Source organism: Rutidosis leptorrhynchoides, chromosome 4, assembly GCF_046630445.1.
Source record: "Rutidosis leptorrhynchoides isolate AG116_Rl617_1_P2 chromosome 4, CSIRO_AGI_Rlap_v1, whole genome shotgun sequence".
Lineage (NCBI taxonomy): Eukaryota > Viridiplantae > Streptophyta > Magnoliopsida > Asterales > Asteraceae > Rutidosis > Rutidosis leptorrhynchoides.
Window position 1 is genome coordinate 250,379,082 of NC_092336.1, and position 144,179 is coordinate 250,523,260.

A 144,179-nucleotide genomic window follows, 5' to 3' on the forward strand; every position below is an offset into this window, starting at 1 on the left:
TATATATATATCCATATATATGTCATCATATAGTTTTTACAAGTTTTAACGTTCGTGAATCACCGGTCAACTTGGGTGGTCAATTGTCTATATGAAACATATTTCAATTAATCAAGTCTTAATAAGTTTGATTGCTTAACATGTTGGAAACATTTAATCATGTAAATATCAATCTCAATTAATATATATAAACATGGAAAAGTTCGGGTCACTACAATATAGAGGTCAAAACCTCGCAATGAAATCAATTAATATGGAACGTTTTTAATCAATAAGAACGGGACATTTCAGTAGCCTAGCCGGAGCTCTTCAATAACTCACTTTCACGAGACCAGATATTGCTTACGCAGTACAGCAGATATGCTTATTCATGCATGACCCACGAGAGCAGCATTTTTCCGCACTTAAGCGGATTCTCCGGTATATTCAGGGTACACTTGATCTCAGCCTACAGCTCTTTGCATCATCTACCACATCTCTGACAGCCTACTCAGATGCTGACTGGGCTGGTTGCCCAAGTACTCGCCGCTCGCCCTCAGGATATTGTGTATTTTTGGGTAATAACCTTCTGTCGTGGTCCTCAAAACGACAGTTGACGCCATCTCGCTCCAGTGCCGAAGCAGAGTACCGCGGGGTTGCTAATGTTGTTGCCAAGACATGCTGGCTTCGCAATCTACTTTGCGAGCTTCATTGTCCTTTATTTTCTACCACTGTTGTGTATTGTGATAATGTGAGTGCAGTATACATGTCAGGTAACCCGGTTCAGCACCAGCGCACGAAACACATAGAGATTGATATTCATTTCGTGCGGGATCTTGTGACGCAAGGACATGTGCGCGTTCTTCATGTTCCATCACGATATCAGTATGCTGACATCTTCACCAAAGACCTTCCTACTGTTCTTTTTTATGAGTTCAGGACCAGTTTGAGCGTTTGCTCAGCTCCCGCTCCAACTGCGGGGGGATGTTAGCCGATATTATTATTATGTTTATGCTTTGTAAGCCCATCTCTATAAGGGCCCAGTTTCTAGTGTTAGCCCATTAGGTTTGAGTTGTTATCTATTTATATTCAGTATTAGCATTCATGTACGGATCAATTTATCAATAATATTCCACCTTAACAATATGTATGGATGTACCTGTAATGGCATTGGTTGTTTGAATTGGATCTAGGAGGGATTGAGTTTGGGTGGGTTGGTTTAAAGGTTTAGAGAGAAAAGATGCCATGAGATTTATTTCAATGAAATCGACGTTTGGTCGATGATATGTTGTAAATTTATGTATTACTGTAATACTGTGCGTATTTTGTTTGTTTATCTTATAAATAAAATGTGGCTGTTCCATATACGTACAGTATTATTTTGGTTTATCAATTCATCATAATTTTAATTCTTAAGCTAGACTTATTCAGCAATTAAAATTAAATTTCTAAAATCTCTAAGAGTATTATCATCAATTAATAATTGCAATTCACCTATTATTGTAAGTTAGCTATTATTGTAAGAATCAATTAAATCAGTTAAGAATCAGCTTCACAACAAGATTTCCGATAACTCTTTGGCAGATAAGTTGGTAGTTTATATTGAATGAAAAATTGATAAAGTTAAATTCTGGAATCTATTATCGATGTTTTTAAAATGCTAAAAGGTCATCGAGCTGAGTTATAATGATTTTCTATATGATTATGACAATGTTTATTTTGTAATGTACCACCTAAAATTTTTGGATATTCATTGTTTTTGCCCTCACAATCATATAATTTTCAGGTTCCACCAATGTGAAAGACTCATTTAAGCTCACTCAAATCGGGCTTTTAACAAGTCAAGTTTAGCTCGTGAGTAACTCGTCTCGTTTATTCCCCTAATTGAAGTACATGTAAAAAAGGATTGAATAGATATGTATGCCTTGATCTGTTCAAAGAGAAAAAAAAAGGAAAGAAAGAAAAGAAAGAAAAGATACATATGCACTGACTATAACAAATGGTAATTGTTAGAGTACAGCAATCAAGAGGGTCAAATTACCTTATTTGATAATTTGACTTTAGGGATCAGAAAGTTGGATTCATCATTTCCCGTTTTGGAGGCATGTCACAAGATCAACTAGGGTCCAACATAACGGATCAAATAACAGCAAAGTCAGGATTATTTCATCTGTTGTAATTGGGGGTTCCAAAAGTAAATTGGATCCATCCCAAAAATAGAAATAGCTGTTACTTTACTTGTGTATATAAACACTTGACTGATGTTCACTTAAGAATACAATTCAGATGATAATATCAATAAAACAATCAATATTTCAATCGATCATATTCTTTTATACAATCATTTTAACAATCGAAACATGGTATCAGAGCTAAAGGTGTAGATCAAAGGGATCAATACAACCGTTTTTTAGATTTCCTCATGTACCAAGATCAAAATCAAGTTGCCATGTCAATAAGAGTTAAAGCTATAAATAGTTCATATACTTTCATTTTTGTCCCAATGTAGGCTCTATACTCCAAAAAATACCAATGTAGGTTATATACTCTTAAAAGTTGTATCGATGTACACAAATTTTACAAGTTACCTGCTGAACCGGTAAAGTTAATTATTTAACATTTGTTTCGCATTTTATATGGCTACAAATAGGTCATATACTTTCAGTTTTGTTCCGATGTAGGCTATATACTTTTAGTTTTGTTCTGATGTAGGCTATATACTTTTAGTTTTGTTCCGATGTATCACCAACGTCATTCTCCACGTAGGATGCCACGTCATCATTTAGTTGTTTATCCGGTTAATAAGTTTTGTTCATTCATATTAGTACACTTTATGAAAGTATATAGCTTGCATTGGTATTTTTCGGGGTATATAGCCTACATTGGGACAAAAATAAAAGTATATGGCCTATTTATGACTTTAACCCTGTCAATAATTAACGGTAGCTCAACCTTGAAGAAGCAAAATATTAACTTCGAGAATCAAGCTGCCATGTCAGGAAAGGACGGTAGCAAAATATCTTACCTTGATGCTTTATGTCCAACATCTACTTGTATTGAATCAAAAGCAGTCACCACAAACCACCATCGATGTAATGACCCGGAAATTTCCGACCAAATTTAAACCTTAAACTTTATATGTTTCCGACACGATAAGCAAAATCTGTAATGTTGAGTCTGGAAAATTTGAAATATATATTCGGATAAACAGTCACCTTTTGACCATGCCTGACGATTCATGAACAATTAATTGTAAATAGATATGTGTGAATATATATATATATATATATATATATATATATATATATATATATATATATATATATATATATAAATAATAATTGAAAATATAATTTGAAATGTTATATGATGTTGTTATTAAATTTATTATGTAAACTAAAATAAAAATAGGTTATTATAATAATTTTTTTTTTTATATATAAATAGGGTATAACAAATATAAATAATAGACGAATCATTTTGACCACGTGTTTCACATTTTATGACTAAAATAAACACAGGAGCGTAATATAAAATTTGGGATTTTCTGTATATTTTTAACCTTTATCAACTGAGCACGAATTTCAGTCCGTGAATGAAATAGGTAGACGACGACTAATTTAATCACCCGTTTATATTTTAAATTATATTATAATATAATTATCCTATTAATAAAAAAATTAATGATTTATACTGATTGAATCTATAACCGAATTTGGATTAGAATCTAAATTATTGATAGTCACAGGTGTTGGATTTTAATGAAAAGTTGATGAGTGTGTCTCCACTACCTATCTTCTATCTACATCTATATACATATTTTAATTTATATATATTATATATAGCGTGCATAAGAAAGGGGAAAAACATATTTATTCTTCTTCTCTCTTGTATAACCAACTGAAGCTAGCCATCATCATTTTCGATAGCTAAAAACAACCGTAAAAATCCACCACATCATACCGAAACCACCACCCCCATTCAAGTTTGAAGAACCGTCGACCACCATCCTAGTTGTCATCGAACCACTATCATGGTTCCATCATGATCAAACCATCACCACAATTTCCACCACCTAAATCCGAGACCACCATTTTTCTTGGTCCTCATCTTCGTGAAATCTTCATCATCTTAAACCCACACACACTCTCGCAACCAACCATGATCACTAACAGCTCCTAATAACATCTCCGTTGCCACCATATTAAAACTACCGTCACCCTCCTGCTTCGTGTAAACACATCCACCATTCATCACCGTCGCCAACCTCCAAGAGATAACCCCATAACCACCGTACATTACTGTTTTCTGTTTCTTCTTTTTGGTCGAAGCACCACCTACATCCTCCACCTCCACTTTAAACCATCCCCACCGTGACACAAATTTTTGACACCACGACCCAATATCACTCTAGCCTTTTCGTTTAGCTATTTCATCTTCATTATTGTCTCTGTTTCCTGATTACAGCGAAACACCATAAATAAACTACACTCTCTCTTTCATTCTCTCTTCTAATCTTAAACCAAGAACCATCATCTTCTTCGTTACATATTCCTGATATGCTTCTGTTTTTCTGGTTGCTGAGTCACGAACCACAAACCCAAAACCCAATTTAGTCGAAACCCACTTTTGCAACGAAGTTTAACTGTTTCTGTCTCAGATTATTTTATTTTTTTTTCTTTTAGTCGACACATAAATGGTTGTTATACTTTTCCTGTGTAACCGACACCCCTAACCCCACTTGAAAAAGGAGATGATAAAGTTGCATAGATATTTACGGGTTATGGTTGCTGATACATATCCCACTCTTTGTCAACAATGAATCATAAAATATATACATTTGGGCTACCGATTTTATTAAGCTACGGGACTCCTTTATTAGCATTAGGCTACCATTTCAGTTTTTATGTGTGGGCCGAGAATTCCTTCTTGGAATTGGGCTGAACTTTTTGTTTGGGCCGATCTATCTCTTGGGCCGATAACATATAAGAGAATCCGATATTAGATGATGATGGAATGAAGTTGAAGTATTTCGGTGGTAAATATTGATTATGTGATACGTGATGATGAGTGTGGTAAGACGATAAAGATCATATGAACATTCGATATAAATGATTATTTGATCACGATTATGTTTATGATTTGTAACATAGTGACGAAGACGAAATGATATTAAGAATGATGATGATATGTGCTGGCGAGATCAATGGTGATAATAATGGTGGTTAGGGTTAATGATGTTTAGAAGATGAAAAATAATTATCACAGTTTAAGTAATTAAATGAACCAGTTATCATAAGAAAAATATCAAGTAGTTCACTGGTTAGTGGTGTGGGTGATTATCAAGAGGTCTTGAGTTCGAAGTCCTGTTTGAAATGATTATTTTTAAACCTTGAGGTAGTTTCACATTCTTTTTAAACTATTATTGTTACTATTATTATTATTATTATTTTTATTATTATTATCATTATTATTATTATTATTATCACTATTATTAGCATTATTATTATTATTATTACTATCATTTTTTTTTAGAATTATCATTATCTTTATCGCTATTATTATTAGTATTATTAATATATTAAATAAAAGATTTTCTAGATAAAAATATATTTATGACATAACACATAACTATAATAATATTTTTGTAATAAATATTAACTATTCAATTAAAGCATATAAAATAAATATTTAATTAAGTTATTAATATGTAAATTAATAAAATAATAATTAATAATAAAATATATAAATTTGTGCGATTACAATGATATGTGTTAATAAATATCTATATAAATGATATAGGTTCGTGAATCCGAGGCCAAACCCTATAACTGTTCAATGTCGTTCTATGTATTTTTACTACAAAATACAGTATGGTGAGTTTCATTTGCTCCCTTTTTAATTGCTTTGCAATATATATTTTTGGGACTGAGAATACATGCGCTGCTTTTATAAATGTTTTACGAAATAGGCACAAGTACTAAAACTAATTCTAAGTGGGTTAGAATCAAAAATCCCCTAGCTTGGTAACTTTAACTATTGGTTTATGAACTGGTAGGCGCGAATCCTAAAGATAGATCTATCGGGTTTTACACCCCCACCCAGATGTTGTTCTAGTCACTACTAAACTAGAAGAACGGGTGTTTAGTACTTCGAGGTTAACGGAACGCACTTGATTCAGTGCACATATTATTATAACTCAGGGGTACACACTTTTGTTAAGGCTAGTTACCGGGTGCCCACTACTTAGAATGCTTTTCATACACTTGCGAGTGTATTATGTTTATGAATATGAAATCTTGTGGTCTATTAAGAAATTGAAATGATTATTATGATAAACCTATGAACTCACCAACCTTTTGGTTGACACTTTTAAGCATGTTTATTCTCAGGTACAAATTAAGTCTTCCGCTGTGCATTTGCTCATTTTAAGGACATTACTTGGAGTCGATCATCGCAATGGAACCAGATGTTGATGATTTCGTCCAGGGGGATAAGGACGGGTTATTACATGTGGTATCAGAGCTGATTTAAGCTGTTTAACCAGCTTAGTCATAGAGGGGGTTCTCACAGTGTTACCTGTGACGAAGCATTGGCTCTTACCCCTCGCGGTCCGATTATGGTTGGCTTTGTCGAGAGGCATGGCTGTAAAATCAGTGTATGAGGTACGCTCAGTGGTCACCAGGCGGTTAGCTGGGAAGGCACTGAGTGGGATGCGTCCCCACTATTCTCATGTGGTATCAGAGCGTTGGTCTTAGTGAACCAGACCTTGTATTAGTGTGTCTAACTGGTAGTTGTTAGGATACATTAGTGAGTCTGGACTTTGACCGTGTCTACCTGTCAAAAAGTTTTGCTTGTCATTTCTCGTCGGAAACCATCTGCTTATCATCCTTAGGGAATTACCTGCTTATCATTCTTTAGTCTAGACACGTCTTACTGCATTTAGTGCATCGATAGTGTATAGACAAAAATTCATATCTTAGCGCATCTGTAGACTTGCTTGTCATATGCCGTAGGATCCTCTGTAGGCTACGAAATCTTTAGTATTATATATAGATATTCTATGAAGTTAGAATATCATCCTATAGAAGATCCTTCTAATTCACCAAATTTCCCTCTTGGTGATAAACCTGAAAGCACTTACCGGCGAACCTGTTCGAGAAACCGTTTACCCTCTCATTTCTAGAATATCCCGTTACGATTATACATTTCGAATCTTACTCATCCGCTCGTTTCAATCGTCAATCATCCCAACATAATATAAGAAATTAACGAACTACGTGCTCGAGTAATGGTTTTGGAGAATTTGGTGCGGAGATTACAAACACCAGCACCAGCACCAGCAGCATAATCCATATCACCATCATCAACGTCAACGGTATCCTTATCACCCTCAAACCACAACCACGTCGTAAATCTCAACGTCACAAATTACACATCGAATATAATCACCATTCTACGTATCGCTCTATCCACTTTATTTTCGTTCTACATATCGTTCTACATCGATTATCTTCGATTTACGTACCATTCTACCTCATTACCTTCGTTCAATATGGCGACTAAGTAATCTCTAATGCTTTAGAGATTATGTAATCTGGTATTAACAATAAACCTGATGGGTTTAATATCTTATTGACTCATTAAATCTATGATTACATCTGAAGAAAATATATATGCAAGTATATTTTCATAAAGATTGTAATTCAAAATTCTTTCGTACAAACTGTTAATGATGAAAATATTTTAACGGGTGGGTAGTACCCGAGGAATATTTGGATTTCACATTAATAAGTTACATCCTCCAAATCTGATTCAACGATCATTTGCTATCCTACTTACAACCACCGATATACGTATTCGTTCACCCCAGATTAACCATTTCCATTTAAATTTCATATTTAAATTTTTACCTATCCAAATCCAACAAGTGGCATAACGAAGAAAACATTGGACAAAAATAAAAAGTGTTAGAAACAAACGAATTAATTAATTGGAATTGTGATAGGATTTCACGCTAACTGTTCCGGCTAACTGTTCCCAGCTAACTGATTAACATTTAATTTATCGCAATTTACATTTTCGCAATTTTATTTATCGTCATTTAATTTCTGTTATTTATTTTTACGCACTTTAAATAACGGGACACGTATGCAAGGTTTCGACTTATCATATCGACCCATTTATATATATATTTCGGAACAACCGTAGACACTCTATATGTGAAGGTGGGAGTTGGCTATACAGGGTCGGAGTTGATTCCAAAATATATATATACTTTGAGTTGTGATCGACACCGAGACCGGTACACGGGTCACGATACGTATTATTTAATTCGAATATTATATATTAAATTATATATGAATCATTGAACCATCGGACTATTGGACTGCTAACTTTGGTCAATTAAAATGAGTTAAAATGTTGATTATAACATATGAAACTAAACGATTCTTCAAGTTTGCCATTTGATTCTATTTTAAACCTCATTCGTATCTTGACAACTACAATTCGCATCCACAACTTTTCATGATTCTTGAAAACATCTCGATCGAGAAGTTGAACCAGCCGCACTTTGTCTACGAAAGAAAGATTTATGCATACAGTTATGCACCTGAAAAACTTTCGAAACCGAAGTTATAGTTAAATCACATCCGCGTCGAATTCCTTATCATTAGCAAAAACAATCATATGATTTCCTTTTCAAGAAGCCAATTTTGTCACAGCTTCAGCAAGTTAACTTCGACTCCTCAGTAAAGAATACTCTTATTATAATCTCGATATTTATACGCCGTCGTTACCGGAGAACCTTTTATATTCCCCCATATTACCATCAGCGTTTAATTATCTAAAAACACAATTCTCCCGAAACCACCTCGGTTTGAAAACCGATGACCCATATTCGTTAACTTTGAAAATGCTGATGAAGCAGCATGTTGTAGATAGTTTTAATGGTCAAAAGTTGATAATAAAGAAGGAAATGTTAGGAACGCTCGATAGAAAATTCGGTACCAAAAATCGAATTGAGCACACCATGAAGGAAACAAAGAACAAATACAAGAATCAAACCCTATATTCAAAGAATCCAGATGATTCGGTATCTGATGAAATCTTTAGCGAACACCTTGCTTCTGAATCTAAACCCTTACGGGTAAATCTTCATCATCATCCTTCGATATTAGAAATTTCAAGATATTATCGTATTGAAAATATCTTCAGTACCTCTGAAGATATCTTCAAAATACTCTCGTCTGATATTACTTCTCCGCTCAATCTGTACTACATCATAAAAGAAACTGTATTAGTTTCTAAATTCTAAAACCTTCGAGTTAAAATAGGAATGTTTTGAAGTAGTGTTGGGAACTGATGCATGAATTAGTATAATATAATGAAACTTGATCAACTTCAATATATTACAGTAAGTCATGTTAAGTTTCTAATGGAATGTGATGATTCACAGTACCGTCATCATGTGCTATGTTACACAACTCTTTCATTCTACTTAATCTCTAATCATATCACGGAAATATTTCCTTGATATTTCTGTTCTTCCGTAATTCTGACAATTTGCTAATAAATCGTGCGATTATATTTTGTTTCTGATTAGAAGATTTCTTTAAATTCCTTGAATCCTGAAAATCAACCGTGACTACGTCAGAAGTCAAGACGAACCTCTAATCACTTCATTTCACTATTTTGTGATAGCTTCATTTGTACGCCTTGAGTAATCTAATCGTTTTATTTATAATAATAAAATACTATCTATCAACTCACATTCGTCATGAAAACATTTTTATTGTTAGCCATGACGACCTCACTCAAATTTCGGGGACGAAATTTCTTTAACGGGTGGGTACTGTAATGACCCGGAAATTTCCGACCAAATTTAAACCTTAAACTTTATATGTTTCCGACACGATAAGCAAAATCTGTAATGTTGAGTCTGGAAAATTTGAAATATATATTCGGATAAACAGTCACCTTTTGACCATGCCTGACGATTCACGAACAATTAATTGTAAATAGATATGTGTGAATATATATATATATATATATATATATATATATATATATATATATATATATATATATATATATATATATATATATAATTGAAAATATAATTTGAAATGTTATATGATGTTGTTATTAAATTTATTATGTAAACTAAAATAAAAATAGGTTATTATAATAATTTTTTTTTATATATAAATAGGGTATAACAAATATAAATAATAGACGAATCATTTTGACCACGTGTTTCACATTTTATGACTAAAATAAACACAGGAGCGTAATATAAAATTTGGGATTTTCTGTATACTTTTAACCTTTATCAACTGAGCACGAATTTCAGTCCGTGAATGAAATAGGTAGACGACGACTAATTTAATCACCCGTTTATATTTTAAATTATATTATAATATAATTATCATATTAATAAAAAATTAATGATTTATACTGATTGAATCTATAACCGAATTTGGATTAGAATCTAAATTATTGATAGTCACGGGTGTTGGATTTTAATGAAAAGTTGATGAGTGTGTCTCCACTACCTATCTTCTATCTACATCTATATACATATTTTAATTTATATATATTATATATAGCGTGCATAAGAAAGGGGAAAAACATATTTATTCTTCTTCTCTCTTGTATAACCAACTGAAGCTAGCCATCATCATTTTCGATAGCTAAAAACAACCGTAAAAATCCACCACATCATACCAAAACCACCACCCCCATTCAAGTTTGAAGAACCGTCGACCACCATCCTAGTTGTCATCGAACCACTATCATGGTTCCATCATGATCAAACCATCACCACAATTTCCACCACCTAAATCCGAGACCACCATTTTTCTTGGTCCTCATCTTCGTGAAATCTTCATCATCTTAAACCCACACACACTCTCGCAACCAACCATGATCACTAACAGCTCCTAATAACATCTCCGTTGCCACCATATTAAAACTACCGTCACCCTCCTGCTTCGTGTAAACACATCCACCATTCATCACCGTCGCCAACCTCCAAGAGATAACCCCATAACCACCGTACATTACTGTTTTCTATTTCTTCTTTTTGGTCGAAGCACCACCTACATCCTCCACCTCCACTTTAAACCATCCCCACCGTGACACAAATTTTTGACACCACGACCCAATATCACTCTAGCCTTTCCGTTTAGCTATTTCATCTTCATTATTGTCTCTGTTTCCTGATTACAGCGAAACACCATAAATAAACTACACTCTCTCTTTCATTCTCTCTTCTAATCTTAAACCAAGAACCATCATCTTCTTCGTTACATATTCCTGATATGCTTCTGTTTTTCTGGTTGCTGAGTCACGAACCACAAACCCAAAACCCAATTTAGTCGAAACCCACTTTTGCAACGAAGTTTAACTGTTTTTGTCTCAGATTATTTTTTTTTTTCTTTTAGTCGACACATAAATGGTTGTTATACTTTTCGTGTGTAACCGACACCCCTAACCCCACTTGAAAAAGGAGATGATAAAGTTGCATAGATATTTACGGGTTATGGTTGCTGATACATATCCCACTCTTTGTCAACAATGAATCATAAAATATATACATTTGGGCTACCGATTTTATTAAGCTACGGGACTCCTTTATTAGCATTAGGCTACCATTTCAGTTTTTATGTGTGGGCCGAGAATTCCTTCTTGGAATTGGGCTGAACTTTTTGTTTGGGCCGATCTATCTCTTGGGCCGATAACATATAAGAGAATCCGATATTAGATGATGATGGAATGGAGTTGAAGTATTTCGGTGGTAAATATTGATTATGTGATACGTGATGATGAGTGTGGTAAGACGATAAAGATCATATGAACATTCGATATAAATGATTATTTGATCACGATTATGTTTATGATTTGTAACATAGTGACGAAGACGAAATGATATTAAGAATGATGATGATATGTGCTGGCGAGATCAATGGTGATAATAATGGTGGTTAGGGTTAATGATGTTTAGAAGATGAAAAATAATTATCACAGTTTAAGTAATTAAATGAACCAGTTATCATAAGAAAAATATCAAGTAGTTCACTGGTTAGTGGTGTGGGTGATTATCAAGAGGTCTTGAGTTCGAAGTCCTATTTGAAATGATTATTTTTAAACCTTGAGGTAGTTTCACATTCTTTTTAAACTATTATTGTTACTATTATTATTATTATTATTTTTATTATTATTATCATTTTTATTATTATTATTATCACTATTATTAGCATTATTATTATTATTATTACTATCATTTTTTTTTAGAATTATCATTATCTTTATCGCTATTATTATTAGTATTATTAATATATTAAATAAAAGATTTTCTAGATAAAAATATATTTATGACATAACACATAACTATAATAATATTTTTGTAATAAATATTAACTATTCAATTAAAGCATATAAAATAAATATTTAATTAAGTTATTAATATGTAAATTAATAAAATAATAATTAATAATAAAATATATAAATTTGTGCGATTACAATGATATGTGTTAATAAATATCTATATAAATGATATAGGTTCGTGAATCCGAGGCCAAACCCTATAACTGTTCAATGTCGTTCTATGTATTTTTACTACAAAATACAGTATGGTGAGTTTCATTTGCTCCCTTTTTAATTGCTTTGCAATATATATTTTTGGGACTGAGAATACATGCGCTGCTTTTATAAATGTTTTACGAAATAGGCACAAGTACTAAAACTAATTCTAAGTGGGTTAGAATCAAAAATCCCCTAGCTTGGTAACTTTAACTATTGGTTTATGAACTGGTAGGCGCGAATCCTAAAGATAGATCTATCGGGTTTTACACCCCCACCCAGATGTTGTTCTAGTCACTACTAAACTAGAAGAACGGGTGTTTAGTACTTCGAGGTTAACGAAACGCACTTGATTCAGTGCACATATTATTATAACTCAGGGGTACACACTTTTGTTAAGGCTAGTTACCGGGTGCCCACTACTTAGAATGCTTTTCATACACTTGCGAGTGTATTATGTTTATGAATATGAAATCTTGTGGTCTATTAAGAAATTGAAATGATTATTATGATAAACCTATGAACTCACCAACCTTTTGGTTGACACTTTTAAGCATGTTTATTCTCAGGTACAAATTAAGTCTTCCGCTGTGCATTTGCTCATTTTAAGGACATTACTTGGAGTCGATCATCGCAATGGAACCAGATGTTGATGATTTCGTCCAGGGGGATAAGGACGGGTTATTACAATCGACCACCACAACCGCTGAGTTGTGTTCATTGCGGAATGCAAGAACACACGATAATAAACTGTTTGAAGCTTCTTGGGTATCCCAATTGGTGGCACAAACAGAGATTTGGCGAAGTTGTGATGGCAGAGGTAACCGGCAGCAGTCACGAAGTTACCAGAGTCAACCACAGAGTCACCGGCGGCAACCATACGGTCACCTGCAACGGCAACTCAAAGTCATCTCAGAAAACTACAAGAGGTAACCCAAACCTTCAATTACCTCATACATCGAGCAAATGGGTGAAGGTAAAACCTTCGAACCCTAATTTTGCACCAAAACAGCCTGTCAAGGTGATTAGGGTAAACCCTAATCACTGCAAACCTGTAGAAGGTAAGAACCCTAATCGGTTCTATTACTTACAAACAATTGAAGAAGAAGATTTAAAACCCTATCTTCGATCAACGACACCTCAATCGATCGACTTTAAAAGTGAAAACCCTAATCGATCAAAAGCTTCTCAATCATCTCAAATTACTGGAACAATGAAAGGTTTAAAACCTTTCTTTCAATCGACCTTATCAACGATTGATAAAGAAAAAAGAATTAAAGATGATAAGCAAATTGGGGATAACGAGGTGTATGGGAATAAGAAGGGTGAAATACAGAACCCAATGAATATCACGTGTATCTGTAACCTGGGAAACTGGAAACAAAAATCACGGGTATCTTTAAAAGGGAAGTAGGCTGGACTTAAAGATTTAAAGTATTTGAGTGTTGGGCCAAAGTGTGATAAACCCACAAGGGTGGGCTGGATAAATAAATCAGTTAACAATACTAATTCTAATGATGGGCCTGAACTGTAACATCCCACATTTTTCCGTTAAATTATTTTAACGCCCGTCTTTTTATTTTATATAATACTCTTCGTATCTAGATTCGTTTCTTTCATTACTTAGCGTTTCTAATATTCACGTTGTTTAATTTTAACATCTCTCGTTTGCTCTAACGTATTTAAAATATTTCGTTCGGTCAATTCCCGCACCCGACTACAAACTTAAGGGACTAATCGTGACTAGTGGCCAAAGTGGTGACTAGGTCAACTAGTCAACCACTTCACCACCACTCATTCATTCACTAATCTCTTTCTCTCTTCCTCCTACTTCCACTTTTTGCTCTCAACTCCCAAACTCATTCAATCATCATCTAAATTCGAGCTAGGAAGCTCACAACAAATCCGATTATATATTTGGAATCCTCTCTTCACCCTCTACAACTTGATACCAACTTCATCTCATTTGGGTAACTTTCTAAAAAATATAGATTTTATGTTCTTGATTTTCTTGACTTAAAAGTGTGTTAATTAGTGTCTATGGCTCAAGTCTAACATGAATATGTGTTTGGTTTGTTCGATTTTGTTGTTTTGAGTAACTAGCATGAACTCTTGAAATGGGTTAGTTTAATCCGTGATTTTAGTTGATTAAATGTTGTTAGATGTTAAACCTCATGTATTAAATGTGTTACTAGCATCATTAGCTTCGTTTTGGTATGTTGGTTGACTTAGAAAAACTTCATAAACAAAGTAGATGAATTCATGATTCTTGATTAGGGTTTGATGAACTTTTAAATGAACTTTTGATGCACTAAATGCTTTGCAATGTTGTTGGTAAGTGTTTAGTTGCATTGTATGCGTAATTTCCTTCGAAACGGCATATCGTATGTGTAAATTGGATTCCCGAATCATCTTATGCGTTTTACGAACTTGAAACTTTAATTAGGAACTTTTAACGATCATTCGACAAGGTTTTTGTTATTGTAAATGATTAACTTGATTGATGATATGTATTTAGTTGTATTCCTTGTCAAAATACCTTTCCAACGATATAAGATACGTGTCTTAAGTGCTTTCGGTTCATAAATTGCGTTTGATTGAAGTTTGGCTCGACACTTAGGAAATTCTCAGCTTTCAGCAACCCAGGTGTTTTGGACGCCGTCCCATCCCTTGGACGTCTTCAAAACCTTCACTGCTGGATGCCGTCCAGCCATTCTAGACACCATCCAGATGATCTATCAGGGGCTGTCCAAAATTGTCATTTTTCGTTTAATTCTAACTATGCTACGCACCTCCGATTAACATGAAACTTGGCCAACATGCTCACATATGATTATATAACTTATAAAAATTGTCGGATACCCGACCCGACCCCGTTGACTTTGACCAAGTTTGAATTTTAGTCAAACTTAACCAAAAACTTATGCAATCATTCTAATCCTCTTTTATACTTGATTCTTACATGAAACTTGACAACTTGATTCACATGCTATATAATCGAGTCGTAACGAGCCATAGGACTAATTGAACACTTTGACCGACCGTGTTTACTGATATTGATACAACCTATTTGTTTAGGTTAAGACTAGCATTTGTACTTGCACACGTTTACCTTGTGAAGTACCTATTTAACCGTGCACTCAAGGTGAGATCATAGTCCCACTTTTACTCTTTTAAACTTACATTGGGATGAGAAAACATAAACGTTTTATTTTACAAAGTGAACACAAGTACGAAAACAAACATTCTACGTACGAATTAGAACAAAAATTCCTCAATTCGATTATCATTAGTTACACTTGCAGGGTGTAAGCGAGAACTTATGTTGTATGGCCATATGGGTTTGACAAACCCGCATTCGAACGGTTCGCTACCGTTATACGGATAAAATATATTTTCAAGAAATAGTGTAGGTTCTAACATTATGTGTATGGGGTTCGTGGAAAGTTAAGCCTTGATAATTGGGTGCTCGTGATAACAATTTTTAGAATGGTTTACTATTATTTCAACGTTATAAATCTTGTGGTTCATTTGTACTTACTCACTTACTTACTTAAACCTATAATTTCACCAACGTTTCGTTGACAGATTTCTATATTTTTCTCAGGTCCTTGAACATTAGGTGTTACATGCTTCCGCTCACTATTTTTTATACTTGCTTGGATGTCGAGTATACATGCATACATGGAGCATCTTTTGACTTACTTTTAAATCGTGTCGCATACGTTTCATTTGTATGTTAAACGTTGTAATGTAACTAGTCGTTGAACTACTTTTGTAAATTTGAAACATCTTTACATTTGAAATGAATGCGACATAATTTGGCCAAACGTCGTTTTAAAGACTTATGACCACGTAACGGGACCTAAGTAGACGGCACCGTCAATGACGCTTTTGTTGGGCCAAAGTGTGATAAACCCACAAGGGTGGGCTGGATAAATAAATCAGTTAACAACACTAATTCTAATGATGGGCCTGAACAAGAGTTTGGTAATAAAAAGAAGCATGGCCAAAAGTCTAACCTTTTTGAGGTCCAAAATTTTGAAAATAAAAATTCGACAAATAATTTATGTTTTGTCGAAAAAGCCAATATCGTTTCAAATAACGTTAAGAATAACGAATGAATTTTTTATTGTGGTGCTACCCACACCATGGGTTTTGAAAAATCCGATTTTTATGCTCAATCTAAACCTCGGGTTAGTAAAATTCAAACGGCCAATGGCGGTGTTGTACAAGTTGAAGGAGGTGGAAAAATTGAAATTACTCCAACTATGAAATTATCTAATTACTTATATATTCCAACCCTGGCCCATAAGTTGTTGTCCGTTAGCCACGTTACAAAGGAACTAAATTGTTATGTCTTATTACACCCTACCTTTTGTATCCTTCAAGATATTAGGACTAGGGTGATTATTGGGCGTGGTACCGAACGACGTGGGTTGTACTATGTGGACGAAGTAACCCAACAAGGTACCGTGATGCTTGCTCACGGAACACCTACGAGGGAAGCTTAGTTATGGCATAGGAGGTTAGGTCACCCATCTGCCGGATACTTACACTCTTTATTTCCAAGTCTTTTCCCATCCAATGTTACGTTAAATTGTGAAACTTGTATTTTGGTTAAAAGTCACCGAAATACGTTTAAACCTAGTAACACTTGGAAAGAAATTCCTTTTGCTTTAATCCATTCTGATGTGTGGGGTCCTGCACCGGTTGTTGGGGGAAAATTTTTTCAATATTTTGTCTTATTTATTGACGATCATACCCGAATGACTTGGATTTATTTTCTAACCCACAAATCAGAAGTTTTTGAGAAATTTTCTCACTTTTATAAAATGATTCAAACCCAATCTAATAAAAACATACAAATGTTAAGATCCGATAATGGGGTGAGTTTGTAAACTCATCAATGAAATCTTTTTGCGAAAATAATGGGATTATTCATCAAACCTCGTGTGCTCATACCTCCGAGCAAAATGGCGTAGCCGAACGTAAGAATCGACTACTTTTAGAAATGAAATGAGCTTTATTAATTGAATCTAAGGCTCCGAAAAGTTTTTGGCCCGAAGCCCTTGCTTCCGCTACCTATCTTATCAACCGGTTACCTACTAAGGTTTTGGGCATAAAAACCCCTAAAGATACGCTTTCCTAATTCCATACCCTTCCGAATTCATTTAGCATTGAACCTCGAATATTTGGGTGCTCGGTCTTCATCCATATTCCTAAACATGAGCGTACCAAACTAGATCCATGTGCGGAAAAATGTGTCATGGTTGACTATGGAATAAACCAAAAAGGATATTGGTGTAACAGTCCCAAAAGATGTCATGTTTTCACTACAATGAACTATGATTTTGTTGAAACTGAATATTTTTACAAAAATACCCAACTCGCGAGTGAGGGGGAGAACGAGGGTAATGACACTCTTAGTTGGATGACATGGGTACCACCTCAAACACAAGATCCCGAATCAATACCAAACCCTGAACCAGTAGACCCCGAACCAATACCAAACTGAAAGGACCCGTTCATATACATTATAAACGATTCACAATAGTTGATTACATCGCGAGGTATTTGACCTCTATATGATACATTTTACAAACATTGCATTCGTTTTTAAAAGACAAACTTTCTTTACAACAAAAGTTGATGGCATGCACACCATTTCATAATACATCCAACTATAATTGGCTTAATAATAATCTTGATGAACTCAATGACTCGAATGCAACGTCTTTCAAAATATGCCATGAATGACTCCAAGTAATATCCTTAAAATGAGCTAATGCACAGCGGAAGATTTCTTTAATACCTAAGAATAAACATGCTTTAAAGTGTCAACCAAAAGGTTGGTGAGTTCATAGGTTTATCATAACAATCATTTCAATATATTAATAGACCACAAGATTTTCGTTTATAAATATATGTACACTCGCAAGTGTATAAAAGTATTCTATAAGTTGTAGGCACCCGGTAACAAGCCTTAACGTTCATGTTTTACCCTCTGAAGTACACCAGATCAGGTGTGTTTAAAATAACCTCGAAGTACTAAAGCATCCCATAGTCAGGATGGGGTTTGTCAGACCCAATAGATCTATCTTTAGGATTCGCGCCTACCGTACATAGACAAGTAGTTTAATGTTACCAAGCTAAGGGTATATTTCTGGTTTAAACCCACGTAGAATTAGTTTTAGTACTTGTGCCTATTTCGTAAAACATTTATAAAACAGCGCATGTATTCTCAGCCCAAAAATATATTGCAAAAGCAAATAAAAAGGGAGCAAATGAAACTCACAATACTGTATTTCGTAGTAAAAATACATATATCGTCATTTAACAAGTGCAAGGTTGGCCTCGGATTCACGAACGTATCAATATTGAGATTCAATATTGCAGGAAAGTACGTAGACGTAACAGAGATGAAAAACACTAGATTGACCTCACGAGCATACCCATGAACCATACCCATCACCTCCATAGCTATAACCCATAATTTCCTTAGCTTCGACTCATTCAAAAAAACTATTTTGAAATCACTCGGACAGCACTCCGTCGTAATATTTTATGTATACTAATAATATCTTGAAATAATACAGAGCAAAAAAAAAAAAAAAAAAAAAATATATATATATATATATATATATATATATATATATATATATATATATAAATCGATTGAGAGAGTTTAGAGAAATATATTTTCAAGTTTCTATAAAATAATGAAACCTATTGAATTCTATTTATAATAGATTTTTGAATTATTAAAGTGAATTATTAAAGTATGAATTATTAAAGTGAATTATTAAAGTATGAATTATTAAAGTGAATTATTAAAGTATGAATTATTAAAGTGAATTATTAAAGTATGAATTATTAAAGTGAATTATTAAAGTATGAATTATTAAAGTATTAATTATTAAAGTGAATTATTAAAGTTAAATTAAAGTAAAAGTAAAGTAAAGGTAAAGTTAAAGTATAGCAAAAGTATAAAAACTATGTATGTATAATACGCGTATAAATATATATAATATTAATTTAAATCGTTATATATATTTAATGAAATAAAATATAAATATCGTTATATTTATTATACTGGTTAAGTAATGAGTTGTCAAAAGTGATTCTAGATATTTATAAAAGATATATACGTTTTAATAATAAAGTTCTTTTTAAACTGAAAACGTCTTTGTACGTTTGAAAATAGATTAATAGAATATTATGGAAACCAATTCTCCACTAACTTTTGTCTAACTTTCGTAAATGACACTTTTTGTTTTTTTTTATAAATAGCTTTACAAATTATTCTGAATATCGTTAAGAGGAATAGATTTTCTCAAATCATAGTGGACCTCTCAACAGAGACTTGTAATCATAATTGATAATTCAATCATTTAATATATTTTTTTTAATTTCGTCGAAAATCATATTGAAACAAATACGTTCGTGTAAAGTATTATACGTTTAATACTTTATTAATATTCTCAAGTTATAATATATATATATACATATACATATCTATTTATATATAACGGTTCGTGAATTGTCGGAATTTGGTCGAGGTTATAATGAATATATGAACACAGTTTAAAATTCTCGAGATTTAACTTAACAAACTTTGCTTATTGTGTCGGAATAATATAAAGATTAAAGTTTAAATTTGGTCGGAAATTACCGGGTCGTCACAGTACCTACCCGTTAAAGAAATTTTGTCCCCGAAATTTGATTGAGGTCGTCATGACTAACAATGAGAATGTTATTATAACGATTATAGAGTTTTATCATGTTCAAGAAGAATGGATAAAATAATTCGATTACTCGAAGCGTGTGAGTGAAGTTATCGTAAATGAATGAAATAAGATAATAGTGATTCGTCGTATCTTTTGACTTCATCACGATTGATCTCCGAAAAGAAAATCTTTGTAATCTATATTGGATTTGATTATTCGGCGATTAAGGAAATTATGATCCTCTTCGAATTAATGCGATAATCCATTTTGATTTCTCTGTCGGATATTTCACTATAAATCCACCTCATTTGTTTTCTTACAACTCACACCTTCTCAACTCATATTTTAAAGTATTTGTCAATATGCTTCATCCAGTGATGATTCTTGATATACTCCTCACTTTCATATCTGTCGCTCTTCTTTTTCATCTGCCTCCAGAAGAATCTATTTACTTCTACTATACTCTTGGTTTTATAGTGTTTTTAGTTCTACCGTGTCTTTATATTGCTATATGCATTGATATATAGGGTTTGTGATTTCTGGGTTGTTGTTGGGTTTTATATCTTCCCTTATATTTCAAAGTCCTTGCTTCTTCTATAATCATTGTCATCCACAGTTAATGCTCTATTCTATTTGCTATGATTTATACTCCCATTTCTAGTTCGGAGCTTTGTCCTTTCGTTTCTTCTTCTTGCGATTAAGCACCGTTTGTAATGGTCCAGAATTCGCAGATATAAATTTTGGAATGAACATTGTTAATGTTCTAGGAAGGAAATTGTAATGACACGATCTTGACTTGTCAAATTACCAGAATACCTCTGAAAAGGCCAAATCATCAAGAAATATTTTCTTGATATTTAGAGATCAAAGAGAATACAAGAGTCGTGTAACATAGCACATGATGACGTTATGATCTGTGAATCATCATGTTCCATTTAGAAACTCAGCATGAATTACTGTAATATAATCACGTTGATCAAGTGTCATTATATTATACTAACTCATGCTTCAGCTCCCAACACTTCTTCAAGAATATTCCTATTTTAAACTCGAATGTTTCAGAATTTAGAAACTAAAATAGTTTCTTTTATGATTTAATACAGATAGCGCGAAGAGGTAAATGATTTCAGATAAGAATAATTATAAAAATATCTTTAGAAGTATGGATGATATTTATAATGAAAGATACGATGATATTTTAGAATGTCTAATATCAGAGGATGATGAAGGATATTGTTCGCATGGGTTTAGAGTCAGGAGCAAGGTATTCGTTAATGACTTCAGCAAGTACTGAATTATTTGGATTCTTTGAAGGCAGGTTCAGCCTTTGCGATTTGTCCACAGCCTCCTTCATACTTTGCTCAATCCGTTTTCCAGTTCCAAAGCTTCTCTTTTTCTGAGCTTTGCCAATATACTATCCTTTATCATCCAACTTTTTACTATTAAGGTCGTTTACAGTTTTTGCTGCTTCATCAGCATTTTTCAAAATTTCGAGAACTGGTTCGCAGTTTAGGGTGTTTTTCAGAAATTTCTCATTCAAAGAATGTAAGTCTTGGAGGTAGACGTTGTGTGTATATGTAATTGTTGATGTAGACATGCTGCGAGATTTCAAAATACTGATTGCTGATTCTCAATAATTGGTATGGCAATTCTTGTTATAAGGTACGAATGAGTATATGATAGGGTTTCGATAATTATAATGATTTTTTTTTTGGATAGTCAAAGATCAGTGAAGTTGTTGGTAAGTTTATTGCTAATGTGGAGAATATAAACGATTCCCCGGTAACGTTGGCGAAAGGGCAACGTATCTATCGAGGTTATAATAAGACTGTTTTGATTGAGAAGTCGAAGTTGACTTGCTGGAGCTGTGACAAAACTGTCTATTTTGAAACGGAATTGAAAAGTTATTTTAGCTAGTAAATGCCAAAGGGCCTAACACGGATACGTGTCGAACTATGACTTGGGTTTTGAGAGTTTTTCAGGTGTATAACTGTGGGTAACATGTGGTTAGATCATCATCTCGATTGTTCCTTAGTTGAAGTGTCTTCAGGAATTTCGAAGGGTTTGAGCACATATTATAATCGTTAATACATATGATGTTCTAACACAGTTTTGAAGTCAAAGTATAGCTTTGAAAGATATAGGAATCTAAGAGTGATGATACTGGTTATATTTTGAATTGAATTATGCGATTTCAAAATCAGAATATGTAATTGAATTTGAATGAGTATGATTGTTTTGATTTATATGAAAGAATGGATATTGTTGTGAAAGTAGAGAGTATAGTTGATGATTGCTAAATCAGTTTTGAAAAATGTAATATATTAATTGTGAATTTATATATCTCTCGGGTATTACCTACCCGTTAAAAAAAATTTCACAATTAATATTTTGTACAAAAGAAGTTTATAACAGTCTTTATGAAAATATATGTGTATATTTTCTTTAGATGTAATATAGATTTAATGAGTTAATATTAAATTAAACTCATTTGTTTTATGGTTGGAACTAGAATTGAGTAATCCCTAAAACTTTATAAATTGCATAAGTATTTATTCAATAATATTGAAATTATGAATCATTACTTTGTTATTTGTTGGTTTTTGTGAAATTCTTGTGAACTTCGCAAGGTACGAATGATGTTATTTGAAAAGTTTCGAGTACATCGATGATGAAAGTGTAAAATCTAACATATATTCGAATAATACACTTGATTTATTATGAATTGGATTTTTATTGAATTGAGACAGAGATTGTAATTAACGATGGTTAAGTTGAAGGACGTACATCATTGCATATTTGTAATATGAATTAACTGAGTAGTTAAGATTCACACATAATAGCTTAGTACGGGAAGATTTATTATGGTTTAAAAATTTATACATATAAAATATACATATAAATCTTTCGATTGGAAATGAGTTAATACTTCATAACTCGTTGATACAATATATTTGTTGTCGATTCGTAATGATGTCCACAATGATTCTTGAACTGACAGAGTTTGTGATGTTACAGGTGCTGTTGATTCTGACGATACTGACGGCACTGACTGTATTGATGATGCTACGGTCCTGTTGATGCTGTTGGTAAAACAATTCTAGCTTGTAAATCGTACACCATTTATGATCAAAGTTTCTACTCTACCATCTCCGTTCACTCATCCGATTTACGGTCAGAATTAAATAATCTCTAAGATTTTGGAGATTACATAACTGCCGCAGAGATATCTCTTCAATGAAGTTTATGAATTAATACTTCATCGTTTGTTGTTGTTGATATTCCTGGATATTTACAGGGCGTATGACGTTGATGTTTAAGATACAGATTGTGATGTTGCGGTGTGGGGTGTGGATGTTGTTGTTGGTGGTGGTGATGGTACTGTTGGTGTTGCTGATGGTGGTACTGTTTATGCTGCTGGTGCTGCTGCTGGTGTTTGTAACCTTTGCACCATATTCTCCAAAGCCACTAGCCGAGAGCGAAGCTCGTTGACTTCTTTTATTACACCGGGGTGATTGTCGGTTCGGACGAGGGAATAAATAAAATCTAGAATTTGGTGTAGTATGTAATCGTGACGAGATACTCTAGAAATAAGAGAGAAAATGGTGTTTCTGATAGGTTCGCCGGTAAGTGCTTCAGGTTCTTCGCCAAGAGGGCAATGTGGAGGATGGAAGGGATCACCTTCTTCTTGTCTCCAATGATTAAGGAGGCTACGAACCTGAAATGTCCCGTTCTTATTGATTAAAAACGTTCCATATTAATTGATTTCGTTGCGAGGTTTTGACCTCTATATGAGACGTTTTTCAAAGACTGCATTCATTTTAAAACAAACCATAACCTTTATTTCATCAATAAAGGTTTAAAAAGCTTTACGTAGATTATCAAATAATGATAATCTAAAATATCCTGTTTACACACGACCATTACATAATGGTTTACAATACAAATATGTTACAACAAAATAAGTTTCTTGAATGCAGTTTTTACACAATATCATACAAGCATGGACTCCAAATCTCGTCCTTATTTAAGTATGCGACAGCGGAAGCTCTTAATAATCACCTGAGAATAAACATGCTTAAAACGTCAACAAAAATGTTGGTGAGTTATAGGTTTAACCTATATATATCAAATTATAATAATAGACCACAAGATTTCATATTTCAATACACATCCCATACATAGAGATAAAAATCATTCATATGGTGAACACCTGGTAACCGACATTAACAAGATGCATATATAAGAATATCCCCATCATTCCGGGACACCCTTCGGATATGATATAAATTTCGAAGTACTAAAGCATCCGGTACTTTGGATGGGGCTTGTTGGGCCCGATAGATCTATCTTTAGGATTCGCGTCAATTAGGGTGTCTGTTCCCTAATTCTTAGATTACCAGACTTAATAAAAAGGGGCATATTCAATTTCGATAATTCAACCATAGAATGTAGTTTCACGTACTTGTGTCTATTTTGTAAATCATTTATAAAACCTGCATGTATTCTCATCCCAAAAATATTAGATTTTAAAAGTGGGACTATAACTCACTTTCACAGATTTTTACTTCGTCGGGAAGTAAGACTTGGCCACTGGTTGATTCACGAACCTATAACAATATATACATATATATCAAAGTATGTTCAAAATATATTTACAACACTTTTAATATATTTTGATGTTTTAAGTTTATTAAGTCAGCTGTCCTCGTTAGTAACCTACAACTAGTTGTCCATAGTTAGATGTACAGAAATAAATTGATAAATATTATCTTGAATCAATCCACGACCCAGTATATACGTATCTCAGTATTGATCACAACTCAAACTATATATATTTTGGAATCAACCTCAACCCTGTATAGCTAACTCCAACATTCACATATAGAGTGTCTATGGTTGTTCCGAAATATATATAGATGTGTCGACATGATAGGTCGAAACATTGTATACGTGTCTATGGTATCTCAAGATTACATAATATACAATACAAGTTGATTAAGTTATGGTTGGAATAGATTTGTTACCAATTTTCACGTAGCTAAAATGAGAAAAATTATCCAATCTTGTTTTACCCATAACTTCTTCATTTTAAATCCGTTTTGAGTGAATCAAATTGCTATGGTTTCATATTGAACTCTATTTTATGAATCTAAACAAAAAAGTATAGGTTTATAGTCGGAAAAATAAGTTACAAGTCATTTTTGTAAAGGTAGCCATTTCAGTCGAAAGAACGACGTCTAGATGACCATTTTAGAAAACATACTTCCACTTTGAGTTTAACCATAATTTTTGGATATAGTTTCATGTTCATAATAAAAATCATTTTCTCAGAATAACAACTTTTAAATCAAATTTTATCATAGTTTTTAATTAACTAACCCAAAACAGCCCGCGGTGTTACTACGACGGCGTAAATCCGGTTTTACGGTGTTTTTCGTGTTTCCAGGTTTTAAATCATTAAGTTAGCATATAATATAGATATAGAACATGTGTTTAGTTGATTTTAAAAGTCAAGTTAGAAGGATTAACTTTTGTTTGCGAACAAGTTTAGAATTAACTAAACTATGTTCTAGTGATTACAAGTTTAAACCTTCGAATAAGATAGCTTTATATGTATGAATCGAATGATGTTATGAACATCATTACTACCTTAAGTTCCTTGGATAAACCTACTGGAAAAGAGAAAAATGGATCTAGCTTCAATGGATCCTTGGATGGCTCGAAGTTCTTGAAGCAAAATCATGACACGAAAACAAGTTCAAGTAAGATCATCACTTGAAATAAGATTGTTATAGTTATAGAAATTGAACCAAAGTTTGAATATGATTATTACCTTGTATTAGAATGATAACCTACTGTAAGAAACAAAGATTTCTTGAGGTTGGATGATCACCTTACAAGATTGGAAGTGAGCTAGCAAACTTGAAAGTATTCTTGATTTTATGAAACTAGAACTTTTGGAATTTATGAAGAACACTTAGAACTTGAAGATAGAACTTGAGAGAGATCAATTAGATGAATAAAATTGAAGAATGAAAGTGTTTGTAGGTGTTTTTGGTCGTTGGTGTATGGATTAGATATAAAGGATATGTAATTTTGTTTTCATGTAAATAAGTCATGAATGATTACTCATATTTTTGTAATTTTATGAGATATTTCATGCTAGTTGCCAAATGATGGTTTCCACATGTGTTAGGTGACTCACATGGGCTGCTAAGAGCTGATAATTGGAGTGTATATACCAATAGTACATACATCTAAAAGTTGTGTATTGTACGAGTACGAATACGGGTGCATACGAGTAGAATTGTTGATGAAACTGAACGAGGATGTAATTGTAAGCATTTTTGTTAAGTAGAAGTATTTTGATAAGTGTCTTGAAGTCTTTCAAAAGTGTATGAATACATATTAAAACACTACATGTATAAACATTTTAACTGAGTCGTTAAGTCATCGTTAGTCGTTACATGTAAATGTTGTTTTGAAACCTTTAGGTTAACGATCTTGTTAAATGTTGTTAACCCAATGTTTATAATATCAAAAGAGATTTTAAATTATTATATTATCATGATATTATGATGTACGAATATCTCTTAATATGATATATATACATTAAATGTTGTTACAACGATAATCGTTACATATATGTCTCGTTTCAAAATCATTAAGTTAGTAGTCTTGTTTTTACATATGTAGTTCATTGTTAATATACTTAATGATATGTTTACTTATCATAATATCATGTTAACTATATATATAACCATATATATGTCATCATATAGTTTTTACAAGTTTTAACGTTCGTGAATCACCGGTCAACTTGGGTGGTCAATTGTCTATATGAAACCTATTTCAATTAATCAAGTCTTAACAAGTTTGATTGCTTAACATGTTGGAAACATTAATCATGTAAATATCAATCTCAATTAATATATATAAACATGGAAAAGTTCGGGTCAATACAGTACCTACCCGTTAAATAAATTTCGTCCCGAAATTTTAAGCTGTTGAAGGTGTTGACGAATATTCTGGAAATAGATGCGGGTATTTCTTCTTCATCTGATCTTCACGCTCCCAGGTGAACTCGGGTCCTCTACGAGCATTCCATCGAACCTTAACAATTGGTATCTTGTTTTGCTTAAGTCTTTTAACCTCACGATCCATTATTTCGACGGGTTCTTCGATGAATTGAAGTTTTTCGTTGATTTGGATTTCATCTAACGGAATAGTGAGATCTTCTTTAGCAAAACATTTCTTCAAATTCGAGACGTGGAAAGTGTTTTGTACAGCCGCGAGTTGTTGAGGTAACTCAAGTCGGTAAGCTACTGGTCCGACACGATCAATAATCTTGAATGGTCCAATATACCTTGGATTTAATTTCCCTCGTTTACCAAATCGAACAACGCCTTTCCAAGGTGCAACTTTAAGCATGACCATCTCTCTAATTTCAAATTCTATATCTTTTCTTTTAATGTCAGCGTAGCTCTTTTGTCGACTTTGGGCGGTTTTCAACCGTTGTTGAATTTGGATGATCTTCTCGGTAGTTTCTTGTATAATCTCCGGACCCGTAATCTGTCTATCCCCCACTTCACTCCAACAAATCGGAGACCTGCACTTTCTACCATAAAGTGCTTCAAACGGCGCCATCTCAATGCTTGAATGGTAGCTGTTGTTGTAGGAAAATTCTGCTAATGGTAGATGTCGATCCCAACTGTTTCCGAAATCAATAACACATGCTCGTAGCATGTCTTCAAGCGTTTGTATCGTCCTTTCGTTCTGCCCATCAGTTTGTGGATGATAGGCAGTACTCATGTCTAGACGAGTTCCTAATGCTTGCTGTAATGTCTGCCAGAATCTTGAAATAAATCTGCCATCCCTATCAGAGATAATAGAGATTGGTATTCCATGTCTGGAGATGACTTCCTTCAAATACAGTCGTGCTAACTTTTCCATCTTGTCATCTTCTCTTATTGGCAAGAAGTGTGCTGATTTGGTGAGACGATCAACTATTACCCAAATAGTATCAAAACCACTTGCAGTCCTTGGCAATTTAGTGATGAAATCCATGGTAATGTTTTCCCATTTCCATTCTGGGATTTCGGGTTGTTGAAGTAGACCTGATGGTTTCTGATGCTCAGCTTTGACCTTAGAACACGTCAAACATTCTCCTACGTATTTAGCAACATCGGCTTTCATACCCAGCCACTAAAAATGTTTCTTGAGATCCTTGTACATCTTCCCCGTTCCAGGATGTATTGAGTATCTGGTTTTATGAGCTTCTCTAAGTACCATTTCTCTCATATCTCCAAATTTTGGTACCCAAATCCTTTCAGCCCTATACCGGGTTCCGTCTTCCCGAATATTAAGATGTTTCTCCGATCCTTTAGGTATTTCATCCTTTAAATTTCCCTCTTTTAAAACTCCTTGTTGCGCCTCCTTTATTTGAGTAGTAAGGTTATTATGAATCATTATATTCATAGATTTTACTCGAATGGGTTCTCTGTCCTTCCTGCTCAAGGCATCGGCTACCACATTTGCCTTCCCCGGGTGGTAACGAATCTCAAAGTCGTAATCATTCAATAATTCAATCCACCTACGCTGCCTCATATTCAGTTGTTTCTGATTAAATATGTGTTGAAGACTTTTGTGGTCGGTATATATAATACTTTTGACCCCATATAAGTAGTGCCTCCAAGTCTTTAATGCAAAAACAACCGCGCCTAATTCCAAATCATGCATCGTATAATTTTGTTCGTGAATCTTCAATTGTCTAGACGCATAAGCAATCACCTTCGTTCGTTGCATTAATACACAACCGAGACCTTGCTTTGATGCGTCACAATAAATCACAAAATCATCATTCCCTTCAGGCAATGACAATATAGGTGCCGTAGTTAGCTTTTTCTTCAATAACTGAAACGCTTTCTCTTGTTCATCATTCCATTCAAATTTCTTCCTTTTATGCGTTAATGCAGTCAAGGGTTTTGCTATTCTGGAAAAGTCTTGGATGAACCTTCTGTAGTAACCAGCTAGTCCTAAAAACTGGCGTATGTGTTTCAGAGTTTTCGGGGTTTCCCACCTTTCAACAGTTTCTATCTTTGCCGGATCCACCTTAATACCTTCTTTGTTCACTATGTGACCGAGGAATTGAACTTCTTCCAACCAAAATGCACACTTTGAAAACTTAGCGTACAATTCTTCCTTCCTCAATACTTCTAACACCTTTCTCAAATGTTCACCGTGTTCTTGGTCATTCTTTGAGTAAATAAGTATGTCATCAATGAAAACAATGACAAACTCGTCAAGGTATGGTCCACACACTCGGTTCATAAAGTCCATGAACACAGCTGGTGTATTAGTTAAACCAAACGGCATGACCATAAACTCGTAATGACTGTAACGTGTTCTGAAAGCAGTCTTTGGAATATCATCTTCTTTCACCCGCATTTGATGATACCCGGAACGTAAGTCAATCTTTGAATAAACAGACGAGCCTTGTAGTTGATCAAATAAGTCGTCGATTCTCGGTAGTGGGTAGCGGTTCTTGATGGTAAGTTTGTTCAACTCTCGGTAGTCGATACACAACCTGAATGTACCATCTTTCTTCTTGACAAACAAAACAGGAGCTCCCCACGGTGATGTGCTTGGTCGAATGAAACCACGCTCTAAAAGTTCTTGTAATTGGCTTTGCAGTTCTTTCATCTCGTTGGGTGCGAGTCTGTAAGGAGCACGAGCTATTGGTGCAGCTCCTGGTACAAGATCTATTTGAAATTCAACGGATCGATGTGGGGGTAATCCCGGTAATTTTTTCGGAAATACATCGGGAAATTCTTTTGCGACGGGAACATCATTGATGCTCTTTTCTTCAGTTTGTACTTTCTCGACGTGTGCTAGAACAGCATAGCAACCTTTTCTTATTAGTTTTTTGTGCCTTCAAATTACTAATAAGATGTAGCTTCGTGTTGCCCTTTTCTCCGTACACCATTAAGGGTTTTCCTTTTTCTCGTATAATGCGAATTGCATTTTTGTAACAAACGATCTCTGCTTTCACTTCTTTCAACCAGTCCATACCGATTATCACATCAAAACTCCCTAACTCTACTGGTATCAAATCAATCTTAAATGTTTCGCTAACCAGTTTAATTTCTCGATTCCGACATATATTATCTGCTGAAATTAATTTACCATTTGTTAATTCGAGTAAAAATTTACTATCCAAAGGCGTCAATGGACAACTTAATTTAGCACAAAAATCTCTACTCATATAGCTTCTATCCGCACCCGAATCAAATAAAACGTAAGCAGATTTATTGTCAATAAGAAACGTACCCGTAACAAGCTCCGGGTCTTCCTGTGCCTCTGCCGCATTAATATTGAAAACTCTTCCGCGACCTTGTCCATTCGTGTTCTCCTGGTTCGGGCAATTTCTAATAATGTGGCCCGGTTTTCCACATTTATAACAAACTACATTGGCATAACTTGCTCCGACACTACTTGCTCCGCCATTACTCGTTCCGACACCATTTGTTCCTTTCGTTCTATTAACCCCTGGTCCGTAGACCTCACACTTCGCCGCGCTATGACCATTTCTTTTACACTTGTTGCAAAATTTGGTGCAGAACCCCGAGTGATACTTTTCACACCTTTAGCATAGCTGCTTCTGATTGTTGTTGTTGTTGCGGTTATTATTGTTGTTGGGATGATTGTTGTAGTTGCTGTTGTTGTTGTTGTTGTTGGGCCATTTGTTGTAGTTGCGATTGATGTTGCGATTGTTGGGATAATTGTTGCGATTATTGTTGTAATTGCTGTTGTTGTTGTATTGGTGATTCTTATCACCGTTTTCCTCCCACTTTCTTTTGACTTGCTTCACATTGGCCTCTTCAGCAGTCTGTTCTTTAATTCTTTCTTCAATCTGGTTCACTAGTTTGTGAGCCATTCTACATGCCTGTTGTATGGAGGCGGGCTCGTGTGAACTTATATCTTCTTGGATTCTTTCCGGTAATCCTTTCACAAACGCGTCGATCTTCTCTTCCTCATCTTCGAATGCTCCCGGACACAATAGGCACAATTCTGTGAATCGTCTTTCGTACGTGGTAATATCAAATCCTTGGGTTCGTAACCCTCTAAGTTCTGTCTTGAGCTTATTGACCTCGGTTCTGGGACGGTACTTCTCGTTCATCAAGTGCTTGAATGCTGACCACGGTAGTACGTAAGCATCATCTTGTCCCACTTGCTCTAGATAGGTATTCCACCATGTTAACGCAGAACCTGTGAAGGTATGCGTAGCATACTTCACTTTGTCCTCTTCAGTACACTTACTTATGGCAAACACCGATTCGACCTTCTCGGTCCACCGTTTCAATCCGATCGGTCCTCCAGTTCCATCAAATTCCAAAGGTTTGCAGGCAGTGAATTCTTTGTAGGTGCATCCTACACGATTTCCTGTACTGCCAGATCCAAGGTTATTGTTGGTATGTAGCGCAGCCTGTACTGCGGCTATGTTTGAAGCTAGAAAAGTACGGAATTCCTGTTCATTCATATTCACGGTGTGTCGAGTAGTCGGTGCCATTTCCTTCAAAATAGTCAAATGGAACAAGTTAATCATACAGAATATTAAGAGTAGTTAATAGTATTTCGTAGCATAATATGAACTCATTTATAAAAGCTTTTTCTTCATATTAGCGTTTTATAAGTTTAAATTCGGGTAGTACCTACCCGTTAAGTTCATACTTAGTAGCTAATATACAATTCAACTACTACAATTCTATATGAAAAACTGATTATAATAATATTTCGCGTTCAAACTTTTACACAATATTTTACAAACTTACAATACCGCTTATTTTACATATAGCATGAAATATAGCACACAATAAATTTGATACAAGATGGTTGTGAAGATAATTCTAGCTAGTACACAAGTCGTTCAGCAAAGGCAATAAAGACACGTAATTCATACGTCCAGAAACAAGTCATGCATTCTGGTTTTACTAGGATTACTTCCCATCCTTGGTCTTGTGGAACATAACTGTTATGGCCGTTGATAAAACAGCGTGTTGTAACGTCGTCAAAGGGATGAGGGTTACGTAATGTCCAACAGTCCCGTAACAATCTAAAAACCTCATTTCTTACCCCAATTACCGACTCCGTCACTTGTGGGAACGTTTTGTTTAATAGTTGTAGCCCGATGTTCTTGTTCTCACTTTGGTGAGAAGCGAACATTACTAATCCGTAAGCATAACATGCTTCTTTATGTTGCATGTTGGCCGCTTTTTCTAAATCACGAAGTCCTATATTCGGATATACTGAGTCAAAATAATTTCTTAACCCGTTGCGTAAAATAGCATTTGGGTTCCCCGCAATATATGCGTCAAAGTAAACACATCGTAACTTATGGATTTCCCAATGTGATATCCCCCATCTTTCGAACGAAAGCCTTTTATAAACCAAGGCATTCTTGGAACGTTCTTCGAATGTCTTACAAACTGATCTCGCCTTAAATAGTTGTGCCGAAGAATTCTGACCGACTCTAGACAAGATTTCATCAATCATGTCTCCGGGTAGGTCTCTTAAAATATTGGGTTGTCTATCCATTTTGTGTTTTTATACTGTAAAATAGACAAGAGTTAGATTCATAAAAAAAATACTTATTAATACAAGCAATTTTTACATATATCATAAAGCATAAGCACACTATATTACATATATTACACCACACGAATACAACTATCTTATTCCGACTCGCTTGTTTCTTCTTCTTCGGTTTTGGATCGTTTTGCCAAGTTTCTAGGGATATATGATGTTCCCCTAATACGAGCCGTCGTTGTCCACATTGGTTTAGAAAAACCTGGTGGTTTAGAGGTTCCCGGGTCATTGTTACAACTTAAGGACTTCGGGGGTTGACGATACATATAAAGTTCATCGGGGTTGGAATTAGATTTCTCTATTTTTATGCCCTTTCCCTTATTATTTTCTTTTGCCTTTTTAAATTCAGTTGGGGTAATTTCTATAACATCATCGGAATTCTCGTCGGAATCCGATTCATCGGAGAATTGGTAATCCTCCCAATATTTTGCTTCCTTGGCGGAAACACCATTGACCATAATTAACCTTGGTCGGTTGGTTGAGGATTTTATTTTACTTAACCGTTTTATTATTTCCCCCACCGGTTCTATTTCTTCATCCGGTTCCGATTCTTCTTCCGGTTCCGACTCTTCTTCCGGTTCCTCTTCGGGAACTTGTGAATCAGTCCACGAATCATTCCAATTTACATTTGACTCTTTATTATTATTAGGTGAGTCAATGGGACTTGTTCTAGAGGTAGACATCTATCACATAATATCAAACGCGTTAAGAGATTAATATATCACATAATATTCACATGTTAAAAATATATAGTTTCCAACAAAATTTGTTAAGCAATCATTTTTCAAGTAAACACGGTCGAAGTCCAGACTCACTAATGCATCCTAACAAACTCGATAAGACACACTAATGCAAAATTCTGGTTTTCTAAGACCAACGCTCGGATACCAACTGAAATGTCCCGTTCTTATTGATTAAAAACGTTCCATATTAATTGATTTCGTTGCGAGGTTTTGACCTCTATATGAGACGTTTTTCAAAGACTGCATTCATTTTAAAACAAACCATAACCTTTATTTCATCAATAAAGGTTTAAAAAGCTTTACGTAGATTATCAAATAATGATAATCTAAAATATCCTGTTTACACACGACCATTACATAATGGTTTACAATACAAATATGTTACAACAAAATAAGTTTCTTGAATGCAGTTTTTACACAATATCATACAAGCATGGACTCCAAATCTCGTCCTTATTTAAGTATGCGACAGCGGAAGCTCTTAATAATCACCTGAGAATAAACATGCTTAAAACGTCAACAAAAATGTTGGTGAGTTATAGGTTTAACCTATATATATCAAATCATAATAATAGACCACAAGATTTCATATTTCAATACACATCCCATACATAGAGATAAAAATCATTCATATGGTGAACACCTGGTAACCGACATTAACAAGATGCATATATAAGAATATCCCCATCATTCCGGGACACCCTTCGGATATGATATAAATTTCGAAGTACTAAAGCATCCGGTACTTTGGATGGGGCTTGTTGGGCCCGATAGATCTATCTTTAGGATTCGCGTCAATTAGGGTGTCTGTTCCCTAATTCTTAGATTACCAGACTTAATAAAAAGGGGCATATTCGATTTCGATAATTCAACCATAGAATGTAGTTTCACGTACTTGTGTCTATTTTGTAAATCATTTATAAAACCTGCATGTATTCTAATCCCAAAAATATTAGATTTTAAAAGTGGGACTATAACTCACTTTCACAGATTTTTACTTCGTCGGGAAGTAAGACTTGGCCACTGGTTGATTCACGAACCTATAACAATATATACATATATATCAAAGTATGTTCAAAATATATTTACAACACTTTTAATATATTTTGATGTTTTAAGTTTATTAAGTCAGCTGTCCTCGTTAGTAACCTACAACTAGTTGTCCACAGTTAGATGTACAGAAATAAATCGATAAATATTATCTTGAATCAATCCACGACCCAGTGTATACGTATCTCAGTATTGATCACAACTCAAACAATATATATTTTGGAATCAACCTCAACCCTGTATAGCTAACTCCAACATTCACATATAGAGTGTCTATGGTTGTTCCGAAATATATATAGATGTGTCGACATGATAGGTCGAAACATTGTATACGTGTCTATGGTATCTCAAGATTACATAATATACAATACAAGTTGATTAAGTTATGGTTGGAATAGATTTGTTACCAATTTTCACGTAGCTAAAATGAGAAAAATTATCCAATCTTGTTTTACCCATAACTTCTTCATTTTAAATCCGTTTTGAGTGAATCAAATTGCTATGGTTTCATATTGAACTCTATTTTATGAATATAAACAGAAAAGTATAGGTTTATAGTCGGAAAAATAAGTTACAAGTTGTTTTTGTAAAGGTAGTCATTTCAGTCGAAAGAACGACGTCTAGATGACCATTTTAGAAAACATACTTCCACTTTGAGTTTAACCATAATTTTTGGATATAGTTTCATGTTCATAATAAAAATCATTTTCTCAGAATAACAACTTTTAAATCAAAGTTTATCATAGTTTTTAATTAACTAACCCAAAACAGCCCGCGGTGTTACTACGACGGCGTAAATCCGGTTTTACGGTGTTTTTCGTGTTTCCAGGTTTTAAATCATTAAGTTAGCATATCATATAGATATAGAACATGTGTTTAGTTGATTTTAAAAGTCAAATTAGAAGGATTAACTTTTGTTTGCGAACAAGTTTAGAATTAACTAAACTATGTTCTAGTGATTACAAGTTTAAACCTTCGAATAAGATAGCTTTATATGTATGAATCGAATGATGTTATGAACATCATTACTACCTTAAGTTCCTTGGATAAACCTACTGGAAAAGAGAAAAATGGATCTAGCTTCAATGGATCCTTGGATGGCTCGAAGTTCTTGAAGCAAAATCATGACACGAAAACAAGTTCAAGTAAGATCATCACTTGAAATAAGATTGTTATAGTTATAGAAATTGAACCAAAGTTTGAATATGATTATTACCTTGTATTAGAATGATAACCTACTGTAAGAAACAAAGATTTCTTGAGGTTGGATGATCACCTTACAAGATTGGAAGTGAGCTAGCAAACTTGAAAGTATTCTTGATTTTATGAAACTAGAACTTTTGGAATTTATGAAGAACACTTAGAACTTGAAGATAGAACTTGAGAGAGATAAATTAGATGAATAAAATTGAAGAATGAAAGTATTTGTAGGTGTTTTTGGTCGTTGGTGTATGGATTAGATATAAAGGATATGTAATTTTGTTTTCATGTAAATAAGTCATGAATGATTACTCATATTTTTGTAATTTTATGAGATATTTCATGCTAGTTGCCAAATGATGGTTCCCACATGTGTTAGGTGACTCACATGGGCTGCTAAGAGCTGATCATTGGAGTGTATATACCAATAGTACATACATCTAAAAGTTGTGTATTGTACGAGTACGAATACGGGTGCATACGAGTAGAATTGTTGATGAAACTGAACGAGGATGTAATTGTAAGCATTTTTGTTAAGTAGAAGTATTTTGATAAGTGTCTTGAAGTCTTTCAAAAGTGTATGAATACATATTAAAACACTACATGTATATACATTTTAACTGAGTCGTTAAGTCATCGTTAGTCGTTACATGTAAATGTTGTTTTGAAACCTTTAGGTTAACGATCTTGTTAAATGTTGTTAACCCAATGTTTATAATATCAAAAGAGATTTTTAATTATTATATTATCATGATATTATGATGTACGAATATCTCTTAATATGATATATATGCATTAAATGTCGTTACAACGATAATCGTTACATATATGTCTCGTTTCAAAATCATTAAGTTAGTAGTCTTGTTTTTACATATGTAGTTCATTGTTAATATACTTAATGATATGTTTACTTATCATAATATCATGTTAACTATATATATATAACCATATATATGTCATCATATAGTTTTTACAAGTTTTAACGTTCGTGAATCACCGGTCAACTTGGGTGGTCAATTGTCTATATGAAACCTATTTCAATTAATCAAGTCTTAACAAGTTTGATTGCTTAACATGTTGGAAACATTTAATCATGTAAATATCAATCTCAATTAATATATATAAACATGGAAAAGTTCGGGTCACTACAGAACCCATCCCCAATTCATCCAGAATAGATGATGACTAATTGGTTGATCCATTCCGGTCACACTGCTTTCGGAACTTGAGTGGGATTCCATTTCAGAATCCGAGGGACTTGAACTAATGATTAATTCCATTTCGTACGATTGAATAAAGAATTTTTCAATATGAAATGATTTTCCGGCTATCGGGTGGTATTCTAATTATATAGAGCAAAAGGTTTCGTAGATTATGGAGGAATTTACGGAATATGTCAGGCAAAGTTTACAGTAACAGATACGCTAAGATATGAATTAGCAGATACGCTAAGATATGAATTTTGTCTATACACTATTCATGCAATCAATGCAATAAGATGTGTCTAGACTAAGAATGATAAGCAGGTAATTTCCGACAAAAATGATGAGCAAAACTTTTGACATGCAGACACGGTCGAAGTCCAGACTCACTAATGCATCCTAACGACTATCAGTTAGACACACTAATGCAAACCTGGTTCGCTAAGACCACCGCTCTGATACCAACTGAAAGGACCCGTTCATATACATTATAAACGATTCACAATAGTTGATTACATCGCGAGGTATTTGACCTCTATATGATACATTTTACAAACATTGCATTCGTTTTTAAAAGACAAACTTTCTTTACAACGAAAGTTGATGGCATGCACACCATTTCATAATACATCCAACTATAATTGGCTTAATAATAATCTTGATGAACTCAATGACTCGAATGCAACGTCTTTCAAAATATGTCATGAATGACTCCAAGTAATATCCTTAAAATGAGCTAATGCACAGCGGAAGATTTCTTTAATACCTGAGAATAAACATGCTTTAAAGTGTCAACCAAAAGGTTGGTGAGTTCATAGGTTTATCATAACAATCATTTTAATATATTAATAGACCACAAGATTTCCGTTTATAAATATATGTACACTCGCAAGTGTATAAAAGTATTCTATAAGTTGTAGGCACCCGGTAACAAGCCTTAACGTTCATGTTTTACCCTCTGAAGTACACCAGATCAGGTGTGTTTAAAATAACCTCGAAGTACTAAAGCATCCCATAGTCAGGATGGGGTTTGTCAGACCCAATAGATCTATCTTTAGGATTCGCGCCTACCGTACATAGACAAGTAGTTTAATGTTACCAAGCTAAGGGTATATTTCTGGTTTAAACCCACGTAGAATTAGTTTTAGTACTTGTGCCTATTTCGTAAAACATTTATAAAACAGCGCATGTATTCTCAGCCCAAAAATATATTGCAAAAGCAAATAAAAAGGGAGCAAATGAAACTCACAATACTGTATTTCGTAGTAAAAATACATATAACGTCATTTAACATTTGCAAGGTTGGCCTCGGATTCACGAACGTATCAATATTGAGATTCAATATTGCAGGAAAGTACGTAGACGTAACGGAGATGATAAACACTAGATTGACCTCACGAGCATACCCATGAACCATACCCATCACCTCCATAGCTATAACCCAATAATTTACTTAGCTTCGACTCATTCAAAAAAAACTATTTTGAAATCACTCGGACAGCACTCCGTCGTAATATTTTATGTATACTAATAATATCTTGAAATAATACAGAGCAAATATATATATATATATATATATATATATATATATATATATATATATATATATATATATATATATATATATATATATATATATATATATTGATTGAGAGAGTTTAGAGAAATATATTTTCAAGTTTCTATAAAATAATGAAACCTATTGAATTCTATTTATAATAGATTTTTGAATTATTAAAGTGAATTATTAAAGTATGAATTATTAAAGTGAATTATTAAAGTATGAATTATTAAAGTGAATTATTAAAGTATGAATTATTAAAGTGAATTATTAAAGTATGAATTATTAAAGTGAATTATTAAAGTATGAATTATTAAAGTGAATTATTAAAGTATGAATTATTAAAGTGAATTATTAAAGTATGAATTATTAAAGTGAATTATTAAAGTTAAATTAAAGTAAAAGTAAAGTAAAGGTAAAGTTAAAGTATAGCAAAAGTATAAAAACTATGTATGTATAATACGCGTATAAATATATATAATATTAATTTAAATCGTTATATATATTTAATGAAATAAAATATAAATATCGTTATATTTATTATACTGGTTAAGTAATGTGTTGTCAAAAGTGATTCAAGATATTTATAAAAGTTATATACGTTTTAATAATAAAGTTCTTTTTAAACTGAAAACGTCTTTGTACGTTTGAAAATAGATTAATAGAATATTATGGAAACCAATTCTCCACTAACTTTTGTCTAACTTTCGTAAATGACACTTTTTGTTTTTTTTATAAATAGCTTTACAAATTATTCTGAATATCGTTAAGAGGAATAGATTTTCTCAAATCATAGTGGACCTCTCAACAGAGACTTGTAATCATAATTGATAATTCAATCATTTAATATATTTTTTTTAATTTCGTCGAAAATCATATTGAAACAAATACGTTCGTGTAAAGTATTATACGTTTAATACTTTATTAATATTCTCAAGTTATAATATATATATACATATACATATCTATTTATATATAACGGTTCGTGAATTGTCGGAATTTGGTCGAGGTTATAATGAATATATGAACACAGTTTAAAATTCTTGAGATTTAACTTAACAAACTTTGCTTATCGTGTCGGAATAATATAAAGATTAAAGTTTAAATTTGGTCGGAAATTACCGGGTCGTCACACAAACCATGAGCCAATAGACCCCAAACCAATACTAAACCCCGAGCCTACAGAAATCATCCCACCAAACCATGAGACCACTCCTCGAATAATGAGCATCAAATTCAAGAGGAACAACATGACTCAAATTCTGATGAAACCACCCAACGATATGTCCTACCTCAAAGAGCCAATAGAGGTGTCCCACCAAAACGATATTCTCCAGAAAAAGAAGCGCAAAGATCTAGATATCCTATGGCTAATATAGCACAAGGAAATCTGTCAAAAGAAGCTCAAACATTTAATTTCGCAATTTACTCTGAAAATATTCCAACTTCTGTTGAACAAGCGTTCAAATCAAAAAACTGGAAAAAAGCAATGGAAGTTGAAATGGAAGCTCTGAATGATAATGACACTTGGGAAAAATGTGTCATACCTCAAGAAAAGAAACCAGTGGGATGTCTATGGGTATTTACGATAAAATATAAACCCGATGGAACTATTGAGAGATACAAAATACGACTGGTTGCGAAAGGGTACACTCAGACATACGGGATTGACTACTCTGAAACCTTCTCACCAGTCGCAAAGATTGATACCATTAGAGTTCTCTTCTCTATCGCTGCAAATGAAGATTGGTCACTTCATCAATTTGATGTGAAGAATGCTTTTCTCCATGGCGAATTAAAATAGGAAGTCTATATGGAAGCACCACCTGGATTCACCGACAACTTTAAAAACAGGGAAGTTTGTCGACTTAAAAAGGCTTTATATGGGTTAAAACAATCACCACGGGCTTGGTTTGAGAGATTTACACTATTTATGAAAAATATGATTTTAAACAAAGCAATTCGGATCATACTCTCTTTTTTAAACGAAAAGGAAATTTAATTACACGCTTAATCATTTATGTTGATGATATGATAATAACAGGAAATGATAAAGAGAAAATTTCTAACTTAAAAATGAACTTATTTAAAGAATTTGAAATGAAAGATTTGGGCAGACTTAAGTATTTTTTGGGGATTGAGGTATTACGATCCCAACAGGGAATATTTATCTGTCAAAAGAAGTATGTTCTTGATTTTCTTGCAGAAACAGGTATGATTGATTGCAAACCAGCTGATACTCCAATGATTCCAAACCAAAAGTTATATATGGAAGACGAAGCTGATCTTGCTGACAAAGGGCAATACCAAAGGATGGTGGGAAAACTCATCTATCTTGCTCACACTCGGCCAGATATAGCACATGCAGTTGGAGTTATGAGCCAGTTATGCATCAACCACAGGTTCACCATATGGAAGCTGTAATGAAGATCATCATATACTTAAAGAAAACAGCAGGCAATGGAGTTGTATTCAAAAAGAATGGGCACCTTGAAGCACAAGTTTATACGGATACAAGTTGGGCTGGAGAAAAAGGAGATAGACGATCGACTTCAGGTTTCTTCACAATAGTTGGAGGAAACTTAGTTGCGTGGAAGAGTAAGAAACAAAAGGTCGTTTCCTTATCAAGTGCTGAATCAGAATTTAGAGGAATCGCAAAGGGAGTGGTGGAAGCTTTATGGATTCGAAAACTCTTGACATAAATAGGATTCCCTCCAAAAGAAGCTATTCAGATTCTCTGCGATAATGAAGCAGCGATCGCAATCTCAGAAAATCCAGTTCAACATGATCGAACAAAACATGTTGAAGTGGATTGACACTTTATCAGAGAAAAGTTGGATGCAGAAATAATTTTTTTACCATATATAAGATCAGAAGACCAATTGGCCGAAATTCTCACCAAATCAGTCAACGGAAGACTCTTCAGCAATGTTCTTGACATGTTGAACGTTGGAGACCCCACTATTCAACTTGAGGGGGAGTATTAGAGTACAGCAACCAAGAGGGTCAAATTACCTTATTTGGTAATTTGACTTTAGGGATCAGAAAGTTGGATTCATCATTTCCCGTTTTGGAGGCATGTCACAAGATCAACTAGGGTCCAACATAACGGATCAAATAACAGCAAAGTCAGGATTATTTCATCTGTTGTAATTGGGGGTTTCAAAAGTTAATTGGATCCATCCCAAAAATAGAAATAGCTGTTACTTTACTTGTGTATATAAACACTTGACTGATGTACACTTAAGAATACAATTCATATGATAATATCAATAAAACAATCAATATTTCAATCGATCATATTCTTTTATACAATCATTTTATCAATCGAAACAGTAATACCTTACACAATAGATTGACTTATATAGTAACTACCACTCCGGCAGTCCACATCATATCATCAACCAAGCTTCTTATTCAATGATCACACAACTCACAACTTATAGTATAACATAAACAAGATACGTATGCCCGTAGCAAATATTATTACACATCATCCGCACACTTTTTGCTAGGGAAGAAAAGCTAGAATTAACAATAACTGGCTTATTATTAGTACATGGAAATAGGAGCAATAAATAGAAGATTAATATATTCTTCAATGGTGTTCTCTGGAAATGTGAACCTGTCATTGTATCGATATACCACATCTGTCATTCGAGCAAGATTCACGATTGGAGCAAGCAGTTGAGTTGAAACTTCAGTTATATTTAAATATTCCTCATTGATAATTTTCCATTGGTTTTCGATAATTTTCTTGAGTTCAAGAACCGCTACGTTTTCAGGCACCCCAAATGTCTTCATATATGCATCTATGGATGTGATCTACTTTTGTGCTCTGTTTCTCTCAAACTTCATTTATACAGTTCACCGTGTTAAATAAGTGATCGCTTAAGGCATATACGCACAAATCAGTATAATTAGTATTATACTCCATTCGTCAAGAGAGGCATATATAATTTTTTTTCAGGGTGTAATTAGTTATTCTACTTTATATCTATTCTTTTAGGGATATACCGTTTGTGAAAACGAGATAAGAAGCTCGCGCGTTGCAGGCGGGGTAATATTTCTATGTATCAAATTAATTGTTATAAACTAAATACTCTGTACAAATTAATTTTTCAATACAACAATAAAATAATATATAATTAACATATCAATGTATCATCTAAAAACGGTTTTATAAATTACTTTATTTTTGTTTACATTCTTAATTAAACGTTTGCTAAATTCGATAAACATAAAAGGGGGAAAATATAAGAGTGCTTCCAATGGTCCCGTCCAGGAGCCGTCCAAGTTATAGTCCAGGAGGACACCAATGGCACCACCTAGCCCAGCTTTAGTCCAGGGTGGCGCCCAGGTATCTCGTCCATGTTTCCGTCCATTTACAACACATTTGAGGACGGAAGGCTTGCAAGTTTTGTGGTACTTTTTGCTACTAATCTTGTACAATTGAATTAATTAATTAATTAATATAGTGGGTGAGGAAGGAATGTCATTATTGGGAGTGTTTAGTCCTGGTTTAGTTCTGGGAAGGAAGTGGGATGGAGGTGCTGATGTGGCGTTGAATGGTTGGTTAGTCCTGAAAGAAATTTAGTTTTGGTTGGGAGCACTCTAAGCAAAAGAAATATATTGAGGTGGGTAAAAAAAAGTTACGATTCACTTCCCTTTTAGCAAATAAAAATATAAGCAAAAGAAATAGATTGAGGTGGGTAAAAAAAAAGTTACAATTCACGTCCCTTTTAGCAAATAAGAGTGTGTCATGCAATTTTGTGCGTTAGCATGTTTGTATGTACACATTCTTAACTAAACGTTTGCTAAATTCGATAAAATAAAGGAGGGGGAAAATATAAGCAAAAGACATATATTGAGGTGGGTAAAAAAAAGTTATTATTCACTTTCCTTTGAGCCAATAAGAATGTGCCATGCAGTTTTGTGTTTTAGCGTGTTTGCTAAAGTCGATAAACATAAAGGAGGGGGAAAATATCAGCAAAAGACATATATTGAGGTGGGTAAAAAAAAGTTATTATTCACTTTCCTTTGAGCCAATAAGAATGTGCCATGCAATTTTGTGGTTTAGCGTGTTTGTAAATGTAAATAAATCAATGGAAGTAAGAGTACACGGGGTGACATGTTAATTTAGTTTTTGAAGTGGATATCAACATAAGACGAACTAAGATATAGAGATAGAGTTGGACACTTATTTTACATCTGAGTGATCACGATATACACTAAAAGTGATGTAACAAATCTTTTTTTGTTACCCCATCACGTGATTCTTGGATTTTTTTTTTTTTTAAAATGGTAATATTTTTGATCCTATTTGCAAAAATGGAAAAAAAGTAATTTTTGGTGCAAAAATGGTGAAACCGAAGTTTGGAACTTCGGGTTTGCCACTTCCGAAGTTTCAAACTTCGGTTTTGGGTGGTCTGTCAGCAGAAACCCTAATCTAAAGGTTGGAAGTTCGGTTTTGACCAAAACCGAAGTTTGGAACTTCGGTTTTGGGTTATCATTTTTTTTATATACACCAATTTTAATAATTAACTTGAATTTAATAGTTAATTACAGTTATATACGCTAATATTACTTTAAAAATATATAATAACATTACAAACAATAAAATATTAATAGTAGTAAGATGCAAATACAAATTTTTTGAACAACACTTTTATTAATATTAGAATCACGGTTACATTTTTTTTAAAATAAAAATACATAATTTAAAACAACACATAGAAATTTAACACATAATTAAATTAGATGCAACGAAAGAGGTTGGTTTTTCACAATTGCTTCGTTTTTTTATCATAATTCATTCATCTTCCTCACAAAGGTGCTCGAATTTTCCTTTACATTCATTCCAAAACATCACGCCCGAGTGTTCAACTGTAATGTTTTCTTTGAGCCACTCAAACACCTTTGAAATTGTTGTCATCTGGCTAACATCCACATTTTGAAAGTACTTATATTTGTACCCATAGTAAAACTTGAATTGTGTTGAAAATTGTCCATTCCAATAGACATTAATTTGAACAGGAATTTGTGACATGTTTACAAAATTAAAATTTATGTTTGGAGAAGGGAGAAGAGAGTGATGCACATCCGTTTGTTGTAATAGATGTCGTTTTATGTAGTGTAGTTATAATTGAAAAATCGGCATTTCTAAATTCAATTTTAGTAAAAGCTGCCGCACAGTAAAAGGTAACAGTAAAAGGTAATAGTAACATATCTTTAATTGCTTTTTATGACATGTCTAGTACCTGACAAACCCGAAGTTGCAAACATCGGTTTTGCATGCTTTTTCTGATAGGTCTGAAACCGAACTTTAAAACTCCGGTTATTTGTAGATTCGGGCTTATAAAAGTGATTTTTGATTGTTTCATAAATACATAACAAAAAATGAATCCGAAATACGTATCAATTGACGTGTATCATGGTTGTGATTTTGAATGGAATGATGGTAAAACGGAACTCTCTAAAGGGCCTAAAATGACGTTTGATAACTTAGATGTTCGGGGCTTTAATATGGAGAAGTTGAATGAGTTTCTTCGAGAAAAGCTACCAAAGAATCCACGTTCAATGGACATATACTACTACAAACCAGGTGTTGCTGAACCCGAAGTAATGTGCTATGATGAAGAATGGTATACATTAGTAGGGAAAGCAATTATACTTTCAGAAAATATCGAGTTGTATGTTTTATTTGAAGTTTTTGAAGACGCACTAGAGTTCGATACGATGTATGATAGTCATGGTGGATACTATTATGCACCTAGACCTTTTATAAATTAAAGTTACTTGTAATAGATTAGTAACTTGAATAAGATTAGTAACATGCAATTTCATTATTTCAACAACATTTTTTTATTCATAAACAGAATTAGCGATTACAACAGACAAAGTACAACAAACTAAATACAACAAATTACTAATGAAAACCTATGGCATTCTAGTAGTTGGACAGGTGTTCCTGTTGTGACCTTCAACCCTGCATATACCACACTTTGGTTTTTGCTTTTCACGTTCATCCATCTGGTTCTTCATACGTTTTGATTGCTTCCGCCCCCTCTGCTTAATCAATCTTGATGGATCGGCTATAATTTTCCATTGTATATGTATCCAGTAGCTCGTATCTCTTAGTGGATTAAAATGATCGATGTATTGCTTTCTCCATGTAGGAGTTGTATACATTTTACTGATGCATTTATTTATATACTCGTTTAGATGGCTACATACGGAAATGGCATGAGAGCAAGGTAATCTTTGGTGTTGCCAAATTCCACATGAACACATTTTCACTTTAAACTCCACCGTGTAATCGGTGCCACCTTCACCACTTCTTTGATAAGTTGAATGAACCTTAAAGATACCTTGTTGTTCGTGATAACATGTTGTTTTGTAAAGTTGAGCTCTTTTTGCCCGTTCGTTAAAGACGTTAAACATGTTCTTGGAAAGTGGTGAATTACATAGCCTTGCATCTCTACTTTGATCGTAGAAGTGTTGTTCTAACGACCCGTCCTAATCCATCTGGACGAATACATTACATTTGGTTACATCGCGAGGTAATTGACCTCTATATGATACATTTTACAAACATTGCATTCGTTTTTAAAAGATAAACTTTCTTTACATCGAAAGTTGACGGCAAGCATACTATTTCATAATACTTCCAACTAAAATTGACTTAATAATAATCTTGATGAACTCGACGACTCGAATGCAACGTCTTTTGAAATATGTCATGAATGACTCCAAGTAATATCTCTAATATGAGCAAATGCACAGCGGAAGATTTCTTTCATACCTGAGAATAAACATGCTTTCAAGTGTCAACCAAAAGGTTGGTGAGTTCATAAGTTTATCATAAAATAATAAAATTCATCATTTTGATAGACCACAAGATTTAAATCCTGCATGGTACAAATGGGCCCGAATCCTATACCCACCTGTAATGTACATGCGATATCTTTTAAATATAGTACACCTTTCTCGTGTACGAAATCATCTTTCATAAATCTTAGTAACCGTACACATATCTTGTGCACAAAAATAACATACACATAACCTGTGTATAAAATTATTCTCTCGATACATAACATTCACTTTTCATTGCTTTCATAACTTGGCTTGGTAACCGACCTTAACATATAATGCGCATAATAATATCCCCAAAACAGAACATCTAGTCTGTATAATAATCATATAAACTTCGATGTACTAAACACCACGCCCACTAGCCCTTCCGTCTAGTGAACATTCTGGGTGGGGGTGTTAAACCCGGTAGCTACCTTTAGGATTCGCGTCAATTAGGCGTGCACTAATTCTCAAAATTAGTGATGTTCCCTAATTCTTAGGTTACCAAGCAATAATAATCAGGAGAAAATATTCATATCAATTGTGGCAATTATCACGTCCACATAATTCAATGGTGGCAATTATCACGTCCACATATTTCATTCGAGGAGTGTTTTGCTTGTAGTGACCCGAACTTTTCCATGTTTATATATATTAATTGAGATTGATATTTACATGACTAAATGTTTCCAACGTGTTAAGCAATCAAACTTGTTATGACCTGATTAAATGAAATAAGTTTCACATAGACAATTGATCACCCAAGTTGACCGGCGATTCACGAACGTTACAAAATTGTAAAAACTACATGTTGTGGTATATATATATATATATATATATATATATATATATATATATATATATATATATATATATATATATATATATGGTTGACATAAGATTATGATGAGTAAGTATCTCACTAAGTATATTAACAATGTGTGATATACATAAGAAATGAGATTACTAAGTTAAGAAACTCGAAATGATATATAACGATTATCGTTATGATAACGTCTACTAAATACATATGTATCATATTAAGATATTGATACACTATATTTAACATGATAAAATGATATTTAAATATATCATTAAGTGTGTTAACAATGAACTACATATGTAAATACAAGACTACTAACTCAAGAATTATGAAACGAGACTTATATGTAACGATTATCGTTGTAACGATATTTTAATGTATATATCATATTAAGAGATATTCATACATCATAATATCATGATAATATAATAATTTAACATCTCATTTGATATAATAAACATTGGGTTAACAACATTAATTGAGATCGTTAACTTAAAGGTTTCAAAACAACACTTACATGTAACGACTAACGAAGACTTAACAACTCCATTAGAATGTATATACATGTTGTGTTTTGATATGTACTCTTACACTTTTGAAAGACTTCAAGACACATATCAAAGTACTTCTACTTAACAAAAATGCTTACAATTACATCCTCGATCAGTTTCATCAACAATTCTACTTGTATGCACCCGTATTCGTACTCGTACAATACACAACTTTTAGATGTATGTACTATTGGTATATACACTCCAATGATCAGCTTTTAGCAGCCCATTTGAGTCACCTAACACATGTGGAAACCATCATTTGGCAACTAGCATGAAATATCTCAAAAAATTACAAAAATATTAGTAATCATTCATGACTTATTTACATGAAAACAAAATTACATATCCTTTATATCTAATCCATATACCAACGAACAAAAACACCTACAAACACTTTCATTCTTCAATTTTCTTCATCTAATTGATCTCTCTCAAGTTTCATCTTCAAGTTCTAAGTGTTCTTCATAAATTCCATAAGTATAGTTTCATAAAAATCAAGAATACTTCCAAGTTTGCAAGTCTACTTCCAAGCTTTCTAATCCATTCCAAGTAATCATCTAAGATCAAGGAACCTTTGTTATTTACAGTAGGTTATCTTTCTAATTCAAGGTAATATTCATATTCAAACTTTGATTCAATTTCTACAACTATAACAATCTTATTTCGAGTGAAAATCTTACTTGAACTGTTTTCGTGTCATGATTCTGTTTCAAGAACTTTCAAGCCATCCAAGGATCCTTTGAAGCTAGATCCATTTTTCTCATTTCCAGTAGCTTTATCCAGAAAACTTGAGGTAGTAATGATGTTCATAACATCATTCGATTCATACATATAAAGCTATCTTATTCGAAGGTTTAAACTTGTAATCACTATAACATAGTTTAGTTAATTCTAAACTTGTTCGCAAACAAAAGTTAATCCTTCTAACTTGACTTTTAAAATCAACTAAACACATGTTATATATCTATATGATATGCTAACTTAATGATTTAAAACCTGGAAACAAGATGAACACCATAAAATCGGATATACGCCGTCGTAGTGAAACCGGGGGCTGTTTTGGTTTGGATAATTAAAAACTATGATAAACTTTGATTTAAAAGTTGTTCTTCTGGGAAAATGATTTATCATATGAACATGAAACTATATCCAAAAATCTTGGTTAAACTCAAAGTGAAAGTATGTTTTTCAAAATGGTCATCAAGATGTCGTTCTTTCGACGGAAATGACTACCTCTTTAGTAATTGACATGTAACTTAAATTTCCGACTATAAACCTATAATTTTTCTGTTTGGATTCTTAAATTAGAGTTCAATATTAAATTATAGCAATTTGATTCACTCAAAACGGATTTAAAATGAAGTAGTTATTGGTAAAACAAGATTGGATATTTTTGATCTTTTTAGCTACGGGAAATGTTTAACAAATCTATACAAATCATATCCTAGCTAACTTATATTGTATTATACATGTATTCTAATATATTATGTAATCTTGGGATACCATAGACACGTATGCAAATGTTTTGACATATCATATCGACCCATGTATATATATTATTTCGAACAACCATAGACACTCTATATGCAGTAATGTTGGAGTTAGCTATACAGGGTTGAGGTTGATTCCAAAAATATATATACTTTAAGTTGTGATCTAGCCTGAGACGTGTATACAATGGATCTTGGATTGATTCAAGATAATATATATCGATTTATTTCTGTACATCTAACTGTGGACAACTAGTTGTAGGTTACTAACGAGGACAGCTGACTTAATACACTCAAATCTTTAAAACATAATAAAAATGGTTGTAATTATATTTTGATCATACTTTGATATATATGTACATATTTGTATAGGTTCGTGAATCGATTCGTGGCCAAGTCTTATTTCCGAGGAAGGAAATATCTGTGAAAGTTAGTTATAGTCCCACTTTTAAAATCAAATATTTTTGGGATGAGAATACATGCAGGTTTTATAAATGATTTACAAAATAGACACAAGTACGTGAAACTACATTCTATGGTTGAATTATCGAAATTGAATATTGTGACGATCGCTCCAAATCCATATGGACAATACGTCATTCATTGATTTCATTGCGAGGTATTTGACCTCTATATGATACGTTTTGTAAACATTGCATTCTTTTAAAAAGGCACACCATAAATGAATATTTAAATCAAAGGTTTTCGACATCTGATAATTTCTACATATATACAATCACTGTAAATAATAGTTTACAATAGTACTTCCGTTGACAATGCAGTCAAAATAAGATACATGGTGATGATTTGGTGAATGCAACGTTTCCTTGAAAAATATGCCATGTATGACTCCATGCACATAGCTTGTCTAACATATAAGCAAACAGCGGAAGTCTTCTAGGGAACCTGAGAATAAACATGCTAACAAGTGTCAACACAAAGGTTGGTGAGTTCATAGTTTTAGTGTTTCGCATAATCTGTATATAAAAGTGGATCACAAGATTTCAGTTGTTTCATCTAGAAACGTTTATCAAAATATTCTACAAAATTGAGCACCCTGGTAACTAAACTTTAACGTATATATAATTTGTACCCTTTGTATAATCATCTTAATAATACACGCAAACCAACGTGTACGCTTCTCAAATAGCATACGTCCGTTAAAAGGCTAGCGCTCTAGCTCGGACGGGGATATCAAGCCCTATGGATCCATATACTACTACTCGCGCCCACCAGTTCTTATAACTGGCAGTTACTAGTTACCAAAGCTAAGGGATTTTCGGTTCAAACTCGGTGTAGAATTAAGTATGTACTTGTATCCATTGCGTTTAAAATAAATTGCATGTATTCTCAGCCCAAAAATATATATTGCAAAAGCAATTAAAAAGGGAGCAATGAAACTCACACATATAAATATTGTATATCGGTTAATAAAGCATTTGCATGTATTCTCAGCCCAAAAATGTAGAGAGTAAAAGAGATCTTATGAAACTCACTGTTTAATATTGATATACATTATTGCAGGAAAGCACGTAGACGCATCGGAGATGATAAACACGAGGTTTGATTCACAAAAATACCCCCGAACATTACCCATAACCTCCATGGCAATAACCCATAATTTCCTTAACTCTATCCCGCTTGAAAACATATTTTGAAAGTGACACGCTCATGACCTCGTCGTAGTATTTTAGGTATAATACTAATAATAATAGATTAATATTAATCTTAATAATAATAATAATAATAATAATAATAATAATAATAATAATAATAATAATAATAATAATAATAATAATAATAATAATAATAATAATAAATAATAATAATAAATAATAAATAATATTACGGAGTATATATATATATTTGTGTATGTGTGTGATTTAAATCGAGCGAAAACACTGGAATTTATAGATGTGGCCTGAAATCTGGAGTCATGCGACTCGCATGGAAATGGCCTTCTGGCCATGCGACTCGCATGAGGACCAGGGACAGCTCACATTGTTTTGGCTCCTAGCTTGTCGACATAATATAAAATAAATATAAATATATAAATAATTAATATAATTATTTATATATTATATTTTATTCTTGTGCATAGTAGACTAGATATTTTTGGTCCGTTGCGTCGGGCGTTTCTTCTTGACTCGGGTCCCGGTTCCGGATTTTCAGACGTCCTTGCGTACTATTTTATATCGTGTACTTTGCGTTCCGCAACTTGTACTCTTGTCATTTTTAGACATTCTTCATCAATAATTTGAACCTTTTTAATTGTATCTTGTACATTTGAGCATTTTGGACCTTTCCGTCTTCAATTCTTCGTTTTCGCCTTTTGTCTTCGCACTTATTAAATATAAACGAATATTACTTGAATATGGAACAATTACAACTAAAATCCTGTCTTTCTTGGGGGATAATGCTATGAAATATATGTTCCTTTTTAGCCTTATCAATAGCCTTAAATTATCCCTTAATTATATCACTCAAAGTGTATCTTAAACTTTCGAGTGTTTTGGTCATTTACTTCTATAAATCATCGTCTCGCTATTTGTTAAAATACATTTTTATAATAGCGTTTTACTGTAGCAAAGGCAAATTTTACTGTAGCAATTCACTGTAGCAAAGTCAATTTCACTGTAGCAAATAGTGATTTTCGAAAACACTGTAGCATTTTGAGTAATGTGGCAATTTGAAAACACTGTAACAAATTAGTGTTTAACTGGTTCATCTTCAACGCTTTAGTTAACTTATCTAAATATCAATCGAATCAATAAACGAATGTTACTATCGTTTACTAAATAACTTGAAATCATATATATTCAAATAGATATATAAACCAATAAGTTTAATGTATGGTATCATGCAATTAAAACTTTGTTACGTTTTCAAGTTATAGTATATATATGTATCTATTTACATATAATGGTTCGCGAATCGTTGAGAACAACCGAAGGGTAATTGAATAGTTCAAAATTTTGAGATTCAACTTCATAGGCTTTGCTTATCGTGTCGAAATCATTAATCATTTAAGATTAAGTTTAAATTTAGTCGAAATTTCTGGGTCATCACAGTACCTACCCGTTAAAGAAATTTCGTCCCGAAATTTGAGTGAGGTCGTCATGGCTAACAATAAAAATGTTTTCATGACGAATATGAGTTGATAAATAGAATTTTATTACCGTTGAGTAATATGGATAAAACAATCCAATTACTCAGAGCTTATAAGAGAAGTTATCGTAATTGAGTGAAATGGAAAATATAGATGCGTCTTATCTCTTGATGTAGTAACGATTGATTTCCGGATTTTAAGGAATAGAAAATCTTCATAATTTAAATAAGATTTGATTTTTCGGAATTTAAGGAAATTAAGATTTCTTTTGATTAAATGCGTAATTTGCTTCGATTGCTATGTTTGATATTGCGCTATAAATTGACCTCTTCTGTTTCATTATTTTCATCACTCTTACATCTTCTTCCTCATTTCCTATTTTCAAAAGATTGTAAAAAAATGCTTCATCCAGTTCTGATTCTTGATATACTCCTAACTTTCATATCTGTCATTCTTCTTTTTCATCTACCACCGGAGGAAGTTATTTTCTTCTACCATTACCTTGGGGTTATAGTATTTTTCATTCTCCCGTGTCTTTATATTGCTATACGCATTGATATACACGGTTTGTAATTTCTGGGTAGTTGTTGGGTTTTATATCTTCCCTTATATTTCGATGTCTCTGCTTCTGTCTTTCCATAATTATTGACATCCACAGTTAATACTCTCTCCAATTTACTTATATATACTCTCATTGATATTTTGAAGCTTCATGCTTTTGTTTTATCTTCCCGACTTTAAATCAAGCGAATAATGGTCCAGAATTCGTAGGTATACATTTCAGAATGAACATAGTTAATGTTCTAAGAAGGTAATCGTAATAGCACGATCTTGATTTGTCAAATTACCAGAATATCCGGAAAAGACCAAATCATCAAGAAAATATTTTCTTGATATGTTTAGAGGTTAAATAGAATAAAAGAGTTATGTAACATGGTTCATTATGAGGGTGGGATCTGTGAACCTTTATCACGTTCCTTTCGAAACTCAGCATGACTTACTGTAATATAATCACGTTGATCAAGTGTCATTATATTATACTAACTCATGCTTCGGTTCCCAACACTACTTCAAAAACATCCATTTTTCAAAATTTTCAGAAATTAGAAACTAAAATAGTTTCTTTTATGATGTAATACAGATAGCGCGAAGAGATGAATGATTTCAGATAAGAATGCTTATGAAAATATCTTCAGAAATATCGAGGATATTTATAATAAAAGATACGATGATATCTTAGAATTTCTAATATCGAAGAATGATGAAGAAGATTTGTTCGTAACGGATTTTGAGTTAGTAGCAAGGTATTCGTTAATGACTTCAGCAGATACTGAATCATTTGTATTCTTTGAAGGCAGGTTTAGTCTTTGTGATTTATCCACAGCCCTCCTTCATACTTTGCTCAATCCGTTTTCCAGTTTCAAACCTTCTCTTTTTCTCAGCTTTACCACCATACTATTCTTTATCATCAAACTTTTGACTGTTAAGGTCGTTTACAGTTTTTGCTGCTTCATCAGCATTGTTCCAATTTCAGAGAACTAGTTTCATAGTTTGGGGTGTTTTTCGAAAACTTCACATTCGAAGTATGTAATTCGAGGAGGTAGACGTTATATGTACACATATAACTGTTGGCGTAGACGTGCTGCAAGATTTCAAAATACTGATTGCAAATTCCCGATAGTTGGAATGGCAACTATTGTTACAAGATGTGGATGAGTACATGATAGGGTTTCAATGTATATATAGTTATTTCCGGAGAGTTTCAAATAGCAGAGTGACGGAGTCGCTGGTACATTTACTGCTAATATGGTGGAACATAAAAGGTTCCCCAGTAACAAAAACGTATATGCCAAAGTTATAAGTCTGAAAGGTCGTCGTTGACTAGTTGAATGGGTGATAATACTGGATACTTTTAAAAAGGAATTGCAAGGTTATTTTCAGTAATAATAATGCCGAAGGATTTATCACAGATACGTGTTAAAGTTTTACTTAGGTTTCGAGAGCTTTCCAGATATATGATTATAAGTACAAATCTTTCTTCTCGTAGATATCGTGTAGTTGGTTTGTCTTCTCGTTTGTTCATTAGTTGAAGTGTTTCTAAGAATTTCGATGGGTTTGAACGCAAAATGTAATCATATGATGTTCTAGTACTGTTCTGAATTCAAAGCATGGTTTTCGAAGCATGGTTTTGAAAGATGTAGGAATCTAAGAGTGATGTTTTTCGTTTAATCTTGACTTGGATTCTGATCAATCGAAATCAGAATATGAAATTGAATGAAAATGGTTATTCTGCGATGAACAGATACGTATATCTATAGGTTTGAGCAGTATAGTTAATGATTGCTGAATCAGAATTGAAGAATGTATAGTGTAACATATTAATGTGGAATTTATATATTTCTAGGGTATTACCTACCCGTTAAAATATTCTCATCATTAACAGTTTGTACAAAAGGATTTTCAATTACAATCTTTATGAAAATATATGTATGTATATTTCCTTCAGATGTAATATAGATTTAATGAGTTATTAAACTCATTTGGTTTTCGGTTAGAACTAGAAACGAATAATCTCTTCTATATTAAAGATTACATAATCGTCGCAGGATATTTCTCCAATGAAGTTATGAATTAATACTTCATCGTTTATGGTTATTAGTATTCTTCGGTGCCTACGGTGCGTATGAGGTTGATACTTGTGGGACAGATTGTGAGGTTAAGGTTTACGGTGCGGATGTTGTTGTTGGTGGTGCTGGTACTGTTATTGGTTGTGCTGCTGGTTCTGGTGGTGCTACCGGTGCTGCCTGTGATGCCTGCAAATTGTGCATCATATTCTCCAAAGCCACAACTCGAGCGCGAAGCTCGTTAACTTCTTCTATTATTCCGGGATGATTGGCGGTTGGTACGAGAGGATGAATAAAGTTTAAAATTCTAGTTATCATATAATCGTTGTGAAATATCCTGGAAATTAGGGTAAAGATAGTGTTTCGAACGGGTTCGCCGGTAAGTGCCTCAGGTTCCTCACCAAGAGGTGAATTCGGTTGGTGGAAAGGATCGCCTTCCTCTTGTCTCCATTGATTAAGTTGATTACGAACCCATCCCCAATTCATCCAGAATTGGTGATGACTGATTGGTTGATTCATTCCGGTTACACTGCTTTCGGAACTCAGGTGGAAATTCATATCGGAATCCGAAGAACTCGAATTACTTGCAGAATTCATCTTACACGGTTAGATAAATAATTTTCGATGTGAAATGATTTTCGGATATCGGATGATATTTTAATTACATAGAATACCTTTATATAGTACAAAGGATCCGTAAATTATGGAGAAACTTTCGGAAACTGTCAAGTAAAGGTAACAGTAACAGATACGCTAAGATATTCATTTTGTCTATACACTAGTCATGCAATCCATGCAATAAGGTGTGTCTAGACTACAAATGATAAGCAGGTAATTTTCCACACAAGGAATGATAAGCAGGTAATTTCTAACAAAAAAATTATAAGCAACAACTTTTATCATGCAGACATGGTCGAAGTCCAGACTCACTAATGTATCCTAACAATAACCGGTTAGACACACTAATGCAAATTCTGGTTCGCTAAGACCAACGCTCTGATACCAACTGTGACGATCGCTCCAAATCCATTTGGCCGAATACGTCATTCATTGATTTCATTGCGAGGTATTTGACCTCTATATGATACGTTTTATAAACATTGCATTCTTTTGAAAAGGCACACCATAAATGAATATTAAATCAAAGGTTTTCGACATCTGATGATTTCTACATATAAACAATCACCTTATATAATAGTTTACAACAGTACTTCCGTTGACAATGCAGTCTAAATAAGGTACATGGTGATGAATTGGTGAATGCAACGTTTTCTTGAAAAATATGCCATGTAAGACTCCATGCACATAGCTTGTCTATCATATAAGCAAACAGTGGAAGACTTCTAGGGAACCTGAGAATAAACATGCTAACAAGTGTCAACACAAAGGTTGGTGAGTTCATAATTTTAGTGTTTCGCATAATCTGCATATAAAAGTGGATAACAAGATTTCAGTTGTTTCATCCAGAAACGTTTATCAAAATATTCTACGAAATTGAGCACCCTGGTAACTAAACTTAACGTATATATAATTTGTACCCTTTGTATAATCATCTTAATAATACACGTAAACCAACGTGTACGCTTCTCAAATAGCATACGTCCGTTAAAAGGCTTGTGCTCTAGCTCGGACGGGGATATCAAGCCCTATGGATCCATATACTACTACTCGCGCCCACCAGTTCTTATAACTGGCAGTTACTAGTTACCAAAGCTAAGGGATTTTCGGTTCAAACTCAGTGTAGAATTTAGTATGTACTTGTATCCATTGCGTTTAAAATAAAGTGCATGTATTCTCAGCCCAAAAATATATATTGCAAAAGCAATTAAAAAGGGAGCAAATGAAACTCACACATATAAATATTGTATATCGGTTAATAAAGCATTTGCATGTATTCTCAGCCCAAAAATGTAGAGAGTAAAAGGGATCTTATGAAACTCACCTTAGCAGCACATACAGTTGTTCATCGTAATGTGACCGAAACTCGGTATATCAAAGAATCGTAGATCTCAACCTAGAGAACATATGTTGGTCAATAAATGTCTATCAAGCTAGGTCAGGTCATAGTGTATCACAATCCTAATGCTCGAGATTGACATTGATGTCGTACGAGGTGTATATAAAATAGTTTATATTTTACTAGGAAAAACTATTAAATACGATACAATTTTACACAAGATATTTATTTATTTATAGAATGGATATACTTAAACCTTGCTACAACACTTATAGGCAGTGTACCTAATCGTACAGTAGTGTAGTTTTTAGTAAGTCCGGTTCGTTCCACAGGGAAATCTTTAAATAAAGCTCAACGCTATATTAGTTTACTTTTATAAAAATACAAACATATATATAAGTAATATTATTATTATAAAGGGGGGTTTTTACCGTTTAATGACCGGTTTGTCGATTTTAAGACTTTAGTCGCAGTTAAAACCTAATGTAAAATATAAAATAAATACAAGACTTAAATTAAAGCGTAAAGTAAATAACGATAATGAAATTGCAAATAATAAAAGTGCGATAAAATAAACTTGCGATAATTAAAAAGTACGATAATTAAAAGTGCAATTAAATAACAATAAATAAAAGTGCGATAATTAGAAGTGCAATTAAATATAAAATAAAGGAAATTAAATATGAAATAAAAGAATTATGCTTATTTAAACTTCCGTAATCATGATGTTTGACGTGTTGATTTTAGTTTTATGCCCATGGGTTAATTGTCCTTTGTCCTGGATTATTTAATATGTCCGTCTGGTTTTTGTCCATAACAGTCCATCAGTCATAAATATAAAGTGCGAGTGTCCTTGTCAAATTATTATTATACCCGAAGTTAAATATTCCAACTAATTGGGGATTTGAATTGTAACAAGGTTTTAATACTTTGTTTAATGAATACACCAGGTTATCGACTGCGTGTAAACCAAGGTTTTACTACTTTGTTAACAATTACACCAATTACCCTTGAATGTAATTTCACCCCTGTTTTAATTATTCTAGTGGCTATTAATCCATTCCCGTGTCCGGTTAAATGAACGATTATTCGTACATATAAATACCCCGCCCATCGTGTCCGATCGAGTGTATATGGTAATTTATAGGGACGCCCAATTGTAAATCTTTATATTAACATTAACAAACTTTCATTTAGTTAAACAAATATAAAGCCCATTAATAGCCCATAGTCTAATTTCCACAAGTATCGTTCTTTTGTCCAAACCCCAATTATGGTACAAAGCCCAATTACCCAATTTTAGTAATTAGCCCAACATCATGATTACTTCGTTTTAAATAAGCATAATAATAACTTAGCTACGAGACATTAATATAAAAAGGTTGAACATAACTTACAATGATTAAAAATAGCGTAGCGTTACACGGACAGAATTTCGACTTATACCCTTACAACATTCGCTAACATACCCTTATTATTAGAATTATAATTAAAATTAAAATTAAAATATAAATTATATATATATATCTCGTATATATTGAGAGAGAGATAGATATTGAATATGAAAAATGATCAGAATTCGGTTTGCTTTATAGCCAGAGTTGAAATTTGGGGCTCCGCGACTCGCGGCAAAATCCCCTTCAAACTCCGCGAGTCGCGGAGGTTAATTTTACAGCTCAGTCCTTGGAGTTTTCTCTGCCGACGGTTTTTAATATATATATATAATATATATATAATTAATATAATTAATTATATATTATATTATATTTATATACATAGTTAACTTGTAATTTTTAGTCCGTTGCGTCGAGCGTTAAGAGTTGACTCTGGTCCCGGTTCCGGATTTTCGAACGTCCTCGCGTACAATTTAATATCTTGTACTTTGCGTTTTGAATCTTGTACTCTTGTGATTTCGAGACGTTTCTTATCAATAATTGGAACCTTTTTTATTGTCTTTTGTACTTTTGAGCTTTTTGGTCGTTTGCGTCTTCAATTCGTCGAATCTGTCTTTTGTCTTCACCTTTTATTATTTAAACGAATATCACTTGTAAATAGAACAATTGCAACTAAAAGCTTGTCTTTCTTGAGGAATAATGCTATGAAATATATGTTCGTTTTTAGCATTATCAGACATACAAAAGTTATCCAAAGTCGTTTCAAAAAGTCAATTTTGACAATAGTTTAACAAAATGAGACGTGCCTTATATAAAGATTCATTTACTCGGTTAGCAATATTTAAAAATTCACTTTATCAATCTCGTAAACAAGTTGTTTAAATCTTAATTGTAGATTCAAAAGCAATTTCAATTAACGTCAATCATAATTCAGTTGATCATATCTTTTAATCCGTTCATCGAAACTATTCGGTGTCTAAATGAAAAGTTATCGATTTTTCGCCAGCTTTCCAAAAACATGTATATCATATACCTTTTACCAGTAATATATGGATTTAATTCATGATTCATTATAAACTGTTTAACGACGAAATTTAGCATACAAGCATTTATAAATATATATACTCGAGTACTAGACATGGATACACTATTAATATATAATAGATAAAATATAAGTACTTACGTATTAATATTGAGATTCAATATTGTAGGAAAGTACGTAGACGTAACGAGATGATAAACACTAGGTTTGATTCATAAATATATCCCCGAACATTACCCATAACCTCCTTGGCAATAACCCATAATTTCCTTAGCTCTATCCCGCTCTTAAAACCATTTTGAAAGTGACACACTCATAACCTCGTCGTAGTATTTTATGTATAATACTAATTAATAATATTAATAATAATAAGATTAATAATAATATTAATCTTAATAATAATAATAATAATAATAATAATAATAATAATAATAATAATAATAATAATAATAATAATAATAATAATAATATAAATATGGAGTATGATATGTATGTGTGTAAGACAGAGACCAAAATGCTTGAGCTTTTATAGTTGTGGCCTGATTCTGATGCCCATGCGATTGCATGGGTTGTATGCCTATTTGCCATGCGATCGCATGGCCGTCAGATCCAGCTCACATATTTTTTTGTAATTTTGTTTGTCGACATAATTTAATATAATATATATAATATATTTAATTTAAATAATTAATTATATATTATATTAAATTCACATGCATAGTTGACTTGTAATTTTTGTTCCGAAAAGTCGTACGTCATCACTCGACTTATGTCCCGGTTCCGGTTTTTCGAGTGTCTCTTCGTACGTTGAGAAAACTTGTACATTACGTTTCGCGACTCGTACCTTTGTCAAAATATAGTCTTAAATTATTCCTAAACTATACCACTCAAAGTATATCTTAAACTTTCGAGTATTTTGGTCATTTACTTCTATAAATCATCGTCTCGTTATTTGTTATTATATATATAATAACAGATTGTTTTATGACCAAGTTAATATTATATTTAAATATATATATTCAATATTTAATAAACACGTTTTTAAAATACATAACACAGGTTATTTATATATCTAATTCCAACAGTTAATATTCCTTATTATTGTATGTGTCCAAGTTACGTTATTTAAACAAACACTTTATCATTTGTTCCGAATACCGTTAAAAATGAATGATTTCTCAAATCAACGTGGACCTCTCAATAGAGACCCGTAATGATATCATAATCCTTAAGAGACTCAGTAAATGTCTTTTACTTGAATTGTTTGGCATAATCTTTTAACTCCGTAGTTAAATATATCAATCAGGTAATCAATCAAATAAGATTAATGCACAGTATCATATACCCAACACTTAGTTACGTTTTCAAGTTATAGTATATGTATCTATTTACATATAATTATTCATGCATCATCGTGAATAAACGAAAGGTAATTGAATAGTTCAAGAATTTTGAGATTCAGTTTAACAGACTTTGCTTATCGTATCGAAATCATATAAGATTAAGTTTAAATTTGGTCGAAAATTTTCGGGTCATCACAGTACCTACCCGTTAAAGAAATTTCGTCCCGAAATTTGAGTGAGGTCGTCATGGCTAATAATAAAAATGTTTTCATGACGTATATGAGTTGATAATTAGAGTTTTATCACCGTTGAATAATATGGATAACACAATCCAATTACTCGAAGCGTATGAGGGAAGTTATCGTAAAAGAGTGAAATGAAGAATATAGATTCGTCTTAACTCTTGACATATTAACGATTGATTTTCATAATTTAAGGAATAGAAAATCTTCATTATCTAAATAAGATTTGATTCTTCGGAATTTAAGGAAATTGGGATTTCCTTTGATTAAATGCGTAATCTGCCTCGATTGCTATGTCTGATATTTTGCTATAAATTAACCTCTTTCGTTTCATTTATTTTCACCACTCCTATAATCTTCTTTCTTATTTCATACTTACAAAAGATTTGTGAAAATGCTTCATCCAGTTCTGATTCTTGATATTTTTTTGGCTATCATATCATTCATTCTTCTTTTTCATCTGCCACCAGAGGAGGTTATTTTCTTCTACTATTACCTTGGGGTTATATTGTTTTTCATTCTCCCGTGTCTTTATATTGCTATACGCATTGATATACACGGTTTGTAATTTCGGGGTTGTTTTCGGGCTTTATATTTTCCATTATATTTCGGAGCTTCATGCTTTCGTTTTCTCTTCCCGACTTTAAGTCAAGCGAATAATGGTTCAAAATTCGTAGATATGGATTTTGAAATGAACATAATTAATGTTCTAAGAAAGAAACGGTAATGGCACAATCTGACTTGTCAAATTACCAGAATACCTCGAAAAAGACCGAATCATCAAGAAAAATATTTTCTCAATATGTTTAGAGGTTAAATAGAATGAAAGAGTTATGTAACATGGTTCATGATGAGGGTATGATCTGTGAACCTTTATCACGTTCCATTAGAAACTCAGCATGACTTACTGTAATATAATCGCGTTGATCAAGTGTCATTATATTATATTAACTCATGCTTCAATTCCCAACATTACTTCAAAACATTTATATTATAAACTTGAAAGTTTCAGAATTTAGAAACTAAAATAGTTTCTTTTATGGTGTAACACAGATATCGTAAAGAGAAAATTGATTTTCGATAAGAATGATTATGAAATTATCTCCAGAAATATGGAGGATATTTATAATGAAAGATACGATGATATCTTAGAATTTCTAATATCAGAGGATGATGAAGAATATTGTCCGCAAGGGTTTAGATTCGGAAGCAAGGTATTCGTTAATGGCTTCAACAGATACTGAATCATTTGGATTCTTTGAAGACAGGTTTTGTCCTTGTGATTTATCCACAGCCTCTTTCATACTTTGCTCAATCCGTTTTCCAGTTCCAAACTTTCTCTTTTTCTCAGCTTTACCACCATACTATTCTTTATCATCAAACTTTTGACTGTTAAGGTCGTTTACAGTTTTTGCTGCTTCATCAACATTTTTCCAAAATTTGGAGAACTAGTTTAGTAGTTTGGGGTGTTTTTCGGAAACTTCACATTCAAAGTATGTAAGTCCAAGAGGTAGACGTTATATGTACACATATAACTGTTGGCGTAGACGTGCTACAAGATTTCAAAATACTGATTGCTAATTCCTGATAGTTGGTATGGCAATTGCCGTTACAAGATGTGGATGAGTACATGATACAGTTTCAATGAGTATAAGGATTTTTCGGAAGGTCAAAGATCAATGAAGTTGTTGATAAATTTACTGCTAATGTGGTGGAACATGAAAGGTTCCCCAGTAACAAAAACGTATATGCCAAAGTTACAAGTCTGAAAGGTCGTCGTTGACTGGTTGAACGGTTGATAATACTGGATACTTTTGGAAAGGAATTGCAAGGTTATTTTCAGTAATAACAATGCTAAAGGATCTTTCACATTTTTGAAGTCAAAGTATAGCTTTGAAAGATGTAGAGATCTAAGAATGATGTCACCCGTTAAATCTTGACTTGGATTATGATCCGTCAATATCAGAATATGTAATTGAATTTGTATGGAAACGATTGTATATCGCTGTGAGCATAGTTAATAATTTTTTTAATCAAAGTTGAAGAATGTACAGTGTAACATATTAATTGTGAACTTAAATATTTCCCGGGAATTACCTACCCGTTAAAGATTTCACAAGTAATATTTTGTACAAAAGAATTTTTATTACCGTCTTTATGAAAATATATGTATGTATATTTTCTTCAGATGTAATACAGATTTGATGAGTTAATATCATATTAATCTCATTTGATTTTTGACTTGAATTAGAAATGAATAAAACATTAAAGATTTAATAATCTTTACGGAGTATTTCACTAATGTAATCAATACTCAGTTTTATTGATATTTTCTCAGTGAATCATTTTGGTGCTCATGGAACTCTTGCTAACTTCGCAAGGTACGAATGATGTTTTCTAGAAAGTTTCGAATACATCGAAGATGAAAGTATAAAATCAACCATATAATTGAATAATATACTTAGTTTATTATGAAATGGAATTCATTGAGTTGGAAACAGAGATTGTAGTTAACGATGGTTAAGTCATTAACGAAGTATGTACATCATAGCATATTAGTAATATGAATTAACCGAGTAGTACCTACCAGTTAAGATTCACACGTAATAACTTGGTACGAAAAGATTTATTTTGATTTCAAAATTCATATATATTAAATATACATAAAATTTCTTCAGGGGAAATGAGTTAATACTTCATCGGTTATTGTTGCTGGTATTTCTTAGTAACTACGGTGCGTATGACATTGATGCTCGTGGAACAGATTGTGAAGTTGAGGTTTGCAATGCGGATGTTGTTGGTGGTGGTAATGGTACTGTTGGTGTTGTTGTCGGTGGTACTGTTGATGCCGGTGATGCTACTGCTGCTTGTAACCTTTGCACCATATTCTCCAAAGCCACTACCCGAGCGCGAAGTTCGTTGACTTCTTCTACTACACCGGGATGATTGTCGATTCGGACGAGCGGACGAATAAGATTTAGAATGTGAGATAGTATATAATCATGACTAGATACTCTGGAAATGAGAGAGAAAATGGTATTACGAACAGGTTCGCCGGTAAGTGCTTCAGGTTCTTCGCCAAGAGGGCAATGTGGTGGATGGAAGGGATCGCCTTCTTCTTGTCTCCAATAATTAAGTAGGCTACGAACCCATCCCCAATTCATCCAGAATAGATGATGGCTAGTTGGTTGATCCATTCCAGTTACACTTTCTTCAGAGTTCAGGAGAATATCCATATCGGAATAGCTGTCGGAATTTAAGGAATTTGAACTAGATACGGGATCCATCTTGTATAATTAGATAGATGATTTTTGATATGAAATAGATTATAGAATTTAGTTTGGTATTCTTCAATACATAATTTACATATGTATATATAATACCAAATTCCATAAATCACGGAGAAATTTTCGGAAGATGTCAGGAAAAGTTTACAGTAACAGATACGCTAAGATATGAATTTTTGTCTATACACTATTTATGCAATCAATGCAGCAAAACGTGTCTAGACTTAAGAATGATAAGCATGTAATTTTCGACAAAAAATGATAAGCAAAACTTTTAACATGCAGACACGGTCGAAGTCTAGACTTACTAATGCATCTTAACAACTATCAGTTAGACACATTCATGTAAGACCTGGTTCGCTAGGACCAACGCTCTGATACCAACTGTGACGATCGCTCCAAATCCATTTGGCCGAATACGTCATTCATTGATTTCATTGCGAGGTATTTGACCTCTATATGATACGTTTTATAAACATTGCATTCTTTTGAAAAGGCACACCATAAATGAATATTAAATCAAAGGTTTTCGACATCTGATGATTTCTACATATAAACAATCACCTTATATAATAGTTTACAACAGTACTTCCGTTGACAATGCAGTCTAAATAAGGTACATGGTGATGAATTGGTGAATGCAACGTTTTCTTGAAAAATATGCCATGTAAGACTCCATGCACATAGCTTGTCTATCATATAAGCAAACAGCGGAAGACTTCTAGGGAACCTGAGAATAAACATGCTAACAAGTGTCAACACAAAGGTTGGTGAGTTCATAATTTTAGTGTTTCGCATAATCTGCATATAAAAGTGGATAACAAGATTTCAGTTGTTTCATCCAGAAACGTTTATCAAAATATTCTACGAAATTGAGCACCCTGGTAACTAAACTTAACGTATATATAATTTGTTCCCTTTTTATAATCATCTTAATAATACACGTAAACCAACGTGTACGCTTCTCAAATAGCATACGTCCGTTAAAAGGCTAGTGCTCTAGCTCGGACGGGGATATCAAGCCCTATGGATCCATATACTACTACTCGCGCCCACCAGTTCTTATAACTGGCAGTTACTAGTTACCAAAGCTAAGGGATTTTCGGTTCAAACTCAGTGTAGAATTTAGTATGTACTTGTATCCATTGCGTTTAAAATAAAGTGCATGTATTCTCAGCCCAAAAATATATATTGCAAAAGCAATTAAAAAGGGAGCAAATGAAACTCACACATATAAATATTGTATATCAGTTAATAAAGCATTTGCATGTATTCTCAGCCCAAAAATGTAGAGAGTAAAAGGGATCTTATGAAACTCACCTTAGCAGCACATACAGTTGTTCATCGTAATGTGACCGAAACTCGGTATATCAAAGAATCGTAGATCTCAACCTAGAGAACATATGTTGGTCAATAAATGTCTATCAAGCTAGGTCAGGTCATAGTGTATCACAATCCTAATGCTCGAGATCGACATACAAAAGTTATCCAAAGTCGTTTCAAAAAGTCAATTTTGGCAATAGTTTAACAAAATGAGACGTGCCTTATATAAAGATTCATTTACTCGGTTAGCAATATTTAAAAATTCACTTAATCAATCTCGTAAACAAGTTGTTTAAATCTTAATTGTAGATTCAAAAGCAATTTCAATTAACGTCAATCATAATTCAGTTGACCATATCTTTTAATCCGTTCATCGAAACTATTCGGTGTCTAAATGAAAAGTTATCGATTTTTCGCCAGCTTTCCAAAAACATGTATATCATATACCTTTTACCAGTAATATATGGATTTAATTCGTGATTCATTATAAACTGTTTAACGACGAAATTTAGCATACAAGCATTTATAAATATATATACTCGAGTACTAGACATGGATACACTATTAATATATAATAGATAAAATATAAGTACTTACGTATTAATATTGAGATTCAATATTGTAGGAATGTACGTAGACGTAACGAGATGATAAACACTAGGTTTGATTCATAAATATATCCTCGAACATTACCCATAACCTCCTTGGCAATAACCCATAATTTCCTTAGCTCTATCCCGCTCTTAAAACCATTTTGAAAGTGACACACTCATAACCTCGTCGTAGTATTTTATGTATAATACTAATTAATAATATTAATAATAATAAGATTAATAATAATATTAATCTTAATAATAATAATAATAATAATAATAATAATAATAATAATAATAATAATAATAATAATAATAATAATAATAATAATAATATAAATATGGAGTATGATATGTATGTGTGTAAGACAGAGACCAAAATGCTTGAGCTTTTATAGGTGTGGCCTGATTCTGATGCCCATGCGATTGCATGGGTTTTATGCCTATTTGCCATGCGATCGCATGGCCGTCAGATCCAGCTCACATATTTTTTTGTAATTTTGTTTGTCGACATAATTTAATATAATATATATAATATATTTAATTTAAATAATTAATTATATATTATATTAAATTCACGTGCATAGTTGACTTGTAATTTTTGTTCCGATAAGTCGTACGTCATCACTCAACTTATGTCCCGGTTCCGGTTTTTCGAGTGTCTCTTCGTACGTTGAGAAAACTTGTACATTACGTTTCGCGACTCGTACCTTTGTCAAAATATAGTCTTAAATTATTCCTAAACTATACCACTCAAAGTATATCTTAAACTTTCGAGTATTTTGGTCATTTACTTCTATAAATCATCGTCTCGTTATTTGTTATTATATATATAATAACAGATTGTTTTATGACCAAGTTAATATTATATTTAAATATATATATTCAATATTTAATAAACACGTTTTTAAAATACATAACACAGGTTATTCATATATCTAATTCCAACAGTTAATATTCCTTATTATTGTATGTGTCCAAGTTACGTTATTTAAACAAACACTTTATCATTTGTTCCGAATACCGTTAAAAATGAATGATTTCTCAAATCAACGTGGACCTCTCAATAGAGACCCGTAATGATATCATAATCCTTAAGAGACTCAGTAAATGTCTTTTACTTGAATTGTTTGGCATAATCTTTTAACTCCGTAGTTAAATATATCAATCAGGTAATCAATCAAATAAGATTAATGCACAGTATCATATACCCAACACTTAGTTACGTTTTCAAGTTATAGTATATGTATCTATTTACATATAATTATTCGTGCATCATCGTGAATAAACGAAAGGTAATTGAATAGTTCAAGAATTTTGAGATTCAGTTTAACAGACTTTGCTTATCGTATCGAAATCATATAAGATTAAGTTTAAATTTGGTCAAAAATTTTCGGGTCATCACAATTAGTGTGTCTTATCGAGTTTGTTAGGATGCATTAGTGAGTCTGGACTTCGACCGTGTTTTCTTTAAAAATGATTGCTTAACATTTTTGTTGGAAACTATATATTATTAACATGTAAATATTATGTGATATATTAATCTCTTAACATGTTTGATATTGTGTGATAGATGTCTACCTCTAGCACAAATCCCATTGACTCACCTAATAATAACGAAGAGTCGAATATATATTGGCAAGATTCACAAGTTCCCGAAGAACCGGAAGAAGAGGAAACGGAACCGGAAGAAGAGGAACCCGAAGAAGAGGAACCAGAAGAAGAGGAACCGGAAGAAGAAGAGGTTCCAGAGGGGGGAATAGTAGGAACCACAGAAAACTGGTCAAATAAAATAAAATCCTCAACCAATGGACCAAAGTTAATAATGGTCAATGGTGTTTCCGCTAAAGAAGCAAAATATTGGGAAAATTACCAATTTTTTGATGAATCGGATCCTGATGAGGATTTCGATGATGTTATAGAAATTACCCCAACCCAATTTAATGAGGCAAAAGAAAATAATAAGGGAAAATGCATCAAAATAGAGAAATATGATTCCGACCCCGATGAACTTTATATGTACCGTCAACAGCCGTATTTTCAATATTGTGACAATAACCCGGGAACCTCTAAACCACCAGATTTTTCTAAACCAATGTGGAAAATGATGACTCGTATTAGAGGAACATCATATATCCCTAGAAGATTAGGAAAAAGAACCAAGTCCGAAGAAGAAGAAACCAGTGATTCAGATTAGAGGGGTGTAAGCATGTTGTGTAGTAAATGTATTGTAGTGTGCTTGTACTTTTATGTTCTATGTAAAAATTGCTTGTATTGTTTGTTATTACGAATCTAATCCTGGTCTATTTTACAGTATAAAAACAAAATGGACGTTAAGGGTAGACAACCGAATATTTTAGAAGACCTACCAGAGGATATGATTAAGGAAATCTTATCTAGAGTCGGTCAGAATTCATCAGCACATTTAGTTATGGCGAAATTAACTTGTCAAACATTTGAAAGACTTTCCAGAAATGCCTTAGTTTATAAAAGGCTTTCCTTTGATAAGTGGGGTATATCACATTGGGGAGACTTTAAGTTACGCCGTGTTTTCTTTAAAGCGTTAAATGCGGGGAACCCAAATGCAATTTTACGCTACGGGTTAAGAACCTATTTTGACTCAACATATCCCAACATAAGATTTTGTGAATTAGAAAGAGCTTCTAACATGCAACATAAAGAAGCATGTTATGCTTACGGGTTAGTGATGTTCGCTTCTTACCAAAGTGAGAAAAAGAACATCGGATTGCAGCTTTTAAATAAAACTTTCCCACAAGTGACGGATTCAGTAGTTGGGGTGAGAAACAAGGTTTTTAGATTATTACGGGGCTGTTGGACATTACGAAATCCTCGTCCTTTTGACGACATTACAACATGCTGCCTAGCTAATGGTCATAACGGTTATTTTCCACAAGACCAAGGATGGGAAGTCGTCTTAGTAAAACCAGAATGCATGACTTGTTTCTGGACTTATGAATTACGTGTCTTTATTTCCTTTGCTGAACAACTTACGTATTAACTAGATTTATCTTCAAAACTGTCCTGTATCATAGTGTACTATATTTCATGTTATATGTAATATAGCGAAGTTGTAAGTTTGAAGAATATTTGTATGTGATATATTATTATAATCAGTTTTTCATATGGAATTGTAGTAGTTGAATTGTATATTAGCTACTAAGTATGAACTTAACGGGTTGGTAGTACCCGAATTTAAACTTATAAAACGCTAATATGAAGAAAAAGCTTTTATAAATGAGTTCATATTATGCTACGAGATACTATTGACTACTCTTAATATTCTGTATGATTAAATTGTTTCATTTGACTATTTTGAAGGAAATGGCACCGACTACTCGACACACCTTGAATATGAGCGAAGAGGAATTTCGTGCCTTTCTTTCTTCAAACATAGCCGCAGTACAGGCCGCGCTACATACCAACAATAACTCTGAATCTAGCAATACAGCTAACGGCGCAAGAAATCATGTAGGATGCTACTACAAGGAATTCACTGCCTGCAAGCCTTCAGAATTTGATGGGACCGAAGGACCAATTGGATTGAAACGGTGGACCGAGAAAGTTGAATCGGTGTTTGCCATAAGTAAGTGTGCTGAAGGAGACAAAGTGAAGTACGCTACACATACCTTCACAGGTATTGCGTTAACATGGTGGAATACCTATCTAGAGCAAGTGGGACAAGATGCTGCTTACGTGCTACCGTGGTCAGCATTCAAGCACTTGATGAACGAGAAGTACCGTCCCAGAACCGAGGTTAATAAGCTCAAGTCAGAACTTAGAGGGTTACGAACACAGGGATTCGATATTACTTCGTACGAAAGACGATTCACAGAATTGTGCCTATTGTGTCCGAGAGCGTTCGAAGATGAGGAAGAGAAGATCGACGCGTTTGTGAAAGGGTTACCGGAGAGAATCCAAGAAGATATAAGTTCACACGAGCCTGCCTCCATACAAAAGGCATGTAGAATGGCTCACAAACTAGTGAACCAGATTGAGGGAAGAATTAAAGAACAGGCAGCCGAAGAGGCCAACGTGAAGTTAGTCAAAAGAAAGTGGGAGGAAAACGGTGATAAGAGTCACCAAAACAACAACACCTATTCCAACAATCGCAACATCAATCGCAACTACAACAAACGGCACAATAACAACAATAACTACAACAATCATCCCAACAACAATAACAACCGCAACAACAATAACAATCAGAAGCAGCTATGCCAAAGGTGTGAAAAGTATCACTCGGGGTTCTGCACCAAATTTTGCAACAAGTGTAAAAGAAATGGTCATAGCGTGGCGAAGTGTGAGGTCTACGGACCAGGGGTTAACAGAACGAAAGGAACAAATGGTGTCGGAACAAGTAATGGTGGAGCAAGTAGTGTCGGAGCAAGTTATGCCAATGTAGTTTCTTATAAATGTGGAAAACCGAGCCACATTATTAGAAATTGCCCGAACCAGGAGAACACGAATGGACAAGGCCGCGGAAGAGTCTTCAATATTAATGCGACAAAGGCACAGGAAGACCCGGAGCTTGTTACGGGTACGTTTCTTATTGACAATAAATCTGCTTACGTTTTATTTGATTCGGGTGCGGATAGAAGTTATATGAGTAGAGATTTTTGTGCTAAATTAAGTTGTCCATTGACGCCGTTGGATAGTAAATTTTTACTCGAATTAGCAAACGGTAAATTAATTTCAGCAGATTATATATGCCGGAATCGAGAAATTAAACTGGGTAGCGAAATATTTAAGATTGATTTGATACCAGTAGAGTTAGGGAGTTTTGATGTAATAGTTGGCATGGACTGGCTGAAGGAGATGAAAGCAGAGATCGTATGTTACAAAAATGCAATTCGCATTATACGAGAAGAAGGAGAACCCTTAATGGTGTACGGAGAAAAGGGCAACACGAAGCTACATCTTATTAGTAATTTGAAGGCATAAAAACTAATAAGAAAATGTTGCTATGCTGTTCTAGCACACGTCGAGAAAGTACAAACTGAAGAAAAGAGCATCAATGATGTTCCCATCGCAAAAGAATTTCCCGATGTATTTTCGAAAGAATTACCGGGACTACCTCCACATCGATCTATTGAATTTCAAATAGATCTTGTACCAGGAGCTGTACCAATAGCTCGTGCTCCTTACAGACTTGCACCCAGCGAGATGAAAGAACTGCAAAGCCAACTGACAGAACTATTAGAACGTGGTTTCATTCGACCAAGCACAACACCATGGGGAGCTCCTGTTTTATTTGTCAAGAAGAAGGATGGTACATTTAGGTTGTGTATTGACTACAGAGAGTTTAATAAACTTACCATCAAAAACCGTTATCCACTGCCGAGAATTGATGACTTATTTGATCAACTACAAGGCTCGTCGGTTTATTCAAAAATCGATTTACGTTCTGGATATCATCAAATGCGAGTAAAGGAGGATGATATTCCAAAAACTGCTTTTAGGACGCGTTATGGTCATTACGAGTTTATGGTTATGCCGTTTGGATTGACTAACGCACCAGCTATGTTCATGGACCTTATGAACCGAGTGTGTGGGCCATATCTTGACAAGTTTGTCATTATTTTCATCGATGACATACTTATTTACTCAAAGAATGATCAAGAGCACGAAGAACATTTGAGAAAAGTGCTAGAAGTATTGAGGAAAGAAAAAGTGTACGCTAAGTTTTCAAAGTGTGCATTTTGGTTGGAAGAAGTTCAATTCCTCGGTCACATAGTGAACAAAGAAGGTATCCAGGTGGACCCGGCAAAGATCGAAACCGTTGAAAAGTGGGAAACCCCAAAAACTCCGAAGCATATACCTCAATTTTTAGGATTGGCTGGTTACTCACGATTTGGAATTGGGTGCTGTTGTTTTTGCATTAAAGACTTGGAGGCATTATTTATATGGGGTCAAAAGTATTATATATACTGACCACAAAAGTCTCCAACATATATTTAATCAGAAGCAACTGAATATGAGACAACGCAGGTGGATTGAACTGTTGAATGATTATGATTTTGAGATTCGATACCACCCGGGGAAGGCGAATGTGGTAGCCGACGCTTTGATTAGAAAGGACAGAGAACCTATACGGGTAAAAGCTATGAATATAATTATTCGTACTAACCTTACTACTCAAATGAAGGAGGCACAACAGGGGGTTGTAAAAGAAGGAAAGTTGAAGAATGAGATACCCAAAGGATCAGAGAAACATCTTAATATTCAGGAAGACGGAACCCGATATAGGGCTGATAGAATTTGGGTACCAAGGTTTGGAGATGTGAGATAAATGGTACTTAAAGAAGCACATAAAACCAGATATTCAATACATCCCGAAGCGGGGAAGATGTATAAAGATCTCAAGAAACACTTTTGGTGGCCGGGTATGAAAGCCGATATTGCTAAATATGTAGGAGAATGTTTGACGTGTTCTAAGGTCAAAGCTGAACATCAGAAACCATCAGGTCTACTACAACAACCTGAAATCCCGGAATGAAAATGGGAAAACATTACCATGGATTTCATTACTAAATTGCCAAGGACTGCAAGTGGTTATGATACTATTTGGGTAATAGTTGATCGTCTCACCAAGTCAGCACACTTCCTGCCAATGAGAGAAGATGACAAAATGGAGAAATTGGCGCGATTATATTTGAAGGAGGTTGTCTCCAGACATGGAATACCCGTCTCTATTATCTCTGATAGGGATGGTAGATTTGTTTCAAGGTTCGGGCAGACGTTGCAACAAGCATTGGGGACTCGTCTAGATATGAGTACTGCCTATCATCCACAAACTAATGGGCAGAGCGAAAGGACGATACAAACACTTGAAGACATGCTACGAGCATGTGTTATTGATTTCGGAAACAGTTGGGATCGACACCTACCGTTAGCAGAATTTTCCTACAACAACAGTTATCATTCTAGTATTGAGATGGCGTCGTTTGAGGCACTTTATGGTAGAAAGTGTAGGTCTTCGATTTGTTGGAATGAAGTGAGGGATAGACAGATTACGGGTCCGGAGATAATACAAGAAACTACCGAGAAAATCATCCAAATTCAACAACAATTGAAAACCGCCCAGAGTCGACAAAAGAGCTACGCGGAAAGTAAAAGAAAAGATATAGAGTTTGAAATTGGAAAAATGGTCATGCTTAAGGTTTCACCTTGGAAAGGCGTTGTTCGATTTGGTAAACGGGAGAAACTAAATCCAAGGTACATTGGACCATTCAAGATTATAGATCGTGTTGGACCAGTAGCTTACGAACTGGAGCTACCTCAACAACTCGCGGCTGTACATAACACTTTTCACGTCTCGAATTTGAAGAAATGTTTTGCAAAAGAAAATCTCACTATTCCGTTGGACGAAATCTAAATCAATGAAAAACTTCAATTCATTGAAGAACCCGTCGAAATAATGGATCGTGAGGTTAAGAGACTTAAGCAAAACAAGATACTGATTGTTAAGGTTCGATGTTCACCTGGGAGCGTGAAGATCAGATGAAGAAGAAATACCCGCATCTATTTCCAGAAGATTCGTCAACACCTTCAACAGCTTAAAATTTCGGGACGAAATTTATTTAACGGGTAGGTACTGTAGTGACCCGAACTTTTCCATGTTTATATATATTAATTGAGATTGATATTTACATGACTAAATGTTTCCAACATGTTAAGCAATCAAACTTTTTAAGACTTGATTAAATGAAATAAGTTTCACATAGACAATTGATCACCCAAGTTGACCGGCGATTCACGAACGTTACAAAATTGTAAAAACTACATGTTGTGGTATATATATATATATATATGGTTGACATAAGATTATGATGAGTAAGTATCTCACTAAGTATATTCATAAGATTATGATGAGTAAGTATCTCACTAAGTATATTAACAATGTGTGATATACATAAGAAATGAGATTACTAAGTTAAGAAACTCGAAATGATATATAACGATTATCGTTATGATAACGTCTACTAAATACATATGTATCATATTAAGATATTGATACACTATATTTAACATGCTAAAATGATATTTAAATATATCATTAAGTGTGTTAACAATGAACTACATATGTAAAAACAAGACTACTAACTCAAGAATTATGAAACGAGACTTATATGTAACGATTATCGTTGTAACGATATTTTAATGTATATATCATATTAAGAGATATTCATACATCATAATATCATGATAATATAATAATTTAACATCTCATTTGATATAATAAACATTGGGTTAACAACATTAATTGAGATCGTTAACTTAAAGGTTTCAAAACAACACTTACATGTAACGACTAACGAAGACTTAACGACTCCATTAGAATGTATATACATGTTATGTTTTGATATGTATTCTTACACTTTTGAAAGACTTCAAGACACATATCAAAGTACTTCTACTTAACAAAAATTCTTACAATTACATCCTCGTTCAGTTTCATCAACAATTCTACTCGTATGCACCCGTATTCGTACTCGTACAATACACAGCTTTTAGATGTATGTACTATTGGTATATACACTCCAATAATCAGCTCTTAGAAGCCCATGTGAGTCACCTAACACATGTGGGAACCATCATTTGGCAACTAGCATGAAATATCTCATAAAATTACAAAAATATTAGTAATCATTCATGACTTATTTACATGAAAACAAAATTACATATCCTTTATATCTAATCCATATACCAATGACCAAAGACACCTACAAACACATTTATTCTTCAATTTTATTCATCTAATTGATCTCGTTCAAGTTTCATCTTCAAGTTCTAAGTGTTCTTCATAAATTCCATAAGTATAGTTTCATAAAAATCAAGAATACTTCCAAGTTTGCAAGTCTACTTCCAAGCTTTCTAATCCATTCCAAGTAATCATCTAAGATCAAGGAACTTTTGTTATTTACAGTAGGTTATCTTTCTAATTCAAGGTAATATTCATATTCAAACTTTGATTCAATTTCTACAACTATAACAATCTTATTTCGAGTGAAATTCTTACTTGAACTGTTTTCGTGTCATGATTCTGTTTCAAGAACTTTCAAGCCATCCAAGGATCCTTTGAAGCTATATCCATTTTTCACATTTCCAGTAGTTTTATCCAGAAAACTTGAGGTAGTAATTATGTTCATAACATCATTCGATTCATACATATAAAGCTATCTTATTCGAAGGTTTAAACTTGTAATCACTAGAACATAGTTTAGTTAATTCTAAACTTGTTCGCAAACAAAAGTTAATCCTTCTAACTTGACTTTTAAAATCAACTAAACACATGTTCTATATCTATATGATATGCTAACTTAATGATTTAAAACCTGGAAACACGATGAACACCATAAAATCGGATACACGCCGTCGTAGTGAAATCGGGGCCTGTTTTGGTTTGGATAATTAAAAACTATGATAAACTTTGATTTAAAAGTTGTTCTTCTGGGAAAATGATTTTTCATATGAACATGAAACTATATCCAAAAATCTTGGTTAAACTCAAAGTGAAAGTATGTTTTTCAAAATGGTCATCAAGATGTCGTTCTTTCGACGGAAATGGCTACCTCTTTAGTAATTGACATGTAACTTAAATTTCCCACTATAAACCTATACTTTTTCTGTTTGAATTCTTAAATTAGAGTTCAATATGAAACCATAGCAATTTGATTCACTCAAAACGGATTTAAAATGAAGAAGTTATAGGTAAAACAAGATTGGATATTTTTGATCTTTTTAGCTACGGGAAATGTTTAACAAATCTATACAAATCATATCCTAGCTAACTTATATTGTATTATACATGTGTTCTAATATATTATGTAATCTTGGGATACCATAGACACGTATGCAAATGTGTTGACATATCATATCGACCCATGTATATATATTATTTGGAACAACTATAGACACTCTATATGCAGTAATGTTGGAGTTAGCTATACAGGGTTGAGGTTGATTCCAAAAATATGTATACTTTGAGTTGTGATCTAGCCTGAGACGTGTATACAATGGGTCTTGGATTAATTCAAGATAATATATATCGATTTATTTCTGTACATCTAACTGTGGACAACTAGTTGTACGTTACTAACGAGGACAGCTGACTTAATACACTCAAATCTTTAAAATATAATAAAAATGGTTGTAATTATATATTGATCATACTTTGATATATATGTACATATTTGTATAGGTTCGTGAATCGATCCGTGGCCAAGTCTTATTTCCGAGGAAGGAAATATCTGTGAAAGTGAGTTATAGTCCCACTTTTAAAATCTAATATTTTTGGGATGAGAATACATGCAGGTTTTATAAATAATTTACAAAATAGACACAAGTACGTGAAAATACATTCTATGGTTGAATTATCGAAATCGAATATTCCCCTTTTTATTAAGTCTGGTAATCTAAGAATTAGGGAACAAACACCCTAATTGACGCGAATCCTAAAGATAGATCTATTGGGCCTAACAAACCCCATCCAAAGTACCGGATGCTTTAGTACTTTGAAATTTATATCATATCCGAAAGGTGTCCCGGAATGATGGGGATATTCTTATATATGCATCTTGTTAATGTCGGTTACCAGGTGTTCACCATATGAATGATTTTTATCTCTATGTATGGGATGTGTATTGAAATATGAAATCTTGTAGTCTATTATTACGATTTGATATATATAGGTTAAACCTATAACTCACTAACATTTTTGTTGACGTTTAAAGCATGTTTATTCTCAGGTGAATACTAAGAGCTTCCGCTGTTGCATACTAAAATAAGGACAAGATTTGGAGTCTATGTTTGTATGATATTGTGTAAAAACTGCATTCAAGAAACATATGTCGATGTAATATATTTCTATTGTAAACCATTATGTAATGGTCGTGTGTAAACAGTATATTTTAGATTATCATTATTTGATAATCTACGTAAATGTTTTTTTAAAACCTTTATTGATAAAATAAAGGTTATGATTGTTTTAAAAATGAATGCATTCTTTGAAAAACGTCTCATATAGAGGTCAAAACCTCGCAACGAAATCAATTAATATGGAACGTTTATAATCAATATGAACGGGATATTTCATTGCTTGTGTCTATCTCGTCAAACATTTATAAAACATTTCATGTATTCGCAGTTCAAAATGTATTTCAAAAGCATTTAATAAATCAGTTGTAAAAGTAGCGCATGTATTCTCAGTCTCAAAAATGTAAAGAGAAAAAGGGAATCAAATGAAACTCACGCATATAAATATTGTAAAACAGTTAATAAAGTATTTGCATGTATTCTCAGCCCAAAAATGTAAAGAGTAAAAGGGATTCAAATGAACTCACAATACTGTAATTTGTATTAAAAATACATATGACGAAACTAAACAATGCAGGGTTGACCTCAGATTCACGAACCTATATCAAGTATATATATATATATATATATATATATATATATATATATATATATATATATATATATATATATATATATATATATATATATATATATATATTAACACATATAATCGTAATTGAATAAGTTTATATATTAATATTAGTAATATATTTATATTTTCATTTTCTATCTTGTTAATAAATAATTAATATCTTTTCTTAACTTAAGTACGTTTTTAATATTAATATATCAAATAATTATTAAACTACTTTAATTAACTAATTTATTGATAATTGACATATATAATAAATATAATACATCAAACTTAATATTTGGCTGGTAGAAATAATAATAATAATACTTAAATAAAAAGTTGTATTATTTTTATAATAAAAACAATAATAGTGATAATAATACTTAAAAATAACATTTGATAATAATAATACTGATAATTATAATAACTATAAAACAAATAATTTTTCTGCTAATAATAATTATGATACTAGTTTAGTTGTAATATAATCCTAATGGTAAAAGTAGTAGAAATAATAATAATAATAATAATAATAATAATAATAATAATAATAATAATAATAATAATAATAATAATAATATTAATAATAAAAATAATAATAATAACAATAATAATAATAATAAATAGATAAATAACTACCTCAAGAAGTAGCCCTAAAAATAATGCCCAAGTCCGGGTTCAAACTCGCAACATCCTGCTAACCCGATAACAACCTAAACCATAACGTTGTCCTTGCTTTTTCTGTAATTATACCCCGTAATATTATACTTAATCTATATCTATTGGTATCTTTCCTTTTTCTTCAATCATCTATTATATACTTACAACATCATCATCGATTTTTAATCATCATCATTATGTCATATATTTCACTCGTGTCCATCACTATGTACATTATCCTAACCATCATCGTAATCACCATTAACTTAGTATTATCAATATCAACGACTCATCATCATAATCAATTCGTGAATCATCCTCATCATACCCCGTACATCATCATCCCTATACATTTTTGTATTCACGTACAAGAATAGAAGTAGCAACCATGTAATCCAGTTTTCACGGCCCACTTAAAGAATAGAAACATAAACCTAAGATCATGCCCATATTATCGAACCATTTACACTTAAATGGCCCAACAAAACAAATTAGGTGCCCACTTGCAAATTCGTGGTTTTTTTTGGGGTTTTGCTAATCCACCGAATACTTTATAATTGCTTCAAACAAAAAGCCATGTTAATGATTTATTTCTATTGGCCATAATGCTTCCACATATGCTGTACCATTTGCTTTAATATATATCAAGTGGGTTATAAATTAATACATATATGGAAGCACTAGTGAGATATTAATCATTCACAATTTATACGTCCCTCTTCATCATCAATCATAATATTTTTTTAACAGTCCTCATCATCTTTTTCGGCTCCAACTGTAATAGGAAATAGCAGGTTAGAGATAGTGTTTTGGGTGGTGGTTCAATAGAGAGGATAACAGTTGTAGTAGCAACCGAACATGAAAAGTTTGATTCCATGGTGATCGATTATCAAGTGGGTTTTGACATAAGATGATGATGGTAATTTGAAAAATATCTAGCGAGTTGTAAAAATAATGGAAAGGAGATGGTGTTGATGTTCTCGGTTATGTTGGCCGATGATGATGGATTTTGAAGTAGTGATCTTAGTGGTGTTTCAAACATAAAGGTGGTGCAAGGTGGCCGGTGGTGGTCTGATGTCAGCTGTGGGTGGTTATCGTTAGAGAAAACAACTCATCAAAGTAGTGGTAAAAGTCGATGGTGGTTTGAATTAGAAACAGAAAACTTGGCGATGGTTTAGGATGGTTGTACATGGTGACCAAAGTGGTGGTTTGTGACTTGGTTTCAAAACAGAAAAGATTGTAGTGATGGAAGTGGGTTGGTGATCATCAAATGTTAAGTGGTTTTCATCGTGAAGCAACAAATGTTTTTTGTTAAATGATGATCGAACAAGAAGCAACACTGAACTTGTTGGTGGTTTGTGGTGGAGATGGAAGTGGTTGAATAGTGATGAATATGGGATTCGAAGGTGGTGGTCTCTTGTTGAAGAAAGAAACTGTATATTAGCCAAGGTGATCGATGTCGTTTATATTGAGTGATGGTTTTATGGGTTGAAGTGGGTTTTGGTTTAGACACCAAGATAGAAATAGTAGGTATATGGTTGATGGTGGTTTGGTTTGAGTGATACGGTTACGGTGATGGCTCATGGATCGAACAGTAACCAGAAACAATGGTCTCGTGGCTGCCGTCGATGGTGCAACAACAACATGTTTGTGTGGTCGTGTGTTGATGGTTGAAGGAGTTAGCAGTTTAGAAGGTGGCCGTGGAAGATGAAGTGGGTGATAGCCGTTGGTTGATGAATGGAAGTAAGGTGGTTAATATGGTGATCAAGCAAAGAGTGGTGGAATGGAGATGATTGCTCTATTTTTCTGTAATCTATCTAATCTATATGTATATGTTATATATAGAATTCATATATGTATATAAATGTGTAGGATAGTGACTTAATATGGCACTTGGTAAGAGAGACATAAACGAGTAAATCAAGTGGGAAACATAACAAACTATTTCTCAATCATTCAATCAATTTGTCCACTAAAGTCACGGATATTATCAATTAGTTGAAAATAGAATTTTTAATAATATACTAATAAATAACGTGTTAAATAACCTAGCAGCCATCAATAATTCGAATTTCAATCTACCGACAGTTTTACGGGCTAATATATCGTACTCCGTTGTTTACTCAGTGGCGAATAAAAGTGTTCAGAAAAATCCCATATTTTTGCTTAAACTATATTTATTTATTTTGGTCATTATGGTATAAAATTCGATCCTTAATTAGTTAAATAAAAATTACATCAATTGTCCCTCTCAATTTTGGGTAAAATATAAAAAGTGTTAAAACTTAACAAATAGTTCCTAAATACATTTTTAATAAGCCTAAAATTTATAGAACTCATTTTCGAATCACCGTTTATTTTTAAATCATATAAGTTCGAAAATTAACTTGCTTACTATCAATCGAAACATCAAACGAGTATTACAATCATTTAATATTTATTTATAAAATACTTTATTTATATATAGATATGTTTTAAATAATAATTATTGTAATATCTTATTTTTATTTTATTTTATATAATTAAATTTTTAATAGCAACAACATATAATATTTCAAATTATATTTCCAATTATTATTTATATATATATACACATATCTATTTACAAATAGTGGTTCGTGAATCGTCGGGATCGGTCGAAGGTCAATTGAATAAATGAAACAGTTCAAACTTTTTGAGACTCAACCTTACAGACTTTGCTTATCGTGTCAAAAATATTTAATCGTATCGAAAGTTTGGTTTAAAATTAGTCAAAATTTTCCGGGTCACTACAGTACCTAACCGTTAAAGAAATTTCGTCCCGAAATTTGATCGAGGTTGTCATGGCTAACGATATGATGAATATGGGTTGATAAAAGGAGTTTTATCATCATCGAGTAAATGGATTACACAATTTGATTATGCGAAGAGTATAAGTGGAGTTATCACAAAAGAGTGAAAAGTTTCGTCTTAACTTTTTACGTAGTCATGGTTGATTTCCGAAATTTATGGAATTTAAGAAAATCTTCTAATCAGAAAGAAAATGTAATAACACGATTTATTAGCAACTGTTAGAATTACGGAAGAACAGAAATATCAAGGAAATAATTCCGTGATATGCTTAGAGATTAAGAAATTCAGCATGACTTACTGTAATATAACCACGTTGGCCTGACGTCATTATATTATACTAATTCATGCTTCAATTCTCAACACTTCTCCAGAAACCATTCATAATTCAAACTCGAATTTTAAAGAAATTTAGAAACTAAAATAGTTTCCCTTATGACGTAACACGGATAGCACGAAGAGATAGATAATTTCGAACAAAGATATTTATGATGGTATCTTCAGAAATATCTAAGATATTTATAACGAAAGATACGATGATATCTTAGAATTTAGAATATTTAAGATCAGAAGATGATCTGCAAGGATTTAGAGTAAGGAGCAAGGTATTCGCTAAAGATTTCATCAGCTTTTTTCAAAACTTAGAAAACCGATTCATAGGCTAAAGCGCTTTTCAGAAATTCAGAATTGAATTTTTGTAAATCCAGGAGATAGAATATATATATATATATATATATATATATATATATATATATATATATATATATATATATATATATATATATATATATATAATTGTTGTCGTATAATCGCTGAGGAATTTGAGATTATCGATTGATGCCTCTCAGTATTCGGTATGGTAATTATCGTTACAAGATGCCGATGAGTTCATGATAAGACTCCGATAGATAAATATAGTGATTTTTCGGAGAGATTTAAACTAAGGATCAACGAGGTTGCTGGTACGTCTGCTGATAATATGGTTAAATATAAAAGGTTCCCTGATAATAATGAACGAGCACGCATATATATTAAGGTTATAATAAGGTTATTTCGAATGAAAAGTCGAAGTTGACTTGCTGAAGCTGTGACAAAATTGGCTATCACGAACAGAAGTTGCAAGGTTATTTTCGGTAATAATAACGCTAAAGGAATTAGCACAGCTATATGTTAAACGTTTACTCAGTTTCAGAGCGTTTTTTAGGTGCATAACTATATGCATAAATCTTTTCTTCCGTAGATGAGATGTAGTTGGTTCATCCTCTCGATTGAGGTGTTTTCAAGAATTATGAAAGGTTTGAACGCAGATTGTAACCGTCAAAATACCAATGAGGTTTAAGACGAAATCAAGTGGCAAACTTGAAGAAATGTTTAGTTTCATATGTTATAATCAATATTTTAATTCATTTTAATTATCCAATGTTTTTAGTCCACAGTCGATAGTCCACTGGTTAACAGTCCAATAATTCATATATAGTTTAATATATAATATTCGAATTAATTAATACGTATCGTGACCCGTGTACATGTCTCAGACTCGATCACAACTCAAAGTATATATATTATTTGAGAATCAACCTCAACCCTGTATAGAGAACTCGATTATTACTGCATATAGAGTGTCTATGGTTATTCCAAATAATATATATAGATGCGTCGATATGATATGTCAAAACATTGTATACGTGTCCCGATATTTAAAGTGTGTAAAGTAAATAACAGAAATTAAATGACGATAAATAAAATTGCGAGAATTAAAATGCGATAAATAAATTGCGATAATTAAAATGTATAATAAGGAATTAGCAGTTAGCTAGGAACAGTTAGCTAGGATTTTGTTAACGTGGATTCTTAACAAATTTTCTCATAGTTAATTTGTGTGTTTCTAACAAATTTTATTTTTGTCCAATGTTTTCTTCATTATGCCACTTGTTGGATTCTGATAGGTCAAAATCCAAATATGAAATTGAATGAAAATGGTTATTCTGTGGTGAACGGATTCGTATATCTATGGATGTAAGTAGGATAGTAAATGATCGTTGAATCAGATTCGAAGAATGTACAGTGTAACTTATTAATGTGAAATCTAAATATTCCTCGGGTATTACCAACCCGTTAAAATATTTTCACCATTAACAGTTTGTACGAAAGAATTTTTAATTACAATCTTTATGAAAATATACTTACATATATATTTTCTTCAGATGTAATCATAGATTTAATGAGTTAATATAATATTAATCTCATTTGATTTACCGTTAGAACTAAAGTACATAATCTCTAAAACATTAGAGATTACATAATCGCCATGAAGAACGAAGATAATTGATGTATAATGATACGTAAAACGATGATTATACTCGAGGTACAGAATGAGATGTTGAGGCATGGATTGTTGATGGTACTGGTGCTGTTTATTGATGATACTGTTGGTGCCGATGATGTAGCTGAAGCTGGTAAATTTTGCACCATATTCTCCAAATTGATTTACTCGAGCGCGAAGTTCGTTGACTTCTTCTATTATTCCGGGATGATTGTCGGTCGGAACGAGCGGATGAATAAGGTTTAGAATTTTAGATAGAATATAATCACGGTGAGATATTCGGGAAATGAGGGTGAAAATGGTTTTTCGGACTGGTTCACCAGTAAGTGCTTCAGGTTCTTTGCCAAGAGATGGATTTGGTTGATGGAAAGGATCACCTTGTTTTTGTCTCCAATGATTAAGTAGGCTACAAACTCATCAAATGAATTGGTTGATTCATTCTGGTGACACTGCTTTCGGAGCTTAGGTGAAAACTCCATATCGAAATAGCTGTCGGAATCCGAGGAATTCGAACTGGTTGAGGGATTCATCTCGTACGATCAGATGAAGGATTTTCAATAAGAAATAGATTATATGATGTAGATTAGTACCCTGCAATACATAATTTACATGTGTATATATAAAACTAAAATCCCATAAGTTACGGAGGAATCTACGGAAGCTGTCAGGAAAAATCTACAGTAGCAGATACGCTAAGATATGAATTTTGTCTATACACTAGTCATGCAATCAATGCAGTAAGACGTGTCTAGACTAAGAATGATAAGTAGGTAATTTTCGACACTAAATAATAAGCAAAACTTTTGACATGCATACACGGTCGAAGTCCAGACCCACTAATGCATCTAAACAACTATCAGTTAGATACACTAATGCAAGACCTGGTTCGCTAAGACTACCGCTCTGATACCAACTCTAACGACCCGTCCTAATCCATCTGGATGAATACATTACATTTGGTTACATCGCGAGGTAATTGACCTCTATATGATACATTTTACAAACATTGCATTCGTTTTTAAAAGACAAACTTTCTTTACATTGAAAGTTGACGGCAAGCATACTATTTCATAATACTTCCACCTAAAATTGACTTAATAATAATCTTGATGAACTCGATGACTCTAATGCAACGTCTTTTGAAATATGTCATGAATGACTCCAAGTAATATCTCTAATATGAGCAAATGTACAGCGGAAGATTTCTTTCATACCTGAGAATAAACATGCTTTCAAGTGTCAACCAAAAGGTTGGTGAGTTCATAGGTTTATCATAAAATAATAAAATTCATCATTTTGATAGACCACAAGATTTAAATCCTGCATGGTACAAATGGGCCCGAATCCTATACCCACATGTAATGTACATGCGATATCTTTTAAATACAGTACACCTTTCTCGTGTACGAAATCATCTTTCATAAATCTTAGTAACCGTACACATATCTTGTGCACAAAAATAACATACACATAACCTATGTATAAAATCATTCTCTCGATACATAACATTCACTTTTCATTGCTTTCATAACTTGGCTTGGTAACCGACCTTAACATATAATGCGCATAATAATATCCCCAAAACAGAACATCTCGTCTGTATAATAATCATATAAACTTCGAAGTACTAAACACCACGCCCACTAGCCCTTCCGTCTAGTGAACATTCTGGGTGGGGGTGTTAAACCCGGTAGCTACCTTTAGGATTCGCATCAATTAGGCGTGCACTAATTCTAAAAATTAGTGATGTTCCCTAATTCTTAGGTTACCAAGCAATAATAATCAGGGGAAAAATATTCATATCATTTGTGGCAAGTATCACGTCCACATAATTCAATGGTGGCAATTATCACGTCCACATAATTCATTCGAGGAATGTTTTGCTTGTGTCTATCTCGTCAAACATTTATAAAATCATTTCATGTATTCGCAGTTCAAAATGTATTTCAAAAGCATTTAATAAAGCAGTTGTAAAAGTAGCGCATGTATTCTCTGTCCCAAAAATGTAAAGAGTAAAAGGGAATCAAATGAAACGCATATAAATATTGTAAAACAGTTAATAAAGTATTTGCATGTATTCTCAGCCCAAAAATGTAAAGAGTAAAAGGGATTCAAATGAACTCACAATACTGTATTTTGTAGTAAAAATACATATGACGAAACTGAACAATGCAGGGTTGACCTCAGATTCACGAACCTATATCAAGTATATATATATTAACACATATAATCGTAATTTAATAAGTTTATATATTAATATTAGTAATATATTTATATTTTCATTTTCTATCTTGTTAATAAATAATTAATATCTTTTCTTAACTTAAGTAAGTTTTTAATATTAATATATCAAATAATTATTAAACTACTTTAATTAACTAATTTATTGATAATTCATATATATAATAAATATAATACATCAAACTTAATATTTGTTTGGTAGAAATAATAATAATAATACTTAAATAAAAAGTTGTATTATTTTTACAATAAAAACAATAATAGTGATAATAATACTTAAAAATAACATTTGATAATAATAATACTGGTAATTATAATAACTATAAAACAAATAATTTTTCTGCTAATAATAATTATGATACTAGTTTAGTTGTAATATAATCCTAATGGTAAAAGTAGTAGTAGTAATAATAATAATAATAATAATAATAATAATAATAATAATAATAATAATAATAATAATAATAATAATAATAATAATAATAATAATAAATAGATAAATAACAACCTTAAGAAGTAGCCCTAAAAATAATGCCCAAGTCCGGATTCGAACTCGCAACGTCCTGGTAACCCGATAACAACCTAAACCATAACGTTGTCCTTGCTTTTTCTGTAATTATACCCCGTAATATTATACTTAATCTATATCTATTGGTATCTTTCCTTTTTCTTCAATCATCTATTATATACTTACGACATCATCATCGATTTTTAATCATCATCATTATGTCATATATTTCACTCGTGTCCATCACTATGTACATTATCCTAACCATCATCGTAATCACCATTAACTTAGTATTATCAATATCAACGACTCATAATCATAATCACTTCGTGAATCATCCACATCATACCCCGTACATCATCATCCCTATACATTTTTGTATTCACGTACAAGAATAGAAGTAGCAACCATGTAATCCAGTTTTCACGGCCCACTTAAAGAATAGAAACATAAACCTAAGATTATGCCCATATTATCGATCCATTTACACTTAAATGGCCCACCAAAACAAATTAGGTGCCCACTTGCAAATTCGTGGTTTTTTTTGGGGTTTTGCTAATCCACCGAATACTTTATAATTGCTTCAAACAAAAAGCCATGTTAATGATTTATTTCTGTTAGCCATAATGCTTCCACATATGCTGTACCATTTGCTTTAATATATATCAAGTGGGTTATAAATTAATACATATATGGAAGCACTAGTGAGGTATTAATCATTCACAATTTATACGTCCCTCTTCATCATCAATCATAATATTTTTTAACAGTCCTCATCATCTTTTTCGGCTCCAACTGTAACAGGAAATAGCAGGTTAGAGATAGTGTTTTGGGTGGTGGTTCAATAGAGAGGATAACAACTGTAGTAGCAACCGAACATGAAAAGTTTGATTCCATGGTGATCGATTATCAAGTGGGTTTTGACATAAGATGATGATGGTAATTTGAAAAATATCTAGCGAGTTGTAAAAATAATGGAAAGGAGATGGTTTTGATGTTCTCGGTTATGTTGGCCGATGATGATGGATTTTGAAGTAGTGATCTTAGTGGTGTTTCAAACATAAAGGTGGTGCAAGGTAGCCAGTGGTGGTCTGATGTCAGCTGTGGGTGGTTATCGTTGGAGAAAACAACTCATGAAAGTAGTGGTAAAAGTCGATGGTGGTTTGAATTAGAAACAGAAAACTTGGCGATGGTTTAGGATGGTTGTACATGGTGACCAAAGTGGTGGTTTGTGACTTGGTTTCAAAACAGAAAAGATTGTAGTGATGGAAGTGGGTTGGTGATCATCAAATGTTAAGTGGGTTTCATCGTGAAGCAACACATGTTTGTTGTTAAATGATGATCGAACAAGAAGCAACACTGAACTTGTTGGTGGTTTGTGGTGGAGATGGAAGTGGTTGAATATTGATGAATATGGGATTCGAAGGTGGTGGTCTCTTGTTGAAGAAAGAAACTGTATATTAGCCAAGGTGATCGATGTCGTTTATATTGAGAGATGGTTTTATGGGTTGAAGTGGGTTTTGGTTTAGACAGCAAGATAGAAATAGCGGGTATATGGTCGATGGTGGTTTGGTTTGAGTGATACGGTTATGGTGATGGCTCATGGACCGAACAGTAACCAGAAACAATGGTCTCGTGGCTGCCGTCAATGGTGCAACAGCAACATGTTTGTGTGGTCGTGTGTTGATGGTTGAAGGAGTTAGCGGTTTAGAAGGTGGCCGTGGAAGATGAAGTGGGTGATAGCCATTGGTTGATGAATGGAAGTAAGGTGGTTAATATGGTGATCAAGCAAAGAGTGGTGGAATGGAGATGGTTACTCTATTTTTCTGTAATCTATCTAATCTATATGTATATGTTATATATAGAATTCATATATGTATATAAATGTGTAGGATAGTGACTTAATATGGCACTTGGTAAGAGAGACATAAACGAGTAAATCAAGTGGGAACATAACAAACTATTTCTCAATCATTCAATCAATTTGTCCACTAAAGTCACGGATATTATCAATTAGTTGAAAACAGAATTTTTAATAATATACTAATAAATAATGTGTTAAATAACCTAGCAGCCATCAATAATTCGAATTTCCATCTACCGACAGTTTTACGGGCTAATATATCGTACTCCGTTGTTTACTCAGTGGCGAATAAAATTGTTCAGAAAAATCCCATATTTTTGATTTAACTATATTTATTTATTTTGGTCATTATGGTATAAAATTCGATCCTTAATTAGTTAAATAAAAATTACATCAATTGTCCCTCTCAATTTTGGTTAAAATATAAAAAGTGTTAAAACTTAACAAATAGTTCCTAAATACAATTTTAATAAGCCTAAAATTTATAGAACTCATTTTCGAATCACCGTTTATTTTTAAATCATATAAGTTCGTAAATTAACTTGCTTACTATCAATCGAAACATCAAACGAGTATTACAATCATTTAATATTTATTTATAAAATACTTTATTTATATATAGATATGTTTTAAATAATAATTATTGTAATATCCTATTTTTATTTTATTTTACATAATTAAATTTTTAATAGCAACAACATATAATATTTCAAATTATTATATATATATATATATATATATATATATATATATATATATATATATATATATATATATATATACATATCTATTTACAAATAGTGGTTCGTGAATCGTCGGGATCGGTCGAAGGTCAATTGAATAAATGAAACAGTTCAAACTTTTTGAGACTCAACCTTACAGACTTTGCCTATCGTGTCAAAAATATTTAATCGTATCGAAAGTTTGGTTTAAAATTAGTCGAAATTTTCTGGGTCACTACAGTACCTACCCGTTAAAGAAATTTCGTCCTGAAATTTGATCGAGGTCGTCATGGCTAACGATATGACGAATATGGGTTGATAAAAGGAGTTTTATCATCATCGAGTAAATGGATTAAACAATTTGATTATGCGAAGAGTATAAGTGGAGTTATCACAAAAGAGAGAAAAGTTTCGTCTTAACTTTTTACGTAGTCATGGTTGATTTCCGAAATTCAAGGAATTTAAGAAAATCTTCTAATCAGAAAGAAAATGTAATAGCACGATTTATTAGCAACTGTTGGATTTACAGAAGAACAGAAATATCAAGGAAATAATTCCGTGATATGCTTAGAGATTAAGTAGAATGAAAGAGTCATGTAACATGGCACATGATGAGGGTAAGATCTGTGAACCATCATCACGTTCCATTAGAAATTCAGCATGACTTACTGTAATATAACCACGATGGCCTGACGTCATTATATTATACTAACTCATGCTTCAATTCCCAACACTTCTCCAGAAACCATTCATAATTCAAACTCGAATTTTAAAGAAATTTAGAAACTAAAATAGTTTCCTTTATGACGTAACACGGATAGCACGAAGAGATAGATAATTTTGAATAAAGATATTTATGAAGGTATCTTCAGAAATATCTAAGATATTTATAACGAAAGATACGATGATATCTTAGAATTTAGAATATTTAAGATCAGAAGATGATGAAGAAATTCGTCTGCAAGGATTTAGAGTAAGGAGCAAGGTATTCGCTAAAGATTTCATCAGCTTTTTTCAAAACTCAAAAAACCGATTCATAGGTTAAAGCGCTTTTCAGAAATTCATATAATTGTTGTCGTATAATCGCTGAGGAATTTGAGATTATCAATTGATGCCTCTCAGTATTCGGTATGGTAATTATCGTTACAAGATGCCGATGAGTTCATGATAAGACTCCGATAGATAAATATAGTGATTTGTCGGAGAGATTTAAACTAAGGATCAACGAGGTTGCTGGTACGTCTGCTGGTAATATGGTTAAATATAAAAGGTTCCCTGATAATAATGAAAGAGCACGCATATATATCAAGGTTACAATAAGGTTATTTCGAATGAAAAGTTGAAGTAGACTTGCTGAAGCTGTGACAAAATTGGCTATCACGAACATAAGTTGCAAGGTTATTTTCGGTAATAATAACGCTAAAGGAATTAGCACAGCTATATGTTAAATGTTTACTCAGTTTCCGAGCGTTTTTTAGGTGCATAACTATATGCATAAATCTTTTCTTCTGTAGATGAGATGCAGTTGGTTCATCCTCTCGATTGAGGTGTTTTCAAGAATTATGAAAGGTTTGAACGCAGATTGTAAGCGTCAAAATACCAATGAGGTTTAAGACGAAATCAAGTGGCAAACTTGAAGAAATGTTTAGTTTCATATGTTATAATCAATATTTTAATTCATTTTAATTGTCCAATGTTTTTAGTCCAACGACTCCTCTGTCTGTCCCTATACACAGTCCATTTTCCTACATCAGCATCTTGCAAATATTTCCAAGCCTCAATACTAGCTTGTTTGATGGCTCTGAAGGCATTCTTGTAAAATATTTGATTTGTTGTTGAACCGACTATCCAACACAAGTGTTTGAGCGATTTCACTTTAGTGTATTTGCTCAACAAGTTGCTACGAATGTGGCGCAAGCAGTACCTATGTTCCCAACCATATGTTTGAGCACCCATTGCATGTAAGATACCTGGGTGTCGATCAGAGATGACACACAACTTTTCATTTCCAATAACATTTTCTTGGAGCATTTGCAAAAACCAAACCCAACTTTCGTTACTTTCTTCATCAACTAGTGCAAAGGCAATGGGTATAATTTGATTGTTAGCATTTTTGCCAATCGCTGTTAACAACTTACCCTTATAACTACCTTTCAAATGGGTGCCATCAATGCAAATCATTGGAATACACGATTTAAATGCTTTAATGGCTGGACCGAATGCCCAAAACACAAATTTAAAGGTGTCGAAACCTTCTTCAATTTCAGGTCCGTTTTCAAACACAACAATTGTGTCTGAATTGGTAGTAACTAATTTATTTATATAATTTGGTAAATGAATAAAATTACTTCCCAAGTTCCAAATAATCGTTCGATTGCAATACGCCTAGTATTCCATGCTTTGGCGTAACGGACATCCACATGCCATGTATTTTTTATTTGGGCTTGGATGTTTTTAACAAGATAAGTAACGTTTAAACATATTTGATTCTCAATTTCACTAGCAATTAAGCTAGAGGTTAAACAACGATTGTTGTTTTCCGATACGTGTCCATAACACGTGTGTTCATCTTTCCATTTTGTAATTTTCCATACCTTCGATCGATTGTGAGACGAACCACTAACACTCCATCAACAATGGTATCTTTCTTATGGACCCTTGTAACTTGAGCTAGTTGTTCTACAATGGGCTTGCCAATAACCTGGCTTGCTTTGTGTAACAACTATTTCACTATTATGGTCTATATTCCATTTTCGAACATCATATATAAGTTCGACTTTGTTCTGGAACACCATTCCTTTTGAAATAATACCGATCTCCTTATCATAAAAAACCCATGAAGCTTTTTGGTCATCATCAAATGGAAAACTATTACTACGCTCACCTTCATTAACAAACCCAAACCGTGAAACTGGGGCATGCTCCAATTGTGGTTCCACTTGCTCGTCTCTACCTTCATCACCGGAAACATTCTCTTCAACGCTATATTCAGAAACTGTACCGTCGGTTGCAGTAGACATACCATCATCTGGGTCTGCTACATTTTGTACTTCATCTCTTCATTCTTGTTCATCTTCAACAACTGTTGAATGGTAGTTTGATGTTGATGGACCACCCTCCAAAGTTTGAATAAGATCCATATAACCTGAACCTTGGGTGGTTGAAAAAACTTCCTCAAACTGAATTTCAATTTGAGCCTCGTAATTTGGATCATTCTGAGAATAAAAATATATTGTTTCCAAAGTGTTATCATCAGTAAGTTCACTTTTCCATTCATTTCCATTGAAAAGAACCCATAAGAACATTTTTAACGTGTGTGATCTTTGACTCACACCTACATAATTATACGCCATTTGGTTTAACTGCATACAGTTAACCTTGGTGTTCAACACAAAACTCATTCTAATCGTTGTGTTATCACAAGTAAGCTAACCATTTTGGAATGACATTTGGCCCCCCCAAAGAAAATGAACCATGAATGGACGAATTATAGACATTTTTGTAATTGTTGATGTATGAAACTGATTAAGATTAGTTTGAATTGTGTTGTTGGTGCTTGAAACTGACTTTAAAATGCTTGAATTGTGTTCTTGGTGATATTTGTGTTTGAGTCCATGATAATGGTGAAATAAATAAATGAAAAAAGATGATAAATCAGATTTTGACATGATAGGTTAGCAGGTTTCAGTCTATAATTGTGACTAGGGATGCAGGTTTCAGTCCATAATTGAGAGTGATGATGCATACTGCAAAACCGAAGTTTGAAACTTCGGTTTTAATGTTTTTCTGCAAAACCGAAGTTCCAAACTTCGGTTTAGGATTTCCACTGACACACAGGCCAAAACCGAAGTTTGAAACTTCGGATATGGTAAAACCGAAGTTTCAAACTTCGGTTTTACCATTTTTGCAACTAAATTTCCTTTTTTTCTATTTTTGCAACATGGATAAAAAAATTACTATTTTAAAAAAAAAAATCTGATTCTTGTGCAGTGCATGGCTTATGTGTTATATTAATTGATTTAAATTATTTAAATATTGTAAAAGTGTATTTGGTGATAGTATTTTTTGAGAGGGTATATTTTGGTGAAAAGTTTTGGTGAGAATTGTTTTGGAGGGAGTTTTGTGGAGGGAGTTTTGTAGAGTGAATTTTGAAGGGAAACTTGGTGGAGTTTTAGTATAAATATATGTAGTAGTATGTAGAGAAAAGTGGAGGAGTTTGAGAGAAAAAAATAAAGAATCTATGAGAGTCGTCGTACTCCGTCCCGTGAAGTGATCTCGGTGATTCAATAACGATGGGAGCAAATTCTGTTATTGTAATCTACCGTTCGTGAGAGGTGTTGAGAGATACGTGATAATATTCAAGAGTGTTGTAATGAGCGTTCATTCTTATAATATTGTTCGTATATAGTGAAATTTAAGTGGCCGCTGTTCCCGTGATTTTTACTCTCCCTTGAGAGGTTTTCCATGTAAAATGTTGTGTGCGTATAACTTTTATATTTTGTCGTTTAATTATTGACTTATACATGGTTGTGAGATTTTTAATGTGATGGGGATCGATCTTGAAAGTGATATGTGTGCGGGTTCGATCCCAACAAACTGGGATCAGAGCGGGGTTCATGGAGAAGAATCACATAACCGGGAGGAAGTCAATTCGTGAAGGAAAAAGAGTTCGGTTCGTCATATTCTGCGCAGCGACAAGAGAATTGACGGTATAGGTTCGTTAACCGTTGGATCGGTGTGAAATTTTCACTGTAGGTTCATAGAGGTAGATACACGATTTGACCATTGTGATCTTTGATTAGAGTGGTCGTTCGAGAGATATTATTGTCTCAAGTCTGCTGCAGTTTAGTTCGTCGATTTTAGCACAGTTGAGAAGAAATGGGTGTTGCAGATTCGTTAACCGTTGGATCGTTGTGATTCTTGGACAGCGGGTTCAAAACATTTCGATGTATATTGTGACCGAATTTTGTGGTGATCAGAAGTGTAGATTGGGAGATACATCTATCTGAAGTTGCTGCTGAAGTCGTACGAAATGAAGAAGTTCTTCAAGAGAGGTTCAAGATAAAGAGGCTCGGTGGAGAGTTGATTATGGAGAGTTCCTTATGTCGAAAGTCTTCCTAACAATGAGATTGTTCGGTGGTGTGTCCCGGTTAAAATAAAGTCGGCGGCAACAAGATGAAGATCAATAATCCACGTTCGAGATCGGGATTTAAAGAATTTGAATCAAGGGAGGATGTGTTATATTTATTGATTCAAATTATTTAAATATTGTAAAAGTGTATTTGGTTGGAGTATTTTTTGAGAGGGAATATTTTGGTGGGAATTGTTTTGGAGGGAGTTTTGTGGATGGAGTTTTGTAGAGTGAATTTTGGAGGGAAACTTGGTGGAGTTTTAGTATAAATATATGTAATAGTATGTAGAGAAAAGTGTAAGAGTTTGAGAGAAAAAATAGAGAATCTATGAGAGTCGTCTTACTCCGTCCCGTGAGGTGGTCTCGGTGATTCAATAACGATGGGAGCGAATTCCGTTATTGTAATCTATCGTCCGTGAGAGGTGTTGAGAGATACGTGATAATATTCAAGAGTGTTGTAATGAGCGTTCATTCTTGTAATATTGTTCGTATATAGTGAAATTTAAGCGGCCGCTGGTCCCGTGATTTTTACTCTCCCTTGAGAGGTTATCCACGTAAAATGTTGTGTGCGTATAACTTTTTATATTTTGTCGTTTAGTTATTGACTCATACATGGTTGTGTTATTCTTAATGTGATGGAGATCGATCTTGAAAGTAATATGTGTGCGGGTTCGATCCCAACATTATGCTTTTTTTTATTTGAACAACAAACACACACTCATATTAGGAATAGTACACTCACAAGACTCGAACTCACGACTTAGGTTGATTAGTTACCTCAATACCGCTAGGCCATAGGTGTTTTGGTTTAATTTTCTGGCAGATTTAGCTTTAGTTGGTTAGATACATGTTGCGTTACCTGAAAAGAAGTAACATCATTATAAAGTCTCGCAAGTAACCCCGTAGCTTCGAGGATTTTTGGATGACTGCCATACCAAGCCAAAGCTATTAAACTTTAAACAAGGAAAAAAACTGATCGTATTATTGATTTCTGGATTGATAATGCTTTTGAATTGGTTTTTACACAATGAGATACATCTCTATTTATACAATTACAGGGTCCTAAATAAGGCAAGGAGCCTAAGGATTCTAGTCGTTATCCTTCTGGAGGTTTGCTGTGATCTGCTGTCATTTGAGCTTATTTATGGAAATGATGAATAGGAATTCTATTCTGATCCTCCTTTGAATATTAACACTCCCCCGCACGTTGAACAGTGGGATTTCCGATGTTCAACTTGGCAAGTACTTCGTGAAAAGATCTTCTGTTGACTGATTTGGTTAGGATATCTGCGAGTTGATCTTCAGACCTGACGAACGGAAGGGAGATTATTTATGTTTCGAGTTTTTCTTTGATGAAGTGCCGGTCTATCTCAATATGTTTGGTTCGGTCATGTTGAACTGGATTTTCTAAAATTGAGATCGCTGCTTCATTATCACACATGATTTTGATGGGACCTTGAGGAGGAAAGCCGATTTCTGTTAAAAGTTTCTTGATCCATAAAGCCTCGGTTACACCTCTAGCGATTCCCCTAAATTCAGCTTCAGCACTCGAGAGGGCAACTACTTTTTGTTTTTTACTTCTTCATGTGACTAGATTTCCTCCTACCAGGGCAAAATATCCTGAAGTTGATTTTCTATCTCCTTTCTCCCCTCCATAACCAGCATCTGTAAATATTTGAGCTTCCAAGTGACGATTCTTTTTGAACAAAACTCCGTCCCCTGCGGTTCATTTTAGATATTTAATAATCCTCCAAACTGCGTCCATATGATGTTTTTGAGGTTGGTGCATGAACTGGCTGACAACTCCTACTGCGTGTGCTATGTCGGGACGAGTGTGAGCAAGGTAGATGAGTTTTCCCACGATTTGTTGATACTGGCTTCGGTCAGCTGGTTCGGCATCTTTTTCTATGTATAGTCTTTGATTCGGGATCATAGGAGTTTCAGCTGGTTTGCAATCGATCATTCCTGTTTCAGCAAGGATATCAAGGATATATTTCTTTTGACAAATAAAGATTCCCTGTTGGGATCGTAAGACTTCAATCCCCAAGAAATATTTGAGTCTCCCTAGGTCTTTCATTTCAAACTCTTTAAACAAATTTAATTTTAAGTTTGCAATTTCTTCTTGATCATTTCCTGTAATGATCATATCATCTACGTATATAATCAAACACGTAATTAAATGGTTTCTTTTTTTTAAAAATAACGTGTGATCGGAGTTACTTTGTTTAAAACCATATTTTTTCATTGCTACAGTAAAACGTCCAAACCAAGCCCGAGGGGATTGTTTTAACCCATAAAGAGATTTTTTAAGATGACACACTTCCCTTTCTTTGAAGTTTGACGTAAAGTCGGGAGGTCCTTCCATGTAGACTTCTTCTTTAAGTTCCCCATGAAGGAAAGCGTTTTTCATGTCAAATTGATAAAGTGGCCAATCTTTGTTAGCAGCAACTGAAAAAAGTACCCTGATGGTGTCGATTTTGGCTACTGGTGAGAATGTCTCAGAGTAGTCTATACCATAGGTTTGAGTGTATCCTTTGGCCACTAGTCGAGCTTTGTATTTTTCAATAGTACCGTCAGCTCTCTGTGTTTGATTGTGAATATCCATCGACAACCAACTGGTTTCTTTGATTGTGGAAGATCACATATTTCCCAAGTGTTGTTTGATTGAAGGGCTTTCATTTCTTCCTCCATTGCTTTTCTCTAGTGGGTAGAATTTAGGACCTGTTCTATTGTGTTTGGAATTTGCTCAGAGTACAATGCGGAAGTAAACTGTTTAGCTTCTGTTGAGAGATTTCCTTTCGCAATGTTTGCTATAGGATATCTTGATCTGCGGGGTTCCCTTTCGGGAGAGAACCTTTTCTGTGGGACTCCTCTGTTTATTCTCGGAGGAAGATTGTATTGTTGTTGAGTTTGCTCAGTTGGATTTTCAACTTGTTGTTCGGGTTCAGATGGTTGTTCATATTGTGGTTCGGGTTCTGATGATTGGCCTGTGGTACTTTCCTGTATTGACACATCTTCGTTTTCACGGTTAGCACTTTCCTGTACTGACACATCTTCATTTTCACGGTTAGAAGTATTACTAGTAGAAGCACTACTAGTTTCAAAAGATTCTGTGTTTACCTCATTACGGGGAAGATCCTCGTCGGTAGTGCTGACAGATGGAGTACTTTGTGGTTCGGTGGTATGAGTCACTTCTTCCGATGATGGTATATCTAGCCAACTTACAGTGTCGTTAGGTTCAGTCTCCCCCTGACTCGTGTGTTGGGTAGCATAGAAATATTCAGTTTCTAAAAAATCACAGTTCATAGTGACAAACATGTGTTTTTTTTCGGGCTATAACACCGATACCCTTTTTGATTGACACCGTAACCAACAAAGACACATTTCTCAACACACGCATCAAGTTTTGTTCGTTCGGTTTTAGGTATATGAACAAAAACCGAGCAACCAAAAATACGAGGTTTAAGAGTGAGAGTTGACGGGGGTTTGTAAAATTTGGTTAAGGCTTCGAGGGGATTTTTAAGTTCCAAAGCTCTAGTTGGTAGTCGGTTAACTAAATAAGTTGTCGTGGCAAGTGCTTCCGGCCAAAAAGATTTCGGAACATTTGATTCAATCATTAAAGCACGCGTTATTTCTAATAGAATTCGATTTTTCCTTTCGGAAACCCCATTTTATTGGGGAGTATGGGGACACGTGGTTTGATGAATAATACCATTTTTTTTGACAAAACGTTTTCATTTGGGTATTGACAAATTCTCCACCGTTATCGGATCTTAAAATTTGTATTTTACTTTATAATTGAGTTTGAACCATGGCAAAAAACTTAGTAAACATATCAAATACTTCAGATTTGTTTGTTAAGAAATATGTCCATGACATACGAGTGCAATCATCAATGAATAATAAAAAAATATCGGTAGTTGTGCCCCCCCATTGACCTTTGCCGGTCCCCATACATCAGAGTGAACTAAGGAAAACGGTCGTTCAGTTTTTGTATTGCTTTTTTTAAAAGATTTTTGATGGCTCTTAGCCAAGATACAAGTTTCACACTCAAACGTTTTATTCTTTGAAAATAAACTAGGAAATAAAATGTTTAAATAACCAGCAGACGGATGACCAAGACGTCTATGCCATAACCATGCTTGCCTCTCAGTGGTTCCATGAGCTAGCATAATATTACCATCTTGAGTGACTTCATCCACATAGTACAAACCATCACGTTCAGTACCACGACCAATTATCTCCCCCGTTCTGATGTCCTGAAAGATACAGAACGTTGGGTGTAATAAAACAGTGCAATTAAGTTCTTTGGTGACGTGGCTAACAGATAAAAGTTTATGAGATAAAGCAGGGACGTATAAACAATTTTTTAAATTTAAATTTTTTGATATTTCAACCATCCCTCCACCCTTAACTTGGATAACCCCACCATTCGCCGTTTTAATTTTATTTTTGTTAGGTTTTGATTGAATACAAATGTCGGTGTTGTCAAATGTCATCGTATCCGTTGCACCACTATCGATAATCCATCCATTATTTTTTATTTTATTTGAAACGACATTGGTGTAAGAGAAACAATGCTCGGGAATGGACTTTGGTTTTAAAACGGATTTTGTTTTAATTTTATCATAATTACAAAAATAAGGGGGATCATTTTGAGGGTCCATACCTGACTTAAAATAAGGGGGTCATTTAGTAAGTTAGGGTCAAGTTGAGGGTCCATCCCTGATTTAAAATGAGGGGGGTCATTTAGTGAATTAGGGTCAAATTGGGGGTTCATACCCGATTTAAAACAGGTCGGTCTTGGTGGGTTTAAAGGGTTCAACCCCTTTTCTATTCTCATTCGTAACAAGGGTTGGTGAAACCCTAACCCTGGCCCCAAATTGGGGTCTGATGTATACCCTAAATTACCTCCACCTTGTTGATCGGTTGCAAGTAATCCGAAGCTTCCAGTGGTAGAGGCACCGGAGTTGTTGGCCTCAGGGTTACCTCCGGTTGCTCCTGTCACCGCCACCATTGATGCTTTTCCTTTCTTATGGCCGTCGTTCCACCATTCCGGGTATCCGATTACCTTAAAGCATTGTTCTTTTGTGTGTCTTTTCATCCCACACTTGGTGCACTCGAGTTTGTCTTTGTCTCGAGATGCTTGTGAGTAATCAGGTCGACGGTGGTTTTTTGAGATGAGTCCATGACCATCTTGATCTTTTGTTTTTGATGCTACAAGGCCTGTTGCGATGCCGGAATGGGTAGGGACTTCGGTCTTAGTCCCAAAGATGGTCTGATGTGATCTTTATTTACGAATTGCAGCATATGCACTTTCAACGGTTGGTAAGGGATCTAATCTCAGTATTTCCCTTTTGATATTGTCGTGTTTGTGGTCTAAAGCATTTAAAAATTGGAATAATTTTTGTTCTGATCAAAGGTTGTTGTATTTGACAATATCATTAGGGTGTTCCATGGGATTTGGATCCCTCATTTCGATTTCACCCCAAATCCCTTGCATTTTTAACCATAATTCTTCTAAAGGCTTACCTTCTTGTCTGATGTTGTTGGCTTTGACGTGCAGATCGAAAGTTTGCAGGTTATCTTTGCCTGCACTGTATGTTGTGATGAGTGCATTCCATAGGGTTTTTGCAGTTGGGAATTGAGTCAGGTTGCTAGCAATTTGTGGCTCTATGTTCTGAATAATCCAAGAGAACACCACCAGGGCTTCTTGATTCCATTTGTTGTTTGTGATTGCTGGTGGGTCATCAGTCAGATGATTAAGGAGGGCATCGGATTTTCCTCCGATTGCAACCTTCATCATCCTTGACCATAAAGAAAAATTGGTATTGTTGAGACTTAAATTGATTTTCAAGGAATCTGGAAGTCTGTGTGCTTGTGATTCCATATTTGCATGAATTAACTTAGCCAATTGGCTAGTTAGTTCACTGATTTCACTGGTTTGAGTATGGCTGCTGTCTTCAGACATTGTAACCACTCAAACAACACTAGAAAACTAAAGAAAAAAGGCAGATGATTGAGATACAAAACGCGTGTACGGATCTTTAGATCCTACACCTTTTGCTCTGATGCCATATTAAACTTTAAACAAGGAAAAAACTGATCGTATTATTGATTTCTGGATTGATAATGCTTTTGAATTGGTTTTTACACAATGAGATACATCTCTATTTATACAATTAGAGGGTCCTAAATAAGGCAAGGAGCCTAAGGATTCTAGCCGTTATCCTTCTGGAGGTTTGCTGTAATCTGCTGTCATTTGAGCTTATTTATGGAAATGATGAATAGGAATTCTATTCTGATCCTCCTTTGAATATTTTCTAACAAAAGCCTCTTCCGTGACGATATCAGCCATAACCATCAAACAAGATTTTGAAATAACATTGTAGCTAGAAGTAATCATCCCATTCTTCGAATACTCCTGAAATGATGGCACTTGTTTTTTATGCCTCCATTCAGCCTCTTTAAGGTATCCTGTAGCTAGTTCTTGAAACTAGTTTCCGACAGATAAGAAAAACAACGCAATGAAGACAAGTAAATTATGAATGACACAAGTAATCTACGAATACAAAGTAGTATAAAAATACATTGCAAATAATAGAATGAAAGCTTACTGCTCTTTTTGCAGCGTTAACTATATAGGCTTTTCCAATTTTAGATAGTTGTATTTCGGATCAAAACGTGTTTCAAGTTGCATTGTGTATGCTCATTCAAGATAACTTTGTAAAAAGGCTTAATATATTCAGGAAGTTCATCCATAGCACTCAGTTCCCACCTGAATATGAATATGAGTTGGCCATGAAGGATCACTAAATTAGGCCTAATTTAAACAACCTAAAGATATATGAGAGGATAGCATCATAAGATTTAGAATTTAAGTTTAAAATTGCATAGCAGAAATATGCTTACTAATACCTGTTAATCGCATTTGTTAGAGCTTGAAGCTCCTCAAAAGTAGCATATGCATCATATGTATCATCTAATAGACAGATTAGTTGTACCATTTTTGAAGTTATGATTCTTGCTTGAGAGTAATGTGGCTCATAGTACATCCCTAAAGCCCATAGGTACAAGTCTGGTATTCTATCTCTTGCATAAGGAGTTATGATTTGAAACTCCATGTCTTTAGACCACCTGAAACAAAATAATAAGCTGCTTAAGTTAACTATCTCCTTGTTTCTATATTATTACACGTCTAATTATAGGCTACATGTGTTAAAATCTTGTGTTCTGTTTTTCAAAATGTTTTTCACAATGGTTAATGTGAATTATATGATACTATATCAATGAAATTATCTTTATATTTCCCTGATTTAGAACTTACTTTGTCATAATACGAAGTTCTTCTTTTTGCATTAGCTGCAAGTATTTGAAGTGTGCATTTGCAAGGTTTCGTAATGAGTCATATTTTGAACATTCTTCTTTATAGTAGGAGAAGTAAAACCTAGCTTCTACCATTTGTATTCCTTTATGAAAAGGACTCATCAATGCGTGATTCACCTGCATAGCAAGATTATCTTCTAGACGATCTACAAGACTCATAAGTTGAGTTTGCGTGAATACTAGCGCTTCATCTAAAATGCATTCCTTTGTTGTCCTTAATTGTGTAGATTCTTTAAAGCTTAGCATACCCTTCACATCATCCATTATATATTCTTTGAATTTATGAGAGCTAAGATCGTCCTTGAACTTGTTAAACACATCTGCAAGTACCATAGTAGGCAGTAAGCTATATGTTCCGCGTTACATAACATTCACTGCAAAAATAGTTTCATTTTTAACGGTTCCATTATCTTGACATGTTTTTGACCTTATAAGTGTCACAAAGTTTTTGACGCTTAAAAGCGAAAAAGGGAAGAAGAAAAAAAAAAAAAAAAAAAAAAACCAATGACACTTAAAAATGTCAAAATATAATATCACTTACATTTTTGACGCCATGTTTTTTCACTCATTAAAGTTTATAATGCCATAATTTTCCATGCATGTTTTTAAGTTATATAAATTCACACTTTCAAGTGTTAAAAGCTCATTTTATTCAAAATGTGTCAAAAACTACAAACTTAGTTTTAGTGTTTAGAAGAACACATATGTGTAATCATACTTGAGACATGTTTTGGAATTGCATACCGCAAGACAAATTATAACCGAGTTGTCTAAAAGCTTGAAAGTTAACTGAAATCGTATAAAGATCAGCAGCATCATAATCTATCATGTCAAACTCCTTTAAAAGTTTGTCAAGTTGACCTTCAATCTCTTCTCTAAAAAGATATGTCAAACCAAGACGATGAACAGAATTAATCAAACTTAATTTTTCGTTTGCATTCATGGATGTGTCGATTATCAATTTTCTGAGCTCTTCTTTTGGCTTCTCAATGGCTTTAGCATATGCCTTCCACTCCTAGTTTTTTAAAACAGTATCGCTATTAATTAAACCTTATTTACATACGAAGCTATAACAATGGGATCGAACTCTTACCAAATCGTCGATATTGAATGACAAGAAGCGATCAACCCATATAGATGGAGGGAAGTTGGCCAAAGGACGAATCGGTTGTGTGGCCGAGTTCATGTTTATTTTGATGGTATTGTTTGATTCATGTGTGGACATCTCTTGAAGATGAAATGCTCTACTGAAGCCTTCTGTTTTAAGTGAAGTTATATGGATCGTTAATGATATGTTACACATATTTATAATAAACAAATCCTACGTTCGTAACTATATTAAACATATACTCCATCCAGTCACAATTGAATTATCGTTACATAATACATACGTAGTTTAAGAAATATCATTGTTTTTATTATTTACTTAACAGTTTTATCTGTTAATTTTTACATATTTTAGCATCTTACATTATAACTTAAAAAATGTAAAAAAAGAAAAAGAAAAAAAAGCCTTTACTATGTTGTTCATCCCTATTTATGTAAATAGACAATTAAGTTGAGAGTGTTCTTAAAAAAATACCGGACATTTAATATGAGACGAAGAGATTAACTATTATCATAGACACTATGGATACATCTAAGGAGTTATGGGCGGCAATAAACGAAAACAAAAATTGAAAAATGAAACATCGTTTCACAATAAAAAAAACCTTAAATATAGTGTATAACACAAAGTAAAAAACATAAAAACGTACGAAAAAAGACATGAACCTTGACACGATTCATCGTTAACCATTTATTATACCAAAAGGGCTTCCGGCCTTGCGGTATCAAGGGAAGTCATCAATCTTGAAGCTTAAAGTTCGAGTTTTGTCATTGACAAAAAGGGTGTGTGTCTATTATTAAAAAGAATGGGATTGTGCTCGCGAGTTGCTGCTTATAGTATTTGCGATATATTTGTAATGCTACAACGTGTGACATAAGGTAATCGGAAAAAAATATGATGCATAAGATTGCCATTACAATTATTTTGTATTGCTATATGGAGTATCAAATAGACCATAGTTATAGTTCAGACTTGAAACTTTTATTTACCTATTTGTGTCAAATCGTCACATTAACTATTAATTAGAAGCAACTAAACTTATAAATTGTTCATTTTAAGGCTAAGATATATAATTAAATACATATTTGATTTATCATATAACTTTTTGGTAAAAGTAATGTCGTATAATACTGAATATATAAATAAATTTATGTAGTGTTTAGTGTAGCTAAAAATCTAATAACTATATACTTAAGAAGATGAAAAGAAAAAGAAAATGGAAAAGATTTAAAAAAAAAAAGAAAAAGAAAAGAGGATGACGATTTTATGATGGCATAATGATGTCATTATAGTTTTTATACATTTAAATGTAACTGTTCACATATAAATGTTAATTAATGCTCATTTCATTAAGAAACATATGTTCATTACCACAAATTACATGTTAAACTGTTAATTATATGAAATGTACACATGTTCACAAACAAATATGGACATGTGAACGACAAACTATATAATTGATTATATACGTAAAATATAAGTTTTTTTCAAACTATTTCATGTTCATTCTTACTCTCCATCAACATTTATAGGTGATTCATGTGACAACCCGGAAATTTCCGACCAAATTTAAACTTTAATCTTTATATATTCCCGACACGATAAGCAAAGTTTGTAAGTTGAATCTCAAGAATTTTAAACTGTGTTCATACATTCATTTAACCTCGACCAAATTCCAAAGATTAACGAACCATTATTGTGATAACCCGGAAATTTCCGATCAAATTTAAACTTAATTTCATATGATCTCGACACGATAAGCAAAGTCGGTAATGTTGAATCTCAAAATTTTTGAACTACTTTTCATAAATGCATTTGACCTTTGACCATTCCTGACGATTCACGAACATAGATTTATAATTTATATATATATATATATATATATATATATATATATATATATATATATATATATATATATATATATATATATATATATATATATATATATATATATATATATAATAAATATTAAAGATTCAATAAACTATATAATCGGTAAATATTATATAAAATGGTAATATATTAAACCTAACTTACAAGTTGAATATAATTATTATGTTAATACTATTATCAATATCATTATTATTATTAAGCAATATTATCAACAATATTAAATAGATTGTTATAATTATAATTAGTATCCATATTGTAATGCATAAATATTAAATATTAATTGTATGATTACATAATTAATAAAGTATAATGTCAAATTGTAATTACAAGTTAAAAACATAAATGTTATATTAATAATGTTATTATCACTTTCATTATAACTATTAAAAGTAACATTAATATTTGTACTATTATTTTTTATATAAAAATATATGAAATTTGATACATTTGTTTTGTTAATATATTTACTAATATTATTGTTATCATTATTAATAACATTCTTATTATTAGTAAAAATTTATGATCTTAGTTATTATTAGGATTATTATTATTATTATTACTTTTATAATTATTATTAGTATTTATTAGTATTATTATTTATTATTATTAATATAATTACTAATAAGTATCATAATTATTATTAATATATTTATTAATTATTAAGATTTATTAAATATAGAATATAACAGCAGACAATTACAAAAACTAGTAAGATATCAATCCCATTTTGTACGAATTCAATTATTCCCCTATGAGATAATCTTTTTTTTATATTTGTTTTGTTTTCTTCTTCCTAGTTAAAGAATCCGTCTGCTTATACATTGAATCCACAAACTTAATCAGTTATTATCTACATTAACCAAATATTTTTTCTATAAAAAAAAATCGTGGCTGCAGTTCGAAATTAAACAGGTTATACATATTTTTTTTCTTTATTCTTCTTTAGCGATATTTTCTCAATTTTATATTTTTTTACCAAATCAAGAAAACAAAATAATTGTTAAAATCTAAAATTGAAGAGTTATTAGGAATCATATATTGAAACTCTCTGTAAATTTTCAAGTCTCAAATCATCATATTGATTGTTAATTTTGGAGTCAAAGTTTAATGCTAAAAAGTCAAAATAAATGTTCTTGATGAAATTCGTAATCAAAAGGGATGTTTCAAGTTCAATTGATCACGGAGAAAGTTTTTAGGAGGTATTTCAAACTAGTTTCATTTAGGAATTTTGTTCTCAAACAGCTTCTACTTCGAAATCATAATCCATGTTTATTTATTTTTTTTTCTTTTCTTTCGCTAACTGCAGTAGCAGTATAAACTGTTTTATTTTTTATTTTTATTTTTTTCGAACATTAAACTTAATTATTTATGATTATGTTGAAGAATTTAAATAGGTTTAAACTTGAATCGTTGATGGAATCATCTTCTGATCGAATTTACTTTTGAAGAAGATGAACATGAGCACAGAATATTATACGGGTTATATACTTTTAGGTTTAGGATTATATCAGATAAACAGACATGGTCCGATGGTTGAGGGTGTTGTGGTGTGAGCGAGAGGTCTCGGGTTCGATTTCGGTTTGAGACATTTCTTTTTAGAAGAACCTTTGAGGTAGTTGTTAATTTTTAAAAATTATTATTATTACTATTATTATTATTATTATTATTATTGTTAATATTAATTTTATTATTGTTGTTATTGGTAATATAATTAATATTTGCTTGTATTATCATTATTGTTAGTATTATTAATATGCATAATGAAACTTAGGGTTGTTATTATGATTATCATTTTAAATTAGTGTTATTATTACAAGGATTATGACTATTATTATTATTATCATTATTATTAGAATAAATGTTATTATTATTATTATTATGATTAAAAATATTGTTATGATAAGTATTGTTACTACTAACATTAATATTAAGAATATTAGTATCATTAATAAGTAATATTGTCATTAGTATTATTATTATGACTAGCATTATCATAAAACAATATCTGTATTATTATTATTATTATTATTATTATTATTATTATTATTATTATTATTATTATTATTATTATTATTATTATTATTATTATATTATCACTAATATTATTATTATAATTAAACATTTATGAAAATAAAAGACGTTAATGATGACTAAAAGTTGAATACATGAAAAGGTTAGCGAAAGTAATATTAAAGATTATAGATAATAGTATAATCATGAGTACGAAAAATATGATACAAATATAGATAAACCATAACTATCGATAATAAATAATATAGGGAATATGTATGAAAACTAATTAAGTCTATAGATTATATACGTATGTATAACACATCTCCTATTATTGAAACTTTATTATAATTTTGATTAAAATTATAATTATTATCATTACAATAAATTTATTAATAATAATACTATTATTAATATTATTACTATTATCATCTCTTAGTTATCACTTTAACCTCATTAAAACTATCATTATTATTATTATTATTATTAGAATTATTAATACTTTTATTATCATTATTATCACTATTATCAATGTTACTATAAAAATTATTATTACTAGTACAATAAAAATTAGTCATTTTAAATATACATACAAATTAAATATATATATAATATATAATTTAAGATATAATATATAAAATTTATTCGATTACGATTTAATGTATTAAAATACATATGAATGATATAGGTTCGTGAATCCAAGGCCAACCCTACTCTTGTTATATGTCGTCATATGTATTTTTACTACAAAATACATTAGGTGAGTTTCATTTGCCTTTTTACCCTTTATATTTTTGGGCTGAGAATTCATGCGAATTTTTTATAAATGTTTTACGAAATAGACACAAGTAATCGAAACTACATTATATGGTTGAATGATCGAAGCCGAATATGCCCCTTTTGCTTGGTAGCCTAAGAATTAGTAAACCGATCTACTAATTGACGCGAATCCTAAAGATAGATCTATGGGCTCGACGAACCCCATCCAAAGTACCGGATGCTTTAGTACTTCGATGTTGTTTTATATCATGTCCGAAGGATTTCTCGAAATGATAGGGGATATTCTTATATGCATCTTGTTAATGTCGGTTACCAGGTGTTCAATCCATATGAATGATATTTTTGTCTCTATGCATGGGACGTATATTTATGAGAACTGGAAATGAAATTCTTGTGGTCTATTAAAATGATGAAAATGATCGTTTATGATAAACTAATGAACTCATCAACCTTTTGGTTGACACTTTAAAGCATGTTTATTCTCAGGTATGAAAGAAATCTTCCGCTGTGTATTTGCTCAATTTAAGGATATTACTTGGAGTCATTCATGACATATTTCAAAAGACGTTGCATTTGAGTTGTTGAGTTAATCAAGATTATTATTAAGTCAATTATAGTTGGATATATTATGAAATGGTATGCATGCTGTCAACTTTCGATGTAATGAAAGATTGTCTTTTCAAAAACGAATGCAATGTTTGTAAAATGTATCATATAGAGGTCAAGTAACTCGCGATGTAATCAATTGTAATGTATTCATCCGGATGGATTTGGATGGGTCGTTAGAGTTGGTATCAGAGCGGTGGTCTTAGCGAACCAGGTCTGCATTAGTGTGTCTAACTGATAAGTCGATAGGATGCATTAGTGAGTCTGGACTTCGACCGTGTCTGCATGTCAAAAGTTTTACTTATCATTTCGTGTCGAAAATTATTTGCTTATCATTCTTAAAGTCTAGACACATCTTACTGCATTGATTGCATAAACATTGTATAGATAAATTCATATTTTAGCATATCTGTTATTGTTACCTTTGCCTGACAGTTTCCGTAGATTCCTCCGTAACTTATGGGATTTTAGTATTATATATGCATATGTAAATTATATATTGCAGGGTACTAATCTACATCCTATAATCTGTTTCTTATCAAAAATTCTTCATCTGATCGTACGAGATGAATCCCTCAACCAGTTCGAGTCCCTCAGATTCTGATAGCTATTCCGATAGTTATTCCGACAGCTATTCCGACATGGATATTCACCTAAGCTTCGGAGGCAGCGTCACCAGAATAAATCAATCAATCAGCCATCCCCAATTCATCTGATGGGTTCGTAGTCAACTTAATCAATGGAGACGTGAAGAAGGCGATCCTTTCCACCAACTAAATTACCCTCTTGACGATGAACCTGAAGCACTTACCGGCGAACCTGTTCGAGCCACCATTTTCTCTCTCATTTCCAGAGTATCTCGTCACAATTATATTCTATCTACAATTCTAAACCTTATTCATCCATTCATTCTGACCGACAATCATCCCGGAATAATAGAAGAAGTCAACAAACTACATGCTCGAGTAATCAATTTGGAGAATATGGTGCAAAACTTACCAGCTTCAGCAACATCACCGGTACCAACAGTACCATCAGCAACAGCACCAGTATCATCAACAATCCATGCCTCAACATCTCATTCTGTACATTAAGCATAATCATCATTCTACATGATGTTCTACATCATTTATCCCCGTTCAACATGGCGATTAAGTAATCTCTAAAGTTTTGGAGATTATCCATTCTAATTCTAACAGTAAATCAAATGAGATTAATATCATATTAACTCATTAAATCCATGATTACATCTGAAGAAAATATATATGTAAGTATATTTTCATAAAGATTGTAATTAAAAATTCTTTTGTACAAACTGTTAATGGTGAAAATATTTTAACGGGTAGGTAATACCCGAGGAATATTTAGATTTTACATTAATAAGTTACACTGTACATTCTTCGAAACTGATTCAATAGTCGTTTACTATCCTACTTACATCCACCGATATACGTATCCGTTCACCGCAAAATAACCATTTTCATTCAATTTCATATTTGGATTTTTACCTATCAGAATCCAACAAGTGGCATAATGAAGAAAACATTGGACAAAAATAAAACTTGTTAGAAACAAACAATTTAATTATGAGAAGAATTTTGATAAGAATCCACGCTAACTGTTCCTAGCTAACTGATTACATTTTATTTATCGCAATTTAATTATCGCAATTTACATTCTCGCCATTTTAATTATCGTCATTTAATTTCTGTTATTTACTTTACGCACTTTATTTATCTTCATTTAATTTCTGTTATTTATTTTTACGCAATTTAAATATCGTAACACGTATACAAGGTTTTGACATATCATATCGACGCATATATATATATATATATATATATATATATATATATATATATATATATATATATATATATATATATATATATATTATTTGGAATAACCATAGACACTCTATATGCAGTAATGATCGAGTTCTCTATACAGGGTTGAGGTTGATTCTATAATAATATATATACTTTGAGTTGTGATCGAGTCTGAGACATGTACACGGGTCACGATACGTATTAATTAATTCGAATATTATATATTAAACTATATATGAATTATTGGACTGTCAACTGTGGACTATCGACTGTGGACTAATAACATTGGACAATTAAAATGAATTAAAATGAATTAAAATATTGATTATAATATATGAAACTAAACAATTCTTCAAGTTTGCCATTTGATTTCATCTTAAACCTCATTTGTATCTTGACGATTACGATCTGCATTCAAACCTTTCATGATTCTTGAAAACACTTCAATCGAGAGGATGAACCAACCGCACTTCATCTACGGAAGAAAATATTTATGCATATAGTTATGCACCTGAAAAACTCTCGAAACCTGAGCAAACATTTAACACGTATCCGCGTCAAATCCTTTGGCATTTATTAGCAAAAAAAAATGACTTTTCAATTCCTTTCTAAAGTAGTCAGTTTTGTCACAGCTCCAGCAAGTCAACCTCGATTTTTCAGTTGAAACAATCTTATTATAACCTCGATATACATGTTGTCCTTTCACCATCATTACCGGGGAACCGTTTATGTTCCACCACATTAGCAGTAAACTTACCAACAACTTCATTGATCTTTAAGCCTCTCCGAAAAAAATCACTGTACCTATTCATTGAAACCCTATCTACTCATATGCATCTGATAACGAGAATTGCCGTACCAAATACCGAGAATCAGTAATCAGTATTTTGAAATCTCGCAGCATGTCTACATCAACAGTTATATGTATACATATAACATTTACCTCTTAGAATTATGATCTTTCATTATGAAATTCTGAAAAGCACCCAGTCTACAAATTAATACTTCCAATTCTGAAAAAGCTGAATACAGTAGCAAAAACTGTACACGACTTTAACAGTCGTAAGTTTGATGATAAAGAATAGTATGTTGGCAAAGCTCAGAAATGTTGGAACTGGAAGACGGATTGAGAAAACCATGAAGGAGGCTGTGGACAAATCACAAAGACTAAATCTGCCTTCAAAGAATTCAAATAATTCAATGCCTGCTGAAGTCTTTAGCAAATATCTTGTTTCTAATTATTCTAAATCCTTGCGGAAGAATTTTATTCAGCATCCTTCGAACTTAGAAATTCCAAAATATCATCATAAATATCTTCGATATTTCTGAGGATATTTTCATAAATATTCCCGTCCGAAATTATATATCTTTTCGTGCTATCTGTATTACATCATATTGAAAACTGTTTTAGTTTTCAATATTCTGTAACATCTAAGTATAAATTATGAATGAATTCTGAAGAAGTGTTGGGAATTGAAGCATGAGTTAGGATAATATAATGACACTTGATCAACGTGATTATATTACAGTAAGTCATGCTGAGTTTCTAATGGAACGTGATGATTCACAGATCATAACGTCATCATGTGCCATGTTACATAACTCTTTCATTCTACTTAACTTCTGAACATATCAAAAAAGTATATTCTTGATAGTTCTATTCTCAGTGATTCAGGTAATTTGACAAATCAAATCGTGCGATTACGTTCTTTCTTGTTTAGAACATTAAGCACATTCGAAATTCCATACTTATGAATTCTGGACCGTTACTCGCTTTATTAGAGTTCGAGAAGATAATAAAAAGGCAAAGAACTCCAAAATATAAGAGAAAATATAAAGCCCAATAACAACACGAAAGTTACAAACCATGGATATTAATACGAATAGCAATATAAAGACACGGTATAATTAAGAATAGTATCATCCCAAGGTAATAGTAGAAGTAAACAGATTCTTCTGGTAGAAGATTAAAAAGAAGGATGACAGAAATTATAATTAGAAAAATATTAGGGATTAGAACAGGACTAAAGATTTTCACAATCTTTGGGATGTATGAACTAAGAAAGAAAGTATAGGAATGGTGAGAATAATGGAACAGAGGAGTTTAATTTATAATGGAAATATCAGACAGAGTAATCGAGGTAGATCACCGTATTTAATTATAGAGATATTAATCTCCTTATTCACCGAAGAATCAAATCTCCCTGATTTCGAAGATTTTCTTTAAATCCCTTGAATTCCGGAATTCAAACGCGACTACGTCAAAAGTTATGGAAAATCTCCATTTCTTCATCTCGATCTTTTGTGATAGCTTCACTCATACGCTTCGATTAATCGAATCATTTTATCCATATTACTCAATGATGATAAAACTCTATTTATCAACACATATTCGTCATGAAAACATTTTTATTGTTAACCATGACCACCTCACTCAAATTTCGGGACGAAATTTCTTTAACGGGTAGGTACTGTGATAACCCGAAAATTTCTGATCAAATTTAAACTTAATTTCATATGATCTCGACACGATAAGCAAAGTCGGTAATGTTGAGTCTCAAAATTTTTGACCTACTTTTCATAAATACATTTGACCTTTGACCATTCCCGACGATTCACGAACATAGATGTATAATTAAATATGTAATTATATATATATATATATATATATATATATATATATATATATATATATATATATATATATATATATATATATATATATATATATATATATATATATATATATATATATAGTTAATAAATATTAAAGATTCAATAAACTATATAATCGGTAAATATTATATAAAATGGTAATATATTAAACCTAACTTACAAGTTGAATATAATTATTATGTTAATACTATTATCAATATCAGTATTATTATTAAGCAATATTATCAACAATATTAAATAGATTGTTATTATTATAATTAGTATCCATATTGTAATGCATAAATATTAAATATTAATTGTATGATTACATAATTAATAAAGTATAATGTCAAATTGTAATTACAAGTTAAAAACATAAATGTTATATTAATAATGTTATTATCACTTTCATTATAACTATTAAAAGTAACATTAATATTTGTACTATTATTTTTGATATAAAAATATATGAAATTTGATATATTTGATTTGTTAATATATTTACTAATATTATTGTTATCATTATTAATAACATTCTTATTATTAGTAAAAATTTATGATCTTAGTTATTATTAGGATTATTAGTATTATTATTATTATTACTTTTATAATTATTATTAGTATTTATTAGTATTATTATTTATTATTATTAATATAATTATTAATAAGTATCATAATTATTATTAATATATTTATTAATTATTAAAATTTATTAAATATAGAATATAACAGTAGACAATTACAAAAACTAGTAAGATATCAATCTCATTTTGTACGAATTCAATTATTCCCCTATGAGATAATCTTTTTTTTTATATTTGTTTTGTTTTCTTCTTCCTAGTTAAAGAATCCGTCTACTTATACATTGAATCCACAAACTTAATCAATTATTATCTACATTAACCAAATATTTGTTCCATAAAACAAAATCGTGGCTGCAGTTCGAAATTAAACAGGTTATAAATTTTTTTTCTCTTTATTCTTCTTCAGCGATATTTTCTCTGTTTTATATTTTTTTTTTACCAAATCACGAAAATAAAATAATTGTTAAAATCTAAAATTGAAGAGTTATTAGGAATCATATATTGAAACTCTCTGTAAATTTTTAAGTCCCAAATCATCATATTGATTGTTAATTTTGGAGTCAAAGTTTAATGCTAAAAAGTCAAAATAAATGTTCTTGATGAAATTCGTAATCAAAAGGGATGTTTCAAGTTCAATTGATCACGGAGAAAGTTTCTAGGAGGTATTTCAAACTAGTTTCATTTAGGAATTTTGTTCTCAAACAGCTTCTACTTCGAAATCATAATCCATGTTTATTTTTTTTTCTTTCGCTAACTGCAGCAGTAGTATAAACTGTTTTATTTTTTATTTTTATTTTTTTTGAACATTAAACTTAATTATTTATGATTATGTTGAAGAATTTAAATAGGTTTAAACTTGAATCATTGATGGAATCATCTTCTGGTCGAATTTACTTTTAAAGAAGATGAACATGAGCACAGAATATTATACGGGTTATATACTTTTGGGTTTAGGATTATATCAGATAAACTGACATGGTCCGATGGTTGAGGGTGTTGTGGTGTGAGCGAGAGGTCTCGGGTTCGATTCCGGTCCGAGACATTTCTTTTTAGAAGAACCTTTGAGGTAGTTGTTAATTTTTAAAAATTATTATTATTACTATTATTATTATTATTGTTAATATTAATTTTATAATTGTTGTTATTGGTAATATAATTAATATTTGCTTGTATTATCATTATTGTTAGTATTATTAATATGCATAATGAAACTTAGGGTTGTTATTATGATTATCATTTTAAATTAGTGTTATTATTACAAGGATTATAGCTATTATTATTATTATCATTATTATTATTATTATTATTAGAATAAATGTTATTATTATTATTATTATTATTATGATTAAGAATATTGTTATGATAAGTATTGTTACTACTAACATTAATATTAAGAATATTAGTATCATTAATAAGTAATATTGTCATTAGTATTATTATTATGACTAGCATTATCATAAAACAATATCTGTATTATTATTATTATTATTATTATTAATATTATATTATCACTAATATTATTATTATAATTAAACGTTTATGAAAATAAAAGACGTTAATGATGACTAAAAGTTGAATACATGAAAAGGTTAGCGAAAGTAATATTAAAGATTATAGATAATAGTATAATCATGAGTACGAAAAATATGATACAAATATAGATAAACCATAACTATCGATAATAAATAATATAGGGAATATGTATGAAAACTAATTAAGTCTATAGATTATATACGTATGTATAACACATATCCTATTATTGAAACTTTATTATAATTTTGATTAAAATTATAATTATTATCATTACAATAAATTTATTAATAATAATACTATTATTAATATTATTACTATTATCATCTCTTAGTTATCACTTTAACTTCGTTAAAACTATCATTATTATTATTATTATTATTATTAGAATTATCAATACTTTTATTATCATTATTATCACTATTATCAATGTTACTATAAAAATTATTATTACTAGTACAATAAAAATTAGTCATTTTAAATATACATACAAATTAAATATATATAATATATAATTTAAGATATAATATATAAAATTTATTCGATTACGATTTAATGTATTAATATACATATGAATGATATAGGTTCGTGAATCCAAGGCCAACCCTACTCTTGTTAAATGTCGTCATATGTATTTTTACTACAAAATACATTAGGTGAGTTTCATTTGCCTTTTTACCCTTTATATTTTTGTGCTGAGAATACATGTTAATTTTTTATAAATGTTTTACGAAATAGACACAAGTAATCGAAACTACATTATATGGTTGAATGATCGAAGCCGAATATGCCCCTTTTCCTTGGTAGCCTAAGAATTAGTAAACCGATCTACTAATTGATGCGAATCCTAAAGATAGATCTATGGGCCCGACGAACCCCATCCAAAGTGCCGGATGCTTTAGTACTTCGATGTTGTTTTATATCATGTCCGAAGGATTTCCCGGAATGATAGGGGATATTCTTATATGCATCTTGTTAACTTCGGTTACCAGGAGTTCAATCCATATGAATGCTATTTTTGTCTCTATGCATGGGACGTATATTTATGAGAACTGAAAATGAAATTCTTTTGGTCTATTAAAATGATGAAAATGATCGTTTATGATAAACTAATGAACTCACCAACCTTTTGGTTGACACTTTAAAGCATGTTTATTCTCAGGTATAAAAGAAATCTTCCGCTGTGCATTTGCTCAATTTAAGGATATTACTTGGAGTCATTCATGACATATTTCAAAAGACGTTGCATTCGAGTCGTTGAGCTCATCAAGATTATTATTAAGTCAATTATAGTTGGATATATTATGAAATGGTATGCATGCTGTCAACTTTCGATGTAATGAAAGATTGTCTTTTCAAAAACGAATGCAATATTTGTAAAATGTATCATATAGAGGTCAAGTACCTCGCGATGTAATCAATTGTATTGTATTCGTCCGGATGGATTAGGACGGGTCGTTAGAATTATATGAATGAATATGATTATACATGTATAAATGTATATATATTATAACTTGAAAACGTTAGCAAGTATTAAACGTATAATACTTTATATAAACGTATTTGTTTCAAAATATATTCTAATAGTTATCAATGGAATTAGAAGATAAGATCAAATTATTAAATTATCAGATACATTGAATTATGATTACGAGTCCCTGTTGAGAGGTCCACTTTGATTTAAGAAATCTATTTTCTTTTTAACGGTATTCGAAAAATGGTAAAGTATTTTGCATATAAGAACAATGTGTCAAATATCGAGAGTTAGACAAAAGCTAGTGGAAGACTAAATTACATAATAATCAACTTATTTGATTTCAAATGTACGCAACACTTTTCGATATAATAGAACTAGATTATTAATGTCTATGTTTAAATAACGTAAATTGGAATATTAGTTGTTAGATATATAAATAATTTACAACGTGTATTTAAAACGTGTTCATTAAATATATACGTTTTTCAAATTAGTTAAGTACGCAATAGTAACACTCGCTTAGTAATTGCGATAGATATTTAAAAAGTTAGTACATAAATAAATTATATCTACTTAAGTTTTAAAATAAAAACGTTATGTGTTATAATATTTTTAAACGATTTTAAAACAAACTTTAAATTATAATTAGTTTTGAAAAACTAAATGTTATATTAAATAAATATTTTAACTACATACAATATGTACAAAATTATATTTTTAGTGAATACATATATATATATATATATATATATATATATATATATATATATATATATATATATATATATATATATATATATATATATATATATATATATATATATATATATATATATATATATATATATATATATATATATATATATATATATATATATTACAAAGTGATAGATATTATTTTAACTTAGTCATAAAATATCCTGATTTAAACTAATATATTTTGACAAACAACGAGCCACTGATTTATAGAAGCAAATGACCACAACGCTCAATTTTATAAGTTACATTTTTATAAGGTAATTTATTGATGAGTAAGTCAAATTATTAATAAGGGTACACGCCGCGTAACGTAAAAGGCTAGTTTTCTAAATGTACGAAAATGCGTTCGAAAAACCGAAAGTGGTACATGAGTCGAGTGACAACATACGAGTCATTTGGACAAAAATTACATTTTTACCATGCTCGTAAATATAATATATTATATAAATAATTACCTATATTAATATATATTAATATATATAAATATATAATATAAATATAAGTGTCGGCATAAGATTTAAAAGAGTGTGAGCTAGATCCAGACCTCATGCGATCGCATGAGGCCTCCCACACAATTCCATGCGGTCGCATGAGTGGTAATTGAGGTGAAGATACTATAAATTGCTCGATTTTGATTACAAGTGATTCATTCTTCATCAAGCACTCGCATACAAATATATATACATATAAATTATTAATATTATTATTATTATTATTATTAATATTAGTATTATTAGGAGTGATATTATTAGTATTATACATAAAATACTACGACGAAGTTCTGCTCGCGTGATTTCAAAATAAGTTTTCGAGTAGGATAGGGCTAAGGAAATATTGGGTTATAGCTATGGAGGTGATGAGTATGGTTCATGGGTATGCTCGTGAGGTCAATCTAGTGTTTATCATCTCCGTTGCATTTACGTACCTTTCCTGCAATATTGAATCTCAATATTGATACGTGAGCACTCATAACTTAACTTTTATATATTATTAGTGTATCCCTGACTAGTGCTCGAGTAATTAGGATTATGCATGCTTATACTTTTGATATTGCAATTAGATAGGTTATGTTGAATCTCGAATTAGTTACATATGCGATTGAGATAAGGTATAAGATATGCATGTCGTTGGAAAGCTAGCGAAAAATTAAGAACTTTTTTCATTTAGATATCGAATGATTTCGGTTAACGCATTAGAAGTTATAATCAATTGAATTTTTGTATTATTATTAAAATTAATTATTATTATCATCGTAATTATCGTCGTTATAGTTTTTATCTAATTATCATTATCATTATTATTATTATTATTATTATTATTATTATTATTATTATTATTATTATTATTATTATTATCAATAAAAGGTATTATCATTAATAATTATTATTACTATCGTTATTATCGTTAAAGTTATAATTAGTATTATTAATATTATTATTATCGTTAAAATAATTATTAGTATTATCATTATAATATTTATCATCATTAATATTATTATAATTAAAAATTAATATTAGTAACACCTAATTATTATGATTGCTATTATTATGATTGCTATTATTATTATTAAAATGAACGCGGTATAAAAGACGATTAAAAGCTATCAAACGAATCGATTAGGAAATAATGAGTATGGGTTTCATGATGAAATTTAAAATATCATAAGATGTTGATTTAAATAAAATTATTGTTTTTCGTTACTATTATTATCGTTAGTATTAAAACTACCATTGTAACAAAAATCATCATTTTAATAGAAATGTCATTTTTATTATGAAATGTCATTATTATTATTATCATTTTAAATAAAATTATTATTTTAAAGATAATATTAAAAAGTATTGTAAATATTAAAGTTATCATAATTAGAATTATCACTTTATCATAATATCATTTTTAAATATAAATATTGTTATTATTATTAATAGAATAATAATGATTATTATTACAAAATACTACAATTTCTTTTTACTTACTATTATTATTATCGATATTATTTTATCAAATAAATATGTAATACAAAGATGTTTTACTACATGTAACATAATTACATTAATACTACCTATCATATTATTTTTATGACGTTAAATGAACTTTATAAATTTTATTACTTAAGATATATAAAAGTATATTTTATATAAAATTTTATTTATTAATAAATGAAATATATTATTTACTCTAATAGATCTTTTAAAAATATTTAGAAATATAAAAACGACGATATTTAAACTATATATTAATTATGTATAGATTTTGGAAATCATTTTTAGTCAAATTGACTTTTGTTGACCTTTGCATATTAGTCTCGAGCATTAAGATTGTGATACACTATGACCTGACCTAAATTGTTAGACAATTATTGACCAACATATAAATATATATAATTAATATAGGTTCGTGAATCCGAGGCCAACTTTGCACTTGTTCAATGACGTTATATGTATTTTTACTACGAAATACAATAGGTGAGTTTCATTTGCCTTTTTACCCTTTATATTTTTGGGCTGAGAATACATGCGCAAATTTTATAAATGTTTTATGAAATAAACACAAGTAATTGAAACTACATTATATGGGTGAATGATCGAAGCAGAATATGCCCCTTTTTAGCTTGGTAGCCTGAGAATTTGGGAACAGACCCCCAAATTGACGCGAATCCTAAAGATAGATCTATTGGGCCCAACAAGCCCCATTCTGGAATTTGGAATGCTTTAGTACTTCGATTTTATCATGTCCGATGGGTGTCCTGGAATGATGGGGATATTCTATATGCATCTTGTTAATGTCGGTTACCAGGTGTTCACCATATGAATGATTTTTGTCTCTATGCATGGGACGTATATTATGAGAACTGGAAATGAAATTCTTGTGGTCTATTAAAATGATGAAAATGATCGTTTATGATAAACTAATGAACTCACCAACCTTTTGGTTGACACTTTAAAGCATGTTTATTCTCAGGTGTTAAAGAAATCTTCCGCTGTGCATTTGCTCATTTTAAAGATATTACTTGGAGTCATTTATGGCATATTTCAAAAGACGTTGCATTCAAGTTATTGAGTTCAGTAGAGATTATTATTAAGTAAATGACAGATTAGGTCATTTATAGTTGGACATTAAGAAATGGTATGCATGCCTATTAATTTTCGATGTAAAGAGAGTTTATCTTTTTAAAACGAATGCAATGTCTGAAAAATATATCATATAGAGGTCAAATACCTCGCGGTGTAATCAACTATTGAGAATCATTAATAATGTATATGAATGGGTCCCTTCAGTTGGTATCAGAGCGGTGGTCTTAGCGAACAAGTTCTGCATTAGTGTGACTAACTGATAAGTCGTTAGGATGCATTAGTGAGTCTGGACTTCGACCGTGTCTGCATGTCAAAAGTTTTGCTTATCATTTTTAGTCGGAAATCATCTGCTTATCATCCTTAGGAAATTACCTGCTTATCATTATTAGTCTAGACACGTCTTGCTACATTAATTGCATGAGTAGTGTATAGACAAAATTCATATCTTAGCGATCTGCTAAATTATATCTTATCGTATCTGTTACTTTAAACTTTGCCTGACATATCCCGCAAATTCCTCCGTAAGCTACGAAATCTTTTGTTCTATATCTATGGATATTCTATGTAATTAGAATACCATCCGATAACTGAAAATCATTTCATATCGAAAAATCCTTATTCAATCGTACGAAATGGAATTCATCATTAATTCAAGTTCCTCGGATTCCGAAATGGAATCCCACTCAAGCTCCGAAAGCAGTGTGACCGGAATGGATCAACCAATCAGTCATCATCTATTCTGGATGAATTGGGGATGAGTTCGTAGCCTCCTCAATCATTGGAGACAAGAAGAAGGCGATCCTTTCCATCCACCACATTGCCCTCTTGGCAGAGAACCTGAAGCACTTATCGACGAACCTGTTCGAGACACCATTTTCTCTCTCATTTCCAGGGTATCTCGTCACGATTATATACTACATCAAATACTAGATTTTATTTATCCACTCGTCCAAACCGACAATCACCCCGGTGTAATAGAAGAAGTCAACGAGCTTCGCGCTCGGGTAGTAGTTTTGGAGAACATGGTGCAAAGGTTACAAACACCAGCAGCAGCATCAGCAGCATAACCAGTACCACCATCATCAACACCAACAGTACCATTACCAACCCCAACCAAAACTGTGTCGCAAACCTCAACTTCACAATCTGTCCCACGAGCATCAACGTCATACGCACCATAGATACCAAGGAGTACCAATAACAATAACTGACAAAGTATTAATTCATAACTTCATTGGAGAAACATTCCGCGGCGATTATGTAATCTCTAAAGTCTTAGAGATTATCTAATCTAGCCCTAACCATAAACCAGTTAAGCGAACCAAAATGATAGAAGGAAGAGTAGAAACCCTACCAAAAATGGTGTGTGATTAACAAGCTAAACTTGTTTTACCAACAGCATCAACAGTACCGTCAGCGTCACCAGCATCGTCAGTACAGTCAACATCAGAATCAACAACACCTATAACATCACAAACTCCGTCAGTTCAAGAATCACTGTGGACATCATTACGAATCAATGACGCATATATTGTATCGACGAGTTATGAAGAATTAACTCATTCTCTCTGAAGAAATTATATGTATATTATATATATATATATATATATATATATATATATATATATATATATATATATATATATATATATATATATATATATATATATTTGAAATAAAAATAAATCTTTCCGTGCTAAGCTATTGTGTGTGAATTTTAACTACTCGGTTAATTCATACTACAAATATGCAATAATGTACGTCCTTCGCCCGCAACTTAACCATCGTTAACTACAATCTCTGTCTCAATTCAAAAAATTTAAAATTCATAATAAATCAAGGATATATTTGATTTTACACCCTCATCATTGATGTAACCGAAACTTTTCAGATACCATTATTCGTACTTTGCGAAATTCACAAGAATTTAACAAAAACCAACATCACGCCTCAACAAATAACGAAGTATTGATTCATAATTTCAATATTATTGAAGAAATACTTATGTAATCTGTAAAGCCTTCAAGGGACTATTCAATTCTAGTTTCAACCTTAAATCAAATGAGTTTAATTTAGTATTAACTCATTAAAATCTATGTTACATCTGAAGAGAATATATATACATATATATTTTCATAAAGACAGTAATAAAATTCTTTTGTACAAAATATTAATTGTGAAAATTTTTTAACCGGTAGGTAATACCCGAGATATATATATATATATATATATATATATATATATATATATATATATATATATATATATATATATATATATATATATATATATATATATTCACAATTAATATGTTACATTCTTCGAATTTGATTAAGCAAATTATCAACTATACTTCCTACTTTCACAATAATATACATTCTTTCATAGAAATCAGAACAACCATACTCATTCAAACTCAATTGCACATTCTGATTTTGAAACCTCAGAATTCAATTCGAGATCTAACCGGTACCATCACTTTTAGATTTCTACATCTTTCAAAGCTATACTTTGACTTCAAAACTATGTTAGAACATTAAATGTATATTAACGATTACAATTTGTGTTCAAACCCTTCGAAAATTTATGAAGACACTTCATATAATGAGCAATTGAGATGATGATCCAACCACATACTACCCACAATTATGTACTTAAAAAGCTCTCGAAACCAAAGTCATAATTCAACACAGATCTGTGTCAGATCCTTTGACATTTATTAGCAAAAATAACTTTGCAATTCCTTTTCAAAATAGCAAATTTTATCACAGCTCCAGCAAGACAACTTCGATTTTTCATTCGGAGTAGCCTTATCATAATCTTGATATATATGATTACCCTTTTGTTACCGGAGAACCTTTCATGTTTCACCAAATTAGCAATAAACTTAATCACAACTTCACTAATCTTTAACCTTCCGAAGAATCATTATAATTATCGAAACCCCATCATTTACTCATTTGCATCTTGTAACGAGAATTGCCATACGAATAATCGAAAATTAGCAATTAGTATTTTGAAATCTCGCAGCATGTCTATGCCAACAGTTAAATGTGTATATATAACGTTTATCTTCTGGACTTAATTTGAATGTGAAGATTCCGAAAAACACTCCGAACTACGAATTGGTTCTCCGAAAATGGAAAAATGATGATGAAGCAGCAAAGGCTATAAACGACTTTAACAGTAAAAGTTTGATGATAATGAAGAAGTGTGCTGGCAAAGCGCAGAAAAAGAGAGGTCTTGGAATTGGAAACCGGATTGAGCAAAGTATGAAGGAGGCTGTGGACAAATCACAAAGACTGAACCTGACTTCAAAAGATCCAAATGATTCAGTACCTGCTGAAGTCATTAACGAATACCTTGCTCCTGACTCTAAACCTCTGCAAACAATATTCTTCATCATCCTTTGATATTAGAAATTATAAGATATCATCGCATCTTTCATTATAAATATCCTCCATATTTCTGAAGATATTTCCATAATTATTCTTATCTGAAATCATTTACCTCTTAGTGCTATCTATATTACATCATAAAAGAAACTATTCTAGTTTCTGAATTCTGAAACCCTCAAGTTTAAAATAAGAATATTTTTGAAGTAGTGTTGGGAACTGAAGCATGAATTAGTATAATATAATGACACTTGATCAACGTGATTATATTACGATAATTCATGCTGAGTTTTTAAATGGAATGTGATGATTCACAGATCATAACATCATCATGTGCCACGTTATACGACTCTTGTATTCTATTTAACCTCTAAAATATCAAGAAAATATTTCTTGATGATTCGGTTTTTTTTTCGAGGTATTCTGGTAATTTGACAAGTCAAGATCGTGCCATTATAATTTCCTTCCTAGAACATTAACAATGTTCATTCCGAAATTCATATCTACGAATTCTGGACCATTACAAGCGGTGCTTAATCACAAGAAGAAGAAACGAAAGGACAAAATTCCGAAATAGAAATTAGGGTATAAATCGCAGCAATTAAAAGAGAGCATTAAATAGAGATGACAATGATTATGGGAGACAGAAGTAGAGACATCGAAATATAAGAGAAGATATAAATTCCAACAACCACCCAGAAATTATAAACCGTATATATCGATGCAAATAGCAATATAAAGACATGGAAGAACTAAAAACACTATAAACTCAAGGGTATAGTAAAAGTAAATAGATTCTTCCGACGGTAGATGAAAAAGAAGAATGATAGATATGAAGATAAGGAGTATATCAAGAATCAGAACTGGATGGAGCATATTGACAAATACTTTAAAGTATGAGCTGAGGGAGAAAGAAGAGAATGTGTGAGTTGTAAGGAAACGAAGGGAGTGGATTTATAGTAAAATATCCGACAGAGCAATCAAAATGGATGATCGCATTTAAAGCGGATCCTAATTTCCTTAATCAAATCCTATTACGAAGATTTTCTCCAAATCTCTTGAACTTGAAAATCAATCCTATCTACGTCAAAAGATATGATGAATCTATACCTACTCATTTCACTCTTTGGGTAATAGCTTCACTCGTACTCTTCACAAAAATCAAATGATTTTATCCATATTACTCAATGATGATAAAACCCTAATCTTCAGCTTATATGTGTCATGAAAACATACTTATTGTCAGCCATGACCATCTCAATCAAATTTTGGGACGAAATTTCTTTAACGGGTAGGTACTGTGACAACCTGGAAATTTCCGACCAAATTTAAACTTTAATCTTTATATATTCCCGATACGATAAGCAAAGTTTGTAAATTGAGTCTCAAGAATTTTAAACTGCGTTCATACATTCATTTAACCTCGACCAAATTCCAAAGATTCACGAACCATTATATGAACGAATATGATTATACATGTATAAATGTATATATATTATAACTTGAAAACGTTAGCAAGTATTAAACGTATAATACTTTATATAAACGTATTTGTTTCAAAATATATTCTAATAGTTATCAATGGAATTAGAAGATAAGATCAAATGATTGAATTATCAGATACTTTGCATTATGATTACGAGTCCCTGTTGAGAGGTCCACTTTGATTTAAAAAATCTATTTTCTTTTTAACGGTATTCGGAAAATGGTAAAGTGTTTTGCATATAAGAACAATGTGTCAAATATCGAGAGTTAGACAAAAGCTAGTGGAAGACTAAATTACATAATAATCAACTTATTTGATTTCAAATGTACGCAACACTTTTTGATATAATAGAACTAGATTACTAATGTCTATGTTTAAATAACGAAAATTGGAATATTAGTTGTTAGATATATAAATAATTTACAACGTATATTTAAAACGTGTTCATTAAATATATACATTTTTCAAATTAGTTATGTACGCAATAGTAACACTCGCTTAGTAATTGCGATAGATATTTAAAATGTTAGTACATAAATAAATTGTATCTACTTAAGTTTTAAAATAAAAACGTTATGTGTTATAATATTTTTAAACGATTTTAAAACAAACTTTAAATTATAATTAGTTTTGAAAAACTAAATGTTATATTAAATAAATATTTTAACTACATACAATATGTACAAAATTATATTTTTAGTGAATATATATATATATATATATATATATATATATATATATATATATATATATATATATATATATATATATATTAGAAAGTGATAGATATTATTTTAACTTAGTCATAAAATATCCCGATTTAAACTAATATATCTTGACAAACAACGAGCCACTAATTTATAGAAACAAATGAACACAACGCTCAATTTTATAAGTTACATTTTTATAATGTAATTTATTGATGAGTAAGTCAAATTATTAATAAGGGTACACGTCGCGTAACGTAAAAGGCTAGTTTTCTAAATGTACGAAAATGCGTTCGAAAAATCGAAAGTGGTACATGAGTCGAGTGACAACGTACGAGTCATTTGGACAAAAATTACATTTTGAACATGCTCGTAAATATAATATATTATATAAATAATTACGTATATTAATATATATTAATATATATAAATATATAATATAAATATAAGTGTTGGCATAAGATTTAAAAGAGTGTGAGCTGGATCCAAACCTCATGCGATCGTATGAGGCCTCCCACACAATTCCATGTGGTCGCATGAGTGGTAATTGAGGTGAAGATACTATAAATTGCTCGATTTTGATTACAAGTGATTCATTCTTCATCAAGCACTCGCATACAAATATATATACATATAAATTATTATTATTATTATTATTATTATTATTATTATTATTATTATTATTATTAAGATTATTAATATTAATCTTATTATTATTATTAAGATTATTAATATTAATCTTATTATTATTATTAATATTAGTATTATTAGGAGCGATATTATTAGTATTATACATAAAATACTACGACGAAGTTCTGCTCGCGTGATTTCAAAATGAGTTTTCGAGTAGGATAGGGCTAAGGAAATATTGGGTTATAGCTATGGAGGTGATGGGTATGGTTCATGGGTATGCTCGTGAGGTCAATCTAGTGTTTATCATCTCCGTTACATTTACGTACCTTTCCTGCAATATTGAATCTCAATATTGATACGTTTGCACTCATAACTTAACTTTTATATATTATTAGTGTATCCCTGACTAGTGCTAGAGTAATTAGGATTATGCATGCTTGTACTTTTGATATTGCAATTAAATAGGTTATGTTGAATCTCGAATTAGTTACATATGCGGTTGAGATAAGGTATAAGATATGCATGTCGTTGGAAAGCTAGCGAAAAATTAAGAACTTTTCATTTAGATATCGAATGATTTCGGTGAACGGATTAGAAGTTAAAATCAATTGAATTTTTGTATTATTATTAAAAATGATTATTATTATCGTCGTTATTATCGTCGTTATAGTTTTTATCTAATTATCATTAATATTATTATTATTATTATTATTATTATTATTATTATTATTATTATTATTATTATTATTATTATTATTATTATTATTATTATTATTATCAATAAAAGGTATTATCATTAATAATTATTATTACTATCGTTATTATCGTTAAAGTTATAATTAGTATTATTAATATTATTATTATCGTTAAAATAATTATTAGTATTATCATTATAATATTTATCATCATTAATATTATTATAATTAAAAATTAATATTAGTAACACCTAATTATTATGATTGCTATTATTATTATTATTAAAATGAACGCGGTATAAAAGACGATTAAAAGCTATCAAACGAATCGATTAGGAAATAATGAGTATGGGTTTCATGATGAAATTTAAAATATCATAAGATGTTGATTTAAATAAAATTATCGTTTTTCGTTACTATTATTATCGTTAGTATTAAAACTACCATTGTAACAAAAATCATCATTTTAATAGAAATGTCATTTTTATTATGAAATGTCATTATTATTATTATTATCATTTTAAATAAAATTATTATTTTAAAGATAATATTAAAAAGTATTGTAAATATTAAAGTTATCATAATTAGAATTATCACTTTATCATAATATCATTTTAAATATAAATATTGTTATTATTATTAATAGAATAATAATGATTATTATTACAAAATACTACAATTTCTTTTTACTTACTATTATTATTATCGATATTATTTTATCAAATAAATATGTAATACAAAGATGTTTTACTACGTGTAACATAATTACATTAATACTACCTATCATATTATTTTTATGACGTTAAATGAACTTTATAAATTTTATTACTTAAGATATATAAAAGTATATTTTATATAAAATTTTATTTATTAATAAATGAAATATATTATTTACTCTAATAGATCTTTTAAAAATATTTAGAAATATAAAAACGACGATATTTAAACTATATATTAATTATGTATAGATTTTGGAAATCATTTTGAGTCAAATTGACTTTTGTTGACCTTTGCATATTAGTCTCGAGCATTAAGATTGTGATACACTATGACCTGACCTAAATTGTTAGACAATTATTGACCAACATATAAATATATATAATTAATATAGGTTCGTGAATCCGAGGCCAACTTTGCACTTGTTCAATGACCTTATATGTATTTTTTACTACGAAATACAATATGTGAGTTTCATTTGCCTTTTTACCCTTTATATTTTTGGGCTGAGAATACATGTGCAAATTTTATAAATGTTTTACGAAATAGACACAAGTAATTGAAACTACATTATATGGGTGAATGATCGAAGCCGAATACGCCCCTTTTTAGCTTGGTAGCCTAAGAATTTGGAAACAGACCCCAAATTGACGCGAATCCTAAAGATAGATCTATTGGGCCCAACAAGCCCCATTCTGAAATTTGGAATGCTTTAGTACTTCAATTTTATCATGTCCGATGGGTGTCCCGGAATGATGGGGATATTCTATATGCATCCTGTTAATGTCGGTTACCAGGTGTTCACCATATGAATATGGGACGTATATTATGAAAACTGGAAATGAAATTCTTGTGGTCTATTAAAATGATGAAAATGATCGTTTATGATAAACTAATGAACTCACCAACCTTTTGGTTGACATTTTAAAGCATGTTTATTCTCAGGTGTTAAAGAAATCTTCCGCTGTGCATTTGCTCATTTTAAAGATATTACTTGGAGTCATTTATGGCATATTTCAAAAGACGTTGCATTCAAGTTATTGAGTTCAGTAGAGATTATTATTAAGTAAATGACAGATTAGGTCATTTATAGTTGGACATTAAGAAATGGTATGCATGCCTGTTAATTTTCGATGTAAAGAGAGTTTATCTTTTAAAAACGAATGCAATGTCTGAAAAATGTATCATATAGAGGTCAAATACCTCGCGATGTAATCAACTATTGAGAATCATTTATAATGTATTTGAACGGGTCCCTTCAATTCAATCTTCCCATGTATGAAAATCTTTATAAATAAAAGTTCTCGCAGTTCTCGCCTTTTTTGTGGTTCTCGTTTGAACTTTTTAATATATATATATATATATATATATATATATATATATATATATATATATATATATATATATATATATATATATATATATATAAGAATAACAGAAGGTGAAAAGAAAAAAAAATGGTAATGGAGTGCAACAGGTTTCTGCTGCGACTGAGAAAGAAAAACAACTGCAAGACACCATTAAAGCATTGTCAGAGAATGTGACGAAGCTAATGACAGAGCGAAACAACGCTCTTACTGCTAAAGCCTCTGCGGAACATGAGTTCACCAAGGTCCACCAACATCTCCCAGAACTGGCTAGAAAGATCCTCAATTCCAAACCCGTTTCTGTAAACTTTTCAACATTTGCTGCCGCGTTAAGGCTATGCGAGAGGGTTGAATTTATGGACGAGATTGCTATTCGCTGCCCACTGCCAGACCCGCTACCATCTGCATTAGCTAATCACCTTTGCTCACTGGAAGACGCGAAATCAGCATACACGGTTGCTCAACAGGGCATAGCTGAAATTCCTCTTCCCAAGATAACGGCAATAAGTGAGCAAGAAGATGCCACTGCAGATGACATCATCAAGCTCGACTTATCCAAAGATTAATACTTACATTGTATAACAGCACGCAGCTGCTTCTGCGACCTTATTAATAAAATTTCGCTTTTTCATATTTTTGCAAGTACTTCTATTTTTATAGCGCTTTCATTATCAATATTCATAACACAAACTTGTCCTTTGCAATTTCCAACATATATTATTGTGCACATAATAAATGCGTACTTTTGCGAAACAATCTGTATGCGTATATGCTTATACGTTATGAATCTTCTAAGTCCGCCGAAACGGTCCTTAGGCAATTAATTAGCATTGCGAAGCATCTAAGCATTGGCAAAATCAAACACTTAGGTTATAAAATTCCTTTCGCAATAATTCGCATGCATAAGTGGGCAATTTCATCACTTTGTTATTTAAATATTGCGAAATACTATAATCATTATGAAACAATCTTTAAAACATTTCATAACTATTCGCATTTCATATATAAATTTTTCGCATACTTTTACAAGTGTTTATTTTTGAAATTTCGTCAAGTGTGATCAAGACTTGCAAAAAATTAAAAACAAGAACACCTAATAAGTATATTAGCCATATGCTTTGTATCCAATTTCGCACGTTATACATATATATCTGATATTTTTCGCAAAACTATGCATAATACCGCTTTAATAAAACAGCATGCCACGCATTAGGTAAAACTCGCCCTTCCATATCTGCGAGCTTATATGAACTGCAGCATTAATTGCCACAATTTGATAAGGGCCTTCCCAATTAGGACCTAACTTGCCAAGCTTTTCTGCTCTGCTTGCTTCATTGTTTCGCAGTACCCATTCGCCTATAGCGAAAGACAAAGCACACACTCTTTTGTTATAATACTTAGCAATTTGCTGCTTATTATTCGCTTCTCTAATAGCAGCCATTAATCTCCGCTCTTCTATGAAATTTAGATTTTCGCTCAACGCAGCATCATTTGCTTCACCATCAAAGTTAGCAATTCGATGCGTTGGTACCAGAATTTCTGCGGGGATAACTGCCTCAGAACCATATACCAAACTAAAAGGTGTTTCGCCTGTACTCTTTTTGAAAGTAGTGCGATGTGCCCATAACACATTGGGTAATTCATCTACCCAACCAGTTCGCCTTTCGCATAACCTCTTTTTAATAGCACTCACAATATCACGGTCAGTTACTTCACACAACCCATTGGCTTGCGGGTGTGCCACTGACGTAAACTTTTTCATAATATTTAAATCAGTGCACCATGTCTTAAAAGGATCTTTTGCTATTTGAGCTCCATTATCACTAACCAATTCTCGCGGAATGCCAAATCGGCAAACAATGTATTCCCATACAAAATTTCGCACTGGCACACCAGTAATAGTGCGAACCGCCTTAGCTTCAACCCATTTGGTAAAGTAATCAATCGCGACAATCAGGAATTTAACATTTCCAGGGCCTGCAGGAAATGGCCCTACAATGTCAATAGCCCATTTATTAAACGGCCATGGTGAATTAACAGGAATCATATCATGCCGCGGCATTCGATTCTGCGGAGCATGCCTTTGGCAACTTTTACAGCGTTTGACAATTTTTGCTACATCGCGATATAGGGATGGCCAAAAGTATTCCATTCGCATAATTTTTGCTGCGATAGTTTTGTAGCCTGAATGCAGTGCTCAAGTACCATTATGCACTTCTTCAACAATCATTTCTGCCTCGATTGGGCTAACACATTGCATCATTGGTCCGCAGTATGATTTGCGATATAAGATATCATCTTGGATGATATACATCGGTGCTCGCTCTCTTACTAAGCGGGCTTCGCGACCATCATCTGGCAGAATATCACTGCGGATATATTGTAAAATTGGATCCATCCAATTTTGCTGATCTTTCGTAACAGATGCAACCATTAAGTCACTATCTATTGATTTACTTGGTAATTCCTCAACCCATACTTGTTTTTGAAAGTGCGAGAACGTTAAGGCAGCCAATTTGCTCAACGCATCCGCCTTTTTGTTTTGGCTTCTTGGCACTTGCGCGAGTTCGAAATGCTCAAATCGCATTGCTATTTCTTTCAACAACTGCAAGTATTTTTGCATAGAGGGATCGTGCGTGTCAAAAGATCCATTAAACTGATTCGCTACTAGCTGTGAATCCGTAAATGCACGCAACTTAACAATATTCATTTTCCGCGCAATATTTAAACCTGCAAGCAGTGCCTCATACTCTGCCTCATTATTTGTTACGTCAAAATTAAACCGCAGAGTATAAGTATGCTCTTCACCGCTTGAACTTGCCAAAACTAATCCCGCACCTGCACCTTCTGCGCACGAAGCACCATCAGTAAATAAATCCCAAGTTTCACCGTGTTCAGGTTTTAGTGCGGTTCTTTCGTTAATCACCTCCAACTCTCCAGACAGTTCAGCGAGATAATCCGCCATAACTTGCCCTTTTTCAACGCTACATGGAAGGTAAGATATTTGATAAGCACCTAATTCTACCGCCCATAATGGGAGTCTATCGGATATCTCTGGCTTTCTTAAGACTTACCTGATTGGTAGATTAGTTAATACATGCACGGGATGCCCTTGAAAATATCTTTGTAGCCTTCGCGTTGTTAAAATGAGCGCATACACAAACTTTTCAATCGGCGCATAGTTTATTTCACTTCCCGTAAGTGCTTTACTAACAAAATACACAGGCTTTTGTATTTTGTTCCTTTCTGCGATCAAAACTGAGCCAAAAGCTTCGTTTGCTACTGAGATATAAAGATAAAGAGTTTCGCCATAAACCGGCGCTGTTAGTGTAGGCAAAGTTTTTAACAACTTTTTCATCTCCTGAAACGCAGATTCTGCTTCACTGGACCAAACAAAATTCTTTTGCTTCAAACAACCTTTTAAGGTTTTGAAAAATGGCAACTGCCTTTCCGCGGCTTTAGACAAGAAACGCGTTAATGCGGCTAGCTTTCCCGTCAAACTTTGCACTTCCTTGACCGTTTTTGGTGCGGTCATATTTTCTATAGCCGCGATCTTTTTTAGATTAGCTTGAATACCTTGTTCTGTAACAAGATATCCCAAAAATTTCCATTCCGTTTCGCCAAAGCTACATTTTAGCGGATTAAGCTTCATGTTTATTTTTCGCAGTCTGTCAAATGTTTCTCGCATATCTTCAATGATTCGCTCTTGCGTTGTGCTTTTAATGACTAAATCATCTACATAAGCTTCAAGATTACGCCCTATTTGTTTATCAAACGCGGTATCAATCAACCGTTGATATGTCGCACCTGCATTGATTAAACCGAAAGGCATCATGATATAACAATATATGCCTTTGCCCGTATGAAATGCGGTTTTATCTGCGTCTTCTTGCGCCATAGGAATCTGATGATATCCTCTTGCCGCGTCCAAAAAACATTTATATGGAAAAGCATGTAAAGATTCCACTTTCAGATCAATTTCTGGAAGCGGATAGTTATCCTTCGGGCACGCTTTATTCAAATCTTTATAATCAATACACATTCTCCAAGAACCATCAGGTTTCTTCACCAATACTGGATTTGCAATCCATGATTGGTATTGGACTTCGCGCAAAATTCCGGCTCTCACCAGTTTTGTTACTTCTTCACACAACCATTTTACGCGGTCTGGAGCCATACCCCTTCGCTTTTTCACTACAGGTTTTAGAGCTGGATTCACATTAAGCCTGTGTTCTGCAATATGACGCAGAACACCAGTCATATCGTTTTCACACCAGGAAAAAACATCCATATATTGGACAAGTAATTGCACGATTTGTCTTCTAGTATCCGCACTAACATTACGTCCGACTTTGATTTTCTGTTCTGGATATGCGGGATTAATTATTTCCATAGCATCAACAGGTTCTTGCCCTGTGGTATTTACGTTAACAACCGCACAAATAGGCATAATGCTCATTGAACATATTGTGGCAATTCCCTTATACGTTGGAAACTTAATCATGCCATGAATTGTAGACGGGACAATCCCAAATTTATGTAACATCCCGTTTTTCCCGTACATATTGAAAGGTACATACTTAATCATTGTACGTTTGTAACTTGCTAGACTATGCGTAAATGTCTATATATATATACTTGATAATGTGTGCGAATACAAGTTTATACATGGGCTTTGTTAGCGTTAAGTCTTATGAGACTATTGTTGAAGGTTAGGCGAATATAGGAAGCGAGATTTAAGTGTACGAATTAAATAAAATCAAATTTTGTTTAAGGTTGTCGAAGTGTCCAGGTGACGGCCAATGCCGCGCCGCGACACATTGGGCCGCGCCGCGGCATATAAAGCAAATCCAGATCAGCAATTGGATTAAGAAGGGTCGATTTTCCCCTTATGTGTCGCGCCGCGACAAAGGGGTCCGCGCCGCGGCATTTCAAGCGAACCAGGTTCAGATAGTGGGTTAAGAGAGGTTGTTTTTCCTTCGTAATGTCGCGCCGCGACATATAGCGCCGCGCCGCGACAACTCTGCAGTTCTGACTCCGATTTTAGCTCAAATTGAATGACTTCAAGGGGCAAATTGGTAATTTCGCGTATAAATCAGATGGGAGCATTAAATCCCAACCACTCATCCATTTCATTTATTTCTTTTCTCTTTTCTTTCCAATTTCTCTCCCAAAACTTAAAACCCAATTGAATTAAAAGCAAGATTTGAGAGTGAAGGATTGAGGGTTGATCTTTGGAGCAAGAATTAAAGTTGTTCCTTGTGTCTCTAGCTACGCGTTGATAGTCTCGGTAAGTTCTAACTCTAAGTTTTGAGTTTTAATTAGTTTATGCTAGGGTGTTGTTCATTTGGAACTTATGTGACCCATTTGGGGTTAAAATGGGCGAACTTGGGTTGTGTTGAGGAAAGAAAACCCAAATGGCCATAACCTAGGGTTTGGTCTTATGATTTGGGGTTATAAATGTTAAATGGCGTTTTTAGTCACTAACACGCTTGTTAAAGTTGAAAGAGATGTTATTTGGGTCATGTTTGATAAGTTTGGTAGTGAAAGTGTTAAATGGATCCAAAATGGGCTAGTTGACCTAGTTTGGGTGAAATGGGTATGAATTAACCTAAGTTTGTGTTAGTTGATGTTAGTAGACTTAATTTACTAGCTTTAGTGATTAAAGTCGGATCTTGGCCATTTAAGGGCGGTTTTGGTATGGTTGAGTCATTTAATGCGAATTGGGTCATTAAATGCTCAAGTAAGTGTAATGTGGTTAATTCCACTAGTTGTGTAATCGAATGTGTACTTATGTAATTAGGTACTTTGCTTTGAAGCCTTCGGAAGCATTTAAATCACCACCGAAGTGTTAAGGTGAGTGGAATAATTATATGCGTAGGTATATAATATATTTATTTGTGGTAGCGTGAGATGTGAAGTGTCGAGGTGTTAAGACACCACGTTTCACGTGACGAGTGAAGCATCGAGGTGTTAAGATGCCACTCGAGGTGAAGCATCGAGGTGTTAAGATGCCACCTAGGAGTGAAGTGTCGAGGTGTTAAGACGCCACTCCATGTTAAAGGGTGAAGTGTCGAGGTGTTAAGACGCCACCCGAGGGTGAAGTATCGAGGTGTTAAGATGCCACCCGGGGGTTAGTGATACGAGGTGCTAAGTACACTAATGGATGTTATGAACACCAATGGGAAATTCGAGTACCATCCCTTGTACGATTGGTTAACCATGGTTATTGTGTTCTAGTGTAAGCATATTATATTGTACGGTTTGTATATATGCTATTGCATTGCTAGCTTCTGATATTGGAAGTTTATAGTTTATAATTGAGATGATAAGCTAATTGTGTTGCTAGCATGTATGCGGTATGTGTTTAAGTGTTTGCAAGTAAGTATATTATATATGTACGTGTATAATTATTGCATTCACTAAGCGTTAGCTTACCCCTCTCGTTGTTTATCTTTTTAGTCGCAGGTACGGATAAGGGCAAAGGGGTTATCGGGCATTAAGTGGCCCTTGATGATGTTTTGTTGAAGCTTGGAAGTTGGCCTAATGTTTTGGGTAGTTTAGTCCCAAACCATGCTCATGTGTCGTTTGGATTATAAACTATCATTTGTAGTAGGTCAAACTTGTATCACATTTATTAATGGCCTTCGTGCCTTTTGTAAACACTAAACTTGATGTATGTTTTAACAAAACGTGTGAAATGGTTTACACATTTAATTGGCGCGTAAATGTGTTGTATAAAAAAAAAATTTTATCGTATGGAATACGGGTTGGGTTGTTTCAAGTGGTATCAGAGCATGGTCTAAGGGATTTAGGCGACTTGAGATAGGCGCCTAGACTTAGACTTTATTGTGTATGCGCGTTATGCAGGACTTGTAGGAGACGGGTCGGACCGGGAGTTGATTAGTGCTTAGGTTTATGTGAACTAACCTTGCGCTAATTGTTTTGTGTGGTGTTATCAATCGTTAAGCAAGATAGACGTTGTACTAGCGAGTTAATGCGACGTGCTCGCGTAACAATGATTAGCTACCATTGTTACGGGTTCAAATCGTGTCAAACAAGCGATGTACGACGATTGTTGAGCAAGATGGGTTAGTGTGGTGTATATGTATATACTTATGTGTTAAATCCTTTTCGTCTCGTTGTTTAATCTATTCCGTTTTATAGAATGAAGATGAGAAACGGGCATGATATCAACGGCGGAGGTACTAGTGAAGAAGTCGAGTTTACGGCCAAGGTTGAGGCCATTTTGAAAAGGCATCATGAGGCTTTTCTCGAGGACGTTAAGAAGATGTTCCTAGATACGATTGACGAGCAATTAGTCAATGTGGTAAAGGAGCAAGTTAAGGCCGTTCTTCGCGAAGATAATGTGGGAAGACGGGACTTTTTCTATAAGAATTTCAAGGACTCTCAACCTCCCTCTTTTGATGGTGAAAGAGATCCTCTTAAGAGCGCCCGTTGGATCTCCGATATGGAGGGGGCCTTCCGTACTTGTGAATGTCCTCTCGATAAGAGGACAAGGTACGGGTGTAGTATGTTGAGGGGCGATGCCAAGTTGTGGTGGGACGCAAAGCTCCAAGTTTATGGTGAAGAGCAATGCATGGAATTCACTTGGAATGAATTCAAGTCCGAATTTTTCAAGGAATACCGAACTTCGGCCGATCTTACTAGGCTTAAGGACGAGTTACGTTCCTTGAGGCAAGGGTCGATGGATTTGAACACTCTCAAATCCGTGTTTTTGTCCAAGACCCAATTTTTCCCGGAGTACGTCGGGAATGATAAAATGTTGAAGGAAGATTTCTATCGAACCTTGAACGACAACTATCAAGATAAGATTAGTGTGAACGTAGTGAAAAGCTTTGATGAGTTGTTTGACATGGCCAAAGGTTTCGAGTCGCTCATCTTAAGGAAGAGTGGTTTTACTTTTGGCAAGAGAAAAAGTGAAGGTTCGAGCTATTCAAACTTTTCGAACAAAAAGAACAAGAAAAGTTCCGAAAGTGTCAATAGCGTGAAGAAGGGCGCTTCCGGTGGTTTTACTTTTACGTGCTATAATTGTGGGCAAGCGGGTCATATGGCTCGTGATTGTCCAAAACCATCTTCTGAAAACAAGCTCACTTGTTTTAATTGCGGTAAAGAAGGGCATAAGAAGCCGGAGTGTCCCGATTTGCGCAACGATAATGTTAAGTGTCTAGAGAAGGCGGCGGGTACGGCTAGGGGTCGCAACTATTTGATGACCAATGATGAGGCCAAGCAATCCAATGAAGTCGTCTCAGGTACTTTCATAGTTAACTCTAATCCGGCACGGATACTTTTTGATAGTGGGGCTAATTTGTCCTTTGTGTCGCCTCGATTTGTGCCTAAGTTAAATAAACCGCTAGTTAAGTTAAGTCATCCGGTAGAAGTTGAAATAGCGGATGGCAAGACGGCGCTAGTGGTTGATGTGTGTAAGAATTGTAATGTTGTATTTGGTTCCGAAACGTTTAAGATCGATCTTATTCCGATGACTTTGGGTGATTTTGATATTGTTATTGGTATGGATTGGCTCGATCTTAATAGAGCCGATATTGCATGCCATGATAAATTCATTCGGATGAAGACCCCAAGTGGAGGAGAATTAATTATTCATGGCGATAAGCGAAGGAGACTTGTACCGATATGCACTTTTGCACGGGCACGTCGTTTCCTTGTTAGTGGTGGCATGGCTTTTCTTGCCCATGTTGTTGATACTCGTGATGAGCCACCAACCATTCGTGAAATCCCTGTGGTTAATGAATTTGAAGACGTTTTTCCGGATGAGTTACCGGGTGTTCCGGCGGAAAGACAGGTTGAGTTTCGTATTGAGTTGGTTCCGGGAGCTACTCCCATTGCTAAAACTCCTTATCGTTTAGCACCAACGGAAATGAAAGAGTTGTTAAATCAAACCCAAGAGTTGCTCGAGAAGGGTTTTATTCGACCGAGTGCTTCGCCATGGGGCGCTCCGGTGTTATTTGTGAAGAAGAAAGATGGTAGTATGCGTATGTGCATTGATTACCGTGAGTTGAATAAAGTGACGATCAAGAATCGTTATCCATTACCTAGGATTGACGATTTATTTGATCAACTTCAAGGTGCAACGTATTTCTCTAAGATCGACCTACGGTCCGGCTATCACCAAATGCGGGTCCGTGAGGAAGACATAGAGAAGACGGCTTTTCGAACGCGTTACGGGCATTACGAGTTTGTAGTTATGCCCTTTGGTCTTACGAATGCACCGGCGGCATTCATGGATCTTATGAACCGAGTGTGCCAACCTATGTTGGACAAGTTGGTAATTGTGTTCACTGACGACATACTCGTTTATTCGAAGAGTATGAAGGAACATGAACATCATTTGCGGTGTGTGTTAAAGACGTTGCGGAAAGAGAAGTTGTGTCAAGCTCCGGTGTTAGTGTTGCCGGAAGGTGTAGAAGACATGACGGTCTATTGTGATGCGTCTTTAAATGGACTCGGGTGTGTTCTAATGCAAAGAGGTAAAGTCATCGCTTATGCCTCTCGACAATTAAAAGAACACGAAATGAGATATCCGACTCATGATCTTGAGTTGGCGGCGGTAGTGCATGCGTTGAAAATTTGGCGCCATTACTTGTACGGTGTCAAGTGTACGATTTATTCGGATCATAAGAGTTTGAAACATCTCTTTAATCAACGAGATTTGAATTATCGCCAACGTAGGTGGATGGATGTGGTGAAAGACTACGATTGTGAGATACTTTATCACCCGGGTAAGGCGAATGTGGTCGCGGATGCGTTGAGTCGAAAGAGTCAACATCCGGCGATAAAAGTGGGGTCGTTACGTTTGATTATTACCAACGATTTTCTTGAAAAGCTTGGTGAGATTCAAATAGAGGCTTATGTTCACAACAAGCATACGGAGCGAATCGTGGGCCAAACGGAGTTTATTACTTTGGGTTCGCGTGGTTTGTTGTCCTTCCAAGGAAGGGTGTGGGTGCCTAAGATGGGTGATTACCGACGAGTTCTACTTGATGAAGCACATAAGTCAAAATACTCCATTCATCCGGGCGCGACGAAAATGTATCTTGACTTGAAGAAAGATTATTGGTGGCCGGGCATGAAGCGTGATGTTGTGAAGTATGTTGAGCAATGCGTCACGTGTTTGCAAGTAAAAGCCGAACACCAAAAGCCGTATGGTAAATTACAACCGTTAGAAATCCCGAAATGGAAATGGGAGCACATTACCATGGATTTCATTACAAAGTTACCTAAAACGGCGAGAACCCAATTCGATTCGATTTGGGTTATAGTTGACCGATTGACAAAAAGCGCTTTGTTTCTTCCCATTAAAGAAGTGATATCGTCGGAGACCTTGGCTAAGTTGTTTATCAGGGAAGTGGTCTCTCGACATGGGGTTCCTATATCTGTTATTTCGGATCGAGATACCCGTTTTACATCTCGGTTTTGGGAAAAGTTTCATGAAGATATGGGTACACAATTGAAATTGAGCACGGCGTACCATCCTCAAACGGACGGTCAAACCGAACGTACGAATCAAACATTGGAGGATATGTTACGTGCGTGTATTATTGATTTTGGTGGTAGTTGGGACGAGCACTTACCTTTGGTGGAATTCTCGTACAATAATAGTTATCATACTAGTATCGAGATGCCACCGTATGAGATGCTTTATGGGCGAAGGTGTCGAACCCCGATTTGTTGGGGTGAAGTGGGTCAAAGGGAAATCGGGAGTACCGATTTGGTCTTAGAAACGAATAGCAAGATTGATATGATTCGAGAGCATTTGAAAAAGGCTCAAGATAGACAAAAGTCGTATGCTGACAAACGTAGACGAATGATCGAATTTCAAGAAGGTGACATGGTGATGCTTAAGGTTTCGCCATGGAAAGGTGTTATTCGGTTTCGAAAACGAGGAAAGTTAGCTCCTCGGTTTATCGGTCCGTTTAAGATTTTTGCTCGTGTTGGCGAAGTTGCCTATCGTTTGGAATTACCCGAAGAGCTTGCGGGGATCCATAATACATTTCATGTTTCCCATCTCCGTAAGTGTCTTGCGGATGATTCTTCATGGGTGCCTTTAGACGAGATCGAGCTACACAATAAGTTAGAGTATATTGAGAAGCTGATTGCTATACTCGATGAGAAGGTCAAAAGGTTGAGAAATAAAGAGGTTAGGACTTTTAAAGTTCAATGGCGTCGTAGTAAAGGTTCTGAGTTTACTTGGGAGCCCGAAGAATTTGTGTTGGTTTATCTTCCCTCTTGTCATGCGGCTTGGATCGCGAGGGCGCGCTCCGATTCAAGTGGGGGAGAGTTGTAACATCCCGTTTTTCCCGTACATATTGAAAGGTACATACTTAATCATTGTACGTTTGTAACTTGCTAGACTATGCGTAAATGTCTATATATATATACTTGATAATGTGTGCGAATACAAGTTTATACATGGGCTTTGTTAGCGTTAAGTCTTATGAGACTATTGTTGAAGGTTAGGCGAATATAGGAAGCGAGATTTAAGTGTACGAATTAAATAAAATCAAATTTTGTTTAAGGTTGTCGAAGTGTCCAGGTGACGGCCAATGCCGCGCCGCGACACATTGGGCCGCGCCGCGGCATATAAAGCAAATCCAGATCAGCAATTGGATTAAGAAGGGTCGATTTTCCCCTTATGTGTCGCGCCGCGACAAAGGGGTCCGCGCCGCGGCATTTCAAGCGAACCAGGTTCAGAAAGTGGGTTAAGAGAGGTTGTTTTTCCTTCGTAATGTCGCGCCGCGACATATAGCGCCGCGCCGCGACAACTCTGCAGTTCTGACTCCGATTTTAGCCCAAATTGAATGACTTCAAGGGGCAAATTGGTAATTTCGCGTATAAATCAGATGGGAGCATTAAATCCCAACCACTCATCCATTTCATTTATTTCTTTTCTCTTTTCTTTCCAATTTCTCTCCCAAAACTTAAAACCCAATTGAATTAAAAGCAAGATTTGAGAGTGAAGGATTGAGGGTCGCGTTGATAGTCTCGGTAAGTTCTAACTCTAAGTTTTGAGTTTTAATTAGTTTATGCTAGGGTGTTGTTCATTTGGAACTTATGTGACCCATTTGGGGTTAAAATGGGCGAACTTGGGTTGTGTTGAGGAAAGAAAACCCAAATGGCCATAACCTAGGGTTTGGTCTTATGATTTGGGGTTATAAATGTTAAATGGCGTTTTTAGTCACTAACACGCTTGTTAAAGTTGAAAGAGATGTTATTTGGGTCATGTTTGACAAGTTTGGTAGTGAAAGTGTTAAATGGATCCAAAATGGGCTAGTTGACCTAGTTTGGGTGAAATGGGTATGAATTAACCTAAGTTTGTGTTAGTTGATGTTAGTAGACTTAATTTACTAGCTTTAGTGATTAAAGTCGGATCTTGGCCATTTAAGGGCGGTTTTGGTATGGTTGAGTCATTTAATGCGAATTGGGTCATTAAATGCTCAAGTAAGTGTAATGTGGTTAATTCCACTAGTTGTGTAATCGAATGTGTACTTATGTAATTAGGTACTTTGCTTTGAAGCCTTCGGAAGCATTTAAATCACCACCGAAGTGTTAAGGTGAGTGGAATAATTATATGCGTAGGTATATAATATATTTATTTGTGGTAGCGTGAGATGTGAAGTGTCGAGGTGTTAAGACACCACGTTTCACGTGACGAGTGAAGCATCGAGGTGTTAAGATGCCACTCGAGGTGAAGCATCGAGGTGTTAAGATGCCACCTAGGAGTGAAGTGTCGAGGTGTTAAGACGCCACTCCATGTTAAAGGGTGAAGTGTCGAGGTGTTAAGACGCCACCCGAGGGTGAAGTATCGAGGTGTTAAGATGCCACCCGGGGGTTAGTGATACGAGGTGCTAAGTACACTAATGGATGTTATGAACACCAATGGGAAATTCGAGTACCATCCCTTGTACGATTGGTTAACCATGGTTATTGTGTTGTAGTGTAAGCATATTATATTGTACGGTTTGTATATATGCTATTGCATTGCTAGCTTGTGATATTGGAAGTTTATAGTTTATAATTGAGATGATAAGCTAATTGTGTTGCTAGCATGTATGCGGTATGTGTTTAAGTGTTTGCAAGTAAGTATATTATATATGTACGTGTATAATTATTGCATTCACTAAGCGTTAGCTTACCCCTCTCGTTGTTTATCTTTTTAGTCGCAGGTACGGATAAGGGCAAAGGGGTTATCGGGCATTAAGTGGCCCTTGATGATGTTTTGTTGAAGCTTGGAAGTTGGCCTAATGTTTTGGGTAGTTTAGTCCCAAACCATGCTCATGTGTCGTTTGGATTATAAACTATCATTTGTAGTAGGTCAAACTTGTATCACATTTATTAATGGCCTTCGTGCCTTTTGTAAACACTAAACTTGATGTATGTTTTAACGAAACGTGTGAAATGGTTTACACATTTAATTGGCGCGTAAATGTGTTGTATAAAAAAAAAATTTATCGTATGGAATACGGGTTGGGTTGTTTCAATTTACTTATAGCGGTTCTTCCCAACAGCATGTTATAGCGAGAAGAGGCTCGCATAACATAAAAATCTAATCGCGCTTGTCGCACCAAAGCGTCATCATTAACATCAGCTAACTCGATGTTTAATGACAAAACACCTATAGGTAATGAAGATTCTCCTGCAAAACCGGTTAGTGAAACTGCGGTTGTTTGCAGGTTTGTTTTAATACTTTCTGGCAATTGAGCGAAGCATTGTTCGTAAATAACATCAACGCTACTGCCGTTGTCGACGTGGACTTTCATGACTGTGATATCAGCTTCCGCGATTTTGCACGATATCATTATCGGCATTTCAGAAAAATCATCGCTCTGCATTTTCGGGAAACTAATTGGCGCAAATTGCCAATTATGATACATTTTTGCGGACTTTCGATTTTTTCCTCTTTTTTGGGCATTCGCTCGCACAGCGACCACTGCATCACTATCATTTCCAATATTACTCATAATTCTAAGCAATCAAGCAATTCACCGCTATTTTAGATGTATGCACCTGCAAATCATCACAACAAAAACACGATTGAAATTAAACCGTCGAATTAATTGTTTAACGGCGTAAAACAAAAAAATTTCAGTTTAATTTGTAAAATGTGTCCCACGGATGGCGCCAATTGATCAATCCATAATTAGCGATGTTACTTAATCACGGATCGAGTGCAATAAGATTGTAATGGAGGATGGGATGTTTGATGATTATTTTGGGCCCCGATGATCGTCTTTCACTTTAACTATCAAGTGATCAACCACCCCGAACCGGTCTTGATTGTTAATTAGCTTAATTCACATTTTCGCAATGTAAAAATCCCTTGGGCAAGATCACAAGTGAAAATTACAAAGGCTTAGGCAAAATGGCAGAGAATCAACAACCTATAAATGAGAGGCCAAGCTCTCTATTTATAGAATTCGAAATATTCGCGGTCTGCGAGTTACTTAACTATCCGCGGAAACTCAGCGGATTAAACCGCGATCTTGCATTAATGCGAAAACATAACCGCGGTACTCATTTTCAGCGAATATTGCACAGCTTTGCCTTATAATTCGCGTAGTTCTGCCTTTGGCTTTTAGCAAATAAAATATACATATACAATGCTATGTATATGATCAGCAAACATAAAAAAGAAGATGATGATGTCATAATAGCATCATCATTGTTACTATTGCCTCAATTGTCACACTAACTATTCATTAAAAGCAATTAATCTAATACATTGTTTATTTAAGGTTAATATATATAATTAAACACAAATTTAATTTATCGTATAACTTTTAGTAATAGAAATGTCGTATAATACTGAAAATATAATAAAGATATGTAGTATTTAGTGTAGCTAAAAATCTAAAAACTATAAATATAACAAAAAACGAAGATGAAAAGAAAACGAAGAATGAAAACAATAAAATGAAAAGATTGAAAAAAAGATGACGATGATTATCATGATGGCATCATCATAATCATCATCATGATATCATCATAGTTATCATTCACTTTTAGTATATATTAGTAGTAATAGTAATAGTAATGTAGTGTTTAGTGTAGTTAAAAATTTAAAATTATAAATATAAGGAGAATAAAAGATTAAAAGAAAAATGAAAAAATAAAATGGAAAGATTAAAAAAATAGAGTATAATGATATTATGATGGCATGACCATGAAGTGGGTGTGCGGGTATCTCATTTGGAGAAATCGGAATCAAAAGGTGTTCAAACTTAAATGTTGGACTCCTCCGGTCGCTTTAAATGAGATACAAATCTTGAACTATGAATGGATCTCAAAAAGATGTAAAAATTTAAAGATTGAATGGCAAAAATGGCTTCATGATCCGGCATCAGTTTTCAATATATCGTGAGGCTATTCCTACTATATTG

At 32.9% G+C, this 144,179-nt stretch overlaps 1 pseudogene; it reads right to left on the reverse strand.

Annotated features, from left to right (window-relative positions):
• Positions 1–42,253: 42,253 nt before the first annotated feature.
• LOC139843457 (10-epi-juneol synthase-like) lies at positions 42,254–102,677 on the reverse strand (annotated as a pseudogene).
• Between the last annotated feature and the right edge of the window lie 41,502 nt (positions 102,678–144,179).